This window comes from Cupressus sempervirens, chromosome 6, assembly GCF_028749045.1.
Source record: "Cupressus sempervirens isolate cs-2001-9-10 chromosome 6, ASM2874904v1, whole genome shotgun sequence".
NCBI classification, from domain to species: Eukaryota; Viridiplantae; Streptophyta; class Pinopsida; order Cupressales; family Cupressaceae; genus Cupressus; species Cupressus sempervirens.
Window position 1 is genome coordinate 624862177 of NC_143123.1, and position 144179 is coordinate 625006355.

Here is a 144179-nt window from a genome sequence, read left to right on the forward strand (position 1 = left end):
TTAGAAATTACATTTTTTGGTTACTATACTAGCATAATCTTGCATTTTGCAACTTCAAATGCTTCGTACGGGCACATTTGGAGTAAAAAATAGGTTCTATTTTTTTTGAAAGTGCGTTATTTTTTGTCTACTTTTCAGATCTGGCATCAGATTGTAAAGTTGTGTGGAAAAAATTTTCACTCTCAACAATAGGGCCTTTCTTTGCTTTGCAATACTTCAAAATTGTAGCACATTGTAAAGTTTCAGATTTGTACTCCATTAAGAGGTTGTAAAAAGCAAAATTAGAAGTCCATGAAGGCCAAAATTGGCAAGTAGCCCATTGTAATTGCACTACTGATAAAGTTCCCAAAGCATCTATTTTGGGGGGGTTTCTTGATTTAGTGAAAAGGGGGGGTGTTCTTCGTGTTGTGTTCTCTCTTTTCTGCACATTTCTTTCATTTTCTACATTATGAGAAACTTTAAGTTTCCTAAATTAACTCTTCATAACTATGCTTCGTGGTCAATCAAAATGTGGTATCACTTAATGCATAATGGAGTTTTACAATATGTAGATGGTACTCTTCCTAAATAAGCAGGTGATAATGTATCAACAAGTGAAATTTTAGATTGGGTAGCAATGGATAGGAAAGCCCTAGATGATATATGTTTGGGGGTAGATGATAAAATCATGTATCAAATCAAGAAATGTACTACATCCAAGGAAGCTTGGGATACCCTCAAAAGCCTTTATGGTAAAGTATCTAAAGAGGATGTGTTCAAGATTGAAGATGAGCTTGTTTCCTTAGATCCTAAGTCATATGACTCAATATAGGACTTCATCATCAAGGTGAATGAATTAAGGATAAAGCTTACTAATTGTGGGAGTTCTATCAAAGATGATAGAATGATCTATCTTATTCATAACAAGCTGCCATCAGAATATTCCACATTTGTATCTTCTTTTAACACCTCCAAGACTACCTTAGGGTCTTCCTACAAGAAAGTCACTTTTGATGAATATGCTAAACTATTGGATGATGAAGAAAAGAAGTTGAAATCAATGGGGATTCTCAAATCACCTCAGTCCAAAGCATTAGTGGCCAATGAGGGTTCTCAACATTCAGCTGGACACTCTTCAAACAAAGGAAAGAGTAAGAAGAAATGGAAGAAGGATAAATATGAAGATGTAGAAAAGACAACACCTCAATCCAATCAACAAGGAAAGTCCTCAAATTCTAACAAGAAGGGGGACAAAAATAAGGAGAAGAAGAAGTGTGCTTATTGCAAGAAATCTGGTCATGAAGAGCATGAGTGTTATCTCAAGAAGATTGATGAGTTAACCAACATCATGAAGAAACATAATGTTCTATTGCCTAATGCTTACAAGGAGAAAGGATCATCTTCAGATTCCAAGGGAAAAGGGCAAGCATTCATGGAAAATGCAAACTCTTCGAAGGAATGGATATTTGACTTAGGTGCCTCATATCACATGGGTTCTTCAAAGGCGGATTTTTCTTCATTGAATCACTCAAAGGTACCGCACATCTTCATGGGGAATAATAGAAAAATGGAAGATGAAGGGAAAGGAAACATGGAGATGGAAAATGGAGAGTTTCAAGAGGTTCTCTATGTCCCAAACTTAAGTTCAAATCTCCTATCAATCTACCAAATCACTCACCTCGGAGATGGACATAGAGTTGAATTCCTTCTAGACTTAGTAAAGGTGCACAGTCTTCAAGAAAATTCCTTGGTTGCTATGGGGAAAGTGAATGATCACAAGAGGTTGTACTCTTTCTCACATTTTTTACCTAAGTCTTCTTCAAAAGCCTTGTTAACTCAATCAAATTCAAACATGTAATTATGGCATGAGCGGTATGGTCATCTTGACTACCGCTACCTTTAGCAACTTTGCACATACCACATGGTGAAAGGTCTACCTCAAATCAACTTTTCTCAGGTTGAATGTTCAATAGATTCAGTGGATATGCATTCAAAGGGGAAGTTACAAAGAGGGAAGTCTTCTAGAGCAATAGGTGTTCTCTAGATGGTTCACATGGTATTAGTAGGTCCTTTTGCATTTAGCCAAGGTCACTACATACTCACCTTTGTTGATGACTTTTCAAGTTTCACTTGGGTCTACTTTCTGCATAACAAGAATGAAGTGTTGGACAAGTTTCTAGCCTTCAAGACTCATGTAGAACGAAAATCCAAGAAAGCTATCAAAGTACTCCACATGGACAATGGAAACATGGATGTGAACATAAGACTTAAGGACTTTTGTAGACATGAGGGAATTGATCTTTAGACTCCACCAACATTCAGTCTGCATAAGACAAATATAGCAGCTTTGAGGATTTGCACTCTTAAGTCTATGGAAAGTTGCATGATTCATGCCAAGTCTCTAGATCCATCATTAGAACTCAAAGCAATCTCAAGTGCCACTCACATTATTAATCATTCTCCTCATCTAGCCTTATATGGAAAAACTCCTTTTGAGGCATGGTGTGGCAGAAAACCTATTGTTACACACTTTAGGGTCTTTGGTTGTCCTGCACGGGCAAAGACATCTTCCAGGGGATGCAAGACACAATCATCTTGGCCTTGTAATTTCATTGGTTATGAAGATGGTGTGAAGGAATATAGACTTCTAGATCTAGAGACTCATCATATTTTTGTGGAAAAGGATGTATACTTTGAGGAAAGGTCACCAAGCTTGTCCTCTACTCCTCTTCACACATCATATAGTGTGGATACTGATAGTGATTTCAGCGATAGTGCTTCAACAGATTTAGACACGTGGGGTTCTATCAATAGTTACAGTGAGAGGTCACTTCATCAGTTCAATCCACATGCATACATTGCCACAATGATAGGTCTAGAATAGCAGGCTACATCCAGTCTTCCAGATACAAGTTTAATGACAGATTTGGGGGATAGTATTCATGATTTGCCTCTTCTTCTTGATGCAGAATTACCTTCTTCAATTGTCATGAGGGTTCCATTTGACTCTCTTGTTCATTCTCTACATGATTGATCCTCATAGGTTGAAGTGATTGTGGATACTTATGATCAACAGTTGTAGCAGGGTTCTTCATCAGTTGCAGAGATAGACAATTCTTTGGGACAAGTTCTTCAGCCAGTTGAGCAAGTTTCAAAGACATCACTCATCCATGTGATTCTTTTAACTCACAGTGGAAGTGTCTCATTTGTACCCTTGGCATTGTTTCTTCCTAAGGGGAGGAACACCATTTTACAGTCTTGGATTAGCTTCTTCATCGAAGCAGTCACTGTTTGGCATTCTTCTTTGGGGGGAGGGGGGAGGCCATCCTATCTCCCTTCCTCTTCTCATCATTCTCTTATGTATATACTGGATGCATGTCATAATGGAGGGGTCTTGATTACTCCATCCATCCATGCATCCCCTTTATCTCTCTTTTTGGGGGAGGGTTTTTCCCATGAGGTTTTCCCTCTTTCCCCGCTTTATGGGAGATTGCATATCATTATGCACATGGGTACCTAACATGGCCTAGTAGCCGAGACCCATATTGCATTTCATCCTAGATTTCACAAGCTTAAGGGCATTCCCCTAAGTTACACTTAAGGGGGGGTGTTGGTGTAAATAAGTATTTACTTATTACACTTACTTAAGTTTACGTAGTCAACAAATTATTTAATTATTTTGCATTATTTTATTATTATTTTAGGTGAGACACTTAGGAGTTTGTATACTCTCATTGAGTTACACAACTCTAATTATGCACATGGTGTCTACAACACATGAGTATGCATCATTCATTGAGTTGTCATGTTGACAACATAGTTATCCGCACTCCTCATTTAGCACATGTTGTCTACACCACTGATTTGCATGCTACACCATTGTAGGCTTATCCTCACATCATCACACTTAATCTCATGCTTAATGGAGGATAACCCATATTTGGTGGACCTGTGCCTGGTTGTATGACATATCATGATGCGAACTTCTATGCATTTTAGAAGCTCTCTTAAGGCCTTTATATACAGGCACTCCTAGTGTACTCTCATCCAGTTATTGAATGAATATTGTCATTCTGATCATACTCTGTCTATTTTGGTCCACTGTGTACTTGTGTTGAGTTCTTTAGTTCTTGGGTGAATTCTAGCCTAAGCCAAATTCTTACACTATTGGTAGGTTCACTTTGTAAGCATTATATCCATATTTGACTAGTATTATACAAGGTCCAATTCTTCTCATATGTATCTTTCTTGGAACAACTTTCTAAAGTTTGGCTTATTGAGGTGGACCATGACTAAGTCCTCAACCTCAAACTATACTTCCTTTTTATTTTCACCAATTTTAGCCTTAATTTTTTTTGTCTTGCCTCTGTTAAGGTCTTTTTCACCTAATCATGTATCTCCTTCATAGCTAGGGAGTAATCTTGAACATGCCCACTTCTACGCTCCATATTTCTAAGCTCTCTAAGCTCATACACACCCCTTGAATGAATACCATATACAATTTCAAAAGGGCTCTTGCTAGTTGATATGTTAAGACTGTCATAATAGGAAAAAAAATTCCTATGTTATTACTTGGTTCCATACTTGTCCACATGCCTTTGTCAAACACCTCAAAAGGTTTCCCAAAATACTATTAATAATGTATGTTTGGCCATCAATTTATGGATGATAGGTTGATCCAAATGACAAGTTTGTACCTTGTCTTTTCCACAAGGTCTTGCAAAAGTGACCCATGAACTTTACATCTTTATCAGAGACTATACCAAGGGGAAATCCTTGGATTTTAATCTCCTCCTTGGAGAATAGATAGGCAATACAATAGACATCATGTGTTATTTTACAAGGAATAAAGTGTCTCATCTTACTGAACTTGTTCATAACTACAAACCAATGCTAGTCCTTGGGAATCCAACTATAAAATCCATATATTATCATTCCCATAGCCTATTGGGAATTGGTAGTGGATGATAAAGTCTAACATTTGAGGTACTTGTTGTCCCACTTTTCACCTTGTAACCATTTTACAAAAGTGGAAAATTTTGTGTCTCAGTTAAGCCTAATTATGTCTAGGTCTAGTTTTAATTCCTCTTAAGTGAAAAGAGTCTCCATCAGATTTTTCATCTATTCCTTCTCCCACATTTCATGGCCGGGTGGTTTTCCTTGATGTTGTGAGTTATGGGTAGCTTAGTACCTAATTCGATGGGGATTCCTACAACATACAAAAGTTATTCACAAAGTTGGGCTTTTTTGCAACTTATCATGTTTTCAATGAAAGAAGGAAGCTTGAGAAAAATTGAGCATCATCTTCTCCTCAGTGGGTTTTCAACCCATGAAGGCGATTTCCCACAAAGATTAACAAATGAGGCTCATGGATCAATGTAAGAAGATAATGAGCTTTCTTATGGAAAATATCTATTTTCACTACAATATTCTACCTTGGGAAACATTCAAGATTCATCATAACACTCAAAATCATCTTAGGTGGAAAACTCAAAACTGACTTCTCCTCGGCGAGCTTTTGACCCATGAAGTCCATTTTTTGCCAAAGGCAATTGTAAAGGAAAGAAACAAGAAAGTGGGTCCCTTTTGGACTTTCGTAGTCCTTTTAAGCCTTTCCGAACCCAAAGGAAATATTAAGTCAAAGATAAAGTTTAAAGGAAAGACTAGGTGGAAAAATGAGAATCATCTTCTCTTCAGTGGGTTTTCAACCCATGAGGATGATTTTTCACATTCATGAGAAAATCAACTTTGTAAGCGGATTGGGCCCAAAAATTACACACAAAACATCTTAAGATGATAATGGAAATAATCTAACCATTGCAAGAAAGGTATTCTGAGCAGAATTCAATTAGGTAGATATTTCCTTACGGGGTACTTTGTTCATAATTCTCTAAAACTTAATGGGAAATGGAAAAGTAAGTATGAAAGAAAGGAAAGTTACCGCTGGGCCAACATAAATAGTGAAAAGACACCAAAATATCCATTAGAGGTCCTACATTTACTATTTCAATGGATTTATCCTTTAATTCATTCATGTGGCATGAATCCTAAAGATCAACGGATGAATTGAGACTCCTATATAGATGGAAACATCATAGTTATTCAAACTACCACTTTTTCTTGAACTGTTATTCTATTAAATTGCACAACACCTTCAAATAGGCTGTATTTGCGAATTCAATATCCTATTCTTCATCTAGATTCAAAATTTCAATTTACTTCATTCTTAGACAAAATGGCAACCAGGTTTGCGAGTTTTGATGGGCTAAATGGAATCAAGTCCACATTGCAGAATTTCATAGATACTTCACTCCATTTTTATGATATGCAAGATTTCCAAAAGACGTTGAAGTCAGAGCCGATTCATCCCATAACTAAGAAGCTCTGAGGAAGTGGACTAGTAGAGGTAGTTGGTTTCTCGGTGGTAGTCCAAGCTCTAGAATTTATTTATGAATGCATAAATCACTACAATTTGGATACCAGACAGATTGTGTTACCTGATCATATAGTATTAATCTCCATTGATAGGCAAATTTTGGTGAATTACCTCCAAGTTCTAGAATGGGAGCACTTTTCAGACTTGACAGTAGGAGGAGTAGTCTTTGAGTTCTCCACAAAGAAGATGGTGTGGAGGAAGGAAATTATGCAATCTTGGTTTCAAAAGCTACAAAGCACCAAGAGTAAGGTCCCCAAAACTCTATTTGGTACTAACCTCAAACCTGAGATTGTAGACATTCTAGTTCTCCTACATAGGTTGAAAGGTGAGGTAGAAGCTCTAAATTTCATTGAATAATATTTCTTTTTGGTACAAGTTATTTTTTTAGATATGAAATATATTGATTGGGCTCATGAGGTAAGTGAAAATCTTTCCAATTCTCTCAATGCCATGAATTTCTACAACACTTTCTATATGTCTTCCTTTCTGATTTACATGTTAGCATCTCTACAGTTATGGCTGAGCCTTCCAAGAATAGAAAAATTTCTTGATGATGTGAAGTGTTATGAGTTCTATCCATGTTTGCAATTGCAAAATAGTTATGTATAGTATGTCAAAGTTAATGATGCATTCACAATGAGAATTTGTAGGGAACTCCAAGGATGCATGAAGAGGAGATTCAGTCTGAAGGCAATGATGGCTATTTAGTTAGTTTGGAAGCTATTTTATCCAATTCTCATCTTTCTCATATTTGTGTCTTGTAGCCTTCGATGGATTCCCCTTGAAGCTGCCTAGGTATTCGAGTGACATGATCATGCTGATAGAGATTGTGAGGCAGGTGGTCCACATGAATGTGCTAAGCAAAATCTTGAAGAAGAAGGGATATGAGTTCCCTATGAAAGTATGAGCTTTTAGTTGCAAGTCCTGATTTGATGCAAAGAATATGCTCAAAGTGTTCGAGATGAAATACAAATTGGAGATTTATGAGGTCTTGAGACCTATTTTTGATCTGAATGGATATGCTAGGGAGGTGTTGTAGATTGGGAGTGTGATCAAACACATTATCATGGTTGAAGATTATTGGGTGGATTGTAAAGATTAATTTGAAAGTCAAGATCGTGCTTTCGCTAGGCTCATAGTGGAGCAAATAAAAACACATAATATCAATCTTGATATTGAAGGATTGGAGGATGATGGGAAATATATGTATAGTAATACATATTTGACAAAGTTAAGAAACACTCCTATCAATTCAGAGACTTATGAGGATGTTGTGGAAGATTTAGACACTATGATGGCCCAAATCATCAAAAGAATTGGGAAATGAGTTGAATGGACAATCAAAAGAAGCTAGAGTAAAGGCACAACCACTCAAGCTTCTCTAGCAACAACAACCCCCTCTTCCTCCCAAATTTCTACACTAGGCGTAACACTAGCTATCACTCAAGGACTAGTTCAACCTTCAAGAGGAGGTGACCAACCTCCATAGAAGAGCATCCCCATAGCTAAGAATTGTCATGATGGTTCCCTCCTAGTTATTGGAACCCAAATTGATGTTGAGGAGAATAAGACAGAAGATCCAAAGGATAGTGTTGTTACCTCAGTTCCCTCTCCTCATGTTACACTTGTCCTCTCTCCTCATGTCACCCTAGTTCCCTCACCTCATCATAGCCCAATTCCACTAGTAAGTGCTACACTTCTGCAACCAAGTGGCTCCCTAGTGTAGATAGTAGATTTGGGAGATGGAAAGAGCAGTAGTAGTGAATCTACTAAATCTAATGAGGCAACTAAGAGAACCTCATAGGTGGAGAAAGGTAAAATCTCTTCTAAGCTCATTTCTTAGGCACCAAAGAACCCCTTCTCTTCAACTACGATGACAATCACTCCAGTCAAGAAGAAGATGTTTACAATAGATTCACTTGGGACAACCTCCAAGGTGATAGACATTGATTCCTTGTTAGAGGATACTTTGGAGAGAAAGAGAAAAAGAAAATATGAAAGTGCCCTCGCCAAGGGTACCATATCCCTTATAGTTCATTCTAGATCTGCATTAACCAAGGTGAATAAACAGAAAACCTTGTCTATACTTGGGCAAGATCTAGACACAGGGCACCTAACAATGGAGATAGCCAAGCCCAACAAAGAAGGAAGAATTGAAGATATGATTACTGATGATTTTACTCTGCACTCAATGGAACTTGGAGAGGCCAGACATGGTACCAAGGTTGGCTTGTGGAAGTTAACCAATGAAGTAATTGAGGGACAATTAGAAAACCTGAAGTTGTCAAAAGTTAGGATGAAGGCTGAGATAGAAGAGTTTAATAGATTCATCTAAAAATTGGCAACTCCATTGGCAACTATCCCAAGAGTATCAGTAACAAGAAATCCTACTATTGCCAAAGTTCAAGCCTATATCTTCCAACTTCAAGAAGATAGGCACTTTGGCCAAATTGGTATAAATTGGATTGAGAAGCTCAAATTAGAGAGAGTCTCTATTATAGAACAAATCGACAATGTTATCTTAAGATTAGAAATAGAGAAGGATAAAACTTAGCAAATAGTAGTACTTTGGCTAGAGAAAGAGTGAAGAGTGACGATTGTATCTATCTTCTAAAAATGATCATTCAAATGAAGGCAAAGGAAGCTGTTGAAGCAAAAATCTTGCCAAAGGGAGACAAACCTCTGTTCGAATGGCTTCAGAGCATGTAGTTCAAGTTAGAAATGATCTTATTAGCAAAAAAAGGACTTAAGGAAATAGAGGATAAAGTGAAGAAGGCCCAAGATAGAGGATTTGAACTCAAGAGGGGACTACATATAGATTCACAGACTAGTGGCTGAGGGAAAGCACTCATTAGGGTAAATATCCGAAGGAGAATTTCTCCAAATTCTTAGATAGTCTGATTGATGTATCTTTTAGTAATCAAAAAAAATTTATGGAACTCCAAAAACTCAGTGGATGCATACATGTGGCCATAGAGGAATTTCCAAATCAATTGAATGTTGTGAAGGAGTTGGCCAGGGAGCATTCTAAGTGGCTCTTGAGATACACCAACATACACGTGCCTAGGTGGTGCTCCTAGGAGCACCTAGGAGGGAAAGTAAGTCAATGAAGAAACCAGGGACTAAGGAGGAGGTCCTGACAACAACAAAATAAATTGGAGTATCTTGAAGCCTATTATGGCCTTTTGTAATGAAGAATACAATGTAATGAATAAATGCCCTAAAGGTCCTAATAGAGACCTTAGGTTCAAAATACAATGTAAATGGGGTTAGGAGTCTAGAAATACTTGTTAATAAGTTCAATCAAGTAATAGGGTAAATTGAATGGTGTTAGTATTAATTAGGGGTCAGTTAGAGTCCTTTTATTAAAAGTTTCAAATTTGAAAATAAGCCATAACGGCTAGTTAAGGGTTTTGGCTTTTTAGGATTATTTTACTATTTTTATCAGTTGTAATGCTCTCAACCAAATAGAATAAATTAAGGGAAGTTAGAATAAGATTCTACAAAGCTTGGTGAGGTCTATGATCTTGACAGGGAGGGTACTGTATGGAAAATATAGATTTGAAGTGAATAAAGTACAATTTGTTCCTATCATTTATACTATTTCATTGAATGTTTTCATTAACTTTACATTTCCTACAACACTTAACTTTTATGGGATGAATTATGAATTTCATACAATCATTTTATGATTGTTTAAAGTTATCTTGGAGTATCAAATCTCTTTTTTTTATCATTCCTTCTAACAGTGCTGTAATAGTCCAAGGAATTCACTATTTTAAGAGGTCCTAATGAAGATTTGATCCATTCTTAGGTTATTCTCTTACTATTCACTATATAATGGATCCCTTGTAACATATTTCTAATGCTACTAATAGATTTGAGTGCAGGAAGAAGCAATTAGAGGGTGATCACCGTGACTGACAATGAAAAAGGAGAGGAAAATGCTGCTACAAGTATAGCAATAGAACATCTACCTTAATGAGGGTATGATTTTATGTTTGAATGAGTTAGGGTATGTCCTAAATATGTTTTTTAACCTTTGAATAGGTCTTGGAAGTGATTGGAAGTGAGAGAACTAGGAAACCCTTTTTTTGCATCATTAAATGAGAGGGTTTGTTGGAAAAGGTATTAATAAGAGTCATCTTGGAAAAAGGACTATGAAATCCTTAGTTTGAAATCAAAATAAAATATTGTGGAAAGTTTGGGAGTCTAGGGATAAGTTTAGAGGATACTTGCTTTGTAAAAGTGGCCTAATAAGGCCTAAATTTGAGATAAACTACCCTGTTCCGTACAATCATTCCAAAAGAGTGATATCTTATTTTTGATTATGTTACACAAATCTAAAAAGGGTATCTGAAACAAGCATTTATTTGTCTAGTGTTTTGTAAAGTTTTTGAGATAAGTCAAGAAAATAGAGTTTGAAGACTTAATGGAGAGAGCAGCCTAGTCAAGGGGGTAAACTTGGGTTTGTGCATGAACATGGTTTTGGGGTTGTGAAACCTATTGAAACATGTCAACTTAAGTCTATTAAATAAATTTTTGGTGTTGGAATAGATAGTTGAAGGTACATTCAAAAATTGTGCATTTGAGGGCCATTGAGTGTCTTTGAGAACCTAGTGAACCTTGTGCAATCATTCAACATTGTGAGTTTATGAAGTTTTTTTGTTACCTCCTTGGCTCTACATCACTAGGCATGAAGAGCTAATCCCAATCATAGTTTCTACTAAGGCCTATAGAACAAAAACAGAAAAGGGGAAGAAGACGAAGTTATTCACATTCCACCCCCTTTTCACTTTCTTATGTAATTATTGCAATACGAAAAAATGGTTTCTTGCCATTTGTCATTCTTTGAGGAGATGAACCGATTGAACTTCTATTGTAATGGTCATCTCATAATCCTATATGTATGAAATTGAAAGATTAATAAAAGTTCAACAAATTTTTGGTGTGAAGTACTCGATGTTGCAGAGTCAATTGAATGGTATTTTGTATCAACTATTTTCTGTTCCATTTCTATTAGTTGTTAGTTATATGTTTTCTCTTTTATCTGGATTAAAGCAAGGAAAGAACAAAGTTTCATTCCCCTATTTTGATGTAGTGAACAGATGTGATAAGTAGTGTCATTACATGTTCAAAGAGGAATCTCTTAAACATTTTCCCCTTTCAGTTAACTTCTCCTTCTCTGTAGTTCAGATCCTAGTTAGTTTAGTTCAATATTAGTTGTTATGCTATTTTAAGTCCTTAAGATTTGTGAGTTCATAAGATGTGTGGGTTCGTGAACTTAATCAATTCTTCAAAAACCTTTTTCTACGTGAGTTAGATCTTGGTTAGGTCTTGCTCGATTTTACCTCTTTTTTTCTCAGGTCAAGAACACACCCCCATATTGGTTTTAGAAATAAAACATAATTCATTGCAAATCCACCATAGGGAGCTATACCTATTAATTCAAAGAAAAGCTAGTCTATCCATAAGTGGCTTTTCAATTATTTGTAATCAGATATTGTTCATAATTTTGTTATTCAAGAGTCAATAAAAAAAGAACAAATCTGTTTACCAATAGTACTACATTTATATTTTTGGTACACAATACACTATTCCACATACCTTCTCACATCTTTTTGCATCTTGGGCTAGAAGTAGAATCTTTGAACCAATTCAAGTGTTTTATTTAGACCAAAATTACCACTAAGACATCCATTGTGCTTCTCTTGTATGCTATTCTCTCATTGATCCCCTAGGTACACATAACTAACCACCTTTTAAAAGTAAGCCATTTTGTATGGTGTAGTCTACAAATTGATTATGAAAATAATTATTAAACTTACTACATACCTTGTATGCTTTTTTAAAATTCACATCCTCCTTATAGAGGTCTCTAAGAATATCAACTCTTATACTCTTAAATTGCACTGCTTGGATAATAGAAAGTGCCATGATCAATGCATCATCAACCTTGTTCTTTGGCCCTTCTTATGCTTTATTTTATAGGTATAAGCTTGCAAAAATTCCATTGACTTGATATCTATATGACTGATCTTATCTTGGGTGTTTATGAAACTCAATGCTTGATTATTAGTGAATAATAAAAACTCCTTGGGGAATAGACAATGCATCCATTTTCTAAGGGCTTGAACTAGTGCATAATGTTATAGGTCATATAAGGAATAATTTTTCTTGGCCTCATTTATATTTTCACTATAAAAATCCACTGGTCTACCATCTTTGCTAAGAACTACTCCTACTTCCACAATACTTACATCACATTCCAAAGTAAACAACTTTTAAAACTAGGTTAAACTAAGATAAACTATGTGGATACATTTTTCTTCAACATTTCAAACCCTCTAACAACTTATTTAGTCCACTTGAACTTATTTTTCACATGACCCTTCATTGTGTCTAATATAGAAACCCATATTTCACTAAAACTTCTATGAGATTTCTATAAAATTCTACAAGTCCATGAAAACTTCTTACCTTTGTCCTTGTTTTTGGAGTAGGTCAGTTGAGTATAACTTCTACTTTTCTAGGATCCATCTTTAGGTTTCCTTGTGAGACCACAAATCAAAGGTAGACAAGCTATTGTTTTAGAAATTCACACTTTTCAAAGTTGATTCATTGTCCATTTCTCCTCATGAAACTTTTGTAACACAATCTATAAATGTTCAAGGTGTTTCTCTTTAGTTTTGCTAAATATGATTATATCATCTAGATAGACAACCACAAACCTTCTTATGTAGTATTTCAACACTTCTAAAATTAGCCTCATAAAGGTGCTAGGGGTATTTGTAAGACCAAATGGCATGATAAGCCATTCATATAGCCCCTCTATGGTTTTGAAGGAAATTTTCCACTCATCACCCTTAGTAATCCAAATTTGGTGATAACCACTCTTTACGTCTATCTTAGTAAAGTATCTTGTTCCTCCAAGACAATCCATCATGTCTTCTAGTCTAGGAATAAGAAACCTATATCTAGTGGTTATCCTATTGATTACCCTATAATTGTTACATGAACTCCATTTACCTCTTTTATTTAGTGCTAGAATAATTGGAACTACACATGGGCTAATGCTCTTCCTCACCAAGCCTTGACCAAGTAACTCTTGGACTTGCCTTGTTGCTTCTTTGTTTTGTTCAAGAGCTATCTTGTAATCTGCCTTGTTAGGAAATGATGTCCCTAGTATGAAATCAATTAGATGACTGACTTCCCTTTAAGGAGGTGGGATTGTAGTTGTTCCATCACAAACTATGTCTTGGAAATGATCCAACAACTCTTCTACATCTGTAGGTAAAGGTGTAGGCTTATATTTACCTTCTTCATTTTACTTCACCACAATTGAAAAACCCATTTCACTCTTCATCTTGAAGTCTTTCAAGAACTCCTTTCCACTCTCCAACAACACATTAGGACCACTTGACTTTGTTTCTCCCTCATCTACCAAAGATTTGATCTTAGATGTTGCTCTATTATTATGAAAGTTTAGGATTTTTAATTACCATGATGTATGGCCTTTTAAAATTAAACTTCCATGGTCTACCCAATAAAAAATGGAAGGCATCCATGAATAGCACATTACTCAATATTTTTTTATGTACCCTCCTATTGAAATTCAACACATTCTTGTTCATTGACTAAATTTATTTTCCCTTTATTCAACCATGTGGCTCTATAAGGATGAGTATTTAAGGCATTCTAGTTAGTTCTAATTTGTCTAGTGCCTCCTCTGATATGATATTATTAGTATACCTTGAGTCTATGATTACCTTGCATAATTTTCCAAGTATTTTACATCTCACCTTAAAAAGGTACCTCGTTTTCCTAGACTCATCTTTGATTGGCTCCTTGATCAATGTCCTTCTAAACATCATATTCTCACTACTTTCTGAATCAAGATTCACTTTAGGGTATTTAACACCATTTGACTCTTCTTGAACATATTTCACCCTCTTCTCTAATAGCGAAGATGATTCCTTCTCAGGGAGCCTATAGGCCGGATAGCCTATTGACCACAGTTGTAGCATTTCATATCATCAAAATAGGAACCTCTTCTATATCCTCCAAATCTGCCTCTAATGGTACCACTAGAACCTCTTCCTTTGCTATGAGATTCTCTCCCACTTAATTCATTACTTTGTTCAATCATTCTTGATTATCCTTGGTATCTTGATTCATTTCCCCTTCCACTATAACCTCCTCTATGACCTCTTGATACTCTGCCTTGACTTCTACCCCTTCTACTTGAATCTTGCTTCTTTGTAGTCTTCTCTTCCACTTTAAGGGCTAGCTAATTAAATCTACGAATAGTACTAGGGCTCAAAAGAATTATCTCCTCCTATATGTTCCATCTTAACCCATTCAAATACATAACTACCCTGATGCTCTCATCTTCTTGCACCTTAAAGATTAGACACAATTTTTAGAACTTATCTTTGTATACATTCACATCCAAATCCTTTTGTCTAAAAGTATGCTTCTTCTTGTGAAGATATATCTCATAGACTTCTGGCAAAGAGGTTTCCTTTACCTTAGCCAATATTCCCTTCCATGTGGCTATTGATTTCTTTCCTTCCCTATGGCTATTGATTTCTTTCCTTCCCTTTTCCTCTCTGATTGCACAAGTTTCCACCATGTTAGTGTTGATCCCCTCATCCTTGACTTTTCCACCTTCACCTTTTGAGCCTCACTCATGCCTTTTCATTAAAAGTGGCTTTACATGCGTTCAATCCATTCCATCACTGCCTCTAGGTCCATTTTCCCACAAAAAAAGGTTATTCCTTCAAGAGCCTTTCCACTCGAGGCCTTGATTGCTTTGAGGAATGGTTCTTCTTGTAATGGTGGATTTGGTTCAGGGACTCCATCTTCAATATCCAATCCCTTTCCCTTCTCTTTAACTCCTTTCAATTTCTCATTGACTTCTTTAGTCTTTTCTTTAACTTCACGTAGCCTACTTTCAGCAGCAACTAGCTTGTCCCTAAGGATTCTATTCTCCTCCTTATCTTGCATATTTTTAGCTAAATTTACATTTATCACCATGGTTTATTCTCCAACTGATTCTAACATGTAATATGTTCTTTCCCAAGTCTTTATGTTATCTGATACCAATTTGATAAGGATATCTTCAAACTAGAGTCACTTGGATTCTCCACTAGATCTCTAGATCTCTTTCTAAGCCTTTTAGGTTTCCATCTTCAAATATTTACCCCTTTAGAGAATTCACACAATCTTATCCTACCCTTCAAGACCTCCCTACCAAGTAGAGCTACCACCTTTTTCTAATGAACTCACAAGGTAAGTTCATCCAAACTTTCACCATGGCCATGATGAACACCTAGCAAGATGGATTGGCTTCTAATCCTTATTCTTCTCTTTCAAAAATTATTGAATCTATTTAGAATTCTTTAAGGATCACTTCCCTATTGAATTCAAAATATTCTTTTTTGAAAGGCTAGTAGCTTTCTTAGGCCTAATTAAGTCTCCAAACTCACTTTTTCGCAAATTACTTGAAAACTCCTCAAATGAGCCCTAGAACTAACTAGTGATTTTGATACCCTTTTGGGAGAGCTAAAATATTTTTATGTTTTTGGGTCTCCAAGGTATTTGTACAACCCTTTTTCCAATTTGAATAAAAATTCTAAGGGTTTGAACTAATCACCATGTCAACAACTCAAACTTGCTTCAAAGGTGTCCACAACTTCGAGCCCAACCTACAAGGTTTATTTGACCTTAAATAACTCCTAAATTTCCTTTTATCACACTTGCTAATCCATATCTACATGTATTCAATAATTTATAGTGAACTTACTCCTAAGTGGGTGACTGGAGGCTCGCCTAGTGCAAGCTTGTAAAAATAGAAAATCACATTTTTCCAACTCTAGATTGATATGATACATTTTGCATGAAAGGAACTTTCATATCCCCAAGGGCTATGATGAATCCATTATGGAAACTCATGAAAATGTAATTTTTCAAGGATTAGACCTTGATTGGGCCGGTGAACTAGCAACAAAGGTTTTATTTGTATTTGAATATGAAAAACTATTCACAAACTCCTGCCAAAGTGCACAAAGTAAGGAAACAAATAAGACTAGCGATCTACAACAAGAAATTGCAAGATTCAATCCATAGAAGGTGATTTTCTCTCTTTGCAAGTAGACTGCTTGACAAGTTTTGCATAGTAACACAATATGTTTGCTATCGTATTTAATTCACAACTCCAACTAGCCCTTCCATAATGCCTTGTATGGGATTAAATAATTCAAAATAAATTGTTCCAATGATTATAATTGACCTTTAATTAGTTATGTGCATTTTTCTCATTTTGCACAAATATTGTCATGAGAACATTGCAAAATTGCAATGATGTCAATGAAAACTTTTCAACTTTTCACACTTTGACTTCTATCATTCTAATGTGACCTCAGCTTGATGTTTAATGATCTCATAGTCATCTTTAAACAAATATAACATAATTTCACCCCTTATAAGAATTTTGTGATCATATGACATGCCAGACCCATCTTGGCCAAACTTGGCAACTTGTGCCCCAACCCACACATCAACACTCAAACCTATATAAACACATCTTTAGATGCTCTTGGAGTCCTTATTACTTAAATGACCTAGCTAGATTAATTTACAAGAAAAAATTGAATAATGGTTATAGGAAAAACCCTAGGTGCTCCTACTGCATTAATGAAAGAGGTGTTCCTACGCCATTAATGAAAGATGCTAAGATTGACTTGAATTCCCCAATGAAGAAAGTGTTCAAAGATATGAAGACAATAATTATAATAGCACCAATTTTTGTTAGTCAGAAGAATGATGGGGATGATGAAAGGCTTATTGCATTCATGAGCTATCCTTTAAAGAATGCAAAATTGAAATCCCAATCTAGATAAACAATCCTTCACTTTGGTGAAAGTTGTAAAGAAATTCAAATATTATATAGTAAAAATTAAAGTCCATACTATTGTTCTAGATCTTTCAGTTAATTCCCTTCTTATCTAAAATGAGTTGGGTGAATGATGAGGTAAATTTATGGCTACATTATAAGAATTTGATCTAGAAATCCAACTTATGAAGCTTTCCATAGGACAATGGTTAACCAAGTGTATTGATGATACAAAACAAGGATTAGTTTCTTATGTGTACTCAAATGAAGGAGTAATTTTAGATATCTGGTATCAAAACATTATGTACTATTTTTTGCAAAATAGATGCACTAAAGGAATACATAGTTCATAGAGAAGAGCTTTGAAGATGAAATGCAATTCTTACATGTTGAAGAATGGAATATTGTATTAAAAAACTTATGAGGGTATAACATCTTAAATTGGAATCACTCCAATTTAATGATGATTTATCACCCATTTAATGTGAGGTCATCATTTATTTGCACCACTTACTTCTTTGTTCCCTTTTCTTCCCTTTCCCCTAGGAGGAATTTGGGTAAAACCTAACAGATCATCTTTAAAGCTCATATTTCCATAGTGTTAAGCTCAAGGTAGGATCTATCCTCCTAGCTCCTTCCTTCCCTTCATTTATCCACTTGGAGTCTACTCTCTTCACTGTAATGGCTATATTATGCTCTATGCCTAATTTATGAGATCCAAAACCTCCTTTGGGATCCCAAAGGAATCCCAGAGGTTATGGCCCTTAGTTGTTAGGGGTGTAGTGCACCCTAATGGGACAATTAGAGATGCAGTACACCCCTAATTGGGCCCTACTTTGGGTCTTCTTTTCTTGTCCCATGTTTGGATACCTTTAGTGTGCTAATTTCTAGGAAGATCAACATGTGGGATTTAGTCAATCCTAGGCTCTATATAAACCCTTCCATTTCGTCATTTTTCAAATCATGCGTTCAGAAGTTCAAGCACTTTCACTCAAGCTCTCAATTTCTCAACTATTCTTCAAGTATTCAAGGCATTTAAGTAATATCTCCATTGAAGATCAAGGATTTATGCATTCATGCCATTGAAGGATTTAATTCTAGATCTTCCATTGTATTTTCAACATTCAAAATCCTTTGTTGCATCTTCTATATCCATCCTCTCAAGATATAAATTCATTTACATACATTTATAAGGCATATTTCAAGTGCATACATTCATGGAGGTTTTAGTTTCACTTTGATGTCCTTTTTAGGATTTTGAGGTTAAGTCAAAGCTATTGCATCTACATACTTTATTATATTCAAAATTCAAGATCATATTCATAGATTTATATTGTTTTATGTTAGATCTATCACTACTACCTACTCGCATTTCCTAAATTTGGTAATGTCATTGCAGTCAATTTAGAGGTGCACCCCTTCACCAATTAGGGATTAGATTTTATTGGGCCTTTTAATCCTCCATCGTTGATGGGGCACATATAAATTCCTATGACAACTAATTCCTACAGGAAATGGATTGAAGAAGAACCATTCACACAATTGCGCCACACTAGTTATCACCAACATACTTGAAGAAAGGGTCATCACAAGGCTTGGAATGTCCTTTTTTTAGGTGTGTGATAACAAAACCTCATTTTCTTCAGCAACTCTTACATATTGGGCATACAAAAATCAAGTAATAATTAAATACTTGTCTAATTATTATCCTTAAGGAAATGGAGTGTCCAATTCCACTAATAAGAATTTGATAACAATTATTAAGTGTCTTCTTGACTAGAACCCAAAAGACTAACATTCCCAATTGAAATATGCACTGTGGACTAATTGAGTTACTGTCAAGAATATCATAGGCATCTCCTCGTACCTATTAGCTTATAGTCAATAGCATGTGTTTCCTATCAATCTAAAAAAATTTGGGCTAAAATTTATGAGATGTTACATTGAGAGTTAGGATAGGGTTTAGGTTGGGTTGTTGAATCTTTTAGAACTTTATGAGAAAGTAACTTTTGTGGGACATTTTTCTAAATATTAGGCTATTGTCAAGCATTGGTTTGACAAAAGAGCCAAAATAAAATCTTTTATGATTTTTAACCTAGTCCTTCTTTGGGATAAAGCTAAAAAAAAAATGGGAAGTCATGCTAAGTTTCAATGCTTGAGGATTGGCCATTATTAAATCACTTAAATCTTAGGAGAAATCATTTTGAAGATAATTTCTCTAGATGGGGAGTGTTAGAAAGTAAAGCCCACCAATACAACTAAGGGTGGGGGTAAATCAATTCTGTGCCCAATACAACTCAAATTAATCTTATTAAATCCAATTCCAATAACTAGTAAATGAAGCAACCATAGTGACACAAAGATTTGTTAACTAGGGGACCCCTTGATCAGAGAGAAAACCCTGGCGGGGATTGTACCCACATGATGATGTACTAATAAATAATTTCCCTATAAGAGGATTTGACCCTATTAGGAGCCAATTACATACAATCAATACATATGAGTCCCTATTAGAAGACTTTGATTCCCTATTAGAATATTCTAACCCTATTAGGAGTTGTTCGAGCCCTATTAGGAGTGGAGAGGAAGCCAATTGAATCCACTACCTAAACTGATTCATAACTAGTACATAAAACAAACCTCTAGAATAACATATACCAATACTAAATTGACCAATACAAAAAAAAAATTCCAATACAATTCCTTTGAAGTTCTCAATACAATCCGGTTCTCTACTTTGATCAAATTTCCATCCTAAACATTAATACACCACTATATGATGCTTACAACCAAGGACATAACCTTTCCTTTTATACTCTATCCTAAATATAATAGAATCAACCTTAAGTGCTTTCCTAAATATAGAATGAGTAATATAAGACCACAATATGATATAACAATAAGGTTTCACATGCTACAATACTTTATAACTTCCAAAATAAATTCAATTACATAGTTGGATACTAAAGAACAATATATCACAAGTTACACTTCAACAACTTCCATAGAATGATCTCCAACATCTTCTATCACAAACATAGCATCAAAATTTTTTCTTTAACTACAATGTAAGCTCACTTAACCTCATTTATTCTTGCTTAACAGATACAATTGAATTACCAATGAAATATTTCTTGCACGCATAACTGTAACTCATCCAAATCTTCATAATAACTTGAGTGAACACAGATATAGCATTTGAGCACATCCAAGAATATGAACATAATACCACATAGATTAAATCTCTATACATAAACCTTGCTAGTCAAATTTGTCTATGTGATATACTGCAACTCTATCTGTCATAAACCATAATATATATATGTTGACACCAATGATAAAACAAGTCATCAATGCAACACATAAGCAATCAATCCAAGTCCCAACCACTCAAAAATATCCCCCTTTGGTATATACTCAACATTCATGCTAACAATCTCCCACTTTGGCATTGATGGTAACATATGACAAAAAAACCATGAATGCCAATTCAATACAAAATTACCTAAATATTTCAAGATATATGCACTCCCCCATAACTATATTGTTCTTCTTGTTAATGGAGGAGGATGCTGATGTTAAGCAGTAGTTATCAATATCTAACTATGGTTTAATATCAAACATGAATCGACACTAAATATAATCCCTTAACTCTTGTTAATTGTAGATGTATGGGCACTGATTTAGACTATATGCATATGTGATCATTTTATTGGATAGTCATTGATCTATAGATAACTAAAGACACAGAGAACTTGGTGTGGATTGTGAACTATCTCAAATCACATGCCAAAGATTATATAGTTTGGTGAGGAGTCACTTACTAAAAAAATACATAATGTGCCCTTTCAAAATGGTAAGTGTTTGATTATCGACTAGGCATCCTTGTCAATCCAAATAAATCATTCAAACTAATGTGAATAGATAGTTAGACTATTATATTATTATTTGAAGATTTAACTTATTAATTTTGATTATATATATATATATAATAAAATGTGCAATAATTATATAATAGATCATATATTTCTTTGTTTTCACCATCACTTTATCCTGACTAAATTATAACACATTAACACTCCCTCTTAGTTTAGAAGGATAGATAATTTGATAAATATTACAACATCGGTAATATTCTAAATGAAAAAAATTTAAGGATATATTTGATCATAAAGTATCCACCATTTGATATCATAAGTATTGGCCTTCAAAATATCAATATGTGATATTCACCGAATACTTTGAGCAATGGTCTTGAGAATATCAACACTTGATATCCACCATATAGTCAATAAGACAATGGTCTCAACAGTATCAACATGTAATATTCACCATTTTGATATCACATTTGAGTATTGGTCTCCAGAATAATAATATATGATATTCATCAAATACTCTTTGAGTAACAACCTCTAGAATGAGATGTAAGATATTCACCAAGTACTATGCATAATGACCTTCAGAATATCAATTTGTATGATATTCACCACGTAATCTTTGTAATGGCCTCTAGAATATCAATTTGTATGTTATTCAACATATACTCAAAAAATGTTTTTAAGGTATGTGCATACACATTCTCATAATTCTTACCATATAAATATTCATCATGCATAGTATAATCTATCATGATTTGCATGATAGCATAAGATATCCATAATAATAGAAAATTTAAGTTATTGTAAGATCATCACCTTTCAATAACTTTTGCAAATACAAGTGACATCATTTGAAATTCATCACTTCCTCATGATGTACACAGGGGATATGCCCATTAAAATCACATGGTTATGAGGTATATTCATGAATCATAGTCCTCTTGGCTGCTACAATTTATTGATCATAGGAGAATCCATCTCAACATGGTTTACTCCCTATGAATCAATATGACCAAGATCACCAAAGGTTGACTAAATTACACCCTTTATTTTCTCCCTCTCTTTCAAGGTTGCCTAAAATGTCAGTCTCCCTCTAAATCTCAATCTCCATCTTTTTCCTACAAGAACATCTTTTAAAAAGATCAAGAAAAAGAAATACAAATAGTGAGTAGATAAATGTAATACTCAATAATATTAAATACTTATCTATATATCAACATCATTAATAAAAATTTCTTTGACTCCTATTATTATTCTATCTGACCATAGAGCGCTTCTCCATATTATTATATTTAAGTGTGGATGAGTCTTCCTCTTTCTAGTCTTTCCAATAAGTGTGATTGCCTTTTCATATTTTATATTTAGGCTCATAAGTCACTAGCTATAAGAAATATCTTATATTGATCAATAGATACTTTATTTACAAATTATGCCATTTTATCATCAATACTAATTAGTGCCTTCATAAACTTTGTGTTATTAATTGTTAATGAATTAGACATGACCATCGTTATTTTATATATATTCTTGACCCCTCTTAGTACAATCCACATGCAATCATATGGATTGGTTCCTTAATCATATGACATATCCCATTTTACTTCATGTGATGGAAATAAATATCATTAATATATTGGTACTTTTAGACTAACTGAAATGCTAACACCGATTCAATGTAAGCTCTTCCTATGAAGCAAATCAAATGTTCCATACATATATTTGATTTCACTTGTCAATTCTTCTTCAAAGTGAATCGTAGAAACTACTGATGAAGAATGTGTGATTTGGCACTAAAGAATTATTAGACCCAAGAATCTCATATTCAAATGAGAACAATACAATATTGCTAACAACGTCCTTCAAATTTTCCTCTTTATTTCTCTAAGTAATTCCTATATCATTTAAAATCTTTTGTAACATTATTCTAATGCTCTATTTACTTTTCATCATATGTGCTCCACTTTAAATTCAATATTTCACAAACTATGATTACAACAAATTATAAGTATCGATAAACTTTTGGCATGGAAGTTTTTTTGGAATATAAATTAGTTTATTATCTCCTTGTACTTATCCCATCAAATACCCTACATTCTTGGTCTAATCATCAATGGTCATCATTCTTTAATAAACTCCTCTACAATATAATGTGTCGGGCTTACTCATGGTTTGTCTTGGTGCGATGGTCTTTATCTTTGTAACACCTATTTTCTTTTATATCATCTTGCACAAATTTGAAATAGAAATTTATAAATATTTCAAAGCATCTTATATGTACTTGATGCATTTATTTGAATACTTCTCTTCTTGTTGCTAAAATTAATGCCTGATGATGATGTACAAGTCCCTCAACTCAACTGAGTTAAGATTAATATACAACACAAGTCTTGTGGCAGTTATCAGTGCTAAGGATGTGTTAGCTTCCTTATCACCAAAAATGTATAATGACCTTTCATAGCACACTTATCTCCTCCATTAATGCTATGATACCATGTTAATGGAGAAGGAAGTTGATGTTAAGAAATAGTTATCAATATCTAATCATGGTTTAAAATAAAACATAAATAGACACTAAATACAATCCCTTAACTCTCATTAACTACAGATGTATAGGCACTGAAGACTATATGTATATGTGATCATTTTATTGGATGGTTGTTCATCTGTAGATAACTAAATATGTGGAGAACTTGGTGCTCACTGTGTTATCTCAAATCATAGGCCAAAGATTATATATTTTGGTGAGCAGTCACTTACTAAATGTGCCCTTTCAAAATGGTGACTATTTGATTATCGACCAGGCATCCTTGTCACAAATTAATCATTCAAACTAATGTGAATAGTATTTAGTATAATGTGAATAGATAGTTAGAATATTATATTATTATTTTAAGATTTAACTTATCATTTATATATATTGTCATGTCCCCTTTTAGCTCTATCTAGCAATGACATGAGAGTTAGCCAATTATGGAGTATCATAGGCTAGTAGTGGTGATTAGGGACTTAGTCAGGGTTTTTAGCATATGAATTTGGTATTACAGGTAGTAATAGATCAATTGAGAGTAGTTCCTTGATTTTAAGGGGAAATTCCTTGATTGTACAAAGAGATTCCTACCTTTTAGGAGGTGGTGACATTTCTAGAGTTGAGGTTCTATGAGATCACCCTCTGGTCTCAATTTTAGGAGATTTGGGTGTGTTCCCTATATTTTAGAAGTATCTCTAGATTTGAGGGTGTGACTACCAGTTGGCCCAGGTTGTTTGTCATCAGTCATAGGTAGGTGACAAACTCAGTTTCATGTTTTAGAGGTGTTTGGGTTGTTCCTTGGCTACTTGAGAAATATTTTAATATATTTAAATATTCTCCTAAGTTAGCATTTTGATAATTTAAATAAGGCTAAGTGTTTAGCCATTTTGGAGTAATAAGGAGTTTTCTGGGTCCATTTGGATCGATTTGCCTATGTGTGATAGCTTGTTCGAAAGAGCTTAGTCTCTAGTATTTGATTATCACTTCCCAAGACTTATTTGATGCTTGGAACTATTTTTCATTAATAAAATAATGATTTCCTTCTATTTGGATGCCTTTATTGGGAAAATAATGTTATATTATAAAGTTCAAATGAAATCACCTTTAGGGTTCTTTTAGGGTTTGAATTACCTTAGAGAGGGGATATAAGGAGAAGGCAACCTAAAGATGTGGATCTTTATCATTTTGTCAACCTATTTTGGATGCCATTGCTTTGGAAGAACATTCCTCACTTAGGATGCAAACCCTAGCGTTGAAAGCAGATTTGTTGGGATGTATCCCTCAACAAGATCATATTTCAATTTTCTTATGCATTCAATTTGATCATGGCAGAGGATCAATTTCTAGTATTGCAATCACATTTTACAAGTAGTGGATTTATTGAGAAGGTGACCATTTTAGTTCAACCTGGATTTTCCTTATAGTAGCTCGTAGGAGGAATTCTGGAGTGTTTATTTGTAGCATAATGAAGTTGTTTTATTGCATAAGCTTAGGCTCTATCATTTGAACTTGTTTGGCTATGCCGATTCCCATATTTAGTTGGCATCAACCTTGTTCGAAGTACATTTGTATTGGTACTATTTTGAAATAAATCAAACTCTACTAGTACAATTTTAGAATCATTTGCAAAATAGTATGTATTGCTGCATATGATTTCTATAACTTCTATTTTATCAGTTATTGTTATTTATTCATTGTAATACTTATATTTTGAAAAATACAAAAAGAAACAACCTTCTTCTACAACTTCTATCTAGCTCTATAAGATCAAAGAAAAATCTACAAGAAAATATAATTTATATAATTAAACAAATAGTAGCAATAGAGCAAAAAATATCCATTTAGGATATTGTAGTGGTATCAGAGCCAAATTTCTGCCAGCCTGTTGGGTTAGGTCAGGTCAATACCATGTCTAGAATGAGAAATGGGTGCTCTAAGGTTTCATCTCCATCAACAGGTACAAGTAAGAGGCCTCCTAAGAAGGCTTTCAATAATGTAATAATGAGCAACTACCTTTAGTATCATTCTCTTCCTTAGGAGATATAAGACATGCTTGTATTCACACAATTTGTGGGTATATCAGATGTCGAGGATGATTTGGCATCCAAAATTTCATATTAGCAGCAAGGAAGGAAAGAAGAATCAAAGGATAGAAAAGAAAGTATTGGGAGAGAAGATAAGTTAACAAAGAAAACATGGACCAACAATAACCAGCAGGAGGAATTATTAGATGAAGATCTTGAGGGGGTACCAAAAGAGGATATTGAAGAGAGCCCTACTCTTCAATGGTAGTCCACATCCTTTACTTATGGATTTACACATGTCTATAAGCTTATTTTGGAGAGTGAACTGAAAGTTGGTGAAGAAAAGGTCATTGCAATCTAATTACATTTTGACAGTTCCACAAGTTAGTAGAGAGTTACATTTGGAAGGTCCAACTTGAGGGAAGACATAAATGTAAAGAAGAGGCTTAATCAATCTTTGATTCATATGTGCTTAAGATAGCCATGGAGGAAATGAACAATAATTACTTAAACCTACTTTTAGATAGAGATCATCTTCTTGAACTTAGTGTTATTTACTCTATTACTTTGAGGGGGAAAGAAGAGGAGATTGATTAGCTTATTTCAGAACTTTTGAAGGTTAGAGAAACTTTGGGAAATTCTCAAGTACCTCTCCTCATGGCAAAAAATCAGATTGAAGAATTGAGTAGGGAGTTGAGTTTAATCCATGCTTTACCTAAAAAAATAGAAAATCAATGGAAGGAACATTGTGTGGAGCTAAGTCTACTAGATTCTACTTTAGCTCAATCAAAAAACCCGCCTCTTGCAACAACCTATTCAGATAGATAACATATTCATGAGGTGAATGAGGAAGAGGAACCACTTGATGATACATTATCCAGTGACACCTGTAGTTTCATTAATACTGAGGATATACAAGATGATTCCAAAGAGGGTATAAAGGAGGATTCCAAAATTCTAAGTTTGGATAGTAGCAATTTTACTTCCCATTCTCATGAGTTTGCTACCTATAGTCTTGAAGAAGTTGATGAAATACATTTAGCCATTGTTGATAACCCCTTTTCCAAGATGAGTGCTGATTTGATTTTAGATAACCCACTCTTTGAATTTGATGATGAGGAGGCTCTTAATCTTGATGACACAAATGATATGAGGAGCTCAATCTTAGAGTATGATTGTGAAGTTGAGCATACATTTGGTAGGTCAACCACTCAAGGTTTGTCCCTTATGGGCATGGATGACACATATACTTCTATTAAGAGGTGTCTTCATGGTTTCCTTGACAGGGAAGAAATAACCTTGCTGATTGGTGACTTTGTACTCTTCAATCCATTGAGGATTAGTGACTATCCTAGTGGGAATCTTATGACTCATCCAAGTTTTCACTATCCACATTAGGTTTTCAATAGTATGGGAGTGTTGGGAGGTGCCCCTATAGGTTAGTGATGGAGTGGGGAGTTTTTTTTTTGATTGGAATTGGTTTGATAGCATGTTTAATATCACTTGTGTTGTTGGTTAGAGTTATGACAATGAGATAGGGAAGCCATTGTTGATAGTTTTTGAGCATGCAAGATATTACTCACCCATAGTTATGGTGTCCTGCATACAAAGAGGGTTACTTGATAGTGATGGTGATAATATGAAGTTCTTTTACATCACACACATTATGAAATATGTTTTGTCATGGGACCTAGGTATTGATTCCTGAGATACATCACTTTACACAGACTTCCATATATTGCTTCATGGTTTGGAGTGTTTGGGTATTTTTGTCAGAATGGAATAGCTAGTTGTATGTTTGAGAGATGGAGGGTCACATGTTGTGGTTGAGCATGTTATTTTTTCAGTTTCCCTGGATTACATTAGGTTCAAGGATTGTTAGTAGGGACCTCATGGAGAGGCAATGGCAATATGGGTTTGCAAATCTATTTAGACAGGTGTAATATGAAGATGTTGCATTTTTTTTGAAATTGGTTTGGAATCTAGGAATCGACATGCATAATACATTCCTCTAGTGGATTCATGGTGAGATGTTACACTTGAAGATCTTGATTTTTATATTAGATTAGCACAACAAAGGACATGGGTGCATTGGATGCACTTAGGCAAGTATTGTTATAATACTATGTATCATATGTCAATTGCTATGACTCTATTTAGAGCCCTCTATGGTATGATGCTCTATCTTTTGTTTATTTAGTGATTAGTGACAATAGGGTTCCTTTGGCACAAGATTGGGTATAGGAGAACTAGGACATCATGAGATTTCTTAGAGAGATTCTTCAGCAGGCATAGAATTAGCAGAAGGTCTAGGCTGATTGACATAGGATTGCAAAGATATTTGAGGTTGGGGAATGGTGTACCTAGGACTGTAGCCTTACCAAAAGAGCACCCTTAAAAGGGGTGGTGTTGAGAAGCTCAAACCTTTTTTTTATGGACCATACAGGATTATCAGGCATGTTGGAGAGGTTGTGTATGAGATTGAGTTACCATCTGGCAGTAGGATTCATAATGTATTCCACATGTCATGTTTGAAAAAGGCATTAGGATAGCATATTATACCATCTCTAGATCTTGGAAGAGAGTGAACACCAATTGAGAAGTAGAGTAATTTGAGAGTATTTGATTCATTGGAGAGGTCTCCCTATAGAGGATGCCACTTGGAGGGTGAGACTATTTTACAACATCTAGCTTTGCAATTGCTTGTGGGCAATCATCTCCAAGAGGGGAGGATTTGTCATGTCCCCTTTTTAGCTCTATCTAACAGTGACATGAGAGTTATCTTATTATGGATTCTCATAGGTTGGCAATGGTGATCAGGGACTTAGTTAGGGTTTTCAATATCCATATTTGGTATTATAGGTAGTAGTAGATCAGTTGAGAGCAGTTCCTTGATTTTAGGGGGTAGTTCCTTGATTGTAGGAGGAGATTCCTACCTTTTAGGAGTTGGTGACAAGAGTTGAGGTTCTATGAGATCACCCCTAGTCTAAATTTCAAGAGATTTGGGTGTGTTCCCTATATTTTAGGATTATCCCTAGATTTGAGGGTGTGACTGCCAGTTGGGCTAGGTTGTCCGACATAAATCACAGGCAGGTGACAATCTCAGTTTCATGTTTTAGAGGTGTTTGGGTTGTTCCTTGGCTACTTGATAAATATTTTAATATATTTTAATATTCTCCTAAGTTAACATTTTAATAATTTAAATAAGGCTAAGTGTTTAGCCATTTTGGAGTAATAAGGAGTTTTTTAGCTCCATTTGGATCGATTTTCCTATGTGTGATATCTCATTGGAAAGAGTTTAGCCTCTAGTATTTGATTATCACTTCCTAGGACTTATTTTATGCTTAGAACTATTTTTCATTAATAAAGTAATGATTTCCTTCTATTTGGATTCCTTTATTGGGAAAATAATGTTATATTATAAGGTTCAAATGAAATCCACTTTAGGGTTCTTTTAGGGTTCGAATTTCCTTGGAGATGTAATATAAGGAGAAGACAACCTAAAGATGAGGATCTTTATCATTTTGTTAACATATTTTGGATGCGATTTCTCTGGAAGAGCATTCCTCACTTAGGATGCAAACCCTTGTGTTGAGAGCAATTTTGTTGGGATGTAGCCCTCAACAAGATCAGATTTGAAGGATCTTATGCATACAGTTTGATCATGGTAGAGGATCATTTTCTAGTATTGTAGTCACACTTTATAGATAGTGGATTTATTGGGAAGGCGACCACTTTGGTTCAGCCTGATTTTTCCTTATAGCAGCTCGCAGGAGGAATTCAGGAGTGTTCAATTGCAGTAGAATGAAGTTGTTTTATTGCAGTAGCTTGGGCCCTATAATTTTAACGTGTTTAGTTGTAATCTTTAGCTGAAATCAACCTTGTTCAAATTACATCTATATTGGTACTATTCTAAAATAAATTAGACTTTGCTATTATAGTGTTATAATCATTTCTAGAATAGTATGTATTGTTCCATTTGATTTCTATCACTTCAATTTTATTAGTTATTGTTATTTATTCATTTTAATACATATATTCTAAAAAATACAAAAATAAACAACCTTCTTCTATAACTTCTATCTAGCTCTATAAGATCAAAGAAAAATCTACAAGAAAATATAATTTATATAATTAAGCAAATAGTAGCAGCTAAGCAAAAAATATCCTTTTTAGATATTTCATATATATATATAAAATAAAATGTGCAATAATAATATAATGGATCATATATTTCCATTTTTATTCGCTGTCACTTTATCTTGACTAAACTATATCACATTAACACTTCTAAATAGTCTCCCACATTAATATCAATTTGCTTCTGAATATGAGTTTTTCATGTATACTTCTCACTTATTGACATCAATGACAAAGGTGTCTCTATTCCAATCTAAATAATATGAAGTTATCTTATTATTAAAATCATCTCCAAAATAATCTTTAAAAATTCTAAGTGCAAAATTCTAAGTGCAAATGGACATTATTATACAAATCATTTCTCAAGAGTTCTCTAATAACTCTACCCAGAGTGACTACTCCCCCAAAGGAGCATCCAAGAATTCAATCTAGGTGTATGAAAAATGCTTTGAATAATATTTAATTGATGCAATTTTGCACCAATTACTTTAAAGTTGGTCAACACATTACCCCAAGAATGCCTCTAAGGTACTCAAAAGTATCCTTAGCCAATGGTTTTGTAAAGATATTTTCTATTTGTTCCTTTTTGCTAACATACTCCAATTTAATTTCCTTTTCTGCTACCTTCACTCTCAAAAAGTGATACACTATAGCAATGTGTTTAGTCTTTGAATGTAGTACTAAATTCTTTGACATTCTAATTATTCTTATGTTATCGCAATGCATAATTATACTAAAAACTCAATACCTATATCCTTCAACATTTCTTCATCCATATGATATGATTGTAATTGTTTGTTGTTTCTACATACTCTTCTTTTATTGTAGATTGTGAGATACAATAATGTTTCTTTCTTAGCCATGAAACCAATCTTCCTCCCAAGAAGGATGATACACCACTAGTACTCTTCCTATCATCCACATTACTAGTCTAATTTGCATTAGTGTATGCACAAAAAGTGAAATCATGTGATTTGTCATACCACAATCTATAATCCGATGTGCCCTTCAAATATCTAAATATCCTTTTTATTGTTGCTAAATGTGTAGCTTTAGGATCTTCTTGAAATATGACCATAATAACAACTTCATTTGCAATATTTGGTCTTGTATGAGTTAGACATTATAATCCTCATATCATTAATTTGTACCTTGTTTATGTAATACTAGGAGATTCATCTTTACTTGATAATTTGTGTCCTATAACCATAGGTGTACTAATTGGATTAAAATTTTCCAATCCAAATATTTCAATGGATCTTTGAGATATATTTTTTGTGATGTGAAAATTCCATCCTTTTTTTTGACTTATTTGTAATCTGAAGAATTATTTGATGTCATTGATCATACTCATGTCAAATTAATTCTTCATTTCCACTAAAAAGTTCTCACTAGCCTCATTGTTTCCTCCAAAAATAATATCTTCCACAAATACTACAATGATTAGTAAACCATATGAGTTATTTCTTAAGTACATATTACTATCTACATTACATTTATTGAGTCCCAAGCTTATCAAGTTTTTATTCAATCTCGCATACCAAGCTCTAGGTGCTTGTTTTAATCCATACAAAGCCTTTTTTTTCCAGTAAACCATTCTTTGTCTCTAATTGGTGGAAAGTCATCAGGTTATTCAATTTAAACCTCTTCCTCAAGTTCTCCATTAAAAAATTCTAACTCGACATCCATCTGATATACCTTGAAATTTTTGTTGGATGGATATGCCAAAAATATTCTTACTGCTTCAAGTCTTGCAATAGGGAAACAATTTCCTCAAAATAAATTCCCTCCTATTTTAAATACCCTTTACATACCAATCTTGCCTTGTTTCTTACCACTTCACCTTGCTTATTCATCTTGATTCTAAATACCGACCATTTTGTACCAATAGTATTATAATCTTTAGGTCTAAGGACCAATTCCCATGTCTTATTCTTCTCTATATGATCAAGTTCCTCTTTCATAGCGTTTACCCAATACTCATCTCTTTATGCTTCATCTACAATTTTAAGTTTAACTTGTGATATCAAATAAATTTCATCTCTTACCTAATTTATTGTCAAAAGTCCATTTTTTTGCACTTCCAATTATTTTTTCCTCAGAGTGATTCTTTGCCACATATCTTGGTGTTCTATGTTCTAGTGTACCATGTTCTTCTATGATTTCAAGTCTATGATCCTCTCTTAGTTCCTCATTCTACAAATCATTATCAATTTCATACAATAAATCATGTTCTATATTCTAATTGTTAGGCCTTTGAATATTACTTTCTTTATTATTAGAATCACAATAAAGTATCCTTTCTTGTATTCTAAATTTTCTCATTAACTTTCACACTTGCATTTTCAACTATTGTTCTCAATCTATGATTAAAACATCTATATGCCTTTATTTTCAATAAATACCCAAGAATTACACCTTCATCACTTCTAGGATCAAACTTTCCTCTATTATCCTCTCTTTTGATGTAACATTTGCTTCCAAAAATTGAAAAAAATTTCATGATGTAGTGCAGGGTAGGAGTATCCCCAAATGGGATGTCCTAGCCCCTAGCTATATAACCACACAATGGAAATACAATAACAATGCAATAATAATGCAAGATATTATGCCAAATTATAATAATTTCTTCATAAAATATAATTGATTACATGTAATATTCCTAGTTATAAGGCCTTTTGGGTTATGGCCAAATACAAATAGAAATTAAAAAATTAGTTCTGCAAGATCCGTCAAGATCCAACCCAAACACTATCCTAGCTAGCCCAAATTTGTAACATAACAACAATCTGGAAGAAACCACCAAGGAAATCTCAACTTGTGCTCGCAAGCCCACCAAGCAATCTCCTTGTTTTCTAGCCACAACCCTAGCTCTACTCCAACTTTATCCAAGATCCAAGTGTAAATTGTCTCACATTCGACACTCTATCCACACATTCACAACTCCATCACAATCCTACTATAAATTGCCTCACATTCAGCGCTCTATCCACAAACTCAGGAAAACTCGCTCTTCAACTACTCCTACACTTAACTAAATGACTAAAGACTCCAAAAGACCCATACTTATACCCAACTAAGCCACAAGTTGGCCTATATTTTACAAATTAAATAAAACTTAACATTAAATACTTGAAGAGCCACAAGTCGGCCTGCAACAACAATTAAATAACTAGAAATTGATATCCAAGAAAAAATGTGATATCTCATATCTTTGATTGATTTATAACTTTAGCTTTTAACCAAAGGTATAAATTTAGGTCCACTACAACCCTTTAATTTTAAAAAGGCTGATTCACCAAGGATAAGTGTGCATCCATCTTGAAAGTTTAGCACAGAAAACTATCGTGCAAAACTACCATAAATTGATACTTTAGGAGAATTACCATATCTCCCAACTTATAAGGAATTAAAACTTGCACCTTTAAAAATAGATAATAATCTAGGCTCTCTTCAATCCTTGAAGTGTACAAACTCTCATTCATCATGAAAAATTAGTTATATAGTCTACAAGAGGCACCCAAAAACCAAAAAAAATATAGTTCCAACAACAAGGTAAAAACAACTCAAACTTCAACTCAATCCATCTAATCTTTATGCAATCATGAGGAAAGGTTCTCCAATGTACCTCCAACACATCCCTAACCATGAAAAGCACAAATCCACCAAAATCCAATCTTGATGCTCCTGCATTAGACTCCCTAGGTAAATAGAAAAGTATGTCCCATACTTTGATGCCCAAAGAAAGAGCAACAACCATCTTCATCTTCACCAAAGCCTTCCACTCCAATAGGGACAAAAAAAAAAATCTACACATAATCCATATTTGTATCACTCTATCAAACACCATAATATTAACCATCCAACCAGCATGCTCACTCCTAGGAAAAAACTAATCATAATACTTCAACAACAAACCCTCTTTCACATCAGCAACTAGTGAATCCACATCAACAACAAAAAAATCCATATAAAAAAAAAATGTAGACCTTCATCAACACATGCCAAACTCTCAACACCAATTATCTCATTGCTCACAACAAGATTCTCTACAACATACAATCACCACCGACAACAACCAGATCATCCATGACCAAGTGCTCTACAATTTCCATGTCAGATCCAACTGACTGATCATGAAAACTAATGTCTATCCCAACATCAACAAGTTTAGGAATATCTTTAGAAACAACCTCCAGCTACTCTACAAGTTCTATATCAGACTTCAGAAATTGATCAACAAAACCAACCTCTTCCACCTCGACCTTGTTATGCCATCTTCTCTCACAAACAAGTCTCTTAACCAGCCAAATAACTCTCTTTCAGATTGGTAGACTCTAGCTCCACAAAAATCTATGAAATTCCTTCCTCATCCTATCCTTATATCAATCATTTGACTGAGTGACCACCTTCTTAGTTTGATCAGCCAAACTAGCTTCAAATCAAGTAGACATCTTAGAAAATATACTCTCCACCACATCATAGAGATTCACAATCATCTCAAGGTCCAATCCTCTCAAAACCATCTCCCAAGATCTTCATAAACCCTTTGCAACAAATCCTTTCCATGCTCCTTGTGAAAACCTTGAATTGTTTGCAAGTTAGATTGCAACCTTCCACCTCACACGAACAATCAAGAAACACATCAGAAGTCCAGGACCATGAATCTACAATGCACAACTCTCTACAATCATGCCTCAACAAGATTAGTCTTCCATATTTGCATCCATGGATCCATCTGTAAGCCCTCTATAATTTCAAGTTAGAACCATGATCTACCACCTCACAACCAAGAGATCTAGGACTCCAAACAGAACAATCCACCACTAGATCAAGATCAACTCAGATCTACTTCTCCAACCCAAGTATTGGTGCAAATTGCCTTAGCTTCAGTGATCTATTTACACACTCAAGAAAAACCTTCACTTTGATACCATCTGACATAGCGCAAGGTAGGAGTATCCCAAAATGAGATGTCCTAGCCCCTAGCTATACACAATGGAAACATAATAATAATGAAAGATCTAATACCAAATTACAATAATTCATTCATAAAATATAACTGATTACATGCAATATGCCCAACTGCAAGGCCTTTTGGGTTAGGGCCAAATATAAATAGCAATTAAAAAATTAGTTCTGGAAGATCCCTCAAGATCCAACCCAAATACTATCCCAGCTAGCCCAGATTTGTAACATAACAACAATCTGGAAGAAACCACCAAGGAAATCTCAACTTGTGCTCGTAAGCTGACCAAGAAATCTCCTCATTTTCCAGCCACAGCCCTAGCTTTTCTCCAACCTTATCCAAGATTCAAGTGTAAACTACCTCACATTTGACGCTCTGTCCACAAATCCACAACTCCATTACAATCCTATTGTAAATTGTTTCACATTCGGTGCTTTGTCCATAGACTCAGGAAAACTCACTCTTCAGCTACGCCCCCACTCAAATGAATGACTAAAATACTCTAAAAGACCTCTATGTATACCCAACTAAGCCACAAGTTGACCTAGCAATTAAAAATTAAATAAAACTTAACATTAAATACTTGAAGTGCCACAAGTCAGCCTGCAACAATAATTAAATATCTAGAAATTGATATCTGAGAAAAATTGTGATATCTCATAGCTCTAATGGAATTAGAACTCAAGATTTGAACTAAATGTATAAATTTAGGTCCACTACAATCACTTAAATTCAAAAAGGCTGATTCACCAAGGATAAGTGTGCATCCATCCTGAAAGTTACGCATAGAAAACTATCATGCAAAATTGCTAGAAATTGATACTCTAGGAGAATTGCCATATCTCCCAACTTATAAAGAAATAGAGCTTGTATATTAAAAAATAGATAGTACTCTAGGCCCTCTTCAATCCTTGAAGTGAATAGCCTCTCATTAATTGTGAAAAAATAGTTATATAGTCTACAATAGGCACCCAGAAACTAGAAAAAACACAGTTCCAACAGCAAGGTAAAAACAACTCAAACTTCAACTCAATCCATCCAATATTTATGCAATCATGAGGAAAGGTTCTCCAATGTTCCTCAAACACAACCCTAACCATGAAAATCATAACTCCCTCAAAATCCAATCTCAATGCTCCTACATCATTTCATACTAGGTGTATGCCTGAACCAAAGTTCCTAAGGTGTCTTACTAATACCTTGTCTGATCTAAATTATATTCATGGTGTATACTAAAGTATTAACTACTTCTCTCTAATATGTATGATATATTTCCTTCAAGCATTATATCTCTATTTTCTTCACCAACTGACATGTTTTTTCTTTCTGCCATCCCATTCTATTGTGGTGTTTTAGAAGTTGAAAGATGCCTTTTAATCCCATTGTACTTACAAAAATTATTGAACTCATTTGATATAAATTATCCTCATCTACTTGATCTTAATCATTTTATCTTTAATCGTAATTATTTCATACTCTAGCTTTGAATAATTTGAATTTCTCAAAAGCTTCTAATTTCTCCCTAAGAAATGCTTCCCACATCATCCTTTTGAACCATTTATGAAAATAATAAAGTACCTTTCACCATAAAACACTCTTGTTGTTGTAGGACCACATAAATATGTGTGCACAATTTCCAAATTTTTTAATGTAAGGAATATCTTTCTTGGAAAATAGTTTTTCTTTTGTTTAGCTATCACACATTCCTTACAAACTGTGTTAGAAGGTTTCACAATCTTAGGTATATCTCTTACTACATTAGTAGTAAAGATCTTCAAAATATTATCAAAGTTTATATTACAAAATATTTTATGCCATAACCAACTGTCATCCACTTTAGCAACCAGTCAAGTCATCTCATTAACATTCAATTGGAAAACACTTCCATTAGTTCTTGCACATGTTCCAATTAGTTTACCATCCCTACCTTTGATTATGCATGTCTTTTAAATGATATGCAAAAGTTATTCCTTATCAATGAGTTGTCCAACACTCAAAAATTCATGTTTCAATCCATCAACAAAGTAGACATCCTTAGTGCTAGTTTTCCCATCAAGTGTAATAGATCCTTTTTCCTTCAATAGGAAATAATGCATTATTACCAACTCTGACTACTCCACCACTATAATTGTTAAATTCAAAAAAAAAAAAATTATAACTCTAGTCATATGATGTGAGCATCCACTATCTATGACCCAATCTAGCTTTTTCATTTCTACATGTGATACTATTAATATTTTTGCTTCTTTCGTAGGACTGTCTTTCTTGATAGAAAAAAATCCTATTTCATCATCGTCATCATCACTTTATAAGAAATTTACCTCTTTGAAACCAAATTCACCATCTTTATCAACAAAGAATCATTATTTTGTAATTTTTGACTTGTAAGGCTTCCTAGGTTTTACTTTCTCTTCTCTTTTAGGACATTGATATGAAAAATGACCAAATTCTTTACAAGTCCAACAAGAAAAATCTTCATTACCTCTAGGTTCTCTTTCCATGATTACTACAATACCTTCATCTATCTTTCTTTCTTCTTCTTACATGGTTGTCCACTCTCTAGCATGACATTCACTAGTGCTTTCAATCCTTGTTAATATTCTTTTGTCCTTTTGCACATTGGTTCTAAAGGTTGTCTTTGTCCTAGTTTGATTCTATTTCAGTTTGTACTCAAATACTTGTGATGGGGACACAACCCAAGACAAAATGAATGCAACAAGAAAAGGGAAATATTATTATCAAAAGTGATCTACTACTACATTTAGTACAATGAAAATAGACTCCACTACATGCCCTTTGGGCTTACAAAGTTATTAGATTCTACAGAGAACTCTTCTCAGAGTACCTTGTCCCAAACTCCACAAAAAAAAACTGCCTTTACAATGCCAAAAATGTCCTTAAGTAAACTAAATTAGGTTTAGGGTTAGGAATGTATTTTATAATATTCCATTTGGCATCAATTTCCAAATGGAAGGTTCTAGAAAACATGTCAGAAGTCAGTGTGAAATTGGAAGATTCTAGAAATGGTAGTCCAACTTTTGGGAGGCATAACTTTTGATATGGGACTCCAATTGACAAACTATTTATATTTTCAAAAAGCTCTCCAAGCGCTCTATAGCCCTTATGGACTAAATTTAGTCATCCCCCATTTTTTGGGCCTGTACGAGGCCATTTAGTGCCTCAAATATGACTTTGAAATGCTCTTAGGAGGTCTCTAGGCAACTTAAAATTGCAATAACTTTCAAACCATAAAGCTTTTTGACCTAATTCTTTTTCTAGAGTTCTTTAAATTACAAGTATAATCATCCCTCTAACTTAAACCCTCTAACTCATTATAATTATGGCTCAATTACAAAATAACCTATTTTCTACATAGGCACATATTCCAAGGTGCTCAAAAACTCTAACCCAGAAAACCAATAGTGGAACTATGAGAGTTGGAAGCTTTATTTGACCCAAATGGGTATCTAGAAATTAAACCACATTAAATAAAAACTAACACTAATCATATTTTTGGGTGATACAAGATTGCCCTTACACCACTGGATGCTCCTGCATCAAACACCCATGGTAGATTGAAAAGTGACCCTATCACTTTATAGCTGGTAAAGGAAAACCCAAATGGGCAACCTCTATTGTAAATATCCAAGTTGAGTCTTCTATTGGTCATCCTTTCCACTTCACCAGGTATTCTTCATACTACCTATTTCTGGTACTCCGGTCCACATGACTATCCAAAATTTCTTCAATCTCCTTCTTTGCAGAACTAGGAATTAGACATGGCTCCAGCATCAACTCCTCATTTGCACCATCATCATGATATTCTGATAAGTCTGCAATATTGAAAATAGGAAAAATGTGATCCCATCTAGCAAATCCACCTCATATGCATTCTCTAAATCATGTTTCTTCAAAATTTTGTAGGGGCCAAATTTCTTCATCTTCAGCTTGTTGTAGGTATCCATTGGAACTTTTTCCTTCCTCAAATAAACCATAACCTAATCTCCAACTTGGAACTCCTTATGTCTCCTCTTTTGATTTTCCTTAGCCTTATACTGTAGGTTCATCTTGGTAATATGTGCTCACACCCCCTCATGTAGGTTCTTGACATTTTTAGCAAAGTCTTCTACTTTAGCACTTGTCCTCTCCCCTTACTTCATCTTCCTCAGCCCTAGTGCAGTCCTTGGACTACTCCTATACATGATTTGGAATGGTGACCTACCTGTACTCCTGTTTACTAAATTATTTTAAGAAAATTATGCTTGTGGTAGAATCAAATCCCATCCCTTGGGCTTATCTCCTACTAAACACCTCAAAAATTTTCCCAAACTTCTATTCACTACTTTTGTTTGTCCATCAGTTTGTGGATGATGTGTAGAATTGAACTTCAATTCTCTCCTCAACTTCTTCCACAAATTACTCTAGAAATTACCCACAAATTTAGTATCACTATCAAAAACAATACTTTTTGGGAGACCATGTAGCCTCACCACCTCTCTAAAAAACAAATCTGCAATATACACTGCATCATGAGCCTTGTGGCATGGGATGAAGTGTGCCATCTTGGAGAACCTATTAACCACCACAAATATTGAGTCATTACCCCTTTGTGTCCTTGGCAATCCAAGAACAAAATCCATACTTATGTCCTCCCAAGGCTTTGATAGAATAGGAAATGGATGATAGAGTCCCATATTTTGACTAAATCCTTTGGTTTTTTGACATACTTGACAACTTTTACAAACTTCTTCACATCTTATGACAATTGAGGCAAAAAATAATGTTCTCTAATAATAGAAATGGTCTTATCTCAACCAAAGTATCCTACCATTCCTCCACTCCACTTCTCCTTGATCAAGTTCTCCCTCATGGAACTCCTTGGAATACACAATTGACTTCCCTTGAATAACATACCATCCTAAATTGTGTAATCTAGCCACTTGGTCCTATCTAGAGTAACAGGTTCTTTACAAGCCTTCCAAGCCTCTACAAAGTTAGGATCCCTAGGGTATAGATTCTTGAGTTCATCAAACCCAACCACTTCAACCTGCATTATTGTTAGCAACAACTGTCTCATACTTAATGCATCTATAACCCTATTAGACCTTTTGCTTCTATATTTCAATAAAAATGTATAGCTTTGCATGAACTCTACCCATTTCAAATGTCTCTGATTCAATTTACCTTAGCTATTTAGGTACTACAATGCTTGGTGATTAGTATACAAGACAAATTCTTTTGGAAAAAAATTATGCCTCCATTTCTTTAAGGACTAAACTATTGCATAGAACTCCTGATCATAAACAAAATACTTCTTCTTTAGATCATTCAATTTTTCACTAAAATAGACAATGGGTTTACCTTCTTGGCTCAACACAACCCCACTAGCACTGCCACTAGCATTGCAATCCAACTGGAACACTTTGTGTTGAAATCAAGAAGTGCTAACATAGGTTTCTCTATCACCTTCTTCTTTAGCAATTGAAAACTCCTTGCATCTCCTATAGTCCACTTGAACTCTTTTCTATCCCCCCTCATTGTTTTAATCAGGGGTGCACATATACTACTGAAATTCCTAATGAACTTCCTATAAAAACTAGCCAGACCATGGAATGACCTCACCTCAGTGGTAGACCTTGGAATAGGCCATTCCAAGATGACCTTCACCTTCTCTAGGTCCATTTTGAGACCCTTAGCTAAAACAACAAACCCCAAATAGACTAACTCCCTTTTGACAAAGTTACACTTCTTCAAATTAATCAGAAATTTCTCTTCCCTCAACCTTTCAAGGACACTACAAATGTGCAATAAATGTTCATCCAAAGACTTACTAAAAATCAAAATATCATCCAGATAGACAATAACAAATTTTCCCAAAAATTTCTTTAGTAACTCATTCATAAGCTTCATGAAGGTGCTTGGCACATTGGTCAGTCCAAAGGGCATAACTAACCACTCATATAGACCCTCGTTGGTCTTGAATACAATTTTCCACTCATCTCCCTCTCGTATCTATATTTGGTGATAGCCACTCTTGAGGTCTATCTTTATGAAGTAAAAATCTCCACTCAAACAATCCATAAGATCACCTATTCTTGGAAAAGGAAACCGATACTTGATGGTTATTCTATTTATGGCTGGAGAGTCTGTACATATTCTCCACTCTCCATCCTTCTTTGGTGCTAGTACTGTAGGTACTACACATAGACTTAGGCTCTCTCGAATCAAACCTTTCCTCAATACCTCCTAAACTTGTTTGTTATCCTCCTTAGTCTCAATAGGGGTCATCCTATGAGTAGCCTTGTTAGGAAAACTAGCTCTAGGGAATACATCTATTTGATGATTGATTTACCTTACTGGTGGAAACCCTTCTAAAATATTATCAGAGATGACATCTCCATACTCACTTAATAGACCCAAAACTTGAAGTGGAACATCACTACTACCTTCCTTATCCTTTCTAGGAATTAAAGTATAAGACATATGTTGATGTTTCATGCCATCTAGAAATTTTCTTCCATCAACCAGACATACCCTAACACTACTGCATACTTTTTCACCATCCTTTATCAAGGGCTTCAATTTGTGGTGAACTCCATCCTTTTTCAGAGAGTATGTATTTGCATGACCATCATGTATAGCATGCTTATCAAATTTCCATGACCTTCCCAATAATAAATGGTAGACATCTACTGGAATGATGTCATAGAGAGCCTCGTCATGGTAACTCCCAATCTTGAACTTTACCAAGCATTTCATACTAACTAGGACCTTATGATCATCCTGCACCCAAGCAACCTGATAGGGTTTGGGGTGTTTCTCCCTCTTGAGATCTAGCTTTGAGACCATCTCCTCTATCGCACTTACATTTGGTACGAAACAAACTCCTTCTTTGTCTAGGTTTAGTCTCACTACTCAGTATGACCCTTTCATTAACTAGAACCTCTCCTCTTTTTGCATCCTTTGAATGTGATGATTTTGCATTTTTATCGACATGAGTAACTCTTACTTGACCATGAGCTCTCCTATATGTCCTTCCTTGGTCTTGAGGGCATTCGAAGGCATGATGACCTTCCTCATTGTAATGAAAATAGGTACCACGAAAGCCTCCTCTTCCTGAACCTTGTCCATGTCCTCTACCTCTTCCTCTCTAATCTCCAAAGTTTTGATTACGGAAGCATGTTAGATTGTGGTGACTGATTAGGAAAGTACTGTACATACTTCATAAATAGTGGGGTTCGGTGCATTGCCCCAATTTTTTTTTTTTTTAGGCAGTAGTCGACATGGTAGCCGAAATATTATGGCCAACATGTTATAACCCTAAAGCGGTTTAATACTTGTATAAAAGGGCTTAGGGTTGGGTATTTTTTATAATGTTGTGATATGAAATTGGTTCTTGCGGCGGTATTGAGCTGTAAGGGATTACGGATTGTAATCAGGTTGCAATCACTGGATTGTAATAAGATCAGACTTATTGTTTGGTGGACATAGCCTAGGGATTGGGTGAACCACATTAAATCTTGGTGCCTTGTGTTCATTTCTGTGTGTTCTATTATTTTCTGTTATTGGTTATATTTGCATGTAGTTTTTATTTCTGTCTATGGTTTATCGTAACAAAGTAGTTGAAACCCTTGTTCCTCTGATTTTGGCTAGTAAATGTATATGAGCAATGTTAGTATGCTAATAGAAACCAAATTTAAATAAAGCTTCTACAAACTAAACAAAATTTATAAACTTCAAGATAGAATAATATGAGCTCTCAATTGAGATTATGAGCCATTAATGGGCTCTCTCAATAAGAAGCTCTCTTGTTGAGTGGCTTTGTCTAAATAGATAGGATGTATGCTCAAGCTTATGCTTCAAAAAGGGCTTCAAATGGAGTTGGAATTTGGGTGTGAGTGTATGGTTTTGATGTAAAATGGCTTCTTAAAATGGCATTATGACTTTACTTCATGGATTGTGTTATTTTGCAAAGGGGAAGGATGAGTCAACAAAGGAGGCTCAAGGGATAAAATCTTCATAAAGACCCTCATAATGGCTTGTAAGAGCAATAAAAGGGCTTGGAAGAGTCATTTATGGCCTAGTGGGCTTCATAAAGTTTTATGGTTGAGATATTTTGAGGGAGATGAGAGCAATTTCGACTTGGGCTTGATTAGGAGGGTTTTAAGCTTGCTTAGGATTGTGCAAATGACTAGAGGATGGATTAGGATGGTTTAGGATTAGCTTAGGGATAGGCAAGTGGATGGCATTTAATGAGGGTGGGTGAAGGAGGAGATATTTGTTAACTTTGGCTTGGGTTAGTAAGTCTTAACCCATTTTTAAGGAATGTGACAAGGTTAGGAGGGGATTAGGATTAGGTTTAAAGACATCTTCTAGAAGAGTCTAGACTTTGGATGAGGATAAAGACTTTCTAGAATAGTCTAGAATTTCCTAGGATGAGGATGAAGACTTTCTAGAAGAGTCTAGAACTTCTTAGGATGAGGATAAATTAGATTTTTAGGAAATAAATAAAGTTTTATTTATTTCAAGGGTTTGGGTTGAGGAGATATTTATTAAAACTTTTTTAATAAACATGAGGATTAATATTTAATCTTAATTAAATATTTTGAGTTGGGATTAGGGGTAGGAAATGATGGGATTAGCCTTTAATTAAAATTAAAGAAGGATTAGAAGATTTTGGAAGAGGTTAGTGGTCTTAAGGAAATTGGCCAAGTTTTGGGCAAAAAATAAATTTTTTATTTATTTTGGGTTTTTTGGTCAATTTATTAATTAAATAATTAATAAATAAGGAAATAATATTTAAGTAAGATTTAAACATTTTTGGGAGGGATTCCTTAATTAAATATTTTTAATTAAGATAAAGGGATTTAATGACATAAAAATAAATAAATAAATTAAATAATTAATTAATTAATAAATGATGATGTCATCAGGACTTTTTCAGAAAATAAAAATACTTTATTTTCTAAAGGTTTTTAGGTGTCTACAGTAACCACATCTTCATTTTTCTTCTGGTTCTCATTTCGGCCTCCAAATGACCTGCCACCACCCCTTCCTCCTTGACTGTGCCCTGTTTGCCTTCCATCAAATTTTTTGTTTAGCTTTTCCTCAATTCGCAAGGAAAAATTGTATGCCTCTTCAATGCTAGTCATTCTAACTAGACTTAACTCCTCTTGAATACTAGGTCTTAACCCACTAAGGTAATGGGAAACCTTCTCCTTGGTTGCTTCTACATTCCCTACCCTAATAAGGACTTGGTAAAATTCCTCTGTGTATTCCTGGATAGATTTTCTTGCTTGCTTTAACCCTTGCATCTTTTTGAACAAATCAAGCTTGTAATCAACAAGAATGAATTGCTTCTTTAGTTTGTCCACCTTGCGATCCCATCTTGTGATTTTCTCCTTTCCTCTTCTATTTCTTTCCAACTAAATCTCTTGCCACCAAATTTTGGCATGCGCCTTCATTTTGGCCTTTGTAAGCTTAACCCTATCAAGCTCCCTGATATCCTCATAATCAAAATATTCGTCTAGCTCATTGTTCCAGTTGATCAACTCATCTAGGTTTAGATTTCCCAAAAACATGCCAACGTCAATTTTAGGTCTTTTCCAAGCTTGAAAATGGCCCTAAAAAGCCTTTCCTCTACCTAGTTTAGGACTTCTCCATCCCCTTCCACTTTCTACCCAATATTTCATTCTTCTTCATTTTCTCCCTCACTTTTGTCATCTATAGAAACATCCATCCGTTTATAGATCTCCTCCTATAATGCCTGGACTTGTCTCTAGAGGGTTCTAACCTTAGGAGTAACAACTCTAGCCCTTCCACCACACTCCCTTCATGGAGGCATCTTCTTGTATCAAAATCCACAACCACACAGTCCTGATGCAAACCACCTCACAGTCAACACTCTATCAACACACTTAGGAAAGCCTGCTTTGATGCCACTTGATAGGGACACAACCCATGATAAAATGAATGCAATGGGAAAAGGGGAATATTATTATCAGAAGTGATCTGCTACTACATTTAGTAGAATGAAAATATACTCTAGGACACACCAATGGGCTTACAAAGTTATCAGATTCTAGAGAAAACCCTTCTCACAATACCTTCTCCCAAATGCCAAAAAGAACTACCTTTACAATGCTAGAAATGTTCTTAAGTAAACCAAATTACGTTTAGGGTTAGGAATACATTTTAGAATATGCCATTTGGTATCCACCACCAAAATAGAAGGTTCTAGAAAATACATCAGAAGTTGGTGTAAAATTTAAAGAATCCAAAAATGGTAGTCCAACTTTTGGAAGACATAACTTTTGATCTAGGGCTTCGATTGATGAACTGTTTACATTTTCAGTAAGCTCTCCAAGTTCTCTATAGCCCTATGGACCTAATTCACTCATATCCCATTTTTTGGGCCTATACAAGGCCATTTAGTGCCTCAAATCTGACTTTAAAGTGCTCTTAGGAGGTCTCCAGGCAATTTAGAACTGCAATAACTTTCAAATCGTAAAGCCTTTTGACTTGATTCTTTTTCTAGAGTGCTTTAAATTAAAAGTATAATCATCAATCCAAAATTCACCTCTAACTCATTATAATTATGGCTCAATTATAAAATAACCTATTTTCTACATTGGCACATATCCCAAGGTGCTCAAAAACTCTAACCAAGAAAACCAATAGTGGAACTATGAGAATTGAAATCTTTATTTGATCCAAATGGGTATCCAAAAATGAAAACACATTAAACAAAAACTAACACCAAGCATATTTCTGGGTGATACAAGATTGCCCTTACACTACTGGATGCTCCTACATCAACTTGTAGCTTTCTAATCAGTGTTTCTCTGTTAAAGCCAGGTGTGACAGTAATAATTTCCTCTATAGTTATTACCTTATTCTCATAAGAAGGGGATAATGACCTTAAAATTTTCCGTACCACTTCATGTTCCATAATAGTTCCGTCATAATTTTTGATTCTTAAAACAATTTTTGATATTCTTTGAGAAGACAACCTTATTGATTTGTCTTCCTAGATTCTAACACTTTCAAGCATATTCTTTAAATTTTTTAATTTAGTTTTCTTTGCATACCAGTCAAATTCATAAAGAGATTCTAATCTAATCCAAATGTCATAAGAAAGTTGCAAGTTCTTTACCTCAAAAAATTCTAACTCAGGAATTGTAGATATCAATGCTTCTATAGCATACATATTGTACATGAGTAATTCCTTTTGTTTTGTAGTATAGGATCCTAGATCATTTTCTGCCACCATAGACTTGTTATCCCTTATGACCATCTAGTAATCAATTCTCATGCATAGATAGTGAGTCTTCATTTCTCCTTCCAGTTACCATAGTTTTCTCCATCAAATTTGAGAAATACCTTCTAGAATGTGATGGATATCCTTAAGTTGTTAAGCTTCTTGATTGAGGAAATGATGCTCTAATACCAATTATTAGAAAGTAAAGTCCACCAACACAACTAAGAGGGGAGGAGGTGAATCAATTGTGTTCCCAATATAACTCAAACTAATCTTATTAAATCCAATCTCAATAACCAACAAATGAAGCAATTACAAGATAAGAAACATGCATAGTGATACACATATTTTTTTAACTATGGAAACCCTTGATTGAAGAGAAAATTCCAGTAGGGATACTACACACAAGATGATGTACTAATATAAAATTTCCTTGTAAGAGGATTTCACCCTATTAGGAGTGCATAATCAATACATATGAGTCCATGTTAAGGGACTTTGAATCCATGTTCGAAGATTCTAGCCTTTTCAGGAGTTCTTCCAACCCTATTAAGAGATGAGAGGAATACATTTGAATCCACTATCCAAACTGATTCAAACCTAATACAAAAAAAAATTCTCTAGGATAACATATCTCAATAGTATAATGATTGATACAAGAACCTATTTTCTAATACAATTCCTTTGAATTTCTTAACATCATCTGCATCTCTAGTTGGATCAAATTTTCATCCTCAACATCAATACACTATATGACACATACAATAAAGGAAACAAAATTTCTTTTATACTTTGTCCTAAAAACTAATTGAGTCAAGATTAAGGGATTTCCCAATATACAATGAGTAATATAGGACCTCAATAAGATATAACAATAAGGTTTCACATGCTACAATACAACTAAAAGAAATCTCAATTACATAGTCGACTATTGGTGAACATATCACACATTACACTTCATCAACTTCTATAAAATGATCTCCAAAATCTTCTATCATGAAAATAACATCACAAACATGTCTTCAACCATGATCTAAGCTCATTTAACTTCATTTCATCTCTCTTAGTAGATGCAATTGAATTATAAACCAGAATACATATATGTTAACATAAATGTCAAACCAAGTCATGAATGCAATACATAAGCAATCAATACAAGTTCTAAACACTCAAAAATATCTCCCATTGGCATATACTCAACATTCATTCTAATAGCGAGTTGATTGTGTTTCCTATCAATGGGTAGTTTTCCAAAAATTGTTTAAGATTTCAAAGTGTTGAACTTGTATGCACTTACCATAGTATATTTTCTAGTTTTAGGTCTTTGTGTCATTTATTTTGTTTTTGTTTTTGTTTTTTGTTTTGAGTCACAAAGTCTATATGTTTTGTCAGGGATATTCTTAGCAAGGTGATCCATCCCAACTTTTTTGATAGAAGGAAGAGGTATTTCTTAGTCAAAATGTCTAAAATGACTTGTCTTTCAAAAAACATAAAAAATAAATCATGAATGGGATTTTTGTGATTAATCACTAGATTGGGATCCAAGGTTTATTATTCTCATCACATTATACACTTAAGTACGATGCAAAGATTATTGATTACCTAGGTAAGTATTGGTTGGAATTGATTGTAGACAGTGGTTGGTATGAGCAACTTTAGTTCTAGAGCCCTTCTTTATCTAATTCTTGACTTGCAAATTTTGAAAATTGAAAAAGCAAAACCCAAAATCATAAGTCAATTAGAAATATCAAGAATTGAAACACCTTGGTAGCACAACCTAATCGATACCCTAGTATGTTTTTAAAGAGGATAATAGAGAAAGAAAAGTAGATATGATGAAAAGTAAATAATGAGGTGACACAACCTAATCCTTGCCTCATCTTATCTAAATAGTTTGAAATGAAGAATGAAGAGTGCCCAAATATGGAGTAATGGTTCATTTGAGTCCCCAAATTAGAATGTCAAAAGAAAAAGAAAGAAAATGATGTTGACTAAATAAGAGCCCTCTGAATGGAATCTCACATTTGTCAAGAGGATAGAGGAAGGTGATTCTAACAATCTCTACTAGAGGTTAAAGGCTTATTTGGAAATATAGAAAGGTTTTATTGAGACCTCTTGAGCTTATATTAGCCAATGAAGATTTGTTTTTGTTGTTTCTTTCTTAGGTCATCTCCATCCAAGTTTAGAAATAATGAATACACAAACACACTAGATGTGAAAGCTAAAGGTTACAAGCATGATAGTTCATGATATACCATTTCCACAAAGAGATTTGTATTTGGTTTATTTCTAGACTAAGTATAGAGGGTGTTTGTTGATAAAGACATGCCTTTTTCATTTCTTCCCTTTATCAGGGCTATTTATTGTGGCTTCCAAACACACCCCATTCTGAGAATTTGCAAAAATAAGAACTCCCTTTTTTCTCTTCTTGTGTCTTTGGTCCTTCTTGGTTTGGTTACCTTTACTTTTCTAGCACTTCAAATTGTGTGCACTTCCAAGTATTCCCAATAGTTGGGTTTGAACTGAGGCTATCCTTCTTATTCCTTCTTGGTCTCTATTATTTTTTAAGGTTTTGGTTTGTCAGCCTTTCCCCCCTTTTTTTCTCATTTTTCCTAAACCTTGAATCTTTTTTAAATTTTTGGAGGTCTCAAAGGAACTATAAAATTTGATGGATCCTAGAGTCCAACGTTTTATTTTTTACTATTTCCAAGTCTTGAGTTGCAAACTTGTTAGACATTGTATGTCTGACTTGTTTGACCTCCTCGATGTTTCTTTTTCCTTTGTACTAATCATTTGTTGTACTATCTTAAGTTGAAAGCACTTCAATTTAATAATTTTTTAGGAACTATTTAATGGGATGTTATCATCTCCTTGCATCTCTCCTCTTTTCTTCCCCTTTCTTCTTATTTATTTTATGTGGAATTTGGCTAATTGATCCTCTTTAAAGCTCCTATTTTCATGGTATAAAGATTGAGGTAGGATCTAACCATCTAAATCATCCTTTCCTTCATCCAATCACTTGGAATATATTATCTTCACTATAAAAATTATAACTCACACATTGTACCTAATTTATGGAATTCAGGGCCTATTTTGGGAACCTGAAGGAGTTCCTAGGGTTTTGAGCCCTAGTTGGAAGAGACATAGTGCATCCCTGCCCTATTAGGGACATAGTGCATCCTTTCCCTCTAAGGGAAAGAGTCCATCCTTGGTAGGCCCATTAGGGATGTAGTGCATCCCTACTAGGGCTTGTCTTTGGTCCCCTTCTTGTATCCCAAGTCTCAATTTTCTCATGGTGCATAATTTAAGGTAGGTTGGCCAATGGGAAAAAGTTAATTATGGCCCCTTAATAAACCCATCAATTTTCTCCATTTTGCATCCAATATCATGTGTTCATACTCTACATACACAAGAATTCACTCATTTAATCACTCAAGTTCTCAAGCATTCAAGTCTTCAAGCATTCTTCAAGAAAATTCCTCAATTGAAGATCAAGGATTCAAGTATTCAAGAAATCAAAGGAGTTTATCTTCAAGATCTCTCTCAATCCATTCAAGGTCCTTTGTTGCATCTTCTACATCCATTCATCTGCATTCTTGATCCAAGTCAATTGGTAAAGAGAGCTCATTCCATTTGATTCAAGAGATCCTACTATTGTGAGGTGAATTCATACATTTAGTTCACATTTCTGCAATTCAATTACTTCAATTAAAGGTTAATTCCTAAATTGGGGTTTCACCAAGGAAAACCACCCATCAAAAAACAAAAACCCTTTTCATTGCAGGTTGTAGATCTTGGATTAGCAAATAGATAGAAAATTTGGATACCCTTTTGTAGACACCTAAAATTGTCCAAAACCCATTTCCTGACTAATTAAATAAATATTTATTATTTATTTAATTCCCCTACCTTTAATTAAATAAATTTTACATTTATTTAATTATGTTCACCTTTTCTTTATTTAAATAAACTAAGGTTTATTTAAATCCTAACCTATTCCCTTTGCATCCTAATCGATTCCCTTTAATTAAGTACTTTGTTTACTTAATTAATCCCTTTCCTAATCCTACTTGGAATTAAATATTATATTTAATCCTATTTGAGCACATGGCTCCTAACTTAAATCCTCACATAACCTCATTACTCTAACCTAACCCATCTTTCTAAACCTACCCACTTCCTAATCATGCTTGCTTTTCCTAATCACCTTGCTAATTACCTTTTAATCCTAAGTGTGTGCTCACACATGTGTGAGGAATACTCACACTTTCCACACCCCTCATGCCTTCCACACCTCTTGCATATGTTTCCTCTTGCATGAGAGTCAAGGTGTCTCACACATGTGGGAGAAGCCATGCCTTCTCACACCTCTTGCACACTTGTCCTCTTGCATGAGAATCAAGGTGTCTCACACATGTGTGAGAATCCATGCTTCTCACACCTCTTGCACACTTGTCCTCTTGCATGAGAGTCAAGTTGTCTCACACATGTGTGAGAAGCCATGCTTCTCACACCTCTTCCACTTGTCATTGATCATGTCACCATCAAAGGTTGTTCACACATGTGTGAGCATATTTCCCCCATTGAATGGTCAAAACCCTAATCCACTTGGAGTCTACTTGGCCTCCACCTCATTGACACCTCATCGATCTTGAGAGATCCTAGCCCTTCATCTTACCTTTAATCTCAGTTGTCCATTGCATCCTTTTTCCTATAAAAGGAGAGCCCTCTCCTCATTTACACAAGCACTATCTACCCCATTGTTATGCTGCAAGAATTGTGAGCAAACACATCCCATGAGCAAGGAAATCATCAAACACTTGGTGATTTCATGAGGTTTGCATTAGTAGATTAAGCTCTTTTTATTTCATGTCATCCTTATTTGCATGTTTTCTTTCATATTTTGAGGTTTACATAATCATGTAGGAATAGATGTTAGTTTCTTAATTTTTATTCCGTTTATTACATTTTTATGCAATACATTTTGGCACGCCTAGTGGGACCCACTTTAAGGGTTCAAACTAACTATCTAATGTGTTTTTGAGTGTTTTGTGAGTTTTCAAGGTTGTGGGTCAAAGGCTTGCATTTGGAGATCAAGTTTCATGAGGAGCCTCTAATCGAGCCATAACCCATCATCATGTTTGGAGGACATAAGGGAAGTTTTTTGACATAAAACACTCTATATTTTGCTTATTGCTTTATTTCCAAGTTGTAGAGGTACATATGCATTGAATAAACTCTTCGTTATTAGAAAAAAAAATACTCCTTCTTTGTTGATAAATAACTAGGTCAAAAAAAAAGAAAAAAAGAGAGGAAGGCGGGCTTATGTAGTTTCATTTATATCCTCTTCATGCATTTTAAACATATATATAAATTGTTTCAAAAAAAAAACGAAGACAACAAAAACAAGTTTTGGTTTAGGTCCTCTTAGTCAAGTTGTCCACATCACTTCCATGTCATATCTTCTTTCCATCAAAGTCATCACCCTCATACATCTCTTCTCTTCATCATTCAAACCATTTCTTTATCATCACTCTTTGTCCACATCATTTCTTTGTCTTCGTAATCTGTCAATCTACTTCCTAATCTTCATCCTAGTCATAGTTCATCATCATCCAGCTTCAATTTCCTTTATCAATCTCATCATATATCCTTAATTCAATCCTTCTAATCATCATCCTTCTAATCCAATTCCTTTTGAAATTCATTCTTTTCTAATCAATTCTTAATTCAATCCATTTACATATTCCTCCATAATCAATCTTTTTAATTTCATTCACATTTTCTTCTAACTCAACATTCTACTTTGAACATTGGAGCATTATCACAAACATTGGACTTTCATTCAAATCCAACATTCACTTGTTTGCAATATCATAGGGTTTTTCATCAAATCAAATCAAACCCTTATCCAATCAACTCATATAAAATCAAATTCAATAAAATCAATATCAAGTCAAATCCAATTTGAATCAAGTCAAAGTCCAAAATTGCTCCTAGTCCCAAGTTCATATTCCATCCATCATCGAATCTTTTGTCACTCTTCTTCTAACATCTATGGATCTAAATTTTCTTAATCAAATGATTGCCGATCTTCAAAGACAATATGGAGTTATACCTCCCATTCAACCAACATATCAAATCCATCCTCAAAACTTCATATCCAACTCTAATTCATCTCATGTTCATTATTCTTCTACCTTTGACAAAGAAAATCCACCTCATTATCCTTACACCACATACGATTCCATTCATAGCCCACATGATTCCTCAAACACAATTACCCTTGCCATGGAAATGGAGCAACTAAAGAATTATCTCTTAGCAAGTCAACAGAAAAATTCCACCTTCCATGGCATGTATCCTCTTCCCCCATGTTTTGAAGATCATAGTCCTCATGTCCTATCCAACCCCAACCCTCCATGAAATCCCCTACCCATAGTTACACCTTCACACAATCCTAATAATCTAAAAACCTCATCCCCACCTTGTAAGGGGTTTTTCACATCACTCTTGGCTAAGAGTAAAATACAAAATGAAGAGAGCCAATCTCCCCAAGTCATATCCCCAGTTCCATCTCAAGACCTTTCTCCAAAGCATGACATTATAGATGCCTCTTCTCCTCTAGATCAGAGCATTTCTTCATCCCATCATTCCTTTATCCCTCAAGATCCATTTATCCCTCTTAGTCCAGCTCATAATTCCCTTCCTAATCAACATTTTGTCATCTGCAGAGACAATGACCTATTCTTTGTCATCTTCGCTAGCCCAAACCCCTTTTTCCATCCATGAAGATGACAGGATGCAACCTATCATCTCTGCATCATTCTTTCCCCTTTTTGGCATCTTCAAAGATGACAGGATGGACCCTATCATCTTCGTGGACTTGTGTTTTCCACTTTGTTGTCTATGCAGATGACAGGGTGGAGATTGTCATCTCCACCCGAACTCATTTTTAGTGCATTTATGGCATATTAAATGCACCTAGCCTAACCTAGCTTACCAAAACATGAAGAGGATCAGATGACTTACTAGTGGGCCCATCTCGACTACTCGTTGGTACTCTTGAATGCACTCACCAAGCTGCAATCAATCAATGGGGTCCATGTTTTCTCTAGATGCTCTACTTGTGGTGTGACAATGACCTTCTTTGGGCCCCTCAAAGGCTTATATAGGCCCTTCGCGGACCTTGTTTGAGCCCATGTCTTCCCTGAGCCGTGTTCATCCCTTGTTTACCTGCAAGTCATGCAAATGATGTCATTTATTCCCGTTTTTTCTCCTTTTTCTTCTTTCTTAAGACCTTTTCGCGAAAATTGCCCAAAATTTATTTTTTGTGCAATTTTCGTGAGGGGGCACCCTCCTCCTCTATCGTTACCATAGGACTCCCACCTTCTTTGGGGAAACTTATATATATTTTTCTTTGATATGATGTTGTTCCGACATCACATCAAAGAGGGGCAAAATGTAGATGCTTAAAATCATCCCTAAAGGCTATATTAATTTATTAATACTGCCCATGACATTGTAATTAATTATATTGCTCACATTCTTCTACTTATTTGATTAAATTATTTTAATTAAATGAGTTTATTCTCCTAAGTATTTAAATTTAATTTAAATACTCATAGCCTTAATGTGTTAAATTAATTTAACAGATGATCCTCCATCATCTCCTTTTAAAATAAATTTTGTTTATTTAATTCTCACATCCTATTAATTTCTCTAAACCCATGATTAAATTAAATTTCATTTAATTTAATCTTAATCCTAACCTAGAGCCTAGCCTACACCCATCATTTTCATCCTCTTAAGCCTACTTCTTCTCTAATCCCACTTAATCATTCCTAATCCCCCTTATTAGCCTTAGTGTGTGCTCACACATGTGTGAGATGGCATGCCTACACACTCCCCTTTGCACTCTTGTCTCCCACTCTTCTTCTTAAGTTTTCTTACACATGTATGAGTAAACTTTGAATTCTTGACCACTTGCATGGCTTGCATGTCACCTTATGTGGCACCTACATGGATGCCACCTCACCAAGCCCTCCCTTAAGCCTATAAATAGAGGCCTTGTCTCAAGCATTTGCATCTATCATTATTGCATTGTTAGCATGCCATTTTGAGTCTTGAGTTTTAATGCTAGGGTTTTCATTGTAGTTTGGATTTTCATTGTAGTTTGAATTTTCATAGGAATTTCTAGGTGAATTCTAACCATTTGGTAGCTAGTTTAGCTTTGCATTTGCATTATTGGTCTAGTTTACATTCCATTTAATTTACATCTTAGTTTAGCTTACATATCTAGTTAGTTTCTTTGTTGCATTTCATATTTTCACCATTGAATGATTTCAAGTATGGCTTTCTCCATAGCCATTTCTTGGAGTATTCTTCATTTCATGTAGTTTAGGATCATATTGCATACTCACTCACATTTGCACATTCACTCAAGAGATTCATCATTTTGTTGTGTTTGGGAGAGCATACCAAACATACCCCCCCATCTTAACACACCAACAAGGCCTCTCATGGGTGCCCTTGTTGAGCTGTAGAGGCGGCTAGAGGATTTGGTTTTTTGGTTGCTTAGAGTTGCAAAACTCAAGCAAGCATTAGTTAGTTAATTTTCCTTCATTTTGTTGTGTCTTTGATGCATATTTGAGCTTTTTTTAACTAATGTTTGTTTGTTGATTCGTGCTCCCAACAGGTCACATTTTCTAGCACACACCTTTTTGTCATTTAAAAAATTAAAAAATTAGAATCAAAATTGGACACAGTTGATTAGGGATGTAGTACTCCTCTGCTTTAGGAGGAAGTCATCCTCGCACAGAAGTCACCCTTGCCAAATTGTCGAATGATTTTGGGTGTTATAGGTTTCAACATTTCAAGCCAATATCCAACATTAAATTTTTTTTTGGAACAACATAACAAGTAGAAAATCAAATCCAAAAGGTGAGTCTTCTAATTCACTTTGTTATTTAAGCATATTTACTTATTATATCTACATATCTTGTATGGGATATTATTATAACTAGGGTTTTCAAGGACTTTTGCATCTTTTCTGTTATTCTACTCGCTAAATCCTAGCTTTGCACTAGTGCTCCTTTCTTAGTGTCCTAGCACTAATATTTTTAGATCTAGTCATTTAGAATTATGATTGAAAGGACCAATTTACTTGATTCCCTCTTTGACTTGTGTAAGTGTGGTTATGTGATGAGCTTAGGTTTTCTTTCCTTGATTCACATTCCCCTCTTAACAGGGGCATATGCTATGCTCATTCTACCTACAATTATGGAGTACTAAAAATGGATTTTGAGTATGTCTTACAATACTTTATCCCTAGATGTTTGGTATGCTTTCTAGGTTATCCTCAAATCTATACATTACTACTTCATCTATTCTTTTTGCACACATCTTGTGAATCCCATTATGGATTATGCACAATCCTAAAGAATGGATTCTTCATGCACACCTTCAATTTAGGAAATGATCACCCTTGACATTAGGTTTCTCTTTCCTTTTCACACACATATGCTAAATCTTGTATTTGGGTAATGTTGGAACTATAATTGGAACAATTGTTATGTTGTCATTGATGTCAAACCTTATTGGTAAGACAATTGTTATCTAAGTAGAGTGTCATATCAAGATGATTGATGAAGAGGATTTGAGAAGATGAGATAACAAAATGAACTAGAGGAAAGGTTTAGTTAGTAGAAGCTACAATGAGCACTTGATTAATTAGACTTTGACAAGTTAATGTGATTGTTTAATCATAACCTAAGAGGATAATAAAGTTGTATTGAAACCCAAAAGAAGTCATCAATAGAAGACTGAATGTATAGGCTTTCCTAAGAAAATAGTAGAAGATTAAGGAACTAGAAGTATATGTCAAGTAATGCTACTATTGATCATGTGATAGCATAAGCCATGAAAAAATAGTGTCAATTGAGCATCAATACTAAACAAATATTAGAAAGTATGCTAAACAAAATAGTTAGTATTGATCGAGTAATTCAATGATGACCAAGCATCAAAATCCAATGTTGGTCGAGTGACACCATTTAACAACTTGTGAGGAAATCTTGATTTTCCACCAACATAATTAAATTCTTGGAATATGAAATTGTTGAAGATAAGGATGGATGACTTGGAGCATTACTACATAACAAACAATGTTTGAGTGTTTCTAGGCATGGATTCAAAGAGAAGTTTTGGGAAGTTTCTAGAAGAGAAATGAGGAAATGAAAATATGGAAAGATTTGATGAATTTGGCCTAACCCAAAGATAAATAGTGATGTTTAAGGGGTAAATTATTTAAAACTACCTATTTAAGGAGGCACAAGGACTAATCTAACAAGGTTGGAGTAGTTGTTGATGTTATTGACTGGAAAACTCAAGTATGAGGTTGAGAAGAGTTATGAAGTGGTAAAGTGTGATTAATTCAAGGATTGCCAAGAAGATCAAAGATAGAAATGATAATGGAGGTCAGTTAGTGAATTAACATATGAGCTACATTGTGATCTATATTTGCAAAGTGAGTTGTATTTATCAGATCAACTTGTTGTTACTTTCTAGCCATTGTATCAATATTAAACTCCTTTAATCAAGATTGACCTAACAATAATTTATAAATCCATTAATCAAGGTGACATTCTAATAGAATATTATAAATCCCTCTAACAAGGTCACTCTTAATAGGGTGATTAAATCCTTTAACAAGGTTGGCTCCTCACAGAGCTCACTTCATAAGAGTGAAAATGGTAGCATGTTACTGGTGGTTTTCCCTAATTGGGTTTCCACATTAAATCCTAGTTTCATACTGGTGTGGATGTTATTTGAGATGTTCTATTGTAATATTTTTACATTTTGCAAATTTTTTTACTACTAGGACAATGGAATGCAAGTTTTATGTTGTTGATTATTTTCTATAGAGACTGAGCTACCTAATGATTAGATCTAAAGTATTTGAAGTAATTATAAGTTGAATTGGTACATCTGGACCTGAGGATAATTGATTCACTCCCCTCTCAATTATTTTAAAAAATTCTAACAATTGGTATCGAAGAATTGGTACTTGTAGAGAAAATTTTGAAGGTACTTGAAGCTAAAGATCAAGATGTACAAAAAGGAGGTACCAAGGCTAAATAAGGAGAACTTCCATACATGGCATACTTTGATAAAGTTGCATCTAGCAGGAATTGGAGAAGGAGTAATACACTATGTGAAACATGCATATGAAGAGATACCAAGGCCTCTAGCATCTCAATAGATGAAAGAGAAGCAATAATACAATTAGACAATGTTGGAGATTGCAGCAACCTTAAGCTATACCAAGTTTGATGACATAAAAGAGTGCACTACTAATAAGAAAATGTGGGATACACTATAGACCATCTATGGAGGAGACACAAAATTTTTAAGAGAAAAATCAGAAAGCTTGAGAGGCAAGTTTGATGAGATGAGAATGACAGTAGGTGAAACCATTGGTCAATACTATGGATAAGTCAAAAAGGTGGTAAATTCTATAAGAGGATCTAATGGAAAGATTGATGATGAAACTATAATTAAAAAGATATTGAGAACCATACTGCCTATTTATAGTATTAGAGTCCCTACAATATAAGAACTAAGGTGTACTCCTAGTAATAATCTAACTTTGGAAGGATTAGTTGGTATACTTACTACTTTTGAATTGTCAAAATTTGATAATTTTACTCCCACCACTGAATCAAATTTCAAATCTCAATTGGTTCTTAAGAAGAAAGGAAAAGGAAAATGTGTGAATATTGATAGTGATATCTCTGATGATGATCTTGATGAACTTGAAGCATTAATGGCTAGAAGACTTCCAAGAGGTAAAGGGAAATTCAAAGGTAAACTTTTGATAATATCATTTTCATGTAACAAGGTTAGTTACATTATTGCAAGGTGTCCTGACAGAGAAGACAAGGATGAAAGAAAGGAAAACAAGTATAGAGGTAGAAGAGATGACAAAGAAAATAGAAGAAACAAGGACTACAAAGACAAAGGTAAGAAATATTTTTATATTTCTAAAGAAGAAACTGACAATGACTCTGATCATAATGATAAAGAAGTTGTCTATATTTCTATGAAAGACAATTTTGATGAAGATGAGAAAATTGCATCAATTTCATATGTGAGTAAAGGAGATAGATGGATAATTGACAGTGGATGCTCACATCACATGACTGGTGATAAAAGTAAGTTTAAAACTATGGAACAATATAAAGGTAGATGTATCAAGTTTGGTAATGATGTAGCATGTCTTGTAAAAGGTAAAGGATACATAAAATTGACAAATAAGATCAAGTGTGACAATTTTTATTGGGTTAAAGGACATAACTATAACTTGTTGAGTGTTGTACAAGTGAACAAATTAGGATATATAGTTGAATTTCATCACAAGAAGGCCAACATATTTGATGCAAATGGTGAACTAATTGAAAGTGGAGAATAGACAAGAGGTAACTTGTTCTATCTAGATTTATCTAATGAGACTTGCTTGTTTGCACAATTTGATGATATATAGCTATGGAATAAGAGGCTATGTCATGTGAACTTTGATAATTTGGTAAGCATTAGTGAGATGAAAAGAGTTAGATGATTAAAAAAGTTGAGGAAACCTGATAATTCTATGTGTAAACAATTTCAATTGTGTAAAATGACAAAGTCTAGTTTCAAGAGCAAAACCTATTCATCTAATGATCTTTTGGAATTGGTTCATATTGACCTTTTTGGACCTATTGGAATGCAAACCTACTATGGTGACAAATATTTCATTCTATTTGTTGACGACTACTCTAGAATGATGATTGCAATGTTCCTTAAAGAAAAATCTAAAGCTTTTCAATTGTTCAAATGGTATTTGGCTAGAGTTGAAAAGGAAACAAGTAAAAGTTTGAAGTGCTTGAGATCTTACAGAGGAGAAGAGTTTATCTCTAATGAATTCAACATATTCTGCAATGATAGAGGAATCAAGAGATAGATGCTAGAACCTAGAACCCCCCACAATGGAATAGATGAAAGGAGTGGATCAATCATGGACTGTGCTAGAACACTAATCATGGAGAAGAATATGTCACATAGATACTGGAGAGATGATGAAAGTACAACACTCTATACTTTGAATATAGTACAAGTCAATAAAGGTAGAAATATTTTGATTTATGATATGGATATGCACCTAATATGAAGTATTTTAAAGTATTTGGAAGAAAATGTTATATATTAAAGAACAATAGAAATGGAAAACTTGATGCTAAAAGTGATGAAAGCATACTTCTAGGATATTCCACTAAGAGAAAAACTTAAAAGTGTTTAAATTCTAACACTAACAGAGTTGTGGAAAGTGCAAATGTGAATGTTGATTAATATGTAGAAAAGACTAAAGTAGAATGCAAAAAGGAACCTGAAGATTACATCACATTCATATATGTCAATGAAGGTGTGCCTTGCACCTTACCTGAGCTAGAGAACAAGGCTACTGAGAAAAAAAAACTATGAATGCCAAGTTGTAGCAACAAGCTATTGAGCAACAAACTGTAGGTTCTAAGCATCAACAACATGATATCAAGATGCAAGAAGTAGTTTCCAAACACCAAGAAGCTAGTATCGAGAAACTAGGAACACAAGAAGAGATAAAAAATGAACTTGAAATATATTTGCAAGATGAACCTGAAGAAGAAGAAAGAAGAAAGGAGCCTACATTAGCAAAATATGTGAGAAGAGATCACACACTTGAGAAAATCATTTGAAAAAAAGACTCTAGAGTCATGACAAGGAAAAGACTAAGAAGTGATGCATGTTTACTTTGTGAGTTTGAGCCTAAAACAATGAAGGATTCTTTGGACAATGAAGATTGGATTCAAGCAATGAATAAAGAAATTGAAAAAATAGAGAAGAACAAAGCCTAGTCACTAGTGCCTAGATCAAAGGAAAAGAATAACATTATGGGTATTCAGGAACAAGCTAAATGAAAAAGGTGAAGTCACAAGGAATAAATATAGATTAATATGCAAAGGATATGCATAAGAAGAAGACATTGAATATGGAGAAACCTTTACCCTAGTTGCAAGATTAGGAGTTAGAATTCTACCTCCATACTCTACTTACAAAGGATTGAAAATTTATGAAATGGATGTCAAATCTGCATTTCTAAATGGAATACTAGAAGAAAAGGTTTACATTGAAAAACTAAAATGATTTTTTGATCCCATAAAGGAGAACATGGTATGTAAACTACAAAAAGAATTTTATGGAATGAGAAAAGCCCCTAGAGCATGGTATGAAAGGCTACACAACTATTTGGTAAAGATTGGTTTTGTAAAGACTAATGACAACAATAATCTATACTTGAAAATTGAAGGTGGCAAAGGGATACTGCTAGCTGAAATATTTGTGGATGATATCATATGTGGAGGACAAGATGTGTTATGCAAATCATTTACTTATGATATGTAGAAGGAATTTGAAATTTGTATGTTTGGGGAAATCAAATTCTTTGTTGGTTTAAAAGTATATTAGATGAAGAAAGGTATCGAGATTACTTAATCCAAATATATCAAGGAGATATTGAAAACATTTTGGACTGAAGATTCAAGGACAGTCAACACGCTTATGGCTACTGAACATGAACTCTCTAAGAATGATGATTCTATTGATGTAAACTAGATATTGTATAGATCAATGATTTGAAAGTTAAAATATGTTTTTCACAATAGATTAGAGATTGCATTAGTTGTTGGGATTGTTGCAAGATTTTTTTCAAATCCTAAGGAGAACCACATTATGGAAGTGAAAAGAATACTAAGATATCTAAAAGGAATAGAGGATTATTGACTATATTAAAAGAAGAATGACAAGTTTGAACTGAAAGTATATATAGATGTTGATTGGGTGGGTAATGTTGATGATAGAAAAAGTACAAGTGGTGGAGATTTCTTTCTAGGAAAGAGATTGGTTTCACAAATAGAACTACATTTCATAATCAACAACATAAAATGAATATGTAGCAACAATTGTTAATTTTTCTAACATTGCATGGATCAAGAAATGTTGAAAGGAATGATGGAAGAGATCACTGATCTATTTTTTATCTATTATTATAACACACGTGTCATAAATATATCAAAGAACCCTTTGATGCACACAAAGACCAAGCATATTGCTATCAAGTATCACTACTTGAGGGAACTGGTTCAAGATAAAGAAGTAAGATTGGAGTATGTGAACACTAAGGAGAAAATAACTGATATTTTTAGTAAGGCTTTACCTAAGGATGCGCATGTGTATCTAAGAGGAAAATTAGGGGTGATTCTCCTAGTTGGGGCTATTTAAGAAAATATGGAGCTCTACATCAAATATGTTGATCAAAATATTTTACAAGTTGATGCAAGAAGTCATACTTTAGGAGATGCAAGAAGTCATACTTTAGGAGATTAAAGTAGTAAAGAAAAGATGACAGATGGAGAAAAAAATTCATAACACTGACATGAAGATATATACACGGTAAATATGTATGATAAAGATGAAGTATCTTTGGCATTATTTTCAAAAAGGGAGATATTATAAAGTTACCATATAAAGAAGAAAACATGTGTTGAAAAGAGGGAGATATATGATGTTATGATATTGCTATCAATATTTAACTATGTCAATTTTGATTCAAACTCATTGACCCATAAATCATGAGTAGTGAGTCACATATGAATCCATCTCTCATGAGAATAAATGGAACACTTAGCACTCATTGGATCTAGGTGATACTCATAGAGGTGAAGCACTGGGACATCCCAAGAGGTCACCCATTGTAGTACTACTCTAGCTTGAGTGCACTTAACTACAAAGTTCCCTCCATGGTTAAAACCACTCTCCTTACGACCCCATTTGCAAAACCTTCACCAAGTGTTGTGCCTTATGAACCATTCATTAGAAATCCCTTGAGCTCATCAATTGATAAGTAGGAGATATTTTCCACAACAAGTCAAATTGTGATATTGCTATTAGGATTTAACTATGTAGACTTTGAGTCAAACTCATTGACCCATATATCATGAGTAGTGATTCACACATGAATCCATCTCCCATGAGAATAAATGGAACACTTAGCACTCATTGGATCTAGGTGATGCTCATAGAGGTGAAGCATTGGGACTTCTTGGGAGGTCACCATTCTAGTACTACTCTAGCTTGAGCGCACTTAACTACGAAGTTCCCTCCATGGTTAAACCCACTCTACTTGCAACCCTATTTTCAAAACCTTCACCAAGAATTGTGCCTTATGGGGTTTCAAGCATAGTGGGTTTAACCATGGAGGGAACTCTATAGTTAAGTGCGCTCAAGCTAGAGTAGTATTGGGATAATTGACCTCCTGGGAAGTCCCAATGCTTCACCTTTGTGAATATAACCTAGAACCAATGAGTGTTAAGTGTTAATTTATTCTCATGAGAGATGGATTAATGTGTGAATCACTAGTCATGATAAATGGGTCAATGATTTTGACTCAAAATCTACACAATTAAATCCTAATAGTAATATAATAATTTGACTTGCTCTGGAAAATATCTCCTAGTTATCAATTGATGAGCTTAAGGGGCTTTCTAATGAATGGTTCATAAAGCACAACACTTGGTGAAGGTTTTGAAAATGGGGTTTCAAGAAGAGTGGGTTTAACCATGGAGGGAACTCCATAGTTAAGCACACTCGAGTTGGAGTAGTACTAGGATGGGTGACCTCTCAGGAAGTCCTGATGCTTCATCTCTATGAGTATCACCTAGATCTGATGGGTGCTAAGTGTTCCATTTATTCTCATGAGAGATGGATTCATTTGTGAATCACTACTCATGATATATGGGTCAATGAGTTTGATTCAAAATCTACATACTTAAATCTTGATAGCAATATCACAATTTGACTTGCTGTGGAAAATATCTCCTACTTATCAATATGTGATGTTGCAAATCAGTAATGGTGTTGCCAATAATCAAATAACTCAGAAGTTCAAAAATTGTATATCAAAGAGGGAGTTGATTGATTTCATAATATGATATGATAGAGGGAATCTATGTCCTATTTATCAGAGTTTCATGAATGAGACTAAAAAGTGATATTGTTGGACACTGAGATGAGAATAAGAATGAAACTAAGGATATTAATAAAGATTTGATACTGAGCACATAGGGAACTGCTCAAAGCAATTGAATTTTTTGGATTGCATGGTAATTAGAGGTGTTTCCATCAATGGCAAAGATGGAGATTGTTGGAACTACAATTGGAAAAATTGTTATGTTGTCATTGATGTCAAACCTTATTGGTAAGACAATTTCTATATGAGTAGAGTATCATACTAAGATTATTGATGAAGAAGTTTTTTTGAGAAGGTGGATAAAAAAAGGACCTAGAAGAAAGGTTAAGTTATGAGAAACTACAATGGTCACTTAATTAGTTAGACCTTGACAAGATAATGTGATTATTTAATCATTACCTAAGAGGAGAAGATAGTTGTATTGAAGCCTAGAAGAAGTGATCAATAGAAGACCAAATGCATAGGCTTGACCAAGAAAAGAGCACACGATTAAGGAACTAGAAGTATATGCCAAGTAATGCTAGTGTTGACCACACAACAATATAAGTTGAGCAAAATATAGTGTCAAATAAGCATTAGTATCGACCACGTATTAGAAAGTATGTTGAATAGAACAATTAGTATTGATCGAGTAATTTAGTGATGACCAAGCGTTAGAACCCAGTGCTGGCTGAGTGACAACATTTGACAGTTTGTGAGGAAACCTTGATTTCCATCTAACACAATTGAATTCCTGGAATATGAAAAACATGTTGAAGATAAGGATGGATGACCTTGAATAGTTAATACATAACAAACCATGTTTTAGCATTTCTAGGCATGGTTTCAAGGAGAAGTTTTGAGAAGTTTCTAGAAGAGAAAGGAGGAAATGAAAAGATAAAATGATTTGATGAATCTGACCTAATGCTAAGATCAATGGTTATGTTTAAACAAAAAAAGATTAGAACTACCTATTTAAGGAGGCACAAGGACTAATCTAACAAGGTTTGTGTAGTTGTTGATGTTATTGACTGGCGAACTTAAGTAGGAGACTATGAAGAGTTATGAAGTGATGAAGTGTGATCACTTGAAGGATTGCCAAGAAAATCATAGATAGTGATGATAATGGAGGTCAGTCAGTGAATCAACATATGAGCTACATTGTGATCTGTATTTGCAAAGTGAGTTATATTTATCAAATAAACCTATTGTTACCTTTTAACCATGTATTAGTATTAAAATCCTTTAATCAAGGTTGAACTAATAGTCATTTGTAAATCCTTTAATCAAGGTGACATTCTAATGGAATGTTCTAAATCCTCCTAACAAGCCCACTACTAACATGGTGATTAAATCCTTTAACAAGGTCACATTTAGCAACTTGTTTTGCAACCTTTAATAGGGTTGACTCCTCATAGAGCTCACTTCATGAGAGTGAAAGTTGGTAGCATGTTACTCGTGGGTTTTACTAAATTAGGCTTTCATGTTAAATCGTAGTGTCATTCTTGTGTGGATTTTATTTGAGATGTTTTACTGTTCTTGGTTTACATTCGGCAACATTTGCTACTACTAGATAGTGGACTGTAAGTTTTTTGTTGTTGATTATTTCTATAGAGACTGAGCTGCTTAATGATTAGATATGAAGTATTTAAAGTAAGTAAAAGTTGAATCATTATATCTAGACTTGAGGATAACTGATTCACCCCCCCCCCCCCCCCCCCCCTCCACTCTCAGTTATTCTAAAATATTCTAACATGTAACATGTACAAGCTTGCTAAGTCCCATACATAGGATGTGCATCTAGACATGTATGCTAAATCTTATATTTGGGTAACACATAAGGATTTTCTAAATCTCATATATAGGTAACACATTCAAGTACAACATGCTAAATCCCATACATGGGTAATGTATTTTTTTCTATGGTTCAAAATGTGATGTACATTTCTTATTGGAATTAATCACACCCCTCCTCTCTCTTCTTCTTTCAGTCAATGATGTCTCTCTTATTATGATCTTGGAGTTAGCAAAGACTTAAACCCTTGGGGGCTTAATGCATTCTTTGTCTCCTTGGTTATGATAATATTGACTTATGTCCTATTCTCTATGTTACCAAGAGTTTGAATCAAGTCCACATTCTCGCTAAAGTGGGGGCTAAATGTAATGTTGTAAATTGGAAGTACTTCAATTTAGTGATGGTTTTGCACCTATTTATTGTGAGATCATCATCTCCTTTCATATCTCCTCTTTTCTTCCCTTTTTTTCTTATTTCTCATAGTTGGAATTGGGGTAATACCTAATTGATCCTCTTTAAAGCTCTTATTTTCATGACTTAAAGTTTGAGGTAGGATCTAATGACCTAGGTCCTCCCTTTCATTCATCCAATCACTCAAAATATATTTTTCACACTATAATGGTCATATCTAACAAGTTGTACCTAATGCTTGGGATCTGATACCTATTTTGGGACCAAAAAGGAGATCATAGGGTTTTGTGCCTTGGTTGGCAAGGACATAGTGCATCCCTTCATGGGTCCTATCTTGGGTCCCCTTCTTGGATCTTGAGTTTGGGTTTACCCACAGTACAAAAGTTAAGGTAGGTTGGTGATGGGGGAAAGTTAATTCCAACCCTTTTATAAACCCATCCATTTTTCATATCATATCACGAGTTCATACTATACACACACAAGCGTTCACACATTAGAGCACTCAAGTTCTTAGAAATTCAAGTCTTCAAGTATTCTTCAAGAAAATTCCTCCACTAAGGATCAAAGATTCAATCATTCAAGAAAATGAAAGGAGTTTGTTTTCAAGATCTCCCTCAATCCATTCAAGAACCTTTGTTGCATCTTCTACATCTATTCATCCACATTCTTGATCCAAGTCAATTTGTAAAGAGAGCTCATTGCATTTGATTCAAGAGATCCTACTATTGTAAGATGAATTTGTACATTTAATTTACAATTCTATGATTCAAATATTTCTATTCAAGGTTAATTTCTAAACTAGAGTTTGACCAAGGCAAAACCCCCATCAATAAACAAAACCCTTTTTTTTGTTGCAAGTTTTGGATCTTGGATTGGTAAACAAATTGTAGACTTGGATAACCTTTTCATCATTTTGCTAAACTTCAAAATTAGAGACAAGGTTAGATACCATTGATCTAGGACACAATGCTCCCCTAGTTTACAAGAAAGTCAGCCTCGTGTGAAAGTCACCCCTGCCAAATTGTTGAACAATTTTTGGGTTTTGTAGATTTCAACATATCAAGCCCAGATCCAACATTATTTGCCATTGTAAAACAACACATCAAGTAGAAAATTAGATCCAAAAGATGAGTCTTCTAATTCCCCTTGTTATTTCAACATATTTACTTATTATATCTACATATCTTTTCCTAGATCTCATTATAACTAGGGTTTAAAGGACTTTAAAAAAATTTCCCTCATTCTACTCACTAGATCCTAGCTTTGCATTAGTGCTCCTTAATCAATTGCCTAGCACTAATATTTCTATAGATCTAGTCATTTAGAATTGGGATTGAAATGACCAATTTCCTTAATTCCCTCTTTGAGTTGTGTAAGTGTGGTTATGTGATAAACTTAGGGTTTATTTTCTTGATTCACATTTCTAGCTTAATAGTTAGTTTTCAAAATTTTAGACTTGTCATAGTCTGACAAGTCCAACAACTCTAATGGTATGAGTTTTTTCTTAAATTTAGGTTCCTCAAAATTTTGAAGTTTGAAACTCTAAGATTAGGGTTTTAAATGGTGATGTTAGTGTTAAATAGTCAATTATAAAAATAATTATTTTTCAAATTTTTGGTCATTATGTTCTTTTTTGATTTTTGATTTTAGAGATTCCTCTGTGATCCCTAACCTCTATGTGTTTGAAGCTTGAGATTCCTTTATCGTAGAATTTGTTTCACTTAAGATGTATTTCCTTGTGGAGTCATCTCATTTCATTTGTAGGTCTTCTTCTATGTTTGGTTGATTTCACCTTCCATTGCCATTTTGGTTTTAGTTTCTTTATGTGCATTAAGTTTGGTCTTTTTTCTATCTCTAGGATTGTCTTTGTTTTTTGAATCATTATTGGGCTCATTTAGATGCTATATTCAAAGCATTTCATGTAATCCTTAAGTTCCAGGGTTTCATTATAGGGTTGATCATTTGCATCTTTGCAACATTTAGGCTAGGTATTATTTCCTTTTTGTTCTCATCTAAGTGTCCTTCCACTTTTGAAATTTTAGAGTTCACATAACTTTGAACACTTTGATTCCCTAAAACCCCATTTTTATTTCAAGTCTAGTTGTGTTTTTCTGTCCAAGTCTTGGGGAACTTTAGACTTGTAGAGTTCTTAGACTCTGCCAAGTTTGATGTCTACATCTACTCAACATCATTTGTCTAAGGCAGGTCATGATGATGTAGGATCAGAGTTGTTGATGACCAAACACTCCAAACTCCCCATCATTTTTTCTGTCCTTTCTCTCCACATCAAGCATAAATTGGTGAATTGTATAATCACCTTCAAAGTTGTTATAATTTCATAGCTTCAACACTCTGACACCTACGAAATTCCAAACCTCCATATTGAACTCCCATGCTAAGGCATTTACAAACATCAGAGTTTGGAACTTGTCAGTCTTTAACAAGTTCAAACATCTAAAAACCATATTTTAGAGGAAAATATGCCTACTTTTATTTCTTCACACTTTGATCCAACATTTGCATTTCAAAGCTCTAAATATTTAATGTTTTTCCTTATGGTCATTCTGATTCCTCTCATCAATTTTTTCATTTGTGTTTTAGTTTTTTAAGGTCATTACTATTTTCTAATCAATTTTCCAATATTTCTTAGTATAGTTTCATGCTTTCAATAAAGTTGTTGACAAGCATCCTTTGTGTATATATCAAGATGGCTTCTCCTCACAAGCTAAGATGGTGTCTATAAGGTTAGTAAAGTACAAATACTAGGGTAACCTATTCTAGTTAAATTTCATTGACCATAATTCTAGGGTTAGAGATACATGGTTAGGGAATTCTCGACTAGAATAATTTCCTTGAATAATGCAAGAAGTCACTAGGTTGATTTGAGATGTGCGTGACAATGGTATTGATAGGCTTGGTGAATGCTAAAACCTATCCCATTGTAGTAATATCCTCAAATCTTATTAGGACATTGGCATATCATTACGTGTCTGATAAGAAGGTGGTCAACAAGTTAAGTAGTAGAGTATTATTGGACCTAAGGCTAGAAGTCATTGAATATTTCTTCCATTTCTTCCACATCCCAAAATTACATACATTTTATAAGAACACTTTAGAAATTTCTATTTGATGGTTCAAAGAGAACAAGGATACAACATATAGGTTGATAAAAGACAAGTATTTGATTGAGTCCACTCCCTACGCTATAGTGAATAAAGTAGACATGAGATGGGGTTGCATGGTTGAGGACATTAGATAAACAATCATGTTATTGAGAGAGTGGTTGGTTGGTAGTTGGAAAGGTAACTTGAGAATTGGATGATCAATTTCATTGAGAAGATTGAGAGTCAAAGAAATATAATTGACTGGGAAACCATAATCAATGATGTGTTTCATGATCAGCTTGTCTTAGTGAAGGAGGATCCTAGTGTCTGCATGACCTCCTAGGTGGTTTATTTGTTGTCTGCCAAGGGAGAGTATTCAAGTCTCACAAAGAAGGGTTTAATCAAAGATGATAAAGTATGACCACACATGGTCTAACATTAGTTAACAATGAATAAGTTGAGGGATGTGAGTCATGAGTTTAGGATCATTAATGATGCATTCTTATTTGTAGTCCTCTATCATATCAAGGGTGACTACTCGAAGATACTATTTATTAAAGTCACTTCTTTAATTAGCCAATTGTGAAAATATTATGACTAGTTCCAAAAATTAACCAACATCAGGATCTTAGGTGCTACAATATACACAAAGAAGCTTCCCGTATATCCATTGGATAAGTTGGTATAGTTGGAGATTGGCAAGCATCTTGAAAGTGCCTATGAGAATGTCAAGATAAAGCACAAGCATTGCTAGGACTTCCTAATTTCCATTTGTTCATGTACCAATATTAATATGAAGCCATTGAGAACTTCCTTTGTAGTGTGGGAAAACTACCCCTTAACAAATTTTAAAAAGATTTGACAAGTGTTTGATTCAATTGGTTATTTTAGCAAGGTAAGGATAAGAGGATATGTGCATGAGCCACATATCAAAGATCATTGGATCAATTTCTTAGATTACCATGATGTCATTGTAAGAGATTACTATAGAACGAAAGTAGAGCTTGCAAAATTTTCTCAACAAATAGATATACCAAGGAAAGTTTGGGACAAGAATTCAAACAATGTTCTAGATCCATTGTATAATAGAGATAAGATATATGAGCAAGTAGTAGTGAATGTTGAAGTGGCCCACCCTAAAATGTACAATATAGGACAAGGCGTGTGAGTGACCTTACATTGAGATGGGTCTTAAGGCCCTTCAAATTGGATCCAATGCCTCAAAGATCTTAGTTCAAAGCACTAATGAAGCTAGATAAAGGTAAGGGTAAAATTAGTCACCATTCCCACTTAGACCCCTACAATGCCTCATAGGCTAGAAATGGTATACATGCATTCAAGGCATGTGGCTTATGAGGTAACTACCAAGGATGAAAAGGGTAAAAAGATAAAAAAACATCAATATTTGAAGGGAAACCACAACAAGAGGAGGGACCTCAAAGAAGCCTATATTAACAAATAAAAGAACTAGTGGTACACCTTCACCATTTATGGAGGCCATATATGAAGAAGAGGAAGATGATGATGAAGACGATGTCCCTTTGTTCCAAAGGACTAGGTAGATGACAGTCACAACTATAGAAAAGAGAAAAAAATAGCAAGCAATAGTACCTCCCCAATCTCAAGTAAAACCTATCACAATTGAGGAGTCAAAAGAGGGAGAGAAAGATATGGGAGAATATTTGGGGTCAAGCACCTTTGATGTCACAGACTTTGATTTTACACTTCCAAAGTAGAGTGAGTTTGATATTTTTTCCTATTGATGCACCAATTGTTGAGACAAAGAAGGTTGTATAAGAACAAAGAACTAATAAGACCACTAAAGATGCACAAGCTTTAATAGATCCTCCTTAGGATGCATATACAAAGATAGAAAAGGAGCTTGAGAAGGAAGTTGTTGAGAAAAAGGAGCAAGATAAAGAGGAGATAAGAGAGGAATGTGAAATAAGGACTGATGAGGCAACAAAGGAGCCCAAGGGCAGTGAATCCTAATCTATGCCATAGGTGAAGACTCAAGAAAAAGTTGTTTCTCCTCTTTATACCACCAAAGAAGAAATAGGCAAGCGTAAAGGATTAACCAATTGAAGAGTAGTAGATTCCATAAGTATCATCATTAGAAGTTCCAATGTTTCTTCCCAACAAAGAAGAGCATAAATAAGATAAAATGGAGGAGAAAGTTATGGAGGAACAAGTAGAGGAAACATAAAGGTGAGCAAGTTGAGATTCCCCCTACTAGGGGGCAAGCAAATATTCCACTATAGGCATCATCCACTTGTATGAAGCCAATATGGCTATCCAAGGAAATTCAACCATATAAGAGAACATATACCACATAAGAGGACACAAACAATCTCTTGGTAGGAAGTCATTCCAAGAACCTAAGGTGAATAGGGAAGCTCGCAAAATATATGACCTGACTCAAGACACATCTAGCAGTTGGAAGGCATGCATAGTTAATCCTCCATCTAAGAAATTTTTTAGAATTAACACTAGTAGATCAAGGAGATCAATCTAGGAGAACCAACCTGTGCAGGTGGGAAGGCTTTAGTGATATTGAGTATGAAGCACTTGTTCAATTACATTGATTTAGATGAGTTGTAGATATAGAGGCTTCAAAAGAATAATAAAGTACTAAAAAATTTTAAAGAAAAGATGGTGGTTCCCATTGATCTAAGTAATTTGAATGCCACATTATAGGTTGTACTTGAAAATTGAACCACTCCAACAATTCATATAGATTCTTTTATTGATACTTGTCTATGATGGAAATGAAAGGTTGTTGCCTCTAGGGCTAAGTGTATATAAATAGTGTTGTGAATCATTCATTCTACTGTAGATAATAAGGCTATGCTTCATGACATGGTCAAGGGTGATAATAGCATTTTGGATCAAGCCCATGATTGGAAGCCATTAGAGCCAACCTCTAGAGAATAAGGAAGCAAAGCTTTGGAAAGCTATTGAAGCTAGATCAAGATACAAAACTAGTTAAGTTTGATAATTGGATCAACACTATTGGTTCATGCACTGACAAAATACTACATATGTTCACAAAGATCGAAGATATCAAGAAGGAAGCATTTGAGAAGATAGGTAAAGGAGACCTCTTTTTCAACAAAGTGAGTCACAAGATATATCAATATGATTAGAAGACACAACTCTATCTAGTAGAAATGGTGAAACAAAAGTTAAAGGGTTCATTTGAAGTTGTCAACACTAAAGATGACCTTTGTTGGTTGTTCCAAAATGAAGAGGAAATCAAGAAGGCCAACATGAAGATCCCAGAGTTACAATCTCTTGCGCAAAAGGTAATTTTTTTTTTCAACAAAAAATAGAAGAACCTTTTCACAATGGAGATTATTGATCCATTTGACATCATAGGAATCATCAAAATATTCAAAGTGGAACATCTAGGGGTCCTATAGAAGGAATAAGGGAGAAAACCTAAAACCCAATTTTGCAGTTTTGGACATAGTATTTTTTTGTAGTATTCCAAAATTTTGGACCCCTAACAACTCTAAAAACTAATCAACACTTAAAGAAATTTTAAAGTTAAATTTTAGATTTGGAGTTGGGTTCCACAATTTTTGGTTAGCAATACATTTTCACATTTTTCTTCGCTAGTTTTAAATTTAGAAAGCTTCCATGCAAGTTTATGGAAGAGATAAAGTATCTTGGAGTTATCAACCAATTAAAAATCATAAGATAAGACCATGTATACATTTTGATGACATTTTTAGAAGTGGAGTTTGAGGTGGTTTTTGAAGACTAGTTTTTGCTATGGTTTTATCTTCTTCTCTTCCTTTTCTTTTGCCCTAGTTTTCTTAACATGTAATGGCTCTATGCACATTGCAAATGGATAAAATATCATGCATGCTAGTTAGCAACTAGTTTATGAGTAAATTAGCTTACATATAATTGTAATTGAATTGTTTTATTAGCTTTTTACATAGGAGAAACTCTAGCTTTGAATTTGTTAGTTTAGGAGTTGCTTCATTATAAATCACAATTGTATGATGTGATTATGGTCAACAATTTTTACAATAAAGTTTATGCAATTGATGCTTCAATACATAGTGTGGTATACTTGCTTGTATTTGAATTTTTTTGAATTGTGTTATGCTAATTTATGAATTCGATAGAACCAATTGCTTTATTGTGATTAATTTATGTAATTATTAGTTTTTTTGGAATATACTATTGTTGCGAACACTTCAAGAAAAGATTTTTTTGTTGGTGTGTTGATATAAATTCATCTTGTGTATGTGCACATTGGAGGTGGCTTGCAATTGATGAGTTTTGATAAATTTTTTAGCATGAATGTTGATGGTATTCTTTTGGGGGAGTATCCTAAGCATTGGTGAGCTGGTAGTATTGACATGTTGCATTCATGACTGTGTTTGTCATTGATGTCAACATATCAGTAAGTCTATAAGATTGGCAGAGTAGCAGATAGACATCAAGATCATACGAAAAGAGGTTTGATGATATGATGATGTGTGGGTAAGGACATCTTCCACACTATGTCCTGATGATGATGTTCAATGCGCGTAAAGTAAGTTGAAGATGTATGGAAGATATGTTTGATTTACAGTGAGCAGTACAGAGACAAAGTACCTGAGAAGCAGTTTTCAATGATTGCATTATATCTTCTAATAGAGATATAATTTGGTGATGTGAAATTGGTCTGAGACAGAAGATAGTCTAATGGTGACGTCAACGAGTGTGCAAGCCCTAGTATCATACGTGTGAGAAGTTGTATGGACTATGAGCTGACAGTGCTATTGTAATTACAAATTAATTAATTATTTTATTATAATTAATTGGGAAAACCTAAAGGTCAACTCAAGGAATTATTTTGAAGATATGATATAAAGGAAATATGTTTTCCTCCTTTATAATGGTGTGTGTGATCAAGTATTGAATGTGAAGTAATCAAGGAAGTGCGAAAAGGGGTAGAGTGTTTGGTGAATAAGAGTAAGTGATCCAAGGGATTATTAGATGTGAATTTTGTGATTTGATAACAAGATCAGAAGGAGAAAAGGTCTAGTTGATAGGATAGAGTAAGAGGAAGGAGCAGTATATTACAATTCTATTATTCTGCAAGGAATACTACAAAGATAATTTAGATAGTAGGTTCAATGGTCTTGCCCTTGAAGCTATTTGGATAGTGGGTCCATCTCCCTACAACGACTCCTAATAGGTTTGGAATCTTCTAACAGGTATTCAAAGTCTCCTAATGGGGACTCATATGTATTGAATGTTTTATAGACTCCTAATAGGGTCCATCCTCTAACAAGGAACATTTATATTAGTATATCATCTTGTGGGTACCATCCCCACTGGAGTTTTCCCTCAGATCAAGGGTTTCCTTAGTTAACATATATGGTGTTATTGTGCATGAGTATCTGTTAAGTACACGAATTTACACCCAGTACTAAACTAAAAAGTTTAGTAATTTTGGCATAACATGGGAATCACTTCTTGGTGAGAAAGGCAATTGAAGTGAAACCTCCAGTTTGTAGGCCAGCTCCTATTAAATATTTATGTGAACTTTCCATGAATCTAATTTAAACTTGTGGGAAAAAGGATAGAGATTACTAAAACTAATTCTAAAAACCTACAATCTAAACTAAAGGGATAGGTGATACACCAAAAGTGATATGAAAGTGTGAGCACAAATGACAAAGAAGGATTATTTAATTACTTGAGTAGATACAAAAAAATTCTTTTCTTTAAAGATTTGCATAAATAATTTTTAATAAGGTATGAAGAATGAACTTGCCAAAGGAGGAATATAGATGCCTCTCTCTTATCAGTTTTACCTTTCTAAAACACAGATTACAACCTGCAAATAAACTTACTCCTCTACAGTCAGGTGCTAGAATGAGACAAAACAACAAGGAAAAATAACATTTCACTAATTGTTCTTATCAAATCACTCTAACACTACACATGAAATTGCATAAAGAAAAGAAGGTTAAAAAATAGACACAAATAACATAGACTCAACAGTTGTCACTTGTATTAAGCTTTCAAAGATGAATTAGAAATTTTTGCAAAACAAAAATGCTAAGTACTCAAAAGTCACAAAAACATTCTCTAGATAATCATAACTCCTCCAAAATGAGTTCAAAAACTCACTAAATACCATGCCCAACTCTTGCATCAAGTGTAAAAGTATAGCCCAGAAATGAGGACTTAGAAACTTCTAAAAATGAAGTCTCATTACTCATTAGACTCCACTAACTCATAACCACCCCCATGACTCATCATAAACCACCCCCAAACACTCCAATTGTTCATAAACAATTTTTAACTACCAAGGTGAAGTCAAATTCGACCCCAAAGCCCTATATTCTCTCCACATGTTTCCCAACTGATTCCTCCCTTAAAGACCATGACACATAAATGAAGTAACTCACCCTTCTTTTGCATTAAAAATAGAAAAATATTAAATGATTCATAATTAGATCATTTTAATATTTTTCTTTACAAAAATATACTTATGTAAAAAAAAGAAACTCTGACATAAATCCTAAGGAAAAAGCCCCCCTGCCCCCCTCCCCCCCCCCCCCCTCAACAACACAAATGCAAATATTTTCAAAAGGGATTAAAATCCCATGAAAAGGCAATATATTTCTAAAATTATTAAAAGTGGTTGAGGGCAGGATTTATCCCTTTGCAACCCCAAATTAGCTTCATTTTCACATTTACATTGTGAAGAATCTGGAAAGGTCAAGAGTAAAATGAGGGTTTCACTATTTTTTGTGTGCCGACATACATATTTGTTGGAGTTGGAAATCAAGGGTTTCTTGGTTTTTGATGGCCGTCACTGCTAAACTTACTTGTCTTTGAAGGATTCGTTAGTTTTGGAGTTGAAAGGAAACACAACTTGAAGCTATGATGGATTATTTTGTTGCTCACCACTCGATAGGTATGAGTATCCCTTGTAAATTTTTGCAAGATTGTTTTCGCCTGGAATGAATGTCATAATGCAAAAAAGCTCTGTATGCATATGTAGAATACTTTCCAATTTTAGCATTTTTACATAGAGGTTTTTTGGTTAAAATAAATGGGTTCTAGAAGTTATCATTTTCACGAAAACCCAAATGGGGTTTCTGTAGTGTAACCGCTTGAACTGATTCACAACAAATTTTAGATCTTCAACCCACAATACAAATGCTTCTACTTCCTCCAGTGCTTTAACTAGTCTCATAGAAGGTCTATGGGTAAACCATGCAAAATGCCTCTTCATTTACCCCTTGAATAGAAACTCATTTGTACTGAACATAGTAACGAACACGTTCATGGATATCTTGAGATAGTTGATGGTTTGTTGTATTCCCATCTACGTCTGTAGCATCTATCAATTGCCCAAATTTTGGTTAAGAGATTTTAGTCCCTAATATTGCAAGGACAATCTTTAATTTTTTTATATGTGATTGTACCACTATTATCAGTGTCCATGGCTTTAAACATCTCCTTCAAACCCATTATTTTCTCTTCTGGTAGATCTTCAACAATCGCCTTTAGAGCAATTTTAGCTTATTCATTGCCCCAAATTACTTCATCCTAACTAGTACAACAATGTCAACATTTGTACCACTAGATATAGATGGCCATGGATCACTTGTAAAATCAACATGACTATACAATATAGTATCAAAAATGCCTTGTTCTGACTCTACCCAAAATGGAGGGACACCAACTTAGAAGAATGTATAGTATTACTCTAGCAACACATATGTCTATCTTTGGTCCATAGCCCCAATGCAAGATTTCAAGAGCCAATATGAATGGGCCACAATATATCTGAATATATCACTTGGATCATTAAAGTGGGAACTACTAAAGCAGTTGCCACTTATAACTCCATTTTTTTAAAGATCTAGCTCACTGGATGATTTCTTCTGTGAATGTTGATGTTTCTTGAATTCAAATTTGAGAAACTCTAAAACAAAACTCATTCATAGAAATGGAAATAAAGTCCTCAGTTTTAGTACTTTTGACCTTTACCATGTTGCCGCCAAGTACCAAAATATCCAATATTTGCATCAGTTCATCACTCTTCAATTCCATGAAAACATTTTTCCTATGTACCATGCTCCTCCAGTTATTTCCTTTGAAGGTGTCAATTTTGATAGCATATAAAACTTCTTTGCTTGATTCCATTTGGGTCCTTTAAGAATGAGACAACATCCAAAATGAGGTAATCTAGCTGTGAAGTTGATTTCTTTGTATGTGAGCCTTGTTTATATGGTCTTAAAGATGTCAGTGGTTTAACATCAAGAATAGTATCTACATTTCCATTGCTTGATGAGCTAAGGGAAATTTGCTTGCTAATGTACTTTGCATTGTATGTACTTATTTTAAGTGCCACTCTTGCCCTTTTCTCACTTAAACCCCAACCATTTGTAGTAACACTCATATTCTACCATTTATCCTTCAGATCAACATTGGATCGTGAAGCAAAGCACAAACTCTAGTTAGGGTCTTTCAAAATTACACGCCATTTACCAAGTCCATATTTCTCTACCCTTGCCCTAAGAGCAGACTCCTCTTCATGTGTCCACTTCTATTTTGGAGCTCCCATTTATTAAAAATTCTTAACAATATTGTGCCACACTAAATCTTTAATCCTGACTGTTCTTTGCCTTAATGCTCTATTTTTCTAGAAAGTCACTCTCTTCATTTTCTTGATACTTGAACTGGTATTTCATGAGGTTCGAGCATGGCCTTGTGACACTCATAAACTAACCTTCTATGATTTGCATCTGGTCCTTATGAAATCAACATGTTTGTTCTTGATTATAATGAAAGGTTTCATATCAAAATTAATATGTCCCTTTAACATTATATTTCTCTTTATTTTGTCATTTGAGAACATAGAATATATGTATTCAAAATAAGAAAAATATTGCATGTGTGGCTACGTAGTTGTAGGTGTTTAGTCATTGCTTAGATCTTTCAAGATCTAACCCCACTTTTTTCTATGCAGGAGAATGAAGATCGGGAATTGTCAAATCAAGAGCTAGACTAGGAGCAACATCGAAGATCATATAACCAATCAAACATTGAAAAGGCAATGACTGGTTACCTCTAACTCTAATTTCCTGTGTTATGCTTTTCTTATTCTCAATATGTATACAAGGTAGTAGTTAGACTCACGACTTGTGTGAGATTTTTCATTTCTAACATTTTCTAATCATTCCATACTTTATAAAACTAAAAATTTTACATATCTGTTGATGATTTATACAATAAACATTGTACTTCCTTTTGCTCATGATTTCTATATGATTGCAAAATTATGAAAGGTAGATTTATAGAAAATGAATGATTTCTTCTGCAATGTTACTATTAAGGTAAAATTCCAGCATATGTAGAATTTTAGTAACATTTTTGGCAACCTCTGTTGTATGTTTGCTTGCTATACATTTGACCAGTTTGTTTTATTCATTCGGCATAGAGTCTGAAATTATGCATCCCTAGCACCTAGACCTAACACAAAGTGACTTCTAAAGTTGCTGGTTTAATTTTGTATGCATGCACGTGAACTTAATAAAACTCTTATTAGGTTGATAGATATGCATGATCGAACTCAAGTATCAACTTTAGAAGTCAAAATTGTCATAGCTGACCATTTTGGTTATGTGTGGATGAATGCATGGATTTGAATGGATGCATGTATGTAGTAGATATATGGATATGCATATATCTATAGTTAGCAACTGGATTTATATAGCTACAGTAGTATGTATATGCATATGTATGTGTGTACTAGGTATGAGTAGACGTTCAAACACATAAATTGATGCATGAATAAATGAAATGGGCAAAAAATGATAGCTTAACAACATAAACCAGCAACTTGACTAACCTAAAACTACAAAACAAGACAAGAAACTAACCTACGACAGAAAACAACAAAAGACAAGTGCTTGGACAACACTTGAAAACTAAACTAAAATGTAGACATAGTTATTGAAAACAAGGAAAATAACCTAGTATATACAAGATAGGAGTGAAACTCATACCTTGAAATAGGTTTTGAGGTGAATCCCATTTACAAGGATTGGTAAAATGTCTCCTTCCATTGTGGGCAGCTAGAAAGCATTATGGTTCTTGCATTCAACAATTAGAAATGACCCAGCCCACATGTGATCAAACTTAGTATGATGGCCTGGCCTGCTTTTAAGAACATCCCATTTTAGCACAAGATCACCTACACTAAATTCTCTAGCTTTTTCTTTCCTATCAAAGCTTTTCTTGACTTGCATTTGCTGAAACTCCATAGTTTGCATAGCTTTTCTTCTACTTTCTTCCAACTCCATTAACTATGCACATCATACTAGAATAGGATCCCCTTCTTCAAAAAGAACTAGTTGAGTAGCAAGATCAAGAGCTAGTAACTTTGTTTCAATTGATAATCAAGCTTCTTTCCCATAGACCAACTGATAGGGTGAATTCCCAATAATCTATTTTGGGGTAATTCTATCAACCCATAAGGCAACCTTCAATTTAGAATGCCAATCTTGCTAATTCTCCTACAGAGTTCTTTTGATAATTCTTATTAGATTCTTACTGGAGGTTTTTGCTAACCCATTACCTTCTAGATAATAATTGGAACTAGTGTTGAGATGAATTCATGCTTGAATGCCCAATCAGTCACTTTTAATCCAATGAAAGCAAGTGCATTATCAGAAATGATAGAATTAGGTACCCCAAATCTGTTCACAATATCATCATAAAAATTAAGGACTGCTATCTCATTTGCCTCCTTTAGTGCTACTGCTTCTGTCCAGTGTGCAAAATAATTAGTAGTCATAATTATCCATTTGTGACCTACACTTGATAGAGGGTTGATAGGCCCTATAAAGTGAACACCCCATTTTTGTAAAGGTTGTTCTGTCTTAATTGGCTGCAAAGGCAAATTTGACAATCTTTCTTTTCCTCCAAACATGGCACATTTGACATATTTTCTAACATACGCATGACTATATTTAAAAATATTAGGCCAATAATATCCAACTCAAAGGATTTTATATGCTATTGTTCCAGGGGAAAAATGTCCTCCTGAATGACCAAATTCATGCAAGATATTTGTAACCTGATCTGAATCAATACATCTGAGAAGTACACCATTGTGGTCTTTTCTATACAAAATATCATTAATCAGGACAAAGGGAACATATTGTAACTGATAATACCTTCATTTTACCTTATCCAAATTGGCTGGACAGTCACTAGTTTTCAAGAAAAGAACCATATCTTGTAACCAGCTTGTTGGTCTGTCATTATTTTCTATAGTATCAATCATAAAAATAGCATTTCTAAAACCCCTTTATCAACAATCTATTCACACAAGCCTTTGCCTCTAACCAACTTGATTATTTGAATATCCATGTCATACTCCATGACCCATGCTATCCAACCAGCTCACTTTTCATTTAAATCCTTACTCAAAAGAAATTCTTTAACACTTGGATGAGCCACATGCAAAATTACTTTATTATGTATTAACAAGTGCCTAAATTTTTTAAGGCTCTTGATAATAGAAAGTACATGTTTCTCAACAAAATTGTACCTTTGCTCATAGTCTTCAAGTCCTTTGTTGAAAAAAGTGATTGGTTGTTCCAATCCTTCCAAATTCTTTTGTACTAACATGGCTGAAATAACATCAAAGCCCCCATATGCATAAAGAATAAAATCCTTACCAAAATCAAGATTTATCAACACTAGGGCTGGTGCTAACGCATCTTTAGTTGCCTAAAAATTTTCTTTTGCCTCTTTAGTCTATGCAAAAAAAAAGTTTTTCTTGAGCATAGTTGTTAGTGGCTTGAGCAATACTGCAATATTAGGAAGAAACCTTCTCACAAAATTTATACAGCCAATGAAACTTTGAAGACCCTTTTTATGTTGATGTATAGGCAGCTCCAAAATTACTACAACTTGTTCAAGATCCATAGTAATACCATCTTTTGATACAATATACCCAAGTAGTTTACCTTCATGGATAGAAAAAATACACTTCTTTGGGTTTAATGAGATACCAAATTCCCTGCAACACTCAAAGATCTACTTCAAGTGGTTAATGTAATCTGCTACCTTTTGAGAATAAATAATGATGTCGTCAAGATACACTAAAACAAACTTATACATCAGATTGTTGAAAGCCATCTCCATTACTTTATGAAAAGTTTTTCCAGCATTGGACAGTCCAAATGGCATTCTTTTATATGCCATTGTTCCCCACTTTGTAGTAAATGCTTTTTTGAATTGGTCTTCTTTCTTCACTAAAATCTAATTATAGCATGAATATCCATCCAACAAGGAAAACCATTTAGCCCCTGACACATACTATAATATTTGCTCCATTGATGGAAGTGGGTGTTTATCTTTTAACAAAACTCTATTCAAGTCTCTTAAATCTACACACAACCTTAATTCTCCATTCTTTTTCCTTACAGGGACTAAATTAGCAACCTAGCTTGTATGCTTGATGGGAAAAATTATTTTTCTTTCAATTAGCTTTAAAACTTCCATTTGCATTAAAGGCTCCAATTTAGGATTAATTGGCCTTTGTTTCTTTTAGATAGGTTTAGCTGTTGGTTCTAACTCTATAGTGTGTTGCACAAGGCTTGGATCAAAAATTTTCAAATCGTTGTATTCCCATGCAAAAACATCACTGAATTTCTAAAATAAATGAAGAAAAGACTATTTTTCTTCAATAGAATTCACTTTACCAAACTTAAGACATTGTCCAGGTGCAATTTCCAAGTCTTCATACTGATTTTCCTTGACCAAAGGGTTTGCTTTACCAAGTTTTACTTGATCATCAAAATTAAAAACACTTTCGAGTGTTACTAACCCTTTAAGAAACTTATTATTCTTTAGCTGCAACACTTGATCTCCATATTGATCTTTATATTTCTACCAGTTTGAATTGGCAAAAATATCCTCTTCAAATCGGAATTGCAAAATCTATTCGTCACTTTCAAAAACTTGCCAATTGACATTATTATTAAGTACTAAAGACCTAGTAATAATTTTTATATGTTGCTGATCAAATTATGCTTTAATGTTGTTTACAATGTCATACTGAGTGCCTAGAGCTGCTAACCTATCAACATGCTGATTTTTACTTCTAGAAATAGCAAGTATGTTAAAGGCATCAAAATTTTCAAGAAGATCCCACACTCAACACCTATAAGATTTAAGAACATCATTTTTAATAGAATTTAGGCCTCTTACTTGGTTTACTATCAATTCATTATCACCATATACCTTTAAACATTTGATACTACACTTTCAAGCCCATTCTAAACCATGAATCAAGCTCTCATACTCAGTTGTATTATTTGTGCAGGAAAAACTGAATATGAAAGCGGCATAATACTTTTCATTATTAGGTGAAACTAACATAACACCCCCAACAACACCTTGTCTACCCCTTGAACTATCAAAAAACATACCCCATAATTGATTTTGTGATTCTTCCAACTAATTTTCTAGTTTGACCAAATTTGGAATGATTGCATCTTGGTCATATATTACATATGTCCCCAAATCAACATGTTTCAAATCATAAAAATGGTTTAAAGAGGTTTGAATTAATTCCCATTCATCAAGAATGATATCCAAAACATCATCTAGTTGGGTTCTAGCTTTAGCATTTATATCATGCTCTTCTTCATCAAATGCAAGCAAATTTGTATTCAAGGCACTAGGTACGTATGGATTTATATGGTTTCTTCCAAGTAATTTAAATTTAATTTTTACCTTTGTACCATATCTAGTCTTAAAAAGCATATGAGACCAGTCAGATGATAAATAGCCCCCATTTTTTGCAATAAAGTCTCTAGACAAACATATGGAAAAATATAGAGGTAAGTCTATTACATAGATATCTTGTTAAATGGAAAAGTTAGGATAGGCATGAAGAGTAAGACTTGCATACTTGATCAGACCTATAGTAACAATAGATGTTCCATCAAGATGAACAAAACCTTTTTCAATGGGTTGATACTTTAATCCTAGTTGGTCAACTACCTTTTTTGGCATGACTGAGCTTGTAGCCCCACTATCATCCATACAGTTATTAACTAACTTATCACCAATAATTAAAAAAAGATAGAAAGGAGGAGGTTTAACCATCTTAGTTGATTCCTTGGAAATTTTATCACTATCCTCTTGCTTATTATTAGTATTTGACAATACAGCCTTTGTTGGTCCATCCACAACTCCCTTAGGATCTACCTCATCAGATAAAGCCTTCTTCAAAATATTAGTTTGGCCTAGGATAGCTAATGTCTCCCACATTGACATAGACATGCTCATCTTCTTCATATTCTCCACAATATTGAAAGGTACAGTAACATGTGACTTTTGATGTGCTTTAGTAGCAACATGTTCTACCTGCTTGTGAACATTCTCCTTGGTGACAGGGACATGAGTATCTTCCACAGTATTTGTGGAAAGTGATGGTTCTGTAGTATCAGGTGCTTTAATTTTATTTGTCATCTGCTCTATTTCAAGAGCCCTTTTCTTGGCTCAAGTATTGGTTGATATGGGTGAATCATTATTTATTGTACAAAACTCATCTCTTTGCTAGTTAAGGAAAGTAGTTTCAGGAGTGTGTGAATCATGCTATTGTTCAGGTGCATCATTCATTGTATTTTGCTATCCTATAGCTATATTTTGTACCATCAATGCCTGATTAATCACCCCATTGGTGCAAGTAGCCTGATTATGTGGTTCATTGTAGGGATAACACCATTTCAAATTGACTACAAGGTTATTTTGCATGGGCACAATGTCTTTTATTGGATTAACAACATCAAGAGGGGTCGGGTTATAATGTCGAAAAGGTATTTGATTGATGTTTTTCCAATAACCCATTGCATTACCCTAATATAGCTATCCATTTTCTTGGACTTGGCCTTGGTATTGCTATTGGTAAGGTGGATTTATAGCTTGATTTTGCTATTGATAAGGTGGTCTAGCCTGAAATTGTTGTTTTTTCAAATTTACTAGCTCATTGCTAAATGTTTGCATCATATTCTCAATCTTGAGTTAACTATTTTTTATCTCCTACAGCTCTTATGAAGGGCCTACTATAACAATTTCTTGACTAGGAACAACAAGTAAAGGATTAAAAGGTGGGATTGTTAATGGCATATTTGGCTAAATATTTGGAAAAATAGGCATTGGAGGCCTAGGGGCTATTTTTCATGCCTGGATAAGGCTATTTTCAACTCTAATAGTAACATCATATGCTTGAGGTAGTGAAACACCTCCCATTGATTGAATCATTATGAAAATATCATTATTTAATCTTTTCAAGAAATATAGAAAAGCATGATCTACTGAAGGTCTTTCCAAAATAGGTATTCTGGTCCAAGTCCTTTGAAACTGATTGTTGAAATCCATCATTTTATCTTGGGGAGCACACTTTACAGTTGTGAGCTGCTCTAATAGAGACAAATAATCATACTTATCTTCAAAATGCCTTGTCAAAGCATCCCATGAATCGATAAACCAATAACCAAAATTCTAAACCATTGAAGCACCTTTCCCTTAAGAGATATTGCAAGTAACTTGGTAGTGACATCTTCCTTTGTAACATGATGAACACTGCACAATGTAGCAACATCTCTGATATGTTCATATGTTGTAGTTTGATTCTCCCCAATGAAATCTGGTAAACATTTTAAGGCAGCTAAAGGTATATCATGATGCTGGGAAAAATTTAAAGGGCTCCCTTGATCAAATGGCCCAAAAGAAAATGCTCTTTCCATTAGAGAAGGTAATGGTACTTGTTGATGTGGTGTTGAAATCTGGATAGGAATAGGTTCTTGTAAAAAACATGTATTTTTTGTAGTTGTTGGTATGAAACTGGCACTTGTTATAGTTACAGTTGAAGTAGTGGAAATATCAGTTTCAAATGATTCAATTCTCAATGTTGGACTTTTTGAATGCCCAACTTTTCTTTGATGTGATTGATTTCTTCTACCATACACATGAATACTAGGGGCCGAAAGCTACCTTCTTCATGTTGGCTTAGTTCTACCAAGAGTTCTTTCACATGTTTTTGAAGTTTCTAGCTATAAATATTCAAAAACAACAGAACTTCTTGTCTAAATTTTTCTCATAAATTTATTGAACTTTGCTGGCTAGTTGAAACATGGCTATTTATTGTACTAGTAAAGCTGATATTTTTCTAAAAACTATACTCGTGTCCCACTAGGCATGACAAAACTATTAAGTACTAGAATTTGCACTTAATACTAAACTGAAAACTTCAGTAATTGTGGTAGAACATGGGAATCACTTCTTGGTGAGACATGTAGTTGAAGTGAAACCTCTAGTTTCTAGGCTAACTCCTATTAAATATTCAGTGAACTTTCCATGAATCTAATCTAAACTTGTGGAAAAAAGGATAGAGATTACTGAAAATAATCCTAAAAACCTATAGTCTAAACTAATGGGATAGGTGATACACCAAAAGTGGTATGAAAGTGTGAACACAAATGACAAATAAGGATTATTCAGTTACTTGAGTAGTTACAAAACACTTATTTTTGTAAAGATTTGCATAACTAATTTGTAATAAGGTCTGAAGAATGAACTTACAAAAGGAGGAATACAGATGCTTCTCTGTTATCAATTTCACCTTAGTAAAACATAGATTACAACCTAAAAATAAACTTACTCCTCTACAACCAAGTGCTTGAATGAGAAAAAACAATAAGGAAAAATAACATTTCACTCATTGTTCTTATCAAATCACTCTGACACTACACATAGAATTGCAAAAAGAAAAGAAGGTTAAAAAATAGACACAACTAACATAGACTCAATTGCTATTACCTGTATTAAGCTTTCAAAGATGAATTACAAATTTCTGCAAAGAAAACATGGTAAGGACTCAAAAGTCACAAAAAAAATTCTCTGCATAATCAGATCTCCTCCAAAATGAGTTTAAAAACTCACTAAATACCATGCCCAACTCTTGGGTTGAATGTAGAAAAATAGCCTAGAAATGAGGTCTTAGAAACTTCTAAAAATGAAGTCTCATTACTCATTAGACTCCACTAACTCATGACTACCCCCATGACTCATCATAAACCACCCCAAAACACTCCAACTGGTCATAAAGACTTTTTAACTGCCAGGGTGATGTCAAATTTAACCCCAAAGCTCTATATTCTCTCCACATGTTTCCCAACTAATTCCTCTCTTAAAGACCATGACACATAAATGAATTAACTCACCCTTCTTTTGCATTAGAAATAGAAAAATATTAAATTATTCATGATTACATCATTTTAATATTTTTCTTTACAAAATAATACTCATGCAAAAAAAAAAAAAAAACAAAACAACAAAAACAAACTCTCACATAAATCCTAAGGCAAAAGCGCGCCCCCCCTCCCCCTCATGACACAAATGCAAATATTTTCAAAAGGGATTAAAATCCCATGAAAAGGAAATAGTTTTCTAAAATTATTAAAAGTGGTTGAGGGCATGATTTATCCCTTTGCAACCCAAAAATAGCTTCATTTTCACATTTCCATTGTGAAGAATCTGGAAAGGTCGAGAGGAAAATGAGGGTTTCACTATTTTTTTTGTGTCAACATACATATTTGTTGGAGCTAGAAATTGAGGGTTTCTTGGTTTTTGATGGTCGCCACTACTAAACTTGTTAGTCTTTGAAGGATTCACTAGTTTTGGAGTTGAAAGGAAACACAACTTGAAGTCGCCATGGAACATTTTGTTGCTTGCCACTCTATAGGTATGAGTGTCCCTTGTAAATTTCTACAAGATTGTTTTTTCCTATAATAAATGTCATAATGTTGCAAAGCTTTATATGCATATGTAGCATTCTTTCAAGTTTTAGCATTTTTACATAGAGCTTTTTTGGTTAAAATAAATGGCTTCTGGAAGTTGTCATTTTCACAAAAACCCAAACGACGTTTTTGTAGTGTCACCAATTGAACTGATTCACAAAATTTTTTAGATCTTCAGCCCGCACTAAAAATGCTTCTACTTCCTCTAGTGCTTTAACTATCCATGTCAAAGGTTTGTGTGTAAACCATGCAAAAATGCATCTTCAATTACCCCTCAAATAGAAACTCATTTGTATTGAACATAGTAATGAACATGTTCATATATATCTTGAGATAGTTGATAGTTTGTTGCATTCCCATCTATGTCTGCAACATCTATCAATTGCCTCACTTCTGGGTCATACATTTTAGTCCCTAATCTTGCAAGGCCAGTATTTATTTATTTTTATATGTGATTGTACCACTGTTATCAGTGTCCATGGCTTTAAACATCTCCTTCAAATCCACTATTTTCTCTTCTGATAGATCTTCAAGACTAACCTTTAGATCAATTTTAGCTTATTCATTGCCTCGAATTACTTCATCCTAACTAGTACAACAGTGTCAACATTTGCACCACTTGATATAGACAACCATGGACCACTTGTAAAATCAACATGACTATACAATATAGCATCACAAATTCCTTGTTCTGACTCTGCCCAAAATGGAGGGACACCAACTTAGAAGAATGTACAGAATTACTCCAGCAACACATATGTCTATCTTTGGTCCATAGCCTTGCCGCAAGATTTCGGGAGCCAATATGAATTGGCCACAATATCTCTGAATATATCACTTGGATTATTAAAGTGGAAACTACTAAAGGAGTTGCCACCTATAACTCCAATTTTTTAAAGATCTAGCTCACTAGATGATTTCTTTTGTGAATGTCAATGTTTCTTGAATTCGAATTTGGGAAAATCTAAAACAAAACTCATTCATAGAAATGGAAATAAAGTCCTTAGTTTCTATACTTATGACCTTTACCACTCCACCGTAAAGTACCATCATATCCAATATTTGCATCAGTTCATCACTCTTCAATTCCATGTAAACATTTGTCTCGTGTACCATGCTCGTCTAGTTATTTCCTTTGAAGGTGTCAATTCTACCAGCATGTAAACCTTCTTTGCTTGATTCTATTTGGGTCCTTTAAGCATTAGACAACATCCAAAATGAGGTAATCTAGCCATGAAGTTGATTTCTTTGTATGCGAGCCTTGTATATATGGTCTTAAAGATGTCAGTGGTTCAACATCAAGAACAATATCTACATTTCCATTGCTTAATGAACTAAGGGAAATTTTCTTGCTAGGGTACTTTTCATTTTATGTACTTCTTTTAAGTGCCACTCTTGCCCTTTTCTCACTTAAACCCCAGCCATTTGTAATAATACTCATATTTAGCCATTTATTCTTTAGATCAACATTGGATCGTGAAGCCAAGCACAAACTCCAGTTAGGGTTTTGCAGAATTACATGCCATTTACTAGGTCCATATTTCTCTACCCCTACCTTAAGAGCAGCCTCCTCTTCATGTTTCCACTTCTATTTTGGAGCTCCAATTTATTAAAAACTCTTAACAATATTGTGTCACACAAAATATTTAATCCCGAATGATCTTTGCCTTAATGCTCTATTTTTCCAACAACTCACTCTCTTCATTTTCTTGATATTTGAACTGGTATTTCATGAGGTTTGAGCATGGGCTTGTGACACTCATAAACTAACCTTTTGTGATTTGCACTTGTTTCTTATAAAATCAACATGTTTGTTCTTCATTATAATAAAAGTTTTCATATCAGATTTAATATGTCCCTTTAACATTATAATTTTCTATTTCTTGTCATTTGAGAAATTAGAATAGGAAAAATATTGCATGTGTGGGTATATAGTTTTAGGTGTTCAGTCATTGCTTAGATCTTTCAAGATCTAACCCCACTTTTTCCTATGCAGGAGAACGAAGATCGGGAATTGTCAGATTGAGAGCTGGACTAGGAGCAACATCAAAGATCATATAACCAGTCAAACACTAAAAAGGCAATGGTTGGTTACCTCTAACTCTACCTTCTTGTGTTATGATTCTCTTATTCTCAATATGTATACAAGGCAGTAGTTAGACTCAAGGCTTGTGTGAGATTTTTTATTTCCAACATTTTCTTTTCATTCCATACTTTGTAAAACTGAAAATTGTACATATTAGTTGATGATTTATACAATAAACATTGTACTTCCTTTTGCTCATGATTTCTATATGATTGCAAAATTATGAAATGTAGATGAATAGAAAATGAATGATTTCTTCTGTAATGTTAGTATTAAGGTAAATTTCCAGCATGTGAAGAATTTTAGTAACATTTTTGGCAACCTCTATTGTATGTCTGCTTGCTACACATTTGACTAGTTTGCTTTATTCATTGGGCATAGAGTCTAAAATTATCCATCCCTAGCACCTAGACCTGACACAAAGTGACTTCTAAAGTTGTTGGTTTAGTTTTGAATGCATGCACATGAACTTAATAGGACTCTTATTAGGTTGACGGATATGCATGATCGAACTTAGGTATCAACTTTAGAAGTCAAAACCGTCATAGTTGACCATTTTGGTTATGTGTGGATGAATGCATGGATTTGAATGGATGCATGTATGCAATAGATATATGGATATGCATATATGTATAGTTAGTAACTGGATTTATATAGTTATAGTGGTATTTATATGCATATGTATGTGTGTACTAGGTACAAGTAGACATTCAAACACATACATTGATACATGCATAAATGAAATGGCTAGAAAATGATAGCTTAACAACATAAACTAGAAACTTGACTAACCTTAAACTACAAAACAAGAAAAGAAACTAACCTACAATAGAAAAAAAAAAAAGACAAGTGCTTGGACAACACTTGAAGATTGAACTAAAAAGCAGACGCACTAATTGAAAACAAGGAAAGTAACCTAGTTTATACAAGATAGGATTGGAACTCATACCTCAAAATAGGGTTTGAGGTGAATCCCATTTATAGGGATTGGTAAAACATCTCCTTCCATTGTGGGTAGTTGAAAACCATTATGCTCCTTGCATTCAACAATTAGAAACAACCCACATGTGATCAAACTTAGTATGATGGCCTGGCTTGCCTTTAAGAACATCCCATTTCAGTACAAGATCACCTACGCTGAATTATCTAACTCTTGCTTTCCTATCAAAACTTTTCTTGACTTGCATATGCTAATACTCCATAGTTTTCATAGCTTTTCTTCTACTTTCTTCCAACTCCATTAACTATGCACATCGTACCAAAATAGGATCCCCTTCTTCAAAAAGAACTAGTTGAGTAGTAAGATCAAGAGCTGGTAACTCTATTTCAATTGAAAACTGAGCTTCTTTCCCATAGACCAACCGATAGGGTGAACTCCCAATAATCTATTTTGGGGTAATTCTATCAACCCATAAGTCAACCTTCAATTTAGAATGCCAATCTCATTGATTCTCTTGCAGAGTTCTTTTGATAATTCTTATTAGATTCTTATTGGAGGATTTTGCTAACCCATTAGCTTTTAGGTAATAATTGTAACTAGTGTTGAGATAAATTCCATTCTTGAATGCCCTTTTAGTCACTTTTAATCCAATGAAAGCAAGTGCATTATCATAAATGATAGAATCAGGTACCCCAAATTTGTTCACAATATCATCATAAAAATTAAGGACTGCTATTTGAATTGCCTCCTTTAGCATTGTTGCTTCTATCTAGTGTGTAAAATAATCAGTAGCAGTAATTATCCATTTGTGACCTGCACTTGATAGAGGGTTGATAGGCCTGATAAAGTGAACATCCCATTTTTGAAAAGGTTGTTCTATCTTAATTGGTTGCAAAGGAAAAGCTGGTAGCCTTTCTTTTTCTGCAAACAGGGCACATTGCACACATTTATGCATGGTTGTTTTTAAAAATATCAGGCCAATAATATCCAGCTCGATGGATTTTATATGTTGGTTCTAGGGGAAAAATGTCATCTTGAATGACCATCATGGAATTCATTCAAGATATTTTTAACCTAATTTGAATCAATACATCTGAGAAGTACACCATTGTGGTCTTTTCTATACAAAACATCATTAATTTGGACAAAGGGAACATATTTTAACCAATAATACCTTTTTTTTGCCTTATCCAAATTGGTTGGACACTCACTAGTTTTCAAGAAATGAACCATATCCTATAACTAGCTTGTTGGTCTATCATTGTTATCTGTAGTACCAATCAACAAAATAGTATTTGCTTGTCCTTGAAGTTCTAAAACCTCTTTATCAACAATCTATTCACACAAACATTTGCCTCTAACCAACTTGGTTATCTTAATATTCATGCCATACTCCATGACCCGTGTTATCTAGCCAGCTTGCTTTTCATTTAAATCCTTAGTCAAAAGAAATTATTTAACACTTGGATGAGCCACACACAAAATTAATTTATTATGTGTCAACAAGTGCCTGAATTTTTTAAGGCTCTTGACAACAGAAATTACATGTTTCTCAACAAAACTATACCTTTGCTCATAGTCTTCAAGTCCTTTTCTGAAAAAAGTGATTGGCTGTTCCAATCCTTCTGAATTCTTTTGTACTAACATGGCTGAAATAACATCAAAGCCGCCATTTGCATAAAGAATAAAATCCTTACCAAATTCAAGATTTATCAACACTGGGGCTACTACTAACACATCTTTAATTGCCTAAAAATTTTCTTTTGCCTCTTTACCCCATGTAAAAATAATGTTTTTCTTGAGCATAGCTGTTAGTGGCTTAAACAATGTTGCAATATCAAGTAGAAACCTTCTCACAAAATTTATACAACCAATGAAACTTTGAAGACCCTTTTTAAGCTAAGGTAAAGGCAGCTCAAAAATTGTTGCAACTTGTTTAGGATCCATAGTAATACCTTCTTTTGATACAATATATCCAAGTAGTTTACCTTCATGGACAGAAAAAATGCACTTCTTTGGGTTTAATGAGATACCAAATTCCCTGCAATGCTCAAAGATCTACTTCAAGTGGTTAATGTGATCTACTACCTTTTGAGAATAAATAATGATGTCATAAAGATACACTAAAACAAACTTATACATTGGATTGTTGAAAGCCATCTCCATTGCTTTCTGAAACGTTGCTTTAGCATTGGACAGTCCAAATGGCTTTCTTTTATATTTCATTGTTCCCCTCTTTGTAGTAAAAGTTATTTTGAATCGATCTTCTTTCTTTACCAAAATCTGATTATAGCCTAAATATCCATCCAAAAAGGAAAACCATTCAACCCCTGACACATACAATAATATTTACTCCATTGATGGAAGTGGGTGTCTATCTTTTAATGAAACTCTATTCAAGTCTTTGAAATCCACACACTACCTTAATTCTCCATTATGTTTCCTTACAGAGACTAAATTAGCAACCCAACTTGTATGCTTGATGGGAAAAATTATTTTGCTTTCAATCAACCTAAAAGCTTCCTTTTGCATTAGAGGCTCCAATTTAGGATTAATTGGCCTTTATTTCTATCGAATAGGTTTAGCTATTGGTTCTAGCTCTATAGTGTGTTGCAGAAGCTTTGGATCAAAACCTTTCAAATCACTGTATTCCCATGAAAAAACATCACTAAATTTCTAAAATAAATGAAGAAAAGACTATTTTTCTTCAATGGAATTCACTTTTCCAAACTTAAGACATTGTCCAGGTGCAATTTCCAAGTCTTCATACTAATTTTGCCTGACCAGAAGGTTTGCTTTACTAGGTTTTACTTGATCATCAGAAAAAAAAACACTTTCTAGCGTTACTAACCCTTTAGGTAACTTGTTATTCTTTAGCTTCAACACTTGATCTCCATATTGATATTTTTATCTCTGCTAGTTTGAATTGGTAAAAATATCTTCTTCAAATAGGAATTGCAAAATCTATTCGTCAATTTCAAAAACTTGTCAATTGACATTATTATTAGGTACTAAAGGCCTGGTAATAATTTTTATATGTTGTTGATCAAATTTTTCTTTAGTGTTGTTTACAATGCCATACTGAGTGCCTATAATTGCTAACCTATTAGCATGCTGATTTTTACTTCTAGAAATAGCAAGTATGTTAAAGGCATCAAAATTGTCAAGAAGATCCCACACTCAATGTGTATAAGATTTAACAACATCATTTTAAACAACATTTAGGTCTCTTACTTAGTTTATTATCAATTTTCTATCACCATATACCTTTAAACATTTGATACCTCACTTTCGTGCCCATTCTAAACCGTGAATCAAGCCTTCATACTCAACTATATTATTTGTGCAAGAAAAACTAAATCTGAAAGTAGCATAATACTTTTCTTTTTTAGATGAAACTAACATAACACACCCACCAGCACCATGTTTACCCCTTGAACCATCAAAAAACATACTCCATAATTGATTTTGTGATTCTTCCAACTTATTTTCTAGTATGACCAAATTGTGAATGATTTCATCTTGCTCATATATGACATAAGTTCCCAAATCAGCATGTTTCAAACATAAAAATGATTTTCAAAGGTTTGACTTAATGCCCATTCATCAAGAAGGATATCCAGAACATCATCTAGTTGGGTTCTAGCTTCAAAATTTATATCATGCTCTTCTTTATCAAATGCAAATAAATTTGCATTTGTCAGAAATGTAAAAAGAAATCTGTAAATAAACAATACCAAGAAAGAATCTAAGTGAGTAAATGCATGAAAAGATATTACCATAAAATAGGAGAGAGAAAGCTTCAAGCTCCAACACCATGAGACAAGATATTTGGAAAGGGGAAAGCAAAGAAAACCCCTTGTGATATTATGAATGAGGCATCAAAAGCCTAAGAAGGAGGAGAGAGAGAGATAGAGAGCGATGCTCATACAATAATTGAGAAGAGGAAGAAACCTCATTGTTGTTGAATGAGAGAGGAGGGTCATCTCTTAAATAGAGATGAGAGAGAGGAGTTGGAATGTAACTCCCATGTCTATGAATGCCACCATTCATAAGTGTGTGAGGCCAAGTGTGAGATTCCTCTTAAGGAGGAATAATCTAAAATTAGAAATTACAATATATATTTGTCCTCACATGTTCCACTAGATGACAAAATAAGATGTAGTGGAAAAAGGACAAAAATAAATATATTAGGATACCTTGGCTTATATCCTAATATATTACAACAATAAACAAAGGAGTTCCAACCTTGGTTTATAAACACACCAAGGAAAGGTTACAACTTCTAACACCCCCCTTTAATCTTTACTTGGGGAAATTACAGCAAAGGGTATTAAACCCATAATTTTTACGAAAATCTGCAACTTAATCTTCAATATGAAGTAATTTGATTGTCTTGAAGCCATATGGTACATTTGCAGATCCATGAGTCCTTTGAATGTGATCAAGTGGAAGCATAGACACCTCTTAATATGTGGAAAACCAAGAAGGTTCCTTGATGGATCACCTGAACAAAAGAACAACAAGACAAATATTCACAAGTAGAATGCCATCATATATGCAAATTCGAAATCCTTTTGAAAGATTACAACTTCTAACAGCATTCAAGGCACTAGTTATGTATGGCTCTATATGGTTTGTTGCAAGAAATTCATATTTAATTGTTATCTTTGTACCATATCTAGTCCTAAAAAGCATATGAGACCAGTTAGATAATAAATAGCCCCCAATTTTTGTAGTAAAGTCTCTAGACAAATAGATGACAAAATATGGAGGTAAGTCTATTACATAGATATTTTGTTGAATAGCAAAGTTAGGACAGGCATAAAGAGTAAGACTTGCGTCCTTGATAAGACCTATAGTAACAATAGATGTTCCATCAAGCTAAACAACACCTTTTTCAATGGGTTGATACTTTAATCCTAATTGGTTAGCTACCTTTTTTGGGCATGACTGAGCTTGTAGCCCCACTATCAACCATACAGTTATGAACTAACTTATCAACAATAATTAACGAAATATAGAAAGGAGGAGGTGTAACCATATTACTTGATTCCTTGGCAATTTTATCACCATCTTCTTGCTTCTCATCAGTATTCATCAATACAACCATTTCTGGTCCATCCACAGCTCCCTTAAGATTTTCCTTATCAGATAAAGCCTTCTTCAAAATATCAGTTTGGCCTAGGATAGCGAATGTCTCCCACATTGACATAGACATGCTCATCTTCTACATATTCTCCACAATATTGAAAGGTACAGTAACATGTGACTTTTGATGTGCTTTAGTAGCAACATGTTCTACTTGCTTGTGAACATTCTCCTTGGTGATAGGGACATGAGTATCTTCCACAGTATTTGTGGAACGTGATGGTTCTGTTGTATCAGGTGCTTTAATTTTATTTGTCATCTGCTCTATTTCAAGAGCCCTTTTCTTGGCTCAAGTATTGGTTGATATGGGTGAATCATTATTTATTGTACAAAACTCATCTCTTTGCTAGTTAAGGAAAGTAGTTTCAGGAGTGTGTGAATCATGCTACTATTCAGGTGCATCATTTGTTGCATTTGATGTCCTATAGCTGTATTGTGTACCACCAATGCTTGATTAATCACCCCATTGGTGCAAGTAGCCTGATTGTGTGGTTCATTGTAGGGATAACACCATTTGAAATCAGCTATAAAGTTATTTTGCATAGGCACAATGTCTTTTACTGGATTAACAACATTAAGAAGGGTCAGGTTATAATGCCAAAAAGGTCTTTAATTGATGTTTTTCCAATAACCCATTGCATTAACCTAATATGGCTATCTATTTGCTTGGACTTGGCCTTGGTTTTGCTATTGGTAAGATGGATTTATAGCTTGATTTTGCTGTTGATAAGGTGGTCTAGCCTAAAATTGCTATTTTTTCAAATTTACCAGCTCAATGCTAAATGTTTGCATCATATTCTCAATCTTGAGTTGACTATTTTTAATCTCCTACAGCTCTTGTGAAATGCCTACTACAAAAATTTCTTGACTAGGAATAGCAGGTAAAGGATTAAAAGGTGGGATTGTTAATGGCATATTTGGCTGAATATGTAGAAAAATAGGCATTGGAGGCCTAGGGGCTATTTTTCATGCTTGGATAAGGCTATTTTCAGCTCTAATAGAAATATCATATGCTTGAGGCAGTGAAACACCTCCCATTGATTGAATCATTATGGAAATATCACTATTTAAGCTTTTCAAGAAATATAGAAAAGCATGATTTTTTGAAGGTCTTACCATAACAGATATTCTGGTTGAAGACCTTTGAAATTGACTGTTGAAATCCATCATTTTCTCTTGTGGAGCATGCTTTATAGTTGTGAGTTGCTTTACTAGAGACAAATAATCTGACTTATCTTTGAAATGCTTTGTCAAAAAATCCCATGAATCGATAAACCAACAATGAAACTTCTAAACCATTGAAGTGCTTGTCCCTTAATAAATGCTGCAAGTAACTTGGCAATGACATCTTCCTCCATAACATGATGAAAACTGCACAGTGTAGCAACATCTCTGATATGTTCATATGCTATAGTTTGAGTCTTCCCAGTGAAATCTGGTAAACTTTTTAAGGTAGCTAGAGGTATATCATGATGCTGGGAAAAATGTAAAGGGCTCCCCTAATCAAATGGCACAAAATAAAATGCTCTTGCCATTAGAGAAGGTAATGGTACTTGCTATTGTTATGCTGAAATCTGGATAGGAACAGGTTGTTGTAGAAAATTTATATTTTTTTTAGTTGTTGGTATGAAACTAGCACTTTCTATAGTTACAGTTGAAGTAGTGGAAATATCAATTTCAAATGATTTAGTTCTCAATGTTGGACTTGTTGAATGCCTTATTTTTCTTTGACATGATTGATTTCTTCTACTATACACACAAATACTAGGGGCTGAAAGTTGCCTTCTTCATGCTATCTTAGTTCTAGTATGAGTTCTTCCACATCTTTTTGGAGTTTCTAGTCATAAATATTCAAAAGAAGTAGAACTTCTTGTTTGAATTTTTCTCATAAATTTATTGAACTTTGCTAGCTGGTTGAAACATGGCTATCTGTTGTACCAGTACAGCTGATATTTTTTTGAAAGCTGTACTCGTGTCCCACCAGATGTGCCAAAATTGTTAAGTACCAAAACTTGCACCCAGTATTGAACTAAAAGCTTTAGTAATTCTCACATAACATGGGAATCACTTCTTGGTGAGACATGTAGTTGAAGTGAAACCTCTAGTTTCTAGATTAGCTCCTATTAAATATTTAGTGAACTTTCCATGAATCTAATCTAAGCTTGTGGGAAAAAGGATAGAGATTACTGAAAATAATCCTAAAAATCTACAATCTAAACTGAAGGGACAGGTGATACACCAAAAGTGATATGAAAGTGTGAACACAAATGACAAAGAAGGATTATTCAATTACTTGAGTAGATACAAAACACTTTTTTTTTGTAAATATTTGCATAAATAATTTGTAATAAGGTCTGAAGAATGAACTTGCAAAAGGATGAATACATATGCCTCTCTCTTATTAGTTTCACCTTTCTAAAACATGAATTACAACCTACAAATAAACCTACTCCTCTACAACCAGGTGCTTGAATGAGACAAAACAACAAGGAAAAATAACATTTCACTAATTGTTCTTATCAAATCACTCTAACACTACACACAAAATTGCAAAAAAAGAAGAAGGTTCAAAAATAGACACAAATAACATAGACTCAATTGATGTCACCTGTATTAAGCTTTCAAAGATGAATTACAAATTTCTGCAAAACAAAAATGCTAAGGACTCAAAAGTAAAAAAATTCTTTGCATAATCAGAACTCCTCCAAAATGAGTTCAAAAACTCAATAAATACATTGCCCAACTCTTGGGTCAAATGCAAAAAAATAGCCTAGAAATGAGGACTTAGAAACTTCTAAAAATGAAGTCTCATTACTCATTAGACTCCACTAACTCATAACTGCCCCCATGACTCATCATAAACTACCCCAAAACACTCCAACTGGTCATAAAGACTTTTAAACTACCAGGATGAAGTCAAATTCGACCCCAAAGCCCTATATTCTCTCTGCATGTTTCCCAACTGATTCTTCCCTTAAAGACCATGACGCATAAATGAATTAACTCACCCTTCTTTCGCATTAAAAATAGAAAAATATTAAATGATTCATAATTACATCATTTTTATATTTTTCTTTACAAAAATACACTTATGCAAAAAATAGAAAAAAACTAAACAACAAAAAGAAACTCTCACATAAATCCTAAGGCAAACCCACCCCCCCTCCCCTGCCCCTCACGACACAAATGCAAATATTTTCAAAAGGGGTTAAAATCCCATGAAAAGGAAACAAATTTCTAAAATTATTAAAAGTGGTAGAGGGAACGATTTATCCCTTTGCAACCCTAAAATGGCTTCATTTTTTGCATTGTTAAGGGGTAAAAACACAAACTTGTGTCACCTTTTTTAAAGAAATGAGATATCAGAATGTGATAGTTCAACATTAATGACAAAAAAAATGGTATTTGTGTTTAGAATATGAAGATGATGTAAACTGATGAAATGTGTAGAATTGGACGAATTTTAGGCCTATAATTTTTTATAGATATCTTGAGTAAGAATTTATTCATATTATTTTATTTTGAAGTCCTTTTTTTAATTGTAAAAAATATAGGGTGTAGTTCCTGTCAAACAAATATATGCAAATCATCTTTTTTTGTTCCAATTTGAAAACATCTTATAGATGACATGTATAGCTAGGAGAAAAAAAGAAGAAGTTATTTTTGATGTATATTTTCTTCGTTATAAGTATTCAAGTTCGACCTTATCAAAATCCAACAATTTTTTCCTCCCGTCAAAACTTCCCTATCAAATCTATACCTTCTTGAAAAATCACTACATATTCGTGAAGAGGATTCTCTCCTCTAGAGATAAATATTATTTTCAATTTTTTTTGATATGATTTACTATTTTTTTTCCTTTTTTGAGGAAGCATCTTTTAAAATGTTGAAATATCGACTTATAATATTTTGAGATTATAACATATTATAACTAATGAAAACACTCAAAAATTTATATAATGATGATGTTGAATCTGAGATCTATAAAAGGGTATTTTTAGTTTTTTAAAAAAATTAAGTTTTGATAGAGAAATGAGATTTGACTAAAATAGGTTTTGGTATCATAAATGGCTACACAGCTCTGTGCTTTTACCCTAAGAATCTAGAAAGGTGGAGAGGAAATGAGAGTTTCATTATTTTTTGTGTGCTGCCATACATATTTGCTAGAGCTGGAAATCAAGGGTTTCTTGGTTTTTGATGGCCACCACTAGTAAACTTATTGGTCTTTGAAGGATTCGTTAGTTTTGGAGTTGAAAGGAAACACAACTTGAAGCCACCATGGATTATTTTGTTGCTCACCACTCGATAGGTATGAGTGTCCCTTGTAAATTTCTACAAGATTGTTTTTGCCTATAATGAATGTCATAATGCTGCAAAGCTTTGTATGCAAATGTAGCATACTTTCCATTTTTAGCATTTTTACATAGAGCTTTTTTGGTTAAAATAAATGTGTTCTAGAAGTTATCATTTTCACGAAAACCCAAATGGGGTTTCTGCAATGTAACCACTTGAATTGATTCACAACAAATTTTAGATCTTCAGCCTGCAATACAAATGCTTTTACTTCCTCCAGTGCTTTAACTATTCTCGTCGAAGGTCTATGGGTAAATCATGCAAAAATGCCTCTTCATTTACCCCTCAAATAGCAACTCATTTGCACTGAACATAGCGATGAACACGTTCATGGATATCTTGAGATAGTTGATGGTATGTTGCATTCCCATCTATGTCTACAACATCTATCAACTGCCTGACTTCTAGGTCAGATATTTTAGTCCCTAATCTTGCAAGGCCAATCTTTAATTTTTTATATGTGATTGTACCACTGTTATCAGTTTCCATGGCTTTAAACATCTCCTTCAAACCCATTATTTTCTCTTCTGATAGATCTTCAACAATCACCTTTAGAGCAATTTTAGCTTATTCATTGATGCAGGAGCATCTAGTGGTGTAAGGGAAATCCTATATCACTGCAAAAAAAATGCTTAGGGATAGTTTCTGTTTAATGTGTTTTTATTTTTGGATACCCATTTGGGTCAAATAAAGGTTCCAACTCTCACAATTCCACTATTAGTTTTCTGGGTTAGAGTTTTTAAGGACCTTGTGATTCATGTAAATGCAAAAAATGGATTATTTTGTAATAGAGCCAAAATTATGATGAGTTAGAGGGTGTAATTTGGAGGGATGATTATAATTGTAATTTAAAATGCTCTAGAAAAGGAATAAGGTCAAAAGACTTTATGGTTAGAAAGTTATTGCAGTTTAAGGTTTCCTCGAGACCTCCTAAGAGTTCTTCAAAGTCAGATATAGGGCACTAAACAACCTTGTATTGGGCCAAAAAATGGGGGATGAGTGAAGCTGGTCCATAGGGCTGTAGAGTGCTTCAAGAGCTTTCCAAAAATTCAATCAGAGTCCTGGTTCAAAAGTTATGCCTCCTGGAAGTTGGACTACCGTTTCTGGATTCTTCTAATTTTACATTGACTTCTAACATGACTTCTGGAACCTTCTATTTTGGTGGTGGATGCCAATTGGTATATTCTAGAATGTATTCCTAACTCTAAATGAATTAGGGTCTATTTAAGAATATTTTTGGCATTGTAAAGGCAATTCTTAGTGGAGTTAGAGAGAAGGTACTGTGTGGAGGATTTCTTTCTCTAGAATCATACTATTGTAAGCCCATAGGGCATTTTTCATTGATAATAATATTTCCCTTTTCCTGTGTGTTTGTTCTGGTCTTTGGTTGTGTCTCCATCATTCAATTCCCTGAATTACTTCATCCTAACTAGTACAACAGTGTCAACATTTGCACCACTAGATATAGACATCCATGGATCACTTGTAAAATCAACATGACTATACAATATAGCATCAAAAATGCCTTGTTCTAACTCTTCCCAAAAAGGAGGGACACTATTTTAGAAGAATTTAAAATATTACTCCAGCAACACATATGTCTATCTTTGGTCCATAGCCTCACCTTAAGATTTCAGGAGCCAATATGAACTGGCCACAATATCTTTGAATATATCACCTAGATTATTAAAGTGGGAATACTAAAGTAGTTGCCACCTAAAACTCCAATTTTTTAAAGATCTAGCTCATTGGATGATTTCTTATTGAATGTTGATGTTTCTTGAATTCAAATTTGAGAAACTCTAAAACAAAACTCATTCACAGAAATGGAAATAAACACCTCAATTTTAGTACTTCTGACCTTTACCATATTGCTATCAAGTACCAACATATCCAATATTTGCATCAGTTCATCACTCTTTAATTCTACGTAAACATTTCTCCCATGTACCATGCTCCTCTAGTTATTTCCTTTGAAGGTGTCAATTCTGCCAGCATATAAACCTTCTTTTCTCAATTCCATTTGGGTCCTTTAAGCACGAGATAGCATCCAAAATGAGATAATCTAGCCATGAAGTTGATTTCTTTGTATGTGAGCCTTGTATATACAGTCTTAAAGATGTCAATGGTTTAACATCAAGAACAGTATCTACATTTCCATTGCTTAATGAGCTAAGGGCAATTTGCTTGCCAGGGTACTTCACATTGTATGTATTTCTTTTAAGTGTCACTCTTGCCCTTTTCTCACTTAAACCCTAGCCATTTGTAGTAACACTCATATTCTACCATTTGAACTGGTATTTCATGAGGTTCAAGCATGGGCTTGTGACACTCATAAACTACCCTTCTGTGATTTGCACCTATTCCTTATGAAATCAACATGCTTGTTCTTGATTATAATGAAAGGTTTCATATCAAAATTAATATGTCCCTTTAACATTATATTTTTCTTTTTTTTGTCATTGGAGCACTTAGAATATATGTATTCAGAATAGAAAAAGTATTGCATGTGTGGGTACGTAGTTGTAGGTGTTCAGTCATTGCTTAGATCTTTCAAGATCTAACCTAACTTTTTCCTATGTAGGAGAACGAAGACTGAGAACTGTTAGATTCAGAGATGGACCATAAGCAACATCGAAGATCATATAACCAATCAAACATTGAAAAGGCAATGGCTGGTTACCTCTAACTCTACCTTCTTGTGTTATGCTTTTCTTATTCTTAATATGTATACAAAGCAGTAGTTAGAATCACGATTTGTGTGAGATTTTTCATTTCTAGCATTTTCTATTCATTCCATAGTTTGTAAAATTGAAAATTGTACATATCAGTTGATGATTTATATAGTAAACATTGTACTTCCTTTTTCTCATGATTTCTATATGATTGCAAAATTATGAAATGTAGATGAATAGAAAATGAATGATTTCTTCTGCAATGTTACTATTAAGGTAAAATTCTAGGATGTGTAGAATTTTAGTAACAGTATCATGTTATGGTTTCTGATTATATTGTTCACATGGTTATGTTTTATAAAGGTTGATAATTGTGATACTAGTTGGATAATTGATACACAATCCCCCTTGGGATCCTAAATGTTCAATTTTATCTCTAGTGAGTTGTTCCTCTTCTAATGCAAGGGAGATTGAGAAGGTGTGTAATCTTCTATCTATGAGACCTGCTTCTCTTCTATCTTCTACCTCTTGGGTCTTGGCTCTTCAGGCCTCTCCTCCAAAGTAGCACTAGTTGATCCAATTATTTTCTTCCCCTTATCAATTGCATGTTCTTTATTTCTAATTATGTTGTAGCCAGACCTCCTTTGAATGACCAATTGTCCTGATCCTACAACAGGAGTAAAATAAAACTTTTTCATTACTTCCCTTCACTTATCAAGATAAGAATTGATGAGAAGAGTCTTCTTTTCATTCATTGTCTCCATAATATTTGAAAAGGTGATCATCAACTTGTTCAACCTATCTGCTGATGTCTTTGCATCTTTCAATTGGATATAATCCTGATCAAAATACTTACTAAATTCTAAAACCCTAGAGACAACTTTTCCATTACTTCCCTTCACTTATCAAGATAAGAATTGATGAGAATAGTCTTCCTTTCATTCATTGCCTCCATAATATTTGAAAAGGTGATCATCAACTTGTTCAACCTGTCTACTGATGTCTTTGCATCTTTCAATGGGATATAATCTTGATCAAAATACTTAATAAATTCTAAAACCCTAGAGTAAACTCTCCACTTTTCCTTCTTGATTTCTTACTCTTGGAGAGAAAATTCATTTCTTATTACATCTTCTAGTAAGTAGAATTTATGGTCTCAAGCACTAGTCCTGGCCCTCTATCTGAATATATTAAAAAATCCTTCATTATCATTAAAATGAGCAAGGGAGATTTCCATTTTATATGGATCTAAAAACTTACACAAAAACAACCAACCACCCTTTGTAATAATAAATTGATGAGTTACTATGCAAGATGGGAAAATAAAACCTCTTGACCTACTAGTTAATTATGCTTCTTCCAAACCGCCTAATTTCCATAACATTTAGACCTTAAGAGGTACCTGATATGGAAGCACATGTGGGGTTCCTTGGAATCTATATACTTTGAAATTTTTTGATACTGAATACTGTATGTTATTTGCCCAATTATGGGAGACTTTCAAATTTCTAGGGTTGTCCATAGTCTTGATGAAATCTAACAGTGCCTTGGGTATCTTGGGATTATCTTTCAATAACAAACTCCTCAACCTAGATGAAAAATATCTATCAAACCTTACAAAAATGGCCTCCTCTACATCCCAAGTCATAACTACACTCCATAATTGAATTGGTAGAACTTCTCCATGATGTTCTCTTGTTAACACTATTTTTTTCCCAAAAAATGTAACCCTTTCATATAAAAACATATGCTTTAACAAAGAATAAAAACCAAAGGTTTTCTCAAATTTTCCCTTTGCAATTCCAATCATACCTACATGAATTTCTTCTGCTAGAAAGGATGCAAAATTGAAAATAATATCCACTCCAAAGGAAGAGATCGATACCATCATGTACACAAAATTTATCAACACAAATTCTTGCTTATCTTCACTAAAAACCTTGCACAAAGTCATAGAGATATCTATAGCCCTAGAATTGAAAAACTATTTCTTAAAAGGCTCTTTAGTTGATGGTGTGACAAAGGTTAAATTTCCAATTTTAGCCAAGTGTCCTCTTAGTGCTCCTTGCCTAATTTGATCCTTGCGGGACAAGTATTCCTTCTCCAATCCTTGAAAATCAATGACCTCATGATAATATGTGGTAGGATCTATTCCAAAAACTTCTTGTATTTCTTCTATAGTAATTTTCAACAAGCATTCCTATCTACTCTCCTCACCATCCTAGCTACTGGATCATAGTTTTGAACTACCGTAGTGAGGAGGTTTGAATCCATGAAGAATATAGGAACTACTAATTTGCCTAGGTTAAAATTCTAGATATTTTCGTGGGGGGGGCAAACAATTTCCTCTTTGAAAATGACTTTTAAAATAATTGTAACCCTATTTTGGAAATCATAGCATCTCAAATCCAATTTCCCTTGTCAAACAAACCATTTGCAACTCAGAGCCTAGGGTTTACAGAAACTAATTTCTTTATTTGAGTAGACTCATTAGTAGATTCACTTAATTTCTCTAAGAAATCATCATGAGTATTTCTACTAGCATATTCAACCTTCCTAGAAAAAACCCTTCTTTTGAGGCATATTGAAACAATAATGAGGAGAACACCATAATTCTCTTAATTGTATGTAGATGGGGAAACTTACTTGGCATTATTGTTTATTATTTTAACACTACAATGAATCATTTAAAAAAAAAATTTATGGCTCAACTAGGCAAAACACTAGGTTCTTCAATAGGTCCAGGCTCTAGGAATTCAAAAAATCTATTTGCAAGATGAAATTCTTGACTATCTGCACTACATTCCTTGTATTAGCTCACACGAGAAGCTTTTAATTCCCATAAAAAAAGGTTGTAGAGGAAAAAAAAGTGATATTCCCTTTTGAATTTGAAAATTTCTTGTTGATTTACAAAAAAATGATGATTAAGGAAAAAGACATATTCTGACTAGGCTTCAACCTTCCAACTTGGTAGTCAATCCAATTGAAATATGCCACATGTACCCCTTTTTCTTCTTGTCGGCAACTCGTATAGTATTCATTTTTGTAATTAGACACATATTGGGATCTCGCTATGTCACTATTGATAAAGGTCAAGCATTTTCCTTTAGCAACATAAGGACATCCCTCGATCTCTTATACATCAGACAATCAAGGATGACACCACAAAAATCTGTTAATGTGAGCTACCGTGATACTTGTCAATCTCTCACTATGTCACCAAGAGTGAAGACCTTGCAAATCCCATTGGTGGAAAAGTGACATAATCATCTGATGATAGAAAACATGACAATCATATTATAACTAAGATGGGCCCACTAGACACGTGTCTTCATGTCACGATGTCACCAAGGATAAAAACCTTGTAACTTCCTTTGGTGACAAAGTGACCACTGTTACTCTTGAAAAGATCTAACAATGGAGATCAAAATCTCATCTCTGTCAAGTACACCCCTCATGGCTAATGGAAATCTAACATCTAGAAACCCTTTGATGACTTGGAACTTATGGAAATTTTCACAAAGGATGCTTCTACAATATTCCACATGTTGAACCCTCACTATGTTGCTATCGGTAAAGACCAAACAATTCTAGATAACGACATACCAACAACCCCTAGATTGAATCTGAGATCAATGGATGAAATAAGCATATTGAGAAACTAGCCCTTTATGGCAGAGAATGAATGAGATATAGATAGTTGTCATCTCAGTTTGACACACCCATTAGTTGTAAAGGGAAATGACCCACATGACCATGTGTTGAGTTCTTGCTATGTCGCGATGAATAAATAATGATCAACTTTCTATGGCAAAAAAGAAAGGCTTGTTGATTTACCATTTGATCTATGGTGTAGTTTTTTTTTTTGAAAACTTGTGCTTCTAGTTGGGTCCAACAGACACGTGTCTTCATGTCGCTATTTCACCAAGAGTAAAGACCTTGCAATTCCCTTTGGCAACAAAGTGACAACCCTTGATCTTAAGGAAGATCAAGGGTTGCTATGACTTAACTGATTTTCAAACATAAGATGTAGGCTACACAATATTAAAATAAAAATATTGGGTTAAATTTTTTTGTAGGGACTTAGGGTAATGCTAGGCAATGCAAACAAACTTAAAAGGTACCCAAGAAAAATAAAAGAGGTGTTCAAATGATTTTTTCCCGTGCACTTCTTTTAAAAAGCATACAATGAGAACCTGACTCAAGGATTTTATAGGGGAAAAAATGATTTAAAAACATAAAATCCAAATTTTGAAAGGGTACTAGATTTTTACTAGAAAGTATAAAAATCTTGTAAGAAGTGAAAAACTAGGCCAACATGGTCAACCCATAGATTATTTTCCAAAGAAATGTTCTTTGGGTTATCGCCTCTTCAACTTGTTTCCTCAAAATATGAAAAGCTCTATATTTAGGAACAAATCTCCTTTTATACTTCTCTACAACCTTTTTAATCATCTTCTTATCTAGAGCAAGCATAACTTGAGCTAAAGTAGCCTCTCTAATCTGTTTTTCAGTTTGCATGTTGTATTTCTATTTTTTCTCAACTCTCTCATATAAGCTTTTAGGTATAGAGTTAGCAATCTCTAAAGGAGTGGTTTTTAAAGTAGCCATCATATTAGAAATAACTTCTTTAATGTTATTTTTGTTTCCTTTATCTAACTTATCAAAATCAATATGTGGAAAACCTAACAAATCTGTATTATTCTTTACATTCTCACATAGATTATCTATATTAGATGAGGGATTGGGGCTTACCACTTTGAATTGATTGATGTCATCTAATTCTATCTTCTCTTCATGTGATTCATATTGAGGTTTATACTATCTCCTTGGTTTATTTGCAATCTAGATCATCTCTACAATATCATCCTTCCTTTTTCGTTTAGCCGATTGTGCTTCTTTTGCTTGTGCAGTGGCAACCTTGTGCCCGACCTTAAATGTGTAGTTGGCTTCTCTTCTTTCTTCTTTGTTGTCTTCTTTGGATTTTTTACTTTCTTTTTTTTTTCCTTCCTCTTCTTTCTCATTTCCTTAGGTTCTTTCTTGACTTCTTCTTCATCATCTAAACGTTTATCCTCACCTAACCCTTGTGTTAATGGTAGAGGTCCTTGACCTTCTTCTTCTTCTTCATCATCTTCACCAAATTGTTCTTTCAACATCTTCATCAATTTTTTCTTCTTTCTATCAATGGTGGTAGTTTACAAGTTGATAGTGATTCTTTCCTTTTCCTCTTCATAATTCCCAAATTCTTTAGCATTCTTGTCATGTCCTCTACCAATAGTGCAGGGATGGTTGTAGATGCTTCATCAACATTCACCTCATAAGATAAATATTTCAGCCATTTGACCCTTGGAATAACCACTTGAACATATGTATAGTCAGCATCTACTAGGAAACAAATATCATTATAATGTTGCTCCACTAGAGATCTAGGTATCCTTGATCTCTGCTTCATAGGCTTCTTAAAATCTTCAAAGTAACTAGTCATAGCTGAATCAAAGTTCTCTCCTAATTAATCAATGAACTATCCTATATGTTGAGTAATAGACTGATTGATCTTCCATACTACCTTTCCAAATGTAGGTAATGTGTTTTGCACATAGAAAAATATGCAAATAATAAGTGAACCAAAATTATATTAAGAGTTTTTGGCTTTCCTGATAACTTCAAGATTTTTTGATAATTGTTGAAGTTGTAGCTTAGCTACGTCATAGCTGTGATCTCTCTTGACAATTTTGTAACCTAGGTCAATGGAATGCATGGTGCACTGTTAAGTTGGCTAGATTGATAGAATCTATGCGCTATCACATGCACTAAAAATTTAATGATAGGTTTTGTGATTGTATCAATTGACATTTTGCTCTTGTTCCATACTACTCTTGTAGATTTCTCAATTGCTTCCATTGCATCACTCCTCATGGTCTTGTGTCTATCTAGGGTAGGATACCCTATTACCCTATGAATGATTCACTTAGTAACCTTGATAGGACTATCTTTCAACCATATTTGGTTGTCATGAATTCAACTCAAAACAATTTTAATCCATTCCATTTTGAATACCTAGGGAAAATCTAGGGCACATGTTAACCCTTTACATTCTATGATTTTGTTCTCTTCCTTTATTATTCCATTCTCACACAACTTCTGATAGGTTTCTTTGATCTCTAGGTCTCCAACCTCTCCTACTTTACACATATATCAATATCTTACATCATGTATCATTAGAACTTTCACTGGAATTATGGACAACGTGCTTGACGAGTCTCCCTTGTATGCAATTTTAGGTAATACACAAATTTTAGGAGGTTACTTGTACATCATTTGTGATCAATTGAACATTCATAACATCTTTACCTTCTTTCCTCTTTGTCACTGAAGAACTTTTTGCCATATTTACTTGCTAGGGTTCACAAAATGTGAAACAAGGTAACTCAACACAAGTCAAATACCTTTCAATTTGATGAAAATGTCATGTAGTAGTTGAATCTCATTTTCATTCATTAGAATCCCTTTCACAATTTGCCTTCTTTCTCTTTGATCACCTAGTAAATACAAATGACTAAAAAATTGATTATATAACATTGAAAACCTTGCATTTAATGCATAGTTCTTACACAACTATAAGCTCAGTCACCATAGGATTTCCAATATGCTCAATCTATATAACTAACTTGAAAACCACTACAATTCCTTCATTACTTGGCAGTTGCTATAATTCTTCTGATACTCAACAAAAAGAAAGAAAGAATCATGATGATAGATTGTTTCTTTCTTCTCATCACTTCATTGCATCTTAATTCACACTAATAAATCTTTTCATTCCTCAAATTCTTGGAACTAATGAAAAATATATCATTTCAAGTATTAGTTCCACACATACCTTTGATTTCCTAGTTGGGGTTGATGTGGTCACTTGATCCATTGGCTAAAGTGACCTCATCTTGTCTTGATATGTTGCAATCTTCTTTCTTCCTCTATGTCTTGTTCATATATGTATCTTTGTCTTTCCAAAATCTACCTTTGCTTTTCCTTTGTTGAATTCATTGCTTGGTGTAGGTAACCGAGTTGGGAAATACATGACTGACCTTTAGACAACCAAAACACACAATCTCATTCAACCACCTTTTGTAATTGCCTTTGAAGTGTGTCCTTATGAAAATTTCAGCACCATGACCATATTCTCTATAATAGTGACAACTTTACCTTGTATTGTAATCCAAATTATAAGAATTTCCATTATGATGTACCTTTCTTTGCTTGTTTGATGTTGACTTAGGTTTAGATTTGCGTTCATATGCTTTGTGTCCATATTTCTGACAGTTGTAATAGTATCCTTCAAATTTTTGACTATTGATGGTCTTGGTCCTACATTCATGTGCCCGATGTCCTTGCTTCTTGCAGTTATATTAGTATCCTTTTTTTGTCTTCTTAGGGTTATGATTGCAAGTGTTACTCCTATAGACATTTGTTGAATGGCCTAATTTTCCATAGTGATGAAAAGTGGGATTTTTGTCTTTCTCTTATTATTCCTTTGTTCACCACTTTTATATGATTCTCCTTCCTCAGTAGTAGAATATCCCAATCCAACAGTATCACCATTTGTTCTTGGTGTGTTCATCAGTTTTTCCAAGAACTTTATGGCTTCACTAGACTTATTAAACCTTTCAATAATTTTTTTTTTTCCCTTTCAATTCATTTTTTAGTGGGTCATTCTATGATTTCATAGTGGTAATCTCAATATCTTTCCTATTCAATTCTTGATTTAAAATCATCAGTTGATTCTCTGTGTCCAGTTGTATGTTTGCCAATTTTTTCACATCTGATATCTTCTCTTCAAGTCTATTTGCTAGTAATATTTTCTCTCCACGTAGCATATAAACTGAAATATGTAACATACATCACATCTAGAGCATAATGTAAATCAACACGTAACACAAAATATTTTGGTTACCAAGAACCCTCCAAGGAGAAGGTAAAACTAGGGTGGGGATGATGCCCACAAATCTTCACTACTATAGTAATAAAGTGCGGCCAATTATGTATACAAAGTTTTGACCATAAACTATGCTCTACTTGATGAAAGGTCTTCCCTATTAAAGGCTTACAAAGACTATTAGATCTCACCTTGTCTAAAGGATTTAATCTCAAAATTAAGTAAGCACTCTATTAGGATATTTACAAAAGTCTATTAGGACTACACTGTTAAGAGATTTACCTTCTCAAAATTAAGTAAGCACTCTATTAGGATATTTACAAAAGTCTATTAGGACTACAATGTTAAGAGATTTACCTTCTAACACTTGTTAAAATGATTCAATACCTAATCCTTTGGTTAGCACCCTTCTACTAGATATTAGATCTCATCTTTCCTGATTGTATCTTGATCTTCCTAATTGAATGTATCTTTTGTAACCTTTGATTGCTTGTCTTCACAATTGGTTCTTTTCTCATCAACTAGTTCTACAATACTCAACCTTCACTTAAGCATATTCTCCATGCCTCTTTTTATACATGATACTCTCCTTAGTATCCTCTTTGAACATTTTTTTCTTTAGGGTTTACCTCTTTAAGTAGGCATCATGGAGATGATCTTAGTTAATAATGAATGACTCTGGTTGCATGGATGACATAGGGATGTGTGATATGACTTGATCCTTATCTCTTGATATAAAAAATTCAAGATTATATTAGGCAAAAATGGTTTACATAAAAGTTTGTACCATTAAAAACTTGTACATTAATGATTGGTTCACTTGACATCAATAGGCTTTTGATGCTCAGCCTTAACTATGTCTTCTATTATTTTCTTGGCTTCTAAATCACTTGACACTAATTGACTAGTTGGCATTAATTATTTTCTTGGCACCAGAGTGACTTGGGACACACTAACTACTTGGCACCTACTAGTGCTCATTGAAAATTTGAGAGCATTGGAGATAATGATATTCATAAGGACCTAGACCTAGTGTGCCAAGGTGACTTATCATTGAAACAAGAGTTCACACACCTAAAGGAGTTGAACATTATGAACCATATGTTTTCTACAAACTTTGAAAACCATGAATGGAGCAAAATTATTCTAAGTTGCATTCATGAAGGAATATTTTGGGTTGGAGAGGTACCTGTCGTGATTGATAATGATATGATACATAGGTTAACTAGTTTGTGCAATGAGAGAAGAAACCTAGTTAATGAAAATAATGTGAGGAAGATGGTGGAGACCAATCTAAAGACCAAATTAGATGGTAAGAACATGAGAATTGACCTCATAAAGAAGACAAATGTGAGAGTGATCAACAAGATCATTTGCTACAAGATAAATCATAGTTCAAGATTAAACTTAGTACCTACTGGTTTCCTACATGCTACTTACATGATGATAGTTGAGAGAGAAAAGGTAAACATGTGTGATATTTTGAGACATCAATTTCTAGAAAACATAGAGAAATTCAAGAAAATTAGAAGTGTAGTGTTCAAGTTTGAATCATTACTAATAAACTTATTCTTCCTAGTGATGAGACAATTCCTTGGTATTCCTGATATGGAATGGAACAATAGGAATCAGTGCACCATGAGCTTGGTGACACATCATTACAGAAGATAGATAGGAAAATATTGTTGAAGATATCAACATGATGATGAAAGGTTTTCAAACTACGATGAAGCAAAGGTATGTGATACTACCCTCACTAGTGGAGAAATATAAGGAAGAAATATGTTTCATGGTGGAAATAGGTGTAACATGTATGAAGGAAGTCGTGCCGAGAGTTAATTTCATAGAACCAATGGGATATGGGTTAAGTGAAGAAATAATTGAAGGGTATGCAAACATCATACTAAAGTTTGAAGAGGACAAGGACACTCCTAGATGGGGGACTTGTGCATAGAAATTAGAGAAGTAGAAAGAAAAATCTACAGCAAATAAATCAAGAAGAATGTTGAGAAGAAAATCCATTCTATTCTTAAAGAATTTATAATGACTAGAGAATAATTGAATGAGATAAAGGGTATATCCTAGGAGATGAAGGATAATGGTCAATTGAGGTATTAGTAGCTACTCCTATTACCATAGCAACACCTTTAAAGGGAGCAATAGTAGCAGGATCTACTTCATAGATAACTACTTTCTCCTATGTTGTAATAGCCCAAGTACAACCCACTATTGTACAATCATTAAAGAAGTTTGATGAAGAGAAGGTACAAATTATGGAAGGAAAAACATCTACTCCTCTAGCTAAGAGAAATTAGAGAGACTCACCAAAGTGAAACAAGAGGTTGAGTCACCTAACAAGAAAAGGACCAAGAAACTAGCAAGTGGCCTTCGAAAGAGGAGAAAGACATTGCAAATGGTTGAATCAAATGAATTTGATGAATCTAAAGATGAAGAGGATAGACCTACTAAATAGGTAGTTAGTGAAGTGAGGATAGCTACTAGAAATAAGCCTTGAAATCTAAAGGTAGAAAATTTGAATATGGAAATCATAAATGATAATAATTTCATTTAGTTAAATAAGTTTTATAGCATGTATAGAAATATGGATAAAATTTAGTTGGAGAATGCAATAGTAAGGAATATGATTATTAAGAATAAAAGGTTTGAAGATGTATAAGGACACATTCTAGAGGATTTGTATAATATATTGATAAATAGAATAAGAAGAGTCATTGGAGAAGATAGGAAAATAAGAGAAAATGTGATCAAGAAGCTTTGTAAAGTTAATAGTGAGGAAGACTCGCAAGACATAATACAGGGAAATGAGCCCTTGCTGCAAAATAAAAGAAGACATATTATTTTGATGGGGGCAAATAATGAAGAGGTAAACAAAGAGACAAAATAAGCTATTGTCAAGTATATGACTTCTATACCCATGGGAGTAAGTCTGAAGGTAGGGGAAGAAAGCCCTATATTTGTTGAATTAGAGCACTCCAAAAGTAGCAATAGTGAAAGCTACAGACACTCAGATGGAAGACCTACCTTCACAAATCTCCATTGGAAAAGATACTATGGAAATTGGCACACAAGAATAATAGTTAACATGGCCAAATATTGTTGGCAATATCATTAATTACTCCAATTCAGATGATGAGGAAGAGAAGAGAAAGAATGAGGCTAAAAAGAAGAAGAGAGGAGAAGATGAAAAGATAGAAGAAGAAAGGAAGAAGCAACAAAGAGTAAAATATGAAAAGAAAAAGAAAGAAGAAGAGGAGAAAAAGAAGGAAAAAAATGAAGAGAAAAAGAAGCAAGAAGAGGAAAGAATAAGAAGAGAAAAGAAGGAAGGAAGAAGAAGAAAAGAATAAGGAAGAAGAAGATATGAAGAGGAAGAAGGTAGAAGAAGAAAAGAAGAGAAAAGAGGAAGAAGAAGAGAAGATGAAGAAAGAAGTAGAAGAGAAGAAGAAGAAGGAAGAATAAGAGGAAAACAAGAAAAAGGACGAAGAAATTAGAAGAAAGGAAGATGAGAAGAAGAAGGAGGATGAGGAATAGAGGAAGAAGAAAGAAAAGAAGGATGAGAAGCCAAGTGCACCCAAAAAATCTCTCACACTCTTTTCACTTACTAGTTTAGATGATGATGCTCAATCAGAATTCATATCATCCCTTAGCAAGATAATCAACAAAAACAAATAGGTAAAGAGTTTGTAGAAAACTCTCATGGAAGTTGCTAACAAGTTATAGGGAGTCATGACTATGAAGTTACATGATCATAACCTTGAGGACATAGCAAAAGTTGTGATTTAAGAATTAATTCAAAATTCACAAGTTTGTCAGAGGTTGCAGTAGCACAAGCTCAATCAAAGCACGATGTGCAAATGTTTGACACTATCTATCAGAACATTAGAAATGACTTATTGACTCTTGATACTTGCATCAAGTCATTAAAGAAATGTGATCTCAAAGGAAAATATCTATATGCAAAGTGTGTGATGTATTTTGGCTTCACAAAATACATTTATAATGAGCTTAAAGAAAAATGCATAGAGGTGAAAGCATTGGCCAATCAGTTGAGTCAACCTTATGTGCAGATTGAAGTAGTCGAAGCATAGGTTAGGAAGACTTATGATGAGATAAGTCTTTTGGAAGATAGAAAATCAAGGATTAAAAATAGGTTCTCACTTCTAAGAAACACCTATCTATGAGATTAAGTACAATTGAGTGATAGTTGGAGGAATGCCTATCAGTCAAGACATCTTTGATAGTTTTGTGTACTTAGATTTGAATGCAGTTGAGATAACATTATATGGTTTGTGCACTCATCTCAGCATCTCAGAAGGAGTCAAGAACTCATGGGAGAAGAGAATGAAGACTCTTATAGTTGGTTTTGGTGACCTTATTTCTCACTTTTAATCATAAGAAGAGGTAATGAAACACATTTTTGACACCTCTATCATTGATATCAAAGGGGGAGAAGAATGTAAGAAATTTGTAAAAGTTGAATAGATGATGCATATATATGTAAGGGGGAGCTTAGCTATGTATATAGGAAATAATTATAATAGGAGAGAATAGATAAGGCAAGATGGTAATATGATATGTAATGATCCAAGTTTTGAATATAATTTTGAAGTTTTGAAGGTCAGTTTTGAGAAGCTTTCTTTTGAGTTTTTATTGCTGTTTTGTATAACATTTTGGGGACTTATCCAACTTTCCTACATGTTTCCATCAATGCCAAAGGGGGAGATTGTTGGAAATATGGATAAGTAGGATGAGTTAAGGTTTTCATTTATGGAAACATATATCTTAGGACAAGATGATAGAATATATTGTTGAAGACTCTATAGTCAGAGATAGAAAATTGTCTAAGTATTAGATAGTTTCACTAGTAGCGCAGAGATTATTTTTGGTATTGCAAAGGCTACAGAGATATTTGGAACATGAAAAGTTATAAGAAGGTATATTATAGTGTCATGATGGTGTAACTAAGTGTGCATATTAGTATAGATAGTATAGACAAAGTTACAAGCCAAATACCAATAAAGGCAGTATGCACAACAGAACAAAGTACGATAGAACAAAGGAATAAAGTGTTAAGGATCTTATTTTTGTTATGAAATAATTACTTATTTAAATAAGGCTAACATTCTAGACATTTACCTTAAGTTAGCATAATGTGTAATTGCATCAAGTTGACTGTACAATAGTTTTTTGAAAAAAAGAGTGTAAGTAAGGAGTTATTTTAAGCAAAGTATGAAGTAGTGTGTGATATATGTGATATATGTGAATGCAAAGTTTATGATGAGTATGTGAACTATGAATATGACATGTGAACTTGTATGAGAGATCTATGATGTGAATTTTGATGTCACATTAGGCTATGTGAAGTATAGTAGTCAATAGTAAAAAGGTTTTTTGTATCTATCTCTTTTGTATAAAGACACTATATTCTATAATTGCATGTTAGGGTAGTGGGATCTTCTTGCATATAGTTTTAATTGTAATACCAAATCCTAACAGGGTTGAAGCAACTCATAATAGGGTTGAGGCTTTTAACATGGCCTAGTCTTCTAACAAAGACTGAGACACTATATGTAATTCATAGACTCCTAACAGGGTCAATATCCTTAACATGATTCTTTTCTTTAGGGGATCATTCTGGGTTTTCCCTTGGCTAGGGTTTCATTAAGAGTTCTCTTTTTGGATGGTTTTATTTACTATTCAACATTATTGGTTTTCTTTCATATGCATGTTGCTAAGTAATATAAAATATCTAGTTGTGGGAAAAAGTTTATAGAATACTGATTCATCCACACTTACCTCCCCCCCCTCAATATTATCTATTTCTAATAGTGGGAACTTACTCAAATAGGATATGAAACTTTAATAAGAAAATCAAGGTGTGACATGTGGTAACAATGAGCTAATGTAGTTGATGATATGGGATCTAATAGCTAGTTTGAGGTGCCCACATGGTGAGTGATCCAATAGTTATTGAATAGGAATGTGGATCCTGATAACCAATCTAAGAGTGCAATATGGCACATATTCCAAGGAAAAAAAGGTGGGTCCAAAATAAAATATGGTGTCATCCTATGATCTCATGCTCAAGACTAATGAGAGACAAAATGCCTAGGATTATGAGATTGCCTCATATTGTAGAGAAAGTGATGATATGGGATGATTATGTAGGTGATAGAGGGATAAGATGGCAAATAGGATGGTGACATGTGGACGGAGGCTTGAGGAAATTAATGGGACTTGACCACCAAGTAGTAGGATCTTATACTCCTGTAATCCAAATCATCAAGTGGCTGACATCATTGCATGATCATGAGAAGGTGACATATGTCTAGGGTGACTAGGTAGTGATTACATAGTACTATGTGGATTTGGTGCTGGTAGAGCACAAATGTGGTGTAGAGGTGAATTGGTGGGAAAATTAGGGTCTATTACATGACACTTTGAATAGTTTGACTATGTGCATAGTTGAGCAGGAAAGTACAAATTTAAAGGCCCAAGGTATAATATAAGGCATGCATAAGATAAGGAAGATTATATTATGATCTATTTTCAAGTGAGTATAGTTGGGTATCTGATGCAAGGAGGGCGAGAAAACTAGGGCCAAAGGCACACCCTGATGCAAAGAGGGAAAGAAAAAATAGGGCCTAAGGCACACCTAGCAATCCAAACCAAATTTGTAAACACAACGGAAGAAAACACAAAGAGAACAACACCATAGAGAGAGAACAAGATACTTTTATTGAATATTGAAATAATTAGCATACATGCCCAGCTATAAGGCCTTCTGGTTTATGACTAAATAAAATATGCATTCAAGATCTAAGATCTAGCTTCAAATTCACACCTTTCAGACACATATGCAACAAACTTTCCAAACCTTCCTATTTTTCTCTAACTCTAAGCATAAACACCCTATTTATACTCACTAAAATGGTTTACAAAACATTCTAGATGATTACATAATAGAAAGACTGACCCAACAATGGTCTTGACACATCCCAAGATAAAATCTTATCATAAATATCATTATCAAAATTAATCTTGCAAGTCAGCTTGCATAAAAAATGTAGAAAACTCATCCAAAATGTTTACTCTCAACATCAATATGAAAACTCAACACATGAAGGATCACTTGGCACATGAAGAATAGCTCAGCACACACTATGAAACTTGACACACAATATAAAGTGAGATGGGATAACATGCTAACCTGAGTGTTAACATGACATGGGATAACTTCAACTCAGTTTATATTGCAAAATTACTAGCACTCAACAATTTTTGTAACTTGGTAATGACTATAACTTGGCAACAAATGAAAGAATGAATACAAATGAGTAGGATAACATGTCAACTCAAGATGCTTCTACATTACACAATCAAGGTAGAAAGAAATGATTCTCCTAAATCATTAAGATGACATAACTTGAGCCGAATCCAAATTAGATTGAGAAATCCATGTAACATCTTCAACTAGTCTGTGTTTCCACTTTACCAAATATTCATAGTAGTCTTTTCCTCTTGTACTTTTAATAACTCTTTGATCAAATATTTGTTTAGTCTCTTCAATATGCTTCTTAGGATAATCATCAGGTATAACAACTTCATCACCTGACTCATGATACTTATACATATCAACAACATTGAATATAGGAGATATATCCATGTCATCAGGTAACTCAACTTCATAAGCATTTCCACTGTCAAACTTCTTCATCTTCAAATTATTTTATGTTCCAATAAAAAATATCCCTTTCTTCAAATAAACTATCACCTCATTACTAACTTCAAAAACATGAAGTCTTCTAGACTTATCAACATTATCCTTATACTTTTGATTACTTTGTTCCAACTTTAGCTTCACTTCAGCTTCACTTTGTTCTCAAAAGGTGTCTTCCCTATACTCCTATTCACAGAATTATTATATGCAAACTCAGCTTGTGCCAATACCATCTCCCAATTATGTGTTTCATTTCCAACTAAGCATACTAGAAAATTACCCAAGCTTCTATTCACATCCTCTATCTATCCATCAATCTGTAGATGGAATGTATAACTAAATTTCAACTCAATACCCATCTTCTTCGAAAAAGTTCTCCAAAAATAGCCAACAAACTTACTATCTCTGTTAGAAATAATACTTCTTGGCATTCCATTCAATCCAACAATCTCTTTGAAGAAAAGTTTAGCAACATTCTTAGCATTTGATGTCTTCTTACATGGTATAAAATGAGCCATCTTAGAAAATATATCCATGACAAAAAATATAGAATCATACCCCTTTGCTATTTTAGGCAATCCAAGAAAAAAGTCCATACAAATGTCCCTCAAAGGTTTCTTAGGAATAAAAATAAGTGTATACAATCTAGTGTTTTGACTTACTCCTTTTGCAACTTGACAAACTCGACAACTACTTACAAATTTCTGAACATCCTTATACATCTATGACCAACAATACTTTTCCTTCAGCAAACTCAATATCTTATCAATTCCAAATTGTCCAACTAATCCACCACTATGCTTTTCTTTAATCAGATTAACTGTCATAGAACTTCCAGGGATATACAACTGAATACCTTTGAATAATATACCTTCTTGAATAAAATATCCATCATACTTACTGATGTGATCTATTAGATTTGGTGCTTTGCACTCTCTCCACACCTCAGAAAAATTAGGATCAGTATCATACAACTCTTTCATTTCATCAAAACCAAGAACTTCAACCTTCATTTCAATCAACAAAGAACATCTTCTACTCAATGCATTAGCAACTGTATTACTAACTCCACTATTATGCTTAATCATAAATGTAAAACTTTGCAAATGCTCCACCCACTTAATATGTCTTTGATTCATTTATGTTGAATTCCTTAGTATTTGTAAAGCTTTATAATCATTATACAACACAAATTCCTTAATGGTCTAATTTTTCACACATATTTTTGAAACTTCTTTGCACTGTGAAAAATCATATGATCCCCGTGTCCTACAGATTAGGGTTTCTCTTTTTATAATTTTTCAAATTTTTGTGTTACCCTAGTCATGCCCTGATCTCTATGTGGTTTGAATTTTATTATTTTCTCAAGGTTTATCATCAACACAGTCATTAAAATGCCCTAAGTATGTAAAAACCCTAGGTAATATTCAGTTTTTTCAAAGGGTTTTCAAAATTCTTAAATTCCGCTCCTTTACAATGTTATAATGTTAGGTTTTCTCATAGAAGTGTTGAACTATTTATCTTCTATTTCTATGGTCACACTTCAGCTTTGGTGTAAAGTTGTAAAGTCATTTTGATTTACAAGCATACAATTGTATAACTTGTAACAACAAAGAGATGAACTCTGAGACTTTTTGGGTATACGATTCATCTTTGGGCAAAGAGGTATAAAGGGCTTTCATGTATTGTTAAGTTTTTGACTTACAGTTCCATGGGGATGAGTTAAATTGTATCAGTGAAAGTAATTCATTTAGGTATTTCTGGTCATATGTTTTCCTTTTGAGCGTATGAGTGTAGTATGTTTTTAAAGTAACCATGTCTATTGTTTTATGGGGATATGAGTAACGAATTGAGTGAATGAGTGAAAGGTTGGATCACTTTGGTTCACACACTTACATTTCATTGAATGTCATAAGAGCATAAAGGCCTGTGATGGCATAAAGGATGTCTCATGAGAAAACATAAAGTGATTTTTACAGTTCTACGTGTAAGGGAGACTCATAAGAGTGAAATAAGTTTTGATTTCTTCTACAAGCCTTTGCTATTCTAGCTTGCAAGTAATTGTAAAGCAATGAAATATAGAGGGAAGTGTTGTGTGGGACCTAACGAAGTGCCACTTGGGCCCTGAGAATAATGAATCAAATGACGACATGTCAAAGATGACAAATGGGCCTAGTTCATGTGGAGGATAACTTAAGTCATTCTTTTTGCATGTGCTTAAATTAATGGTGATGTCTTTTTTCAGATTTAATTTGGGTCATTGATTTGTTGAAAAGAAGAATTTGTCTTATGCTCTTACATTTTTAAGTATACCATGTGAACGAAGAGCTGTTTCATCTCCTTCTCCATGGATACAAGCCTAGTTTAAGTGTAAGAACATAAATGGAAAAATGGAGGATGAATTGAGTACCTTATGCTGCTATGAAGGGGATGAAGCATAAAAGTAGAAGGTATATTGTAAAGGTTTCCTGATGCTACGAGAATGAGGAAACCCATGTGGGCATAAAGAAAAATAAATAAAAGGCAAAGGGCATTACGATGCTATAGGAAAGCTTCAAGTGTATGACCAGAGGATGGATTTTCAAAGTATTACGATGCTTCAAAAATCAAAGTGTGCATAGGAGCGTAAAAGGTCAAATGAAAGTTTAACAAATGCTTTATGTTGGTATGAGATGTGTTGAAGCATAAGCATGGAGAGGCATGTTGAGAGGGCTTGAGATCTTATGGTAAGAAGGGCCTTGTAAGAACATAAAAGGAATTACAAAGCCATGCTTAAATAACCCTAATACTTCAAAGCTTGGAGTTTTTTGAAGCATCACCAGAGAGTCATAAAGGTTTGCTAGTTGTATCTCCGAGGTTATGAAGATTGAAGGGTTTTAACTCAGCGTATAAGCAAAAGACCAAATTTGAAAAAGATAGTGGCTGAGGTGTCATGCCAATTAAGAAAAAAGGAAAAAATCACTATGGCCAAGTAAAATAAAAAGCTAAAAAGTATGCCTAGATTGAATTACATGGTTGATAGTCTTTGCTGACATCTTACAAGGGTGGTATTAAAGCCCATGCATGGAGAATTTATTAAAGCTGGTAGATTGCATGATTAAACTATAAATATTTGATTAAACATTTAGAGTATTTTCCATTGCAAAGAGCTCATGTTTTCTATTATGAGAATTTTCCAAGCATCCATAGCTTTGTGAATTTATGTGTTATTGTTGTGGGAGTTTGAGATACAGATTTATAGAAGACAATGGCTAACATGGAGGTTGAAGAGGTTCTTGTTGAAGAAGTAGAAATTGAAGATGAAGGTGATGATGTTGTAGAGGTTATAGCTGAAGGAAAGAAAAATAAGGGTGCAAAAAAAATAGAGAAGAAGTTAAGGGTCCAAAAGCCAAACAAGCATGAAGAGGGCTAGTTGAAGATACTTCCAAGGTCATCCAATGCAATTTTAGTGAATGACCATGTTTTCAAAGATGCAAAATTCCCTAAGATCGATGGTTTTAATCTGTTTTTATATTTCTACCAAAATATAACCAAGAACATACCAGTGTGCAAGCCATGGAATGGGAATATGGAAAAATTGATATTCCCTGAGGTATTGATAAATTCTTATAATCCAGTCACAAGGTCTTTCCATAGGCACAATGGAAGTATTTTGTGCACACTTGACAAGGCTTCTTTCATAGAAGCTTTTGGTTTGGAAGGGCAGATGGATGTGCCTATAGACATTGAGGATTTACAAGGAAAATTTGAGAGGAATAAGACTTATTATATGAAAAATGTGATGTTACCCCACATCCTTTACAATGTCAAAAAGACAGGGCTGATTCCAAAGAAAGTATAGGATCACTTACCATTGAGAAGATTCAAAAACTATTTCAAGAATACAGTGTATGGATTACACAAGGTTTTGGGAAGTGATGGGGTAGAGGATTGTGTATATGGCTCATTGTTCCTGATGGCATGTGACATAAAAGACCCTTTCTACAACAAAGAATATGATTATGTGGCATCCATCATGGACAACATGTATCGTTAGATTGTGAATGCCAAGAAGGGAGAGATGAAGGACTTCAAATTCCACCATTATTCATTGCTCATGCACCTAATCCTAGATAAGAAAATTGGCTACATTAGTCAAGTTTTCATTGATCAAACTTATGATGAATTTGGTGAGTTAACTGTGCAATTATGGAATCACATTTGGGATAAGAATTTTCATTATTCAAATGCAAATGTGTTTTTCAATTTGTTTAGTTATGTGATTATGAGGATGGTAGACCATACTTTCTTTAGGGCCCCCAATGTTATGAGAACATTACTCAGACGTTCTTATTTAGTTGAAAAAATAAAATTAGACCACAATTGGGGTGATATATTTTTTTTTAAAGAATGTACATTGATGAGAGTTTATGCATGTCCACAGCCACCCCATTTACTACCTAAATATTTGCCTCCTAGATTAGCCATTATTGATTTCTTTTGGAAATTTTTGTTAATGAACAAAGAGATGATTCCTCCTTCGCTGCACAAAGCCACATTTGTTTATAGAAGTTTTAAGGTAGGAGATTTTGTAATCAGGAAGAATGCATATGAAGAATTAAGTGAATACCTAGGTCAATATAAGTTTTCTATTGGACCTTATAGATGTATGACCCAAAGAACTATATAACAAATGAGGTGAAGGCCATTAGGGGTTACATTTTGCCTCCTAGCAAATCAATCCCTATAGAAGATCTAATTGATAATATAGTAGCAACAGGAGAGGCTAATGAGTTGCTAGGAAAGTATTGTGAAATTAGGAAAGTGGAGGATTCTTTGAAGATGACTAACCTAGATTTCAAGGGTTTTTATACTAATATTCCTTATCCTAGAAATCTGAGGAAAATGATTGAGAATTTTGATCATATCATGGCCCAAATGCCAAATGAGAAAGAGGGGGAGGAAGCAATGGTGAATAGAGAATCTCCAGAGCTTGATTCTCAATTAGAAATTAATGTTGAAGAGGAGTAGCCATCATCTTCCACATGGGTGGCCAAAGGAAACAAGAGGCAGAAAACAATGCATATCCCAGAGAGGGTAGTGAGAAGAGCCCTGCAAGTTATGCGAGGAAATGATCAATACTTTGCTGACATCAGAAAAAATGACTTGTAGGAAAGGGCTACAAAGGTAGGAAGAGCCTTAAATGATTTGAAAATTGTAGCCTCCAGATTGGATGATAGGCTCATCCAATCAAAGAAGTTCATGGAGGATGATGACTTTATTAAATCATCTAAATTTAAAAGATTTTTATTTAAAATTAAACAAAATGATCTCACATTGAACCTCATGCCATGAGAGGACCCTGAAAAGAATAAGGAATTGGTAGATAAATTTCTGGCCTATGATCCAGATAGTGAAACTATGACCCCTATAGAAGCCAAGGAGTTGGTTCATAGGAGTGGCATGATTCTAGTGTGAGGTTGGGATATAGAAAGAGCCTTTTCTCTTGATCAAATGAGAAGGCAAGCTAAGGCAATCAACTATGAAGCCAACAATAGTGAAGGCCTAAAGAGACGGCCAGGATTCAGTATAGATATAAAGACTCTAGCAGTATGGAGTGTTGCCCCTGACACCAAGAAACCTAGAATGATGGATATAAAGGAGACTGCTCAGGGCAACATGATTGTCTAGAAATTGGATAACACTAATGGTAAAGAGATATCCATCCTAGTTAAACACTTTGCACTCATGAACGAGGAAAAGGTGGATCAAATTGAAGATAGGCTTGCTGCTACATATAATGAGTGTTTAGATGTTAGAAAATTGTATGAGGAAGAGCTGAAGAATAGCTATGTGCAAAAAAAATAAAATTAGAAGAGTTGGAGGGAAAGATCCAGAGCCTAGAAGCAGAAGTGGCATCCCTAAAAGACCAACTAAAAAATGAAATAGAGGCAAAGCATGCACAAGGAGATGTGGAGGAGGTGAGACAGACTATGGAAGCAGAGGCCCAAATGGAATATGTACCCATAGGGGTGATAGTGCTAGTGTCTATGGTGAGTATGGAAGTAAAGGTTCCCCAATCTGATAGTGCAACAAAAAGGGTATAATGATGAATATGCTAAATCATAGGATAAGTATCTTGAAAAGAATTTCTCAAGATGCATATAATGCATTCACTAATCTGCAAGCTGTTGAGAAAATATGTAAGGAAGCAATAGGTTTGCTTGACCCTATTTTTCAGCAATGGCGACCTTATATGCAATTTTTTGATAGTTTGATACCTTTACTAGCCAAGAAGCCAGACCTTCCTAATAAGGTTATTGCTATCAAAGAGGGTATGGACAAGGTAAAGGATTTGATGCAATTATTTACAGGGAAATTGACAATTATTCAGAATAAGATGAAAGTGTCGATCAATGGGTTTTATTCCTTAATCCTCTCTATTCTTAATTCTGATAACCAAATAAAGGATTTGAATGAATGGTCTAATTCTTTTTACCATATTATAAAGTTGCCACAAGTGGCATCTATCTTTGAAGGTGACACTAATGAATTTGTTTTTAATGAACTCATGGATACTCTGTTCAAAATTGAAATTGAAATGAATAGGTTCACAATAGAGGGAAAGGTGATCATAGATGCCAAGTGGCAGAAGTTTTTTGGAGAATTAGCAACAACCAAGACATGCGAGTGACCAACCAAAAGAGAAGTCATCGTGGGGGCAGTTGAAGAAAAAGACAAAATTGAAGATTTGATGCTCCAACTGTCATGTTGCAACTATTTCTGTTGTTACTCTTCTGTGTTATGATTCAAAGATATTTTGAAAAAAGTCTGTTGTATTTCTTATTGAAAAGGGACACCTATTAGTCACAATTTCCCTTTTCTTGTTGCAACTCATGCTTATATAAATGAGTTTTCAAGGCATTGTGATGGGTCTAAATGGCTTGTAAAATTTTGTTTCTCTCCAAAAAAGTATAGTTGGTCCAATAATATGTAGTTGCTTTGAGTTTACTCTCAATTCTGTACTTTCTGATAATATATAGAAATGATAGAATCAACAAAATATTCTAGGTTTGTCATTGAGTCTCTATTGGTCATTGTTTTAGTCATATAAGAGGATAATACAAAGGGGTATTTGCATTAGATCCATGTCACCAATTTCTGTCTCCATTTTATGAGTTTGTTTACTTTGAAGTCATTTGAATAATTTTTAACTGATTGAATGCAGTCTGGATGGGCTATATATTGGTTCTATTGTTTCTTTTAATTCAAGGAATTAAGAAAAAGCTTCAATAGATTAGTAGAGGTTATAAGTTTATAAAATGGATAGTTAATAAGAATTGAAATGGGTGATTACAATTAATAGATCCATTTACAAGTTATTTGAATTAGATCTCCCACCAATGGTAAATCTTTTTCCTAATGGGTAAGGCACTGGTCACATAAGTTAGAAGTGAGAGAGTAAATTCCACCATTACATATCAAATCCATTATAATCAAAATCATTTTGATTCTATTTTGTTTAAAGTTATAAATTTTGGTCACCACTCATTTATATCTATTTTCTAAGTCTTAAGTATCTGCTATTTCTAGAAATATTTGTAAATCCTAAGAGAAATATGACCAGATCTGCTTATGAGGGATGTATATAAATCTAAAAATATTGAAGAATTGGATGAAATGTGTATGTGTTTGAAGATAGAAGATGAGAATCATAATGAAACTAAGATAATTATCATACATCAATTTGCATTTGAATCATCCCTAGGTATACCCACCTTGGTTTTGTAGAGCCTAAAGAGTAGGAAACCATCTTTCGTTTTTTTGAAGTTGGGTCCAAGTGGTTTGCACATGTAATTGTTAATAGGAATTGGCTAATCCTTAGGTTATGTGAGCATTATCACTTTGGTATTGAGCATTTTACTGTTCAGTAGTTTTAAACACCAACACTCCTTAGGAATCAAATAATGTCTCCACTTCTTTAAAACTTGAACAATAGCATAAAACTCTTGATCATACATAGAATACTTCCTTTTAGCATCATTCAAATTCTCACTAAAGAAAGAAATAGGTTTACTTTATTGACTTAATACAACTCTTATTGCACTACCACTTGCATCACATTCAACTTGAAATACCTTATTGAAATCAAGCAAAGCCAATGCAGGTAACTTAAATACCTTTTGTTTCAAAGTCTCAAAACTCTTATCAGCTTCATGTTTCCACTTAAATTCCTTTTTATCTCCTCACATTGTCTTAGTCATAGAATTACAAACAACATTGAAATTCTTTATAAACTTTCTATAAAAACTAGCCAAACCATGAAATGATCTTACCTCACCCACATTCTTAGGTGTAGGACATTGCAAAATTGCTTTAACCTTCTTAAGATCCATTATCAAACCATCAACTAAAACCAAAAATCCCAAATACACGATATCCTCTTGCATAAAAGAACACTTTTTCAGTTAATCATCAACTTCTCCTGTTTCAACCTCTACAATACTTGTCTAACATACTCAATATGTTCTTCCTTAGTCTTACTGAATATCAGAATATCATCCAAATAAATAATCACAAACTTACCCAAAAATCTTTTCAGAACTTCATTTATCAACCTCATGAAAGTGCTAGGTGCATTAGTCAAATCAAACTGACCATCTTTTATCTTGAAAGCAATCTTCCATTCATCACCTTCTCTAATTATGATCTAATGATAGCCACTTTTCAAATCAATCTTGGTAAAATACTTTGCTCCACTCAAACAATCCATTATGTCATCCATCATTAGCATAGGAAACCTATATTACATAGTGATCTTGTTAATAGATCTAGAATCAGTATACATTCTCCATTCTCCATTCTTCTTAGGTGCCAATATAGTAGGTACAACACATGGAATTGAAATTTCTTTGATTAATCCCTTCTGTAGAAATTCATGCACTTTTTTGTTAAGTTCTTCATTCTTAGTAGGTGTCAATTTATATGGTGCTTTGTTCGATAAACTAGATCCAAGAATTAGATCCATCCAATGACTTATGCCACTATCTACTATCACTCAGTCATTACTACCCAAACTCGGTCCTCTAGGAATTATAGCAAAAAAAAATTGATTCTTCTTCACCTCTTTTTCAAATTGCTTTCCATTAACCATGAAAATTCCCACAATAGTGCACTTAACCTCATCTGTACTTTCAATCAAAGGCAACAATATTTGCTTCTTTCTATTCACAAAAAGAGTATATTGATTCAAGCTTCTGTCATGTATAACATATCTATCATATTGCCAAGGTCCACCCAACAAAATATGACAACATTCCATAGGCATAATATCACACAAAACTTCATCAAAGTAATGTCCAATCTTGAACTTCATAACACATTGCTCAATTACCAATATATTATGCTCATCTTTGATCCATGAAACATTATAGGGTTTAGGCTACTTTAGCCTCTACAACTACAACATCTTTGTAACCAACTCTTTTGATGCCAAATTTGTAGAACTTCCACTATCAATGATCACCTTGTAGTATTTTCTAGCCATCTTACATCTGGTCTTGAAAAGACTTCTTGTAAGGACAAGTTCCTCATCACTTCCCTTATTACATAAGGTTCTTCTCACCATCAAATTTTCTTCAACCTTAGGTCCACTCAGTGAACTCTCAATGTCTCCTTGAATTACAACATTTCTATTACCTTTCCCACTTTCAGAAGATCTACATTCAAATGATCTATGCCCTTCTTTACCACATCTAAAACAATTACCATGAAAACTTCCTTTAGAATAAGAATTACCTCTTCCTTGGTAAGAACTAGTACCTCCTTGGTATGAACTACCACCTTTCCACTCAGTCTTGTCTTTGTCATCATTCTTCCATTTAGATTTTCCTTTATCTTGCACAAAACTATCAGATCTACCACTTTCTCCATAAGATCTTCCTTTGCCTTTCTGGAATCTACCACCTCTACCTCTATTTTTTTGTTCATGCTTCTTTGTCAAGATCTCCTCAACTTTCAACACATATTGATATGCTTCTTCCACACTTTCCAGTTTCACAAAACTTATCTCATCTTGAATTCTAGATCTCAATCCATTTAGATATCTTGCAATTTTCTCAACATCATCATCCACATATCTAGATTTGATGTCCAATCTATAAAATTCCTTAGGATACTCTTTCGCACTCATGTATTTGTCTCAAATTTTGCATCTTTCTCAACAAGTTAACTTGGTAATCAATAGGAATGAACTTGTTCTTTACCTTGTTCACCATCTTTGGCCAAGTCTTGATCTTTTCCTTTCCTCTCCTTTGTCTATTAGTTTGCAAATGCTCCCACCATAGTGAAGCATAACCTTTCAACTTGGTAATTGCTTTTTTACTCAAAGAACTTCTCCATATCAGAGATCCAATTGAACACAACATTGGTGTCCAACTTTCCATTAGAAGGAACAACTTCTACAATAGACTTCAAATGTGCCTAGACAATAATCTCAACAATCTTTCCTCATCTTGATTTTCTTCAAGTTCTGGATTAGGGTTTGGTGCTATTGATTCATCACTCACATCCTCAAGATGGGCTCCTCTCCTTTGGCCTATCTCCACAACATCTAATCTGGCTGCAACTTATCTCAATGTATCCAGTATTGCATTATCAACATTTTCTCTACCTCAAACCATTGACTTTATAAATTAGGTTCCTACAAGATTGTAGCTCTCTGCAAGTTATAGGTCAAATCCATAGATCTACAACTATACAACCAAATCTACTTATGGTTCTACATGATCCAATCTCCACAAGGATGAACCTCAATCTCTGATACCACCTGACACAAGAAGGGTGAGAAAACTAGGGCCAAAGGCACACCTTGATGTAAAGAGGGCGAGAAAAACTAGGGCCAAAGGCACACCCAACAATCCAAACCAACCTTGCAGAGTAAACACAATAGAAGAAAACACACAAAGAGAACAACACCATAGAGAGAGAACAAGATACTTTTATTGAATCATGAAATAATCAACATATATGCCTAACTATAAGGCCTTCTAGGTTACAACTAGATAAAATATACATTCAAGATCTAAGATCCAACTTCAAATTCATACCTTCCAAACACATGCAAAAAAATTTCCAAACCTTCCTATTCTACTCTAATTCTAAGCCTAAACACCCTATTTATAATTGCAAAAATGACTTATAGAACATTCTAGAACATTACATAATAGAAAGGTCAACCCAACAATGATTTGGACACATCCCAAGACAAGATCTTATCATAAATTTTATGATCAAAATTAATCCTGCAAGTTGGCTTGCATCAAAAATGCAAAAAACTCATCGAAAATGCTAACACTTAGCACGTGAAGGATCACTTAGCACATGAAGAATAGCTCGACACACATTGTGGAACAACTATAGAGTGAGATGGGATAACATTCTAACTTGAGTATTAACATGATGTGGGATAACTTCAACTCGACTTATATTGCAAAATTACCCACACTCGACAATTGCTACAACTCGACAATAACTGTAACTCAGCAAAAATTGATAGAATAAACACAAATGAGTAGGATAACATGTCAACCTAGGATGCTCTTGCATCAGTATCATATTATAATAGCAAGAAAACATAAAATCAATGCATGGCAAGACAAAGTTGTTAAGAGCCTATTATGAAATAAAATTCATAAGATGAGTTATGGCAAAAAAGAGGATAGGTGTAGGTGTTGTGGATATTCCTTTTAAAATTGGTGAAGTCTTTTTCTATACAATAGATAGTAAAAGACACATAACGCTTAATGATTGATTGGATGAGAGTTTCCTAGGTTTTTTCTTTTTCTTTTTTTCATTGTAGTGCTATCATTGATGGGTTTTGATCTCTAGGTAGTGACTTTTCTATAGAAATGGCTTGAAGTGTGTAAGATATTCCTAGCTAGTTTTTATTGTGATAAAAGGGTTTTATGGTTATATTTTATGTGGTTTTTTAGCTATTCATAAATGGTAAGAAAGAGACAACTAAGGGGTAGTTATAGACAGATGTATTTTTCAACATATTAGATAATTTTGAAGATGGGTAAGTGGTAACAAAAGATTAGATCTAGGATTCTTCCTTCTTATATATATTATTTTCTTCTCTCCTTGTTTAGGGACCCAACCTCTTTGTCTTGGGAGACCATTTTTTCTTCCAAACATTGTTGGCTTCCTATACCATAATTTTGAGGTTATAGAAAATCTTGTACTTTTCCATAGATAAATGAGAATGAATGTGTGTTGATTCCATTTTGTGGATTTTATAGTTATTTTTGCATTTTCATTTGTATGGTAGAGGTAGGAGGTATTTTATTGAATGAAATATCAATTTAGTTCTCTCTAATATGTAACTAGTAAGGTTTTGAGTAAATGGAACAAAGTTCTTCCCTTGTTATCTTATTGTGAGATAACCATTTTATATTTCATGCTATAGTCCAAGGGATTGATTAAAATTATTGTTGGAGATTATTGATTGAACTGAGCTTATATATGGATTTTATGAGTAGGATAAATTATAGGAGTTGTTGTAGAATGTTGTAGGGCAACATTTCTTAATCTTATGTTAGAATTAGTAATTTTCATTGGTGTATTTTTTTTTTAATTGGGATAAACTAAGGTATCCCTTATATCATTTTTGTCCTCTAGTATAAGTACAAGGACATTATTTTTATGAAATTCCTTTATTAAGGAAAATAGTTTATCCCTCTTTAAGAGGATTATGACACTTGTGTTAGAAACTTACAATTAGAACAATTGTTCTTTTGTCATTGATGTCAAATCTACTAATAAGACATATTGCTACTTGGTCTAAATGTCATATCCATTGGATTGATGAAGAGGATTTGAGAAATTTCTCATAAAAATAGTACGTAGAGGAAGGGTTGAATTATAGAAAGGAAGATACAATCAAAATTTGGTTAGTTAGACTTTGATTAGACAAAGTGTTTGTTAATATGAAGAATATAGAGCTAAGTTGAGCAATAAAGAAAAATACTAAGGAATGTTGAGTGATACTAGTATCAACCAAGCCATAGTATGTGCTAAGAAAATCTAGAGTTGAATGACTGTTAGTATTGACCAAGAAAGAGAGTTGATGTCAAGCCAGAAGTTTTACAGTGATCGAGTGATTTAGTGATGTTCGAGTGTCAGAACTTAGTGATTTTTGAGTAATAGTGTTTTGAATGAGTTTGAGGAAATCATGATTTCCAACCGACTCAGTTGATTTCTTGGGAAATGTAAATCATGTTGAAGATAATATTGATGAGCTGGATCATTGAATTCAGGGATATGATTAATTATAATACCTAAGATCTAATTTGATGGATGAGGAGATTCGAGAAAAGAAGGAAGATGAATAGATACAATGAACTTGATAAACTAGATTGTACACCCTAAGATCTATGGTGATCATGGAAAACATAAAAGAAAGAATTACCTATCTAAAGAGGTACTGAGCCAAACTTAGAAGAATAGGTGCAAGGAAAAAGGTGCATTAGAGATGCACAAGTGTGAACATAAGTGTATGAGAGCACAACAAAAGGAGATTTCTTGCAAAGTTGCTGCTGATATTGATAAGCGAATATTAGCAGATGGCTTAAGTTTTGTTGAAAGGAGAAATTTGATTGCTTGAAGGGTTGCCAAAAAAATCAAGAATAGAGATAAAAATGGGAAGCTTATTATTGACTCAACACATGAACTGAACAATGATATGAACCGATAGAGTGAGTTTTAATCATATAGATCAAAACCCTATTATTTTCTTTCTAATCATTGTAAATAGTTTGTATTGAAATCCTTTTAAGAGAGATTGACCTAACAGTCATTTGAAGGACTTAACAATCTATGTAAATCCTTTAATAAGGTGACATTCTAAATGAAATGATCAAATTCCTCTAATAAGGCCACTCCTAATAGGTTGATTAAATCCTCTAACCAAATCACATTTAATAGTGTGCATTGTAACCTTTAATAGGGTTGGATCCTAACAAAGCTCACTTCAAAAGAGTGAAAAAGTGGTGACATATTGCTAATGGTTTTTCCCAAATTGGGTTTCCACATAAAAATCCTAGTGTCAAACTTGTGTTGAATTTTTTATATGTTTTACATTTGATAAAGCTTACAATCAACAAAGTATCTTATGTTTAGGATAATAAATTTGTTTACAGTACAGTAGAGACTAAGAAATAATAGGATAAGCAAAATAGTGAATGTTTTTATGTTTAATTGTTCAAATCGTACTTATGGACCTTGAGTAACTAATTCACAACCCCCCCAATTATTCTAAGAATTTCTAACAACTTGGTACAAACACAATTAGAATGTGGCACATTCACGTCAAAGTTACTAAATAATTCCTCTTCTCATCTCTATATAAGAGATACTCCTCTCTCATTCTCTATGCACACCAATACACTATGTGGTGTTTGTAATGAGCTTATGGCTCCAACTCTTCTCTTTCAGTCTCTCTTTCAATCTTTAGGCAATTTCCTCATTTATATAATTCATATGAGGTTTTTGGCCCTTCAAAAATCTTTTGTCTCCTTGGGTTGATCTTTGCAATCACTTTTAAGCTTATGGATTTATGTTAACAATTTCTTTGCAAAACTCTCTTCAATTCTTTTCGTATATAATTTCATTTGAGTATTTCTTACTTGGTATCATAGTTTGTTTAATCCTTGTTTGAGCATTGTTTTGAAGGTTACCATTTTTTGTTGGAGACATTGTTGAGAAGGGAAGAGAAGCTTAAGCTTCATTTCTAACTTTTTTTGTGTTGTAGGTTTTTATTATGTAAATTTTTAAGTTTGTTTTCTAATACTAATTTTCTTTGGTTGGCTTTCCACAAGAGAGCTATAGCTTAATTCTAACAAGTTTTATTTTGCATGTTTTTTGAAATTTTAACATTTTTTCAAATCTATATTCATGTATTTCTATTTACATATTAAAATCACTTCTTTATTTTTGGTCCTCTTACTAATATATCTTACATTAATATTCATTTAGTTTTCCAAAAACTAATTATTCATTATTACAGATTTTCTTAAGAAGGAAAAAAATTAATTATCTCTAACACTCCATGTTTCTCAATTTTCCTAGTTTCAGAATTATTTTTCTTTTTGTGTTTTTCTTTTTGTGTTTTTCTTTGTTAGTATTTGGATTGATTTAATATTTTAGATTTTTTTTTTTTGGTTTTTTGATGCTTTATGAGTGGAATTTTATTTCTTTTTCATGTCATGTGATGTTTTGTTCATATTTTGAAGATCTCAAAATAGGATTTTTTAAAAATGTGGCATTTATATGAAAAAGGGAGAAATTTCATTTTCTAGAGATGAATCAAGCAACTTTTTGTTGAGATTAGGCATATTTCATTTATTTTTTGAAGATTTGTTATGCCTATTGTAAATATTTTAAAATTTTCTATACAATGTTGGCATCTAGATGAAAACATGAGGGGAAAATGTCTTTTCTTAATCTGGAATAGGTAGTTTGATGTTCAAGTAGGTCAGCCTTGCTAGGTATTAAGGGAATATAACAACATCACCTCATATTTTTCAAACTAATTACAACTAGAACCATACGTTCAAGCCTTATGCCAACTCCCTAATTTTTCATAGTTCCAAATATACATAGATCAAGGTACCTTTTGTAGGGATCTCTTGGCAAGTCCATTTCTTCGATCCTTTTTTTTTCAATAACTTCCAATCCCCCCCTTTGGCTCCCACCTATTGACTCCGCAACCTTTGGATAAAGTTCATCCATGGAGGAAACACTCTTGTTTTCATCATCATGTCACATGCAAAATACCTTAATTATTTTTTGGATAGTTTTATTAAATAACTAGCTTCTTATATGGTACCTCTATTAAATATATTTCATGTTTTGATGCTAAATCAATGTCCATTATATCTTGTTGTCAAATTTCTTATCTATGACCCAATTTAGTTTTTCAACAACCTGTATGTAGGAAATACATTCAAAGAAGTTGAAACTATTTTATTAAGATGTTCAATGGAACCATTATCGATATTTTCTTTGATGAGTTCCATATTATCAAGGCACTTATCAAGAAACTAGTGGCAAATAATTTTACATAATATTTTTCACAATTCATGTCATTTCTACCAATGCAGTTAGCTAAGGATTCATTCTAATTTTGGTTTTATCCATTTCAACCTTGTGGAGTTGATTTCAATATATTCTTATCGATTTCAATGTATTTTAGTCCATCCTTCTACTTCTTTTTATCAATGGCTTTTCTTAATGACTTGATGTTTTGTTTGCTAGGTTTATCATTCTTTATGGATGAAGTACTACTTGGAGTTAAATAATGGACTTTTTTGGGTTTCTTAGCTTTAGAAAAAATTTCATCAATTTCATTATGAGTATCATTATATGTAATTTAGTGAGCCTCAATCTATTTGTCTGTGTGTTTGACCCATGTAACAAGGAGCACTCCACATATTATTTTGTATGGCTAGACTATATAACATGGTCCAACTTTGGACTTGGTAGCACATTCACCTCATATGAGAAAATTTGTCCTACACAACATGTTTTATGTGTTATGTACCTAGTAAAGAAAACCTATTGGTTTGATATCTACAAGTATATTGATAGAATATGTCTTATGAACTATCTTGTGCTCATCATGCACAAAACATCTAATAAAGTTTTTAATTTCTACCATGCTAAGAAAATTTTGGAATTGTGCAAGGAGAAGTACAAGCCACTATGGTTGAAAGGGGACAATCATTTCAATTTGGAGCTCTATCCTAAGTATTAAAGACATTTGAGAAAATTTATTTCAATAGTTGAGAAATCACCTTTTCTAAGAAATGGTTCAAGAAGAAATACTAACCTTTCTAAAAGATCTAGAAGGATTGCTTCACCATCATCAATGAGAGTTCCAACACCCACTAGACCTTTCCTGATGATCCTTCATAGAGGATATAGGTGAACCTTTTTTTATTTAATATATTTTTCCTTCTTTTATGGTGGGATTTTGGTTTTCTCCTCTGAAAATATGACCTAAAAATACAAATCTTCTCTTTCCATGTCTCTTGTAATATTTTTGCCTCTTTTGTCACAGTCATTGCGAAACTGGACTTGTGTTGATGGAGAATAATTTAGAAATGTTGTTGACTATATTAGTGGAGGTTGGAAAGACCACTATAAAAAATTTCATAATGATGACAACCCTTATGCAAAGGTATCTTAAACACTTCTTAGCACTAACTTCATTTCCAGTCTGTAGTTCTACTCTATCCTTTTTGATCTTGCTAGTTTATTTAACATCACACATGCATCATTACTTTTAGAAGCACTTTTTTTTTTCAATGATTGGATTTCATCCTTTTTTTCCCCTTATTCTTATAGCAAGGTACTATCTTTATCTTCCTTCTTTGGTGGCATGCAATGACACATAATCTTTAATCACAAGAGATACCAATGACACTAAAATACAAGCTTTAAAATATACTAAAAAGTAAGTTTTGAAATATCTTTTCAAGGAATGTGAGTAACATAAAAAGGATGATCATATTCCATTTTTATATAGAATAATATTCATTTTGTTGAGATATGATTGAAAAGATCATTGTTTAGAGAGATTATTGAAAGAGGGAGATTGTTGAAGAAGACTATGTGTTTCAATCATTGTTTTGTCACTGATGTCAAACTTGCTATTTTCTGGTAAGATAACTACTTATAAGATTCAAGTACTATCACTTAGTTGATTGCTGAAGAGGATTTGATCAATAAGATCTAACAAAAGCACCTAGAGGAAAGGTTGATTTATAATTATGTAATGAAGTGCAAGGATCATTTAAGACACTGATGACATGATGTATTGATAATCTACTTAAGGTTCCAAATACTGGCTACACTTAGAAATTTTAGAAGAACAAGTAACACAAAGTTTGTCTGCCCAGCTTGACTGAATGGATAATAGGTGCCAAGAAAAGTCAGTGCAAGCCAAGCAGAAAGTCAGTTGGAGCTGAGTGAAAGAAAATTCTAGTGGATGCCGAGAAAGACAGTTGATGTCGAGTAAAGTTTAGTTGATGTTGAGCATCAGTAAACTTTAATTGATGTTGAGTGATTTTATATTTGATGCTAAGAAATGGAGTATGTGCTGAGAATTAGAAGGTTGATAATGTCAAGCTATTGCATTATATTAAAGATCAAAGACTCACCGAATCTAAGCTGAAAAGTTTATTTTTTTGAAACTTTTGAACTAGGAGGAAGATAAGCTTGATGAGCTGGTGGCATAGAACTCAATGTAAACCATTTTAAAGTAAATTCAAATGGATTCTAGGAGAAATTTCTAGAAGAGATAAAAGATTTGGGGTAGATACATTGTATTCTACCTAATCCATCTAAAACCCTAATTTTGACGATAGAAAATAAGTGAGAAAATACCCTAATTTCCTATTTATAGGAATGTCTAGTCATGAAGCAAGGTTTCCATGTGCAAGAACCTGAGGAAGAGAAGGAGTCAAGGGTTTTGCTTCATTAAGTAACCTAATAGAAGAGTCTGAAATGACAAGTTAAGCAAGAAGGCTTAAGGAGATGAATGCTTGAAGGGTGAACAAGCTGTTAGAGCTAAAAAGTATGAAGGCCAAGTAGAATTGAGGACTAAATAGAGATTTGTAATCTACAAGAGAAGTTGTAAGTTGTATTAGATCAAAGCTCTACTATTACTCTCTAACAACTGTATCAGTCTAGGGTAAATCCTTTGGAGTAAGGTTGACCTGAAAGTCATCTGTAAATCCTTTAACCAGGTGGCATTCCAAGTGAATGGCCTAAAGTACTTTAACAAGGCTCACTTCTAATAGGGTGATTGAAATCCCTTAACTGGGTTACATTTAACAATATGTATTGTAATGTTTAATAGGGTTGGCCTTTCACAGTGCATCACTTCAAAAGAGTGAAAAGGAGTAGCATGTTACTAGTGGTTTTTCCCAAATTACGTTTCTATGTAAGTCATTATATCAAGTGTGTTGATGAATCTATTATGTCTCATGTTTTACATTTCTACAAGTTGATTTGACAGTAACATACAAGTTTTAGTGATTGCATAATCTTATGGATGCATGCATGGGTATGGATATTTTATGGATTCACTAAGTTGTGAAATTTTTTATTTATACATCTGGACCTTAGATAATTGATTCACCCCCCACCCTCCCCCTCTTAGTTATTCTAAAGTATTCCAATAATTGGTATCAGAGCCATCTGCTTAAGAGGACTAGTTTCAAGGTACTAAAAGCACAAAGATCAAGATGTCTAAAAAAGAAGTTCCCAAACTCAATAGAGATAACTTTCCTGCATGGCAAAGTTTGATAAAGCTACACCTTGGAGATCATGCATAATCTACCATTACTATGGAACATGTTGATTTAGTTAGAGTTCTAATTGTTGAAGATATGAAGAAGAAGAAAGAACACAATCAAGCGATGTTGGAGATTGCCTCTGCCATAAGCTATGCCAAATTTGATGATATCAAAGGTCTTAATAGTGCAAAAAAAATATGGGATACCCTAGCCACCATCTATGGAGGAGACAAAAATGTTCAAAAAACCAAATTCAAGAGTCTCAGAGGTAAGTTTGATGATATGAGAATGGAAGAAGGTGAAAATATTGCTCAATATGTTGCTAGAATAAAATAAGTTGTTAGTGTAATAAAAGGAGCTATTGGTCATATAGATGATGATACTATGTTAAGAAAAGTCTTGAGAACACTACTACCTATTTATGCTATTAGAGTTTCTATAATTCAAGAACTGAGATGTATTCCAAGAAATGATCTAACCCTTGAAGGTCTGGTAGGTAGACTCACTACTTTTCAGCTATCTAACTTTGATAATTACAAACCTGAGAGTCTTGAATATGCTTTCAAGGTTAAGTTATTATTGAAAGACTCTGATGAGGTGAAGCAGAAGAAGAAGAAGAAGAAGAAGAAGAAGAGAAAGATAAAATATATGTATAGTGACAGTGATACAGATGAGGAAGATGTTAAACAATTAGAAGCACTACTGGAAAAAAAATTTCAAAGAGGTAAAGGCAAGTTCAAAGGTATGTTACCCATCATTTGTTTTAATTGTAATTAGGTTGGTCATATTGCTGCAAGATGTACACATAAGAAGACTATAGAGGTGGTGACAAGTACAAGATCATAAGAGAAGATGACAAAAAAGATTACAAAGATAAAGGCAAGAAGTCATTCTATATTGGTAAAGAGGAAACTAGGGATGATTTTGATGAACATGATGATGAAGTGGTGTATGTTGCAATGAAGGATGAATCTGATGAAGATGAGGTGGCTGCATTTGTGACTTCTATGAACAAAAATGATAGATGGATCATTGTTAGTGGATGCTCACATCATGTGACTAGAGACAAAAGTAAGTTCATTACCTTGAATTATTATGATGGAAATAGTGTAATATTTGGTAATGATGCACTATGTTTGATAAAAGGAAAAGGTTCTATCAAACTCGCTAATACAATTTCATGTGACAATGCTTACTATATTGAAGGACTAAACTATAATTTTTTGAGTGTGTCACAATTGAATAATTTGGGATGCAAGAATGAATTTGGAAACAAGACTGCTAAGATATATGACATAAATGGGAAATTGATTGGAAAAGGTGATCAAACTAGAAGTAATCTATTCTATCTTGATATAGAAGATGCTACTTGTCTTGTTGCAAAATTTGATGATGTATGGCTTTGGCACAAAAGGTTATGTCATGTTAATTTTGATAACTTGGTTAGTATCAGTAACATAAAGAAAGTTAGAGGTTTTCCTGAGTTGAAGAAGCCTGAAAATGTAGTGTGCAAATAATGTTAGCTAGGCAAAGTGACAGAGTCAAGCATTAAGGGTAAAGCTTATACTAATGAAGAAATACTAGAGATTGTTCATACTGACTTGTGTGGACCAATTGAGGTGTAAAGATACAAGGGAGATAAGTACATAATGCTATTTGTTGATGATTATTCTAGGATGATGATAGTTATATTTTTGAAATAGAATTATGATGCTTTTCAAATGTTTAAGTGGTACTTGGCAAGAGTTGAAAAGGAAATAGGTAAAAGTGTGAAATGTTTGAGATCTAACAAAGGAGGAGAATTCACTTCAAATGAGTTTGAGATGTTCTATAATGATAGAGGAATCAAAAGATAGACATCTGCCACTAGGATCCCTCCACAAAATGGAATAGCTGAAAGGAGAAACAAATCTATAATGGACTACACAAGAACAGTCATGATGGAGAAGAATGTTGCTCTGAAATACTAGAGAGAGGCTATAAGTACTTTTGTCTATACCTTGAACTGTGTGCAAATCAAGAAAGGTACTCATTCAACACCTTTTGAACTATGGTATGGGTATCCACCCAATGTAACATACTTTAAGGTATTTGGAAGTAAGTGTTACATTCTTAAAGATGTTAGGAATGGTAAGCTTGATGCAAAAGGTGAAGAAGGTATATTCCTTGGCTACTCGACAAGAAGAAAAGCTTATAAGTGTTTAAATACTAATGCTAACAAAATTATGGAAAGTGCAAATGTGAATTTTGATAAATATATAGAGGTATACGAGGCTAAATCCATGAAAAGGCCAGAAGAATAAAAATCATTTGTATACTTTTGTAAAGGAATGCCTACTAAAGAAGATGCTAAAAATCAATTTACAAACCAACAACAAGTTTTAGTGACTGCCGAGTCACATCTTGTGAATGTTGAGTTGCATTCAAGAACCGAGCTACATTCAGATGCTAAGTTACAGAATGAAGAAGATGCACATTCTGATTATGATATTATTACACATGAAAGAGATGCTGAGATACCTAATAGAGATGTAAACAATGATTCTAAAGTTGAAAGACAAAATGAAGAAACAAAAACTGAGCCAAGATTGTCCAAATATGTCAAAAGACATCATCCTACTGATCAAGTCATTAGAAATAAAGATGCTAGGCCAATGAAAAGAAACAAATTGAGAAGTGAATCATGTTTGCTGAGCATGAAGGAACCCAAAATAGTGAAAGATGCATTAGAAGATGTGGACTGGTATAAGGCCATGGAAGAAGAGATTGAATGAATAGAGAAGAACAAAACATGGAGTCTAGTTCCTAGACCAGAAGACAAGAATGTGATTGGCACCAAGTGGGTATTCGGAAACATGCTAGATGAAAATGGTGAAGTCACAAGAAATAAAGCAAGATTAGTTTGCAAGGGATATGCACAAGAAGAAAGAATTGACTATGGGGAGACATTTGCCCATATTGCTAGAATGGAAGGAGTAAGAACTCTACTTGCTTATGCTACATACAAAGGTTTCAAAGTTTATCAGATGGATGTTAAATCTACATTTTTGAATGGCATACTAGAAGAAGAAGTTTACATAGAATAACCAGAAGATTTTATTGATGATAACAATAAGAACATGGTATGTAGGCTGCACAAAGCTCTATATGGTTTGAAAGAAGCACCTAGAGAGAGACTTCATAATTATCTTGTGAAGATTGGATTTGAAAGGATTGATGATAACAACAACCTATACATAAAGACAGAGAAAGGAAAAGGTATTTTGTTATCTAAAATATTTGTTGATGATATCATATTTGGAGGACAAGATGCTTTATGTAAGGATTTTGCAAATCAGATGAATCAAGAATTTAAAATGCCTATGTTTGGAGAGATCAAATTTTTTGTGGGTTTGCAAGTCTATTAGATAAAATATGGTATATACATCACTCGGTCAACGTATGTCAAAGAAATATTGAAATTTTTTGGATTAGAATATTCCAAACTAGTAAGTATACCTATGGTGACAGGACACAAGTTGTCAAAGAATGATGATTTTGATGAGGTGAATCAAACATTATACAGGTCTATCATTGAAAAATTGCAATACATAGTACATAATAGACTTGATATTGCATTATCTGAAGGGATACTTGCAAGATTCTATGCTAATCCTAGGGAGAATCATTTAATGGCTGTGAAGAGAATAATGAGATATCTGAAAGGAACATAAGAGTTTGTTCTATGCTACAAGAAGAATGAAAAGTTTGAATTGAGAGCCTACATTTATGTTGATTGGGCTAGAAACATTGATGACAGAAAGAGCACCAATGGAGAAGTATTTTAATTTGAAACAAAGTTGTACTTCACAATCTACTGTTGAAGCTGAATATGTTGCTGCTGTTATAAAATGAACAAACATTGTATGGATCAAAAAACTGCTCAAAGGAATGAAGGAAGAGATCACAAAACTAGTGATACTTTATTGTGATAATACAAGTGTTATCAATATATCAAAGAATCTAGTGATGCTCACAAACACTAAGCACATTGCAATCAAGTATTATTACTTGAGAGAGTTAGTTCAAGATAAAGAGGTGAAGATGGAATATGTCAATAGAAAAGAGAAAATTGCTGATATCTTCACAAAACCATTACCTAGGGATTCTCATGAGTATCTAAGAGGTAAACTAGGGGTGATACCCCTATCAAAGGCTATCTAAGTAACAAGAGGAGTGCCCTACATCAAACAAGCTAATATTTATATGTTACACATTGATGCAGAGGATCTTACTTTAGGAGCTACCTAAAGTAATCACAAAGCTAAAAATTCAAATCAGTCACAAGCAAGGTGATAGAGGGAGAAGCTAAAGAAACTTAAAAATCTTATATTTGCATATTTTAAGATGACAAGTTTCTGGTATATGTCTTTGGCATTGTTGTCAAAAAGGGAGAAAGTACATTAAACTGATCATCATCAAAAAGTGAGATTTGTTGATCAGAGAGGAAGAAAGTACATTACATTGATCATCATAAGAGGGAGAAAGTATATTAGAGAAATATATCAAGAGTTGAGTCAGAATAGATAGGGAGATATTGATCAGAAAGCTAGAATGTTAAATCACAGAGGGAGATATTTTTCTGATCAATACAATATAAAAGAAAGAGGGAGAAATCCTAATCTACCTAGTAAGAGGGAGATACAAGAAGGAACTTAGAGGGAGTTATAAGAAAAAGGTTTTGTAACCTAATTAGAAGATGGAAGTTGCTGATAGAGAGAGAAATTTTGATACAAGCTTTCTTTTTGGTATTGTCTTACTATTTTAACCTAGTTAGTTTGGTTGAACAAGATGTTCATCATTTGATTGACTTGGTTGATCAGTTTGATTTTCCATCAATGCTAAAGAGGGAGATTGTTGAGATATGATTTAAAATATCATTGTCTAGAGGGATTATTGAAAGAGGGAAACTGTTGAAGAAGAGTATGTGTTTCAATCATTTTTTTGTCATTGATGTCAAACTTGCTATTTCTAGGTAAGACAATTTCTTATAAGATTCAAGTACTATCACTTAGTTGATTGATGAAGAGGATTTGATCAATACGTTGTAACAAAAGAACCTAGAGGAAAGATTTAGAGACAGAGAAATGCATGAAGATGAGGATGGAAAAGACAGGGATGAGGCCAAAATAGAGGATGACTCTGCAAAGGACAACACCATTCTTGATCAAGATCAGGGGAACCAAAGGGCACAATAGATGGAAGCCGAGGAGAATCAACTGGCCTTTGAAGCTGCTCAGGTTATGCAAGAACATGAGTGAAAGAACAAGGAATAACTCTCACCTGTTCTTTTGTTTATCATTGTCTTTTGGCTTTAGGCCATGGCTTTTCTTGTCTTTTTTTCCTGGTCTTTTCTTTGAGCTCTTTCCTTTGGCTGGGCTTAATTCTTATTATCAGCCTATGAACTTAAACTTTTTTGGCTTGGCTTTCATGCTTATTATCAACCTTCTTTTGTATTAACTATTGGGTTTCAAGTTCCTTGTAAAACCTATTTATCTAATAAAAAACAAAAGAACCTAGAGGAAAGGTTGAGTTATGATTATGTAATGAAGTAAAATGATCAATTAAGATAGTGATGACATGATGTATTGATAATCTACTTTAGGTTACAAATGTTGGCTATAGTTAGAAAGTTTAGAAGAAAAAATAACACAAAGTTTGTCTGCCAAGCTTGATCGAATGGATAGTAGGTACCAAGAAAAGTCAATGCAAGCCAAGAAAAAAGTCAGTTAGAGCCAAGTGAAAGAAAATTCTAGTGGATGACACTTAAGAGAATTGATGCCCAATAAAGTTTAGTTGATGTCAAGCATCAGTAAACTTTAGTTGATGCTGAGTGATTTTATAGTTATTAGTTGATGCCGAGTGATTTTACAGTTGATGTCAAGCAACGTAGTATGTGTTGAGCATCAAAAGATTGATAATGCCAAGCTACTGCATTATGTTAAAGATCAAAGACTCATCGAATCTAAGCTAACAAGTTTGTTTTATTGAAACTTGTGAACCAAGAGGAAGATAAGGTTGTTGAGCTAGTGGCATAGAACTCGATGTAAACCATTTTAAAGTGAATTCAAATGGATTCTAGGAAAATTTTCTAGAAGAGATACAAGATATGGGATAGACACATTGTATTCTACTTAATCCATCTAAAACCCTAATTTTGATGATGGAAAATGACCAGAACAATCTTAATTTCCTATTTATAGGAATTTCTATTCATGAAGCAAAGTTTTCATGTGCGAGAACCTAAGGAAGAGAAGGAGTCAAGGGTTTTGCTTCATCAAGTGATCTAAGAGAAGAGTCTGTAATGGCATGTTAAGAAAGAAGGCTTAAGAAGATGAATTCTTGTAGGGTGAACAAGTTGTCAGAGCTGCAAAGTATGAAGGCCAAGCAAAATTGAGAACTAAACAGAGATCTGTAATCTACAAGAGAAGTTGTAAGTTGTATCAGATCAAAGCTCTACTATTACTCTCTAACAATTGTATCAGTCTAGGGTAAATCCTTTGGAGTAAGGTTGGCCTAACAGTCATTTGTAAATCCTTTAACTAGGTGACATTCTAAGTGAATGGCCTAAAGTCCTTTAACAAGGCTCACTTCTAATAGGGTGATTGAAATCCCTTAATCGGGTCACATTTAACAATGTGTATTGTAACCTTTAACAGGGCATCACTTCAGAAGAGTGAAAAGGAGTAGCATGTTACTGGTGGTTTTTTCCAAATTGGATTTCCACGTAAATCATTGTGTCAAGTGTGTTGATGAATCTGTTATGCTTCATGCTTTACATTTCTACAAGTTGATTTGACAGTAACATACAAGTTTTAGTGATTGCATAATCTTATGGATGCATGCATGGGTATGAATGTTTTGTGGGCTCACTAAGTTGTGAAAAGTTTAAATATTTATACATTTGGACCTTGGATAACTGATTCAAAATATTCCAACACATTTAATGTGAATAAAACTATTATTAAATAAATATATAAAGGAAGAATTATATTATGTTTGTTAACTTCTTTTTTAATCTCTTGTGGTATTAATGTGTCTTTAGAGGTTTGTTTATCTATATGTTTAGGGGTTAATCATTAACCTTATTTCTCATCTCTACATTGAAATTCATTCATTAAAAAGCATTTATTAATTTTACTTTAGTATTTCAATCTTTGATACTTTTTTATTTCATTGACATTTAGTCTATATTGATGGATTTCATTATTTCTCTAAAAATTTGATTAGTCATTCTATTAATTCATCCTTTTGATACATTACCAATAAGGATGTTAATATTATATATATTTATATAAAATCTTATATAAGTTAATTGTTTCATTGCTATGATTATTTTGAAATTTTAATTCTCACTTATAATTCACACGTCATTACCTTTCTATTCTCTTTCTAAACAAAAAAAATAGTGTGCAAATTGTTTTTTCAGCAATTTCTTATCATTATGAGATTTTTTAACATAATATTTAAACAATTTATGTTAGCACCTTTTAAGAACCTTGTTTATTACAAGTCTTTTATATTAGATACTTTAATATTTAATAATCTCAAAATTAGAACTATTGTTCAAGTTTT